Source organism: Diadema antillarum, unplaced genomic scaffold (genome assembly GCF_040938485.1).
Source record: "Diadema antillarum isolate AM-2024a unplaced genomic scaffold, OU_Dant_1.0 seq00000951_RagTag, whole genome shotgun sequence".
NCBI classification, from domain to species: domain Eukaryota; kingdom Metazoa; phylum Echinodermata; class Echinoidea; order Diadematoida; family Diadematidae; genus Diadema; species Diadema antillarum.
Window position 1 is genome coordinate 454930 of NW_027271799.1, and position 144179 is coordinate 599108.

Genomic DNA, 144179 nt, shown 5'->3' on the forward strand with positions numbered 1-144179 from the left:
TTCTTCGCAATATCATTCCAGGGTGCGTCTTATTACTCCTACATCATGGAAGCCAGTTTGCTTGTGTCCACGATAGCGTGTGTTGCAGTTTCATTTTTTCATTTTTTCCTTTTTTCCTTCTTTTTCCTTTTTTTTTCGTTCCTTCCTGTTATTTCATTTTATTTTATGGCAGTTGACATTGGTTTCTTTGATTTTGTTTCATATATTTGTTTGTAGTTTCATGAAGTCATTATTCGTTCCTTTATGTATTTCTGAGGGTCCCATATCGCACAAGCTTGGCTTTTTGGTGGGACCCTCCCTTTATATTCCCATCCTTGTACTATGCATATGTATATACCATAAAAATGCAATTATGTTGTTAGTCATGATCACATGTAATTTGTCAATGTACGTTTTTGAAATTATTACAAATATGTTCTGTTAATGCATTGGGGAATTTTCCATGTTTATTTAATGGAAATGAAAATAAAGTTGATATTGAATTGAATTGAATTGAATTGAATTGAATTGAATTGAATTGAATGGAATGGAATTGAATCTACCCTCTTGCCCCTGTTTGGATCATACCTGTTTATTCGTAATATGATTCTATATCATATTTATTACGTGTCCTCTAATAGCAGAAATTGTTTATGATAGATGTATGATATTTCTATCGCGACCGGTAAGTATCGTAGAAGTCTTTGAATTAAAGTTTTCATTTTATTAACTTTTACATCAATTCCGTAGTTTTGTTTTGTTTTGATCCTGAGTAAGATCATTTTGATCTTGCTCAGGATTTTTTTTTCCTAGATCACGTTTTCGTATGACAAGCAAATAAGTGTGTTGCCTCACCTCAGCCCTAGCATAGTTAACTTCAACCAAGGAGGTATCATACCTCAAAGTTTCAACAAATTAAGGCAGCTGTGCGTATCCCTTTGGCACTTTGATAACTTATCACCAGTCTACTTTTTCTGACACTTCAAAAATATAATATTGCGACATTTTCCTGCTGTTCCTTGTTAAATGTTGTTTGTTCAAAAGAAAACGTGGGCCCTCTTTCCATCCCCTACTTTTTGCAGACGAGGTCTCGGTCTTCTCAACGATCTTACCTCATATAAGGGTGGTGTTTTGATACCTGCTTTTCGTTGTGAATAAGTGTCGCTATTTTTAACTTTCAGAGTCTCAAACTTTTCTGGCTGCGCTGTTTCGCTGCCGTTTTATTCTGTATTTCTATAAATGACAAAGCATCTCGCCTACTTCTCATATATTCATTATGAGAGCAGCAAAAAAAAAAAGGATCAACAATAACAAAAGCTGAACGGAAGCCATTGGCGGAAGGTTAGAAAAAAGACAGAGTTTAGAGACAGTTCGATTCTTCGAACGTCTTGTCAAAGTGCGCTGCGTACAACTTGTCAAGTTCGCCTTCTCCGACAACACAAGTTATCGCCCACTTTCCGTTTCCGTCGTGTGTTATTTTTTTCCTTCATCAAAGAAATGCAGGACCAAACACTAGCAAACAAGGAACAAATTCAGGATGAGTGATCAAAATGGAAAGAAAGAAAACTAGTGCAAGTTGGAAAGAAAAACAGAACTCGCTGCGACGCCTCACTGAAATCAAACGTATATTGATAGTAAATGAGTAATTTCGTTTCTACGTGCGAGCCAGAATACGATCGCCTCAGTACCTGGTCTCTGACCCTGTATCGTTCACCACCATACAGCGAGAGGGCCTTTATTGGCAAAAGGCTAGTCGGAACTAGATACGCGAGCCTTATTTTACCTCAATGATCTCTTGCAAATATCTCTATCACGACCGGTTTTTCTTTCTTTCCTCTTTTTTTCCGTTTATTCCTTACCCCTCCCTCTCTCTCTCTCTCTCTCTCTCTCCCTCTCTGCGTGTGTGTGTCTCCCCTCCCCCCTCCCCTCTTTCCCTTTTTGCCCCTCTCGTGTATTTCAAGTTCGCACCCCAATGGGTTACTGGACTCTTCAAGTTCGTTTTCATGAGAGGCTGAAAGCTTCATCGAGATGAAATCCTTAGATTGCAATTGATCAAATCAAAACTACAACTCGGAGATTATTGTAGTAAAGTGATATTGAACACATAATTAAGACTTAGATTATGTTTCTGCAGTTTGAATACTCACGAAGAGATCTATCGAGGCGTAATAATGGGATATGGAAATCAATATCGTATCTACGTGGGCGCATGGACGGTAGCGCTAGTTCAATTGTACGTTTCGTGTCTTACATAATTAAGACTAAAATAGATGGATAAATTAAATACATGTAAGTATATAGATGAATACTGATATGCCGTATATCTGTGTGATTCAATCCACTTCCTTTTTTTTTAATTTTCACAGGGACATGTATTTTCGCTATGCTCCTGATCCTAAGTATATGATGAGTCAGAAAGCGGGGAAAAAAGTGTATAATTTTGCCTAAACAGAGGAAGAATATGAAGCAAGTGAGGTAATGGTCAGGTGACTGACAACGCTCTTTTTGGGGGGCCCAAGTTATAGACGCCATATTGACCGAGTCTTCTTGTTGTTCAGATAGCCGCACAATGTTGTGTTTTCCCTTCTTTGAACTTCGTCGTTCTTTAAATACAGTTATTTCAGTAGGACAGTATTTCGCTCTGGTGTTTTGGGGAAGTTTCCCTTAATCATTTCTTCCGGGATTTTTTTTTTCCAGTCCGAATAACCTCTGTATGCGCTTCATATCATTATCAAAGTAGGGTCAAGTAAATTGTCTATATATGTGCGTGTGTGTACGCGCACACTTGTACGCGTGTACGTGTAAGTATTATTGTGTTGTGAGCTCGTATACAGGGCAATATCGTAAACTTCCGTTGTTGCCGATGTTACTGATAACAAAATTAAAGAAACATGAAGTTATATGCACCAGCGGGAATATAGTTATACATCATTAGTTGATCTTTTCTCGAGGGTATGCAAGGCGATCAATTCCGTCCTTCGGATGTCACACCTTTCTTCAACTGCTCTGAAAAAAAACCCACACAAACCCGACGTGTCCGAAGGGCATGAAATTAATACAAACTGTCTCAATCTGCGAAGCTTGGATTATTATTTTCATTACATACCTGACAAGTTACTTGCGTCAACAAACTTTTACCAGGCCATTCCACATAAGTGATTAGGAATATAGCATTATCTGATGATTGCAACTGTGACCAGTTTACAGAAGATTATAATGACAAGTTTCGTTTTTCGCTGTACACGGTCTGAGGTAGCACAGGTAACAGGCTTTACTTACTCACAATCGCGAGAAATTCTTCCATGAGGAAACTAGGGCCCTTTATTGCAAGTTTTCTATATTGAAAATACATATAATCCTGTCCATGGTTAAGAATGAAAGAATTGGCTGACATTAAAACTTTCCCGCTCAAATAATTTGAAAGCACTTCATATATGAGGACTTATCGACAAAAGTTTAATTTTGCTATGTATTATCAGTTTTCGTATACCAGGGCCCCATCTTGTAGCTATAGAGGTCGATCATGTAAAATCAACTGATGCGTTTTTACTTAGTCTTCTTGTCGTTGTTATTTAGAAATAGGAGACCACCATGATAACGATGTCGATGTTGTCTTTGTTATCACATGTTTGTTGTGACGTCAGCAAAGTCGATGATTACTGTATGTGAAATCAAGAACTGATCACAGGCTTTGATATCAGAGTCAACATACAGACGAATAGCACACCATCTGTTTGTTTTCATTATCTGCATGTTTGTGGCTTTGTAGTTTTCACACGAATTACATGGGCTGCTAGCGAGAGATGTTTCCTTTAATTACAAAGTCTAATGTTCGTTATCACTTCTTACGTTTTCTTACGTTCAATCATCTTCCAACCTTCTCTGACCACCCCCTCCCCTCCCCCGCCTCCCCCGCTCTTGCATAAAAGCGAGGATGACGATTATATTTCAAATGCTATACGGAAAAGATCACTACTTGCCTTATATTCTTCTTTGCCCCTCTTTTAATTCCGAGTCCTATTTTTATGAAACGTTTCAGAGGAAAACTAAAGAGTTGAAACACATACACACACACACACACACACACACACACACACACACACACACACACACACACAATGCGGAGCAATGCTCTAAATGTCATCTTAGATCGAATTCGCCAGGCAATTCTTCGCAACATTTTATTGGACAGCAAAAGAAATCCCAGCCATCTCTCGCACTCTGAGTGTAATAACATTATTGTTATCTCTAGAGTTGAAAGGCAAGGAAGGGATTGCTCGTTCAAGCGTAGCAGACGGTTATTACGCTTGTCGCATCTTTCCAAAGTGTGCGTACATCTCTCCACATCGTGTGTTATCCGTGACGGGGTAGGTATGATTGAGTATGGCGTTCTTGAAACGAGGCGCTTCTGGGTTGACTTTTTAAACTGTTCCTTAAAGGTATAGTCTGCCCACTCGAAACAACCGAAGGGGGGGGGGGGGGGGGAGGAAAAGAAGTGTGTTGCAGACGTTGTGTATAAGTATTAAGTAAAGCACTCGTAAGAAGAAAAATATAAAAATCTGTATGGTGTTGAAGAAACTTACGATGGTTTACTATTTTCGCAGTTTTTGCGTTCGTGATGTAATACATAGAATAAAAAAGGAATAGTCAGAGAGATTTCGTATATGATATCTCCCGCGTCCCGGTGAATCTGACGTCAAGAGGTCTAGCCTTCTCTCAAGGCTTTTGACGCTTGATTAAGGATTCATCTCGTTGTGGCCGGATTTCTAAATTCACTGCGTAGACTGAAGCCCAGGTAATATGTATGTTTTTCGACTGTGATGCCATTTTCGCCATGGCATTTTGATAGGCTTTTGTGGCTGCTATATTGCACACTGCGCTACCTTTCCAAAACTAGCTTGTTATAGGGGCTTTCAGCTGTTATACGTACGTGTTGCGTACCGACTACGCTTTCACATCGGACTGCGCAGAGTTGCGTAGTGCGGCGTACTATAAACATGTTGAAAGAGCAAGCAAGAATGAAAAGAAGTGTGTGCACAAATTCTTGGATCAAGGAGCAAAGGATTTTTGTCGTCGAATCGGCGTAGGGTGCATTGGGTAGTACAATTGTACTGCGTACGCATTGGCGTACAGCAAAGAAAGTGTTGCGTACTATTGCGTAGGCATAATGAATAGAAGCGTAATGTGACGTAGACTTGCGTATAAACTGCGTATTTTCTGCATCCATGTGCTCTACGTCGAAAGCACCCGAAAAAAAAAAAAACAACTCAATTTTTGCGTCCATCTCATGTACCCTTTTGCGTCATTTTGCGTAGTGTTACGTAGGCCATCGTAGGCACAGTATAGCTAGGGTTTATAAAACATATACTTCTTGTACAGAATGGCGAAGTAAATGGGTGAACGCGCGCAAACTTTTTTTTTAAATTTTTGCCATTTCCAACAACAATGAGGAACTTGCTGGCCATCGTTGTACTACTAGTACTTAACGACCCCCTCGTTCTACAGCCAAGATCATCCAAAAAAGGGACGTGACGAAACAGAAAATAGACAGCCTGGATCTGAAAGCTTTATGACATGTCCAGCTTGAATTTCGTCATAATGATTGATAGCAACGTGAGCCATGATGAAAGACCTACATCCTGCCTATCGAAAGTTGCTGAACTTAGTTTCTTGACAGCACTAAACGAGATTGAGTGCAAGTCACAATGATTCAGGACCTTGCTTGTTATTTTGAGGAAAACACACAAAACAAAACGAGAGTGCTATATATGGCCTAACTCTTTTTTTTTTACCACTTGCCCAGTCGGGCAAGCAGATTTTCATTTTGTTGCAAACGTTTGCCCGATTATGAATTTTACTTGCTGGAAAAAAAATCCAAAAATATAAGAAAATCATTAATTTTTAAGGCAATGCCTTATTTAATGCACGATCATTTGAATGAACAGCATGCAAGTTGATTCGTGGGCGTAATGCATTGGAATTAAAGACCTGATTCGATCGAGTGTTGGTGTTACACTGCATCGGGATTTCTTCACATAAATGTATTTTGGAAAGTTGCTAAAATGAAATGATACAGTAAAAGTGCGTTGCATCACTGAACAGATGTTATCATGGGACTTCTGTATGGTTGATTTCTGGGGTTTATAGGGGGATGTGAAAAAAAAAGGTGACTTCAAAACTCTATGCTTGCCCAGTTCGGGCAAGCATTTTTTTTTTTTTTTTTTTTACTCATTGTTCTGAACACTTAGCCAACTTTGATCTTCTCTTGCCCGGGCAATCAGGCAAGCGCTTATGTCGCACCTTGAAAACAGCAACTCTCTCCAATGAATAATAAAATGATCTTGATGATGGTCAGAGAAAGTGTCCTCAAACCAGATCACATTTACATGTGGTGTTAGCTAAAAAGGAGAATTGTACCCCAGTATTAACATTCTACTCTAAGTAGCGAATAGACAAATATTGAAAGTGGAGTTTTTTTTAGCTCACATATGTTGTTTTTGTTGTTTTTGTTGTTATTGTTATTTGTTTGTTTTGATAGAATTGTCTATTCTAATTCTATGATTTTCAAACATTCAGTGCCACAGAGAAAGAAAGAGGGGAAAACACGGGGAGGATGGGGTAATAAAATTCCGCAGATGTCACAATTTCGACCGAATGTAGATCGCTGTTTCAGTGACGTGACCCGAATTGTGTCTGCTACAGTCCAAACACAACATGTTTACACCATGGACCTACCAATTGTAGGTTCATGTTTACACGCGCGTTCTGGTGGGCGAGTTGTTTAGGACAACAAGTCGATGTCACATTACCTCACGAGTAAAACAGGGCGATTCGCGTAGGCAAGATATAGGTGGTCATGGGTCATTGCCATGGGATGTTAGGGGAGGACTATGATTCTGGTCGACTGATTTGTACAAAAAAATCGGAAAAGAAAAGAGGAACGCCTCAGAAAAGATATCGGAAAAAAACAAACAAACATCGCTACCATTCCAATAGAGCAAATAACCCCGCCCGTACGTATCACGCTTGCAGACTTGCCTCGCGCACCCCTACCGCTCCCCCTCCCACGCAGCAAACAAAATGGGCACATTTTGATCACAGAGGTAGGGCTTACGCTTACTGAGTACTTGGCTGTCGTACCTCCCTGACATAAACCCTTGGATTTGAAAAGAAACGTAACTTTCTTCATGGCAGAAATCGCTCTTCCGAATCACGCTTTGAGCAAAAATTGTCAGGAATTACTACTCTGCTGCTGTAATCGTCGGTTATGTAATTAATTCTAAAGTTTACTGGATATTTAACGATTGGAAAGGAAGGAAAGAGAAAAGGCAAAAAAAGGGGGGGGGGGGAGAAAGAGTGAAAATCAAGAAAACTCTTCTTCTGTAAGAACTATCAGCTTTTGACAGACAGAGAATTTGATATGTCGTGAAGCCAAAGGGTTATATCATTATAAATAAAAGAGTTCCAGGAATAAGAGGACAGCAGAATTAAAGCGTGATTGGTATGTTACTGAATTGATGCCATTAGGTAAAGAATTGTTTCATTGTATTTTAATTTTGATATTTGGGAGGGGGAAGTTGAGGGGTTGGAACAGATTTCTCTCTGACTGTCGGCTGAAATAAAGTATTATAATACAGTTCATTGCGGATTTATTGCGGCGGTGATTATCTCTCAACTCGACGTCTTTCAGATCCACCCATCATCTACCTCTTGGTATATTCTATCCATGTATTTATTTATCTATTTATTTATCTATCTATCTATCTATCTATCTATCTATCTCTCTATTTTCTTTCTTTTTCTTTGTGTCCTTATCAATATTTCCTATCTATCTATTTATCTATCTGTTTTTCTGTCTAAGTGTCTGTCAATGTATTTTCCTGTCCGTCTATCTATAATCTGTCCATCTATCTATCTGTCTATTTATCTATATATAATCTGTCCATCTATCTATGTAGCTGTATATCTCTCTCCCCTCATCTAATTACCTTTGTCTCTTTGGTCTCGCGCGTGGAGACAACCCTTTATGTACTTCTTCTATATATCGCAGATCTACTAATATTACAAACGGAGAGCCTAGTGTCTCAGCCTCTTATACACTACGCGTAGATTGTCTCACTTCTGATAATTTGCTCATGTCGGACTGAAGTGAGCAAAGATTGCGCTTCAGGCAGTTTCGCATAGATCCATTCATTTTTCAGAGGCATCATTATAATTATGGATGTGACAAGAACGTTCGCAAATGTGTCAGAGCGGAGCTATTAGTATATGAACGGCTGCCACTTAATAATATCATAAGGAAGGGAAGCTAGATTGATAACGAGACCGAAAGAAACAATACGTGAAGACATGTTGTCTATATGGTGGTTTTGACGTACGTGAAGATCCTTCATTATGCTTCTAATATTGTCTACATAACACATGACCATATGTGAAACTTATGGGAGAAATGAAAACATTGACAAAGTGATTTGGAAGATACAGTAACAAAAACAATAAAGCTCTGGGCAAGAAATGACGCATTTCGGCATTGTGTTGCATCGCCATTTTGAGTAATTCTCTCGAGTGCTCTAGTTTGTCGAACTAATCGTTTCGCAGCTATAGTTGTTCACAATGGCCAGTCAAATGGTCGAAGCTTTACAGCTTTTATGATTATGAAGAACGTGAATCAACGATATAAGCATTCAGATATATCCTTGAAAAGTGGTGCGTGGGAAGAGCAGTGCTTTTTTTTTCCGGGTAAAGGCAAAAGACATCATTTTAATTGTGTTATCTGCTGCAATCGGTTATGCTACTTTTTTATCACTCTATGCATAGTATTCATGCGACCTTTCGTTCATTTGTGCATTATTCTTTCATTTCAATTTTTTAGGGGTGCATACCGGAGAAAAGATCGTGAGGTCGTGAATCGCGCAACGCACGAACCAATCAGGCGCAGTACGTTACATCTGAGTGTTATATTCAAACAAGTAAGTATACTTGTCCGGGAAAGTAATCAACCAACCAATCAATCAATCAATCAATCAATCAATCAATCAATCAATCAATCAATCAATCAATCAACAATCGATCGATCAATCAATCAATCAATCAATTAATCACTTTTGTTACCATTGACCCGTACTTTTTTGTTTGTCAGTATAACGTTCCTTTTACTTAAAGGTAAAATTCGGGACGCAAAAGGATGCATTTCCCCCCTCTTTTTGTAGTATGAAGGGAGAACAACATCCTTCCCTTGAATGACGAGTATTGAGATACTGATACCGAATTTCTTCGAAGTAAGGTTTACCTCCGGGTCCTCCCATCTTTCCCTTATCTTCTCCCTTACCTCTCCCTCTCTCCGTCTTGGCGCTACTGCTGTTTCTGCTGTGGAAGCGAGTGGTGCGTTATCATCCTCTACCCAAAATCTCATAACGTGAATGTCAAATATACTGTTGTATTATTCTCTCACACGCCGCTTCTCCGGCGAAGGACGGGCAAAGTAGACGTAGTATATTACCGTGAATCTCAAACCCTATTCTCCTTGTCGGGTGGGATATAGGGTGCCCGACTACACCGAACGCCGTAATTTGAGCACGCGTTCAATTACAAGTACGGTAACACATCGGCGAGGTCAAGCGTTGAGTAGAGAAGTGAGAGAAAGTGGAGGCAAAGCCTTTGCTTTACCCCAGTGATCAAGCTCCCCCCGATTTCCCCCCTCATCATTGCGAGAAAGGGGTCAGAAACGAGACATCTTGTGCTATGACAGTACACCCGAGAGTTCTTGTGTGTATCTGGAATATATACCCGTATTTCGGACACTCTTGCTAATTACTTTTCTATTCTATTCTATTCTATTCCATTCTATTCTATTCTATTCTATTCTATTCTATTCTATTCTATTCTATTCTATTCTATTCTACTCTATCATATTCTATTCTATTCTATTCTATTCTATTCTATTTTATTGTGTTCTATTCTATTCTATTCTATTCTATCTATCCATTATCATGATTATAATATCCGTCACTACATTTTTTTTTTCTTCAGAGTTTTCAGAGTACAGAATATTTATACACGGGAGAGTGCAGGCAAAGGTGACCCTGAAAATCCGAAGTGACGAGCGTACTGAGACAAGTGTTCCGTGTCAGCCTCCATATTTTCATATTTGTTAATTTAAAAAAAAAAGAAGAAAGAAAACGCGTTGGCGATTATCATCACTGCGTGGGTGAACAAATAAAAATCGCGAGGTTTTTCTATATTATAGTGTAATAGAGAAAGTAATAATGACGCTGCATTACAGACGCCCAATTTCCCCTACAGTCTGTCGTTCGCATTGCCTTTTACTGAGTTGGCCTTCTGCATGCCTACCAGTATCAAAAGTTAACCATTATTTATAATCTGTTACTTGTAATAATACTGACGGTTTTATTTTCCTTTGAGTCATAAGAGTTGCTTATATTTTCCTGCGTTTGTCGTTGTACGGCATGCACAAAAATGGTGACATTAAATTTTTACCAAAGAGCTGGGCTTTATCATTTTTTTATCAATTTCTGGCGCCTGACCTTGCGTTGACATCGCCCAGTACTTCATAATTCTTGTGCATATTATCAGGTTCCGAAATCTCACTTTTTTCCATAATATGATATATATATTCCGTGTTGATATAGATAGACGATCGCATCTAAACATTGTCGTTTATCCAAGAGATGACGTTTTGCGCCAACGCAAGGTTCCGTGTACAAGTATCACGCGCGAATTAGATACCGCCATGTAAACAACACTCGCATGCTCGCGCAAAATCAGATTTGAAAATGGCGTCTAAACGTGTTTCGATGCGTTAGTTCGATAAGTGTCGACGGAGAAGAACGCGCATACTTGAGTATTTTTCGTGTCTCCAATAGAGACCTTCCCCATGATAAAAGAAGACACACAATAACAGAACCCGCCTGTCATAGGAATCGTTCGTGCATAACACCGTACCCCCTTAACACCTGGCTATTGATCGTTTTATCACGTGCAAACAAAGAGTATTGTGACGTTGTTATGAATTTCGCCGTACCCGTGTAGTATGTAAATTCATGTTTCCTTGTGTAAGATATTCCTGTTAGGAATTACATTTGATGTACATGCCCCTCTCTCCTTTTTTTCTCCTCTCTCTCCCTCTCTCTCTCATTTATTTTTTCCGACATGATAATGTCGACGATTTAATGTCCTAAGAAAGGTTAGTAATCACCTTGTATAGACACAAACATTAGAACTACAGTGTTCGTTCATATTCTCGGTCATCATTTTACACAAAGGCAGCGGGAACGCATAGTCACTACAATATACAAATTTGCGCTTATGATGCACATACTCCTATATAGTGTATTTATTAAACAGTCATAAATTCATTGAAATTTTGTGTCATCAATCATGTAAATTCGAAAGGTAACGATCGCGTTCGTCTTGGTTTCAGATATTCGTACCTTTGCTCTGCGGCCTTTACAGATTATCCTGTATGACAAAGAAAGTTCTGACTTCCACAAGATATGATATGATATGATATTGGCATTCTGATTTAGCTAGAATTACACACACGCCTTGCGGCGATTGAACACAATGCTTGACTTCCGATTTTCAACCCGGTCGTAGTGTTCAGCACACGAACTCCAAACAGACAGTTTTAGATGACGCTGTAGAGTAAACTGATGATTTTTTATTATGATAATAAAAAAAAAATCAGCTGGAGAGGAGCGCAAAATATTGCTCCATCGTCCTGAGTGTCAATTGTGCGGGAAAATTGAGACAACAAAAAGAAGAAAAAAAGGGGGTGGGTATACGTGGACGGAGACGATTGGAATTTCACAACCAAATGTCTGGAATTTTATACGTCTAAATGCGACAGAAACAGGCATCAGATTTCACCGTGCATTGTCTTCAAGAACAAATATATGTCTGTGCCAAAACTGCTGCAATCATACATGTGACTCCACACGTATACAAAAGCCGTTGGGATTGCACAAGTTCCGTAGGCATGGCATTGAATTTACTACATCATAATTATACACAGTATTGCAAGTGATATAGAAATCGTCAAGTTTATAGTGTTGGTTTACCATCCAGAGACGCACACCCCATAATATGCCGGTAATAGTCTTCCCGTATAGGCCTACATGCAACCCGGAGCTGTTCGAAAGACAACGCCAAATAAACAATTGAAGCGTGTGACGTCGTAAAAATGGCTCATTAGCGTGTAATTCGATTGCTTCAACTCTTGTTTCATTTTGCTTGACTATAACGACAACAACACATGGTCCAATGTCATTTTACTAATCAGTCGCGTACGTCATTAGCAATACTGTCTATGCATCTATTATTTCCCTTCCCTGCTTTTTCCTGAAAGTGGTTTCAGTGGACATTCGAGTATGAATCTGCCAGGAATTTGAGACGATGGCGAAGCTTCAAGAGATGTCTCTGTATGGATTACACGAAAGAATGTGGCTATTACTGTTTTGCACTGGACAGCTGGGCATTTATTGACAGTGAAAGTTGCAGCAATTGAAGAAAAAGAAAAGAAAAGTAAAAGTTTGTTCGCTACGGTAGTTTCTTATTTCGCACGTGTGTTTGTTGCGCTATGCTTTTTCTCCTTTCTTTCATACGGGCTTTTTCACACATGCAAATCAACTGCCTTGAAAACGCTGGTCTGGAACCATACGCTCTGCTGCATTCAACGGCGGTATTTATATTAATTTCATGAATATGTATACTCTACGTTATTGACGTGCTCTGTCAACGTCGTGTGTTGTATGATGTGTGACGTGTATGCCGAGCTCTCATTATCAGCGATCTGACAAATAATATTATCATTGTTGGTTTTGTTGCCCTACCCCCTTCCGCTCCTTTATTCGACAAAACGCACGAACTTTGCAGAGTAATCAACTATGTACAATAATAATTGTAGCTTCTGACTACTGTGCCCCTCGTAATGTGCCGTAACACTTTATCGGGACGCAAAAGCGATACGCAACATCGCCGTTGATAACTATTTCAAAAAAAAAATAATAATAATAGGCCCTATATACTTTGTGACGTCAGGGAGGTGGGACGAAACCTGCTGACAATAGTGACATTTACTAGCCTATACAGAGACATGGAGACTGAAACAACGGACAGAGACAGAGACATCGAAAGAGGGATAGGAAATGTGAACAGTAAATAGGCCCGTGAAGAAAACAAGTAGAGAAAACAAAACAAGAAGCCAAAATGGAATGGGGGAAAATGATATGGCGAAAGTACAGTGTGTCGCGGTGGAACAGTCACGTTTAGTTCTGCCTAATGCGCTAAAAGTCCTCTCTGATGTATTGTTAAACGCTTGTCTCTACGAGTAGTACTACTGCGAGTCCATCAAATTAACGCAGAAAGAGACTAAATTGGTGATTATGAACGACATTTTTTTTAAAGTCATAAACAACAACTTTTTATCCGCAGCTACAATTCAAGAGATGTATCGGGCCGTGCATTGTCTTATTTTCCATATTTTCCATATTTTGAAGTCCTTGGCTGTTAATTGTATTGAGTGATACGTGGGCCAACGACACCTCGTCGCAGACAATAAGAGAGTGTAACAATGCAAATACGAATAGAACCACCGCCCTTTAAGGTTCGCCCCACCCTCGTGCAGTCAGCCCCCTGGGGGTGGTGTGACAGCTTCTAACGCTTCCGTCCGTGTTCGACCGTGAGCAGGTAGCGAGATATCTTTAATTGTTCACCACTCCACTTAATTCGTCTTACTGGTACGTGATAGCACCAAGCATCCTATGGCAAAGACCCGCTGATCATCCTTGCGCTCACCCTGCAACCGACAGTCCTTTACTTCCTCTTTTAGGCTTCGGTTTCGCTTGGGACAGGCATGACATTTTTTTTTCGCCTGTTATATTTTTTCTAATCCCCCGATAGACTGGGAAGATAATCGAGGATAATTGTGAAATTCGCAGGTAATACAAGCAAGCAAACGCTGTAGGACTAACCCTGATTCTGCTTTCTTGGTCGTTGGTTGATATCGAATTTATGCGCGCCTTGGAGGACGCGAACATTTGGGTTTTGCTCCGATATCAGTCGCGTGTTCAGGTTACGAAGTTTTTTGGCGGCAAGTAACATGCGAACGATCGCATCGCGTCTTGATCACAAAATACAGAGTACCAGGAGTATACGCGGCGACACCGATGCCTATTTAAATGTCAATCTTGAGGTAATACTGTATAATAATTAAACAATATGGCCCGGGTCTAGTATTACTCCCCCCCCCCTCCCAATATGTCTTGAGGTTTTTTCCAGATTCTTGTAAAGTTTCTGTCTTCTTCTTTTTTTTTAAGGAGGGGGGGGGGGGGGGAGAGTGGTATTTATATTTAGGGCCTACGCCTTTCTTCTTGGACCTGAACAGAGCGAATGAATTTCCATGGCTAACCAGCATCTTAATGAGTAACATATACTTGATGTTTGTAATTATTAATTGAATTTTGTTTTCACACCATTTTAACACAACATTTTAAGTGCGGGAGCGTCTGCAACTTTATTCTCTTTATTTTCCCCTCTTTGTAAGATACGCACTGAGCTGACAACAATCACACGCAAAAAGAATGAGAAAAGGACAAAAAATGATTATGAGAGAATTTGATATTTTTGTTATATCACAAAAACACCCAACATGATATGGAATGAAATAAAAGTACATAATACAATATCATATTTGTTTTATTGTTGCGTTTTGATGCATGCTTTTTTCAGAAGTCCTTCGCCTAATATTATTCTCCCATCTCAGTTCCTTTGTATCCTTGGACGCTATTCCCCACTTTACACCGACTCCCACATCCTCCAACCCCTACAGTGTCTACACCACCTCACACCAACCACCCCATCCCACCCGCATCTTTTCCACTCCTTTTTTTTCCCCATATGATATTGATGATCACGTTTATCGGAACAGACTGCAGCCGCCGTGCGTGCTGGTCTAGTTGAAGCGTGCTAATTTTCTGACTTTCTTATAATGTCGTGCAGTCCTTGTGATACGAAATCCGAAAAGTAAAAGAAGAATGAAAGGAAGAGAAAGAAGTGAAATGATGGAGAATGGAGGAGAGGAGGATATGTAACAGCAGCGCATGAGATAGAGTGAGGAGACAGACAAAGAGAGACCGACAGACAGAAAACACGCACACAGACAAAATGAGGGGGAGAGAGAGGTGCAAGCGGCGGGTGGGGTTGTGCGGGGGGGGGGCTTGAGGTAAGAAATCACGGTTTCTCGTAGAGAGATCGATTCGCGCAGTTTCTTTGTGGTGCGCGGATGGCAGCGTAAGACGTAATTGACGAATATCTCGTATTATTAAAGAGGAACGCAACGCGCAGCTAACGGCATGATAATGAACAAGAAGACACGGTTATAACCAATGGATTCATCGCCATCGTGGAGTGATGATAAAATTGCCGTCATAAAACAACAATGAGCGTTATGTCAAGATAATGATAATAGTAACGAAATTAAGACAATTATACGATAACTACAATGATTGTTATTACAGTGATAACGAGGAAAGAAATGAAAATCGGAATAAAGATATCTATGATAAACAATGATAATGAATGAACGCTAAAAAAAAGGATAACAGTAATGTCGATAATAATGGTGATGATTTCATGTATCTAATACAATTCAAATTTTGGTTGCAGCATTAGTAATGGGCGTCGCTATATATGGCAGGGGATATAAATCATAATTACCCTATAGTCGGCGCACATTTTTTTCTCGTATTCTTCTTACATATTTCGATTTTCGACTTTTAGGTCTATTATAGATGACATAGTGCTACCTTGTAGAAATATATGTATATAAGATTATGCATATATTCATATTATCTGTATGTATATGTAATGCTTATCATTCGTGGAATACATACATATTTTCAGCAGCAAATGAGAGAAAAGTATTTTGAATGTATTGAATTTGTGTGCATGTTAGATATAAAGTATTTAGGATTGGCTTGTTTGACTAAACATTTGACTTTAGATGTTTTATCTTGGCGGGAAAAAAGCATCACGCGATAAATACTTTTCGTCTGTGTGATGTTTCACTGTCTTTCTCTTGCAGAAATCCTAACCTCGAGATGAATCATAATTGTCTGAAATATACGCGTAGTGCAAGGATATGAAGACAAGCAGCGACTGTCTACTTTGTTTTGATGATGAAACAAATAATAAGCTAATAAAGAAATAAAACCAACTGAAACTGAAACTAAAATTAATCAGGAATATAAGCGAAATCAGCAATGGTCATGTTGAAGCCATAGCTGTAAGGACAATTCTCTCCCTCTCCCCTACCCCCCCCCCCCCCCCCCCCCTTCTCATAATATTTTGTGCTCACGACGTGGGTTTATCACTGTGTGAACTGCTTGAAGAGAATGAACTATATTAGTGAAGTCTTCCTAAAAAGTCGAAAAGAAAGAACGATTATTAAACGGGTCTGAAAAATAAAAATAGGAAAACGAAATATTCCATCAGAGGGAAATATATTACCCTACATGCCCTCATGAACATTTAGCAATTGTGCCTATTATGTTTTGGATTAACGTATATAAACTATAAACTCTCGCGTTAGTTGGTCTAGTTTAGAAATATTCAGACCCGACGACCTAGAGCTGCGATAAACACGATGCGAACGTTACATACAGCGACCCCAAGGAGATATTTTGTTGGTATATTTTTTTTTTCAGGTTTGCAAGATGTCCTAAATCAATTTGTCTGTCTGTACGTGCGAGCTTCGCTATTCTAGTCCTCTGCTCCATGGGTCTGCAGTTATTGAGATACTATAGAGATGATGAATTTACCGTGCGTTTTACTCGTAATTTAAATAGCCTCGGTGTCTTTATTGAAAGACGGATCAAACGCAATATTTTTTTTTCCAGTTCAGTCGTCCGTCTCTCTCCTACTCCCTCCGTTTCCCTCTCCCTCTCTCCCGTTTCTCTTTCGTTCGTTCTAGTGATTAAGCTGTGTGTACCTTCACGTGTGTGCCGAAACATCGGCGGGTTGTAGTTTTCGCTCATTCTCTATAGCTCGGGTTTATTGATTGAATGGAATTAATACATCGCCAAGCACAGATATAATGGCGCGCGATTTACAATAAGGCCTTCATACGGCGTGTATGTTCGCTATTGAGAAGGCGAGAGTGGAGCGTGTAACACTGCAACTACGCAGCTGCTAAAGCTTGCCTCGTGCAGAGGTACCCCTGTTACCGAGCCATTCCAAGGTAAGTGTAGCGTTTGTGTTTCACCGCATGCCCCCTTACCTCGAGATATGCGTGTGTGCAGTCATCTTTGTCGTCCACGAAATCGTGCGAGAAAAGGTGAAAACTTGAAGAAGAAAAAAAAAGAAAAGTTACGCAAACGGCGAGATACACCTTAACGCTATTTCGTGCCTTTCAGTGTTAAAGGTGTACTCTTCTCGTAACACTATCTGTTTTTTGCTACTATGCAGGCTATAATGATATAATGTATCACCTTGAACTTGAGTTTTGGATAGTTTGAACTTATCGTTTGCAATTCTTCTGTTTTCTCACAACAGACAACGCTAATTCCTATATGCATGTATCTATAGATAAATGCGAAATCAAGAACAATTATGTGAGTGTGTGTTTGCGAAACAATCTGCGTTGTTTACATTTTTTCGTATCACCCTATGTCAGTCGGCCCTGTTCCTTTCTTATCTCTTGCTAAAGTATTAAACGACACTGGCACACCCTTTATTTTTTCAGAAACAAACAAAACGCAATACGTGTGTAAGTGCTTCTCGTTATTTAATATTGTACGTGAGAAAGAGCGTGTTGGCGTAATGCTACTCGCAATTTACCACGCACGATTGGAATGTGATGTGTGACGGGTCCATTTCATTTGATTGTAACAATACATTACTGGGCTTCACTTTTTTTTTCGGGCCGATCGAGCCTCTTTGCGCGTTGTATTTTCTCTCGCACGAAGTTTTTTTTTTTTTTTTTGGTTGGTTATTTTATCTATTCATTTATCTATTCATGTATCGCAGAGGAGATGAATACGTATTGCTGAATATGAATTCCTCTAGGAAATACTGAAATTTGTACGAGTATTTAATACAGATCAGCCGTGCCATGAGTGCGTACATCCGTGCTTATATTGCACTTTATGTTTCCCAAGTCACGCCCCCGCTATTCTTTGTAGGTCTACTTATTATGTTTAGTGATATCTCCTACATCACCGTATTTAGTATTCGACTGTCCGATATAGCGCTTAATATAGATTGTGAAAGTGAGGCTTGTATAAACTGACTAGCAGGATTTCTGTGACGACGCTGTCTTGAACGCTTGGGAATTACTGGCGATTGGGATCTCTACATTGTAAATTCTTCAAAATCCCCCCTTTTACGGCACAAAACTAAACAGACACAAAAAATAGCGGTGGATTTTCAATGAAGGACGTGCGAAGCGGCGCCAAGTCGATTGAAGGGGAAAAAATCGAAAACGTGGTCACACGCATTGTTTACAAGGGTTACGCCGATGTCTTTGTCTCCTCGGTGCGCGTGGTACGTTGTGTGGGTGTGTCTGTGCGCATTGGTAGGGACGGGGTGAGTGTGTCGTGGTTTGCCTACCGGTGTGTCACTGTGTATGTCGTTGAGGGTGGGGAAGCGGATGACGGAGGGTCGGGATTTCGGTTTGGTCGTAGTGGCGGGGTATTGGGATATCGGCTGTGGCGCATCCTTCTCTGCCTCGTAAATTCAAGCGCAGCGCATCGTGAATTTTACGGTCTTATCGGCCTGAGTTCGTGACGTGCTGGAATGACCGATAAGTATCGAAGCCCCAGAAGCGTTTTGCAACGCAATGGGGTTCCTTATGTCAGAAGGTGATGTTTTGAACGATCAATGTGCAACGTTAATCGGACAATCTTTATGGGAGCTTCATGGAAGTTATAGCAGCCTTTGAACTGAAGAACGCTTTTACTCTGACCAGGGAGGTGATGTCTTTTTATTTCCACTCGATTGTAGACCTGCTTTCTCCTCAAACAATGCTAACGAAGTTGTGGTCAATTTAATTTTTTCCTCTATAGTTCAGATGTAGGGATTTAGCTTTTTACAGTTGTTACCTATATACCAAGAGGGTATACCCCCTTGGCCGTGTGTGATACTTTAATACTTGCGACAAGGGCGACAAGATTTTTCTTTTTTCAGTCTAGACGATTTGCCAGTTTCGCCATTTGCGTTCACCGAAAACGATTTGACAGAAATCTTGAACAGCAGCTTTAGTGATATTGATTTGAAATGAAATGCAATTCCACAGATTGGTTCACTAAAGGATCCGAAGCTTTGGTAACATGAAAAAGAAAAGACAAACTGGCAGAATTATCATAAATGTATAAGCGGACTTAAAGATACAGTTCCACATAATATTTTACAATAATCATTTTATTATAGTGTATTTTATCACCTTATCTTATTGACATAGTGCTGTTAATATTACTTTCTTCGTGAAAATATGATAATTTTTGCAATTCTATGACATTCTTTATGCTGTACGTCTGATCTCGATCAAGCGTCCACCATTTTCTTTATTTTGTCATGCTCTGTTCGCTATCAAAAGCGAACGTGATCATGGTGTGGCATTCCACCTGAACTTCGAAGATGACTGTGTTGCCTTTCGCTGGCAACAAACGGGAGGAACGATGTATCCCAGCAAAAATGTGAAAGCATTGTAATCCTTAATGCTTATGGCACATGATTGTGAGTAATGAGAGGTCGTATTGTTGATGTTGAGTTAAAGGTCATGTTTCAGCACTGGACGACATTCCAATGGAGTATGTAGGCCTACTTCTCTCTCCCTACTCCCTCTACCCCCCCCCCCCCCCCCCCCGATAGGCGCATATTGCGAACATGGTGCAAAACTTTTAAGATTTTTTTTTTTTTGGTAGTACTGAGGACAACTCCGCTGCAGAATAATTTACCTGTCGATACCCTTATTTCTGTTTGGAAACTGTCTTTTTTAGAATACACCAAAGGGAGGAAAAGAAAGGAAAATCAGAGGAGGTGGAACTTCAGTAGGTTATTACGATAAAGCTATCGTGTCTTGCCCCGTCGAGCCCTGAATAGTTTAATATTGTGACACAGAGCTCATAAACATTGGATCGGAAAAATCTCTTCTAATAACACTTCTGCCATCGCCAGGTCTCTGAGCTCATCATCATGTCAGATCGAGATCGTCGTCGTTCGGAGCCACGACGCCGATAATATGTTGCAAGGCCGAGCGGTGCTGAGATCGAAGCAAGCATGGCGAAAACCATTACAACTACATGGAGTTACGAAATGTACGCAATTTTTCGGCGTTTTCCCTTGCAAAACGCTGCTCTCTCTCTAACGGCGGGGGAAAGAGCCCCTGCAAGAGAGAGATGAGGGAAATGGAACCCTCGTAATTACGATTCCTAAGTTCCGCGCACAGCTCTTCGACGACGAAACCAGAGCGCAGACATGTACGAGGGGGACAATGACTGTCGGAATGCGAAGAATTTATAATGGCCGCCGAACAATTCTTCCTCGGCGCGTAAACTTTCAGGTCGGATTTGCATTACACGCTTTTTAAAACGAACCGTGTTGAGGAACGGTGCCCGTGTTGTTGATCGGGTACACGCTCTCATCACGTCACGTATAATAGCAAGTTAATGCGTAAATCAGCTGTGTCGGGATTTGGTTTCATATCAATTTTCATCGATAGGCTGTGTGAGAGACTGGGGTATAACCTCCCTGGTATAACTTATGCTCGGATGGAGCGATAATACAACCAGTTTGAAGTTTGTAAAGTGCGTTTTCGCGTCGTGTATCTCTCCAAGTCCCTCGCCCCGCCCCCTCTCTCTCTTTCTCTCTGCTTTTCTTTTTTTCTCTTTGCTTTTCAGGTGGAATGATTTGGCGAAAAAGAGATGAGCTGAAGGCATTAACTTGTTTTAATCTTTCTTTTCTTTTTCTTTTTCTTGCCATTTGCGCCACGGATTGCATTCTTGGACGAGACACAGCACACACAAAGGACACACCTTTGCTTGCCGACATTCAAAAAGAGAATGGGGTTCAGTGGGTGTGTTCAGTCAGGGTGTTCGTTATATTGTGACGCACAATGGATCTTTTATCTGCGCTGTGGAGATCACGGGCAACACTTTACACATCTATCCCCTGGTTCTATTTTTCTCTTCTTCAAGGAGTTAAAAGTAAAACAACATTCATCTTCCGCCATTTATAGTTTGCTTGTAATAATCATATCGAAGGGTCTACCAAGGGTCTACCAAGAAACGTGTCGGGTTGACGCAATTTACCAGAATAGTGAGTTGTTTTATAGTTGGTTTTTTTTTAATATTAAAAGTGAAAATATAGTTTTGATCGTAGTACACGCCTTTCATTCCAGAAGAGCTCTCCCGTTCAGTAGTGGGTTGGAAGAATCGCTTCCCACCTCCCTGGTACGGTTAGTGGAGGAATCGTATTTTTCAAAAAGCTGCATGCGGTTCACTCTCGCGCGGATCCAAGATCGTTGGATACCGTATGGCCCTGTATGTATGTCGATTTATCGATAATCGAGTATGAAACATTATACGTAGCAACCGCGATCAGATATGTTCTCGAATTGCAATGCTGTAGGCATATCTTTTGGGGTAATATTTTGCATTTTCGTTGTTACCCATATGAAATCATATTATCACAGCGTTATTTCACATGATTATTTCTAATGGACATTTGTCCATTTTAGAGTAAAAATTGAGTTTCTGCAGGCGTATGAATAGTGAAGTAAGGGTTCCGACAGTAACTTGTCGTTGACTTGTCTTGACGATAATTATTCGACCAACATGTAGAGTTTTTGAATGAAATTAGGGAGTAAAATAAGTGTGTCTGTGACCCCCCCCCCCCACACACACACACACACTTTTCCATTTACAGTAGAATTATGTACTACCTTTAGTTCATTTTTCATACATCTTGTTAATCACATTTCTACCTTCCTTCCTTATTCGTTATAAATAAAATGCAAAATTTCACTTATTCAGCTTGTACCCTTCCCAGAAAAAGACATCTTATACATACAAATACATCTTTTTTTTAACACTACGAAGTCAGCTAAAAATTTTAGTTTCGGAAAAACACAAATTCGCGGAGAGTGCGTTACCGCAAGTTCGTCTGTTCGCGTTCAACCTTTTTCCGAACTCTTCGATTTATTTGAGGGGCTTTTAGCAGCGAAAATTTATTCTGACAACAAACTGATCAAATTATCAACTTATAGCATGACGTTCGGCTACGCACAACACGAGCTGTTCAGCAAACAGTGTCTACGTTTATTTAATTGACTTCAGAGTTATCGTAACGGTCGAGTTGCAACTTCGTGAAAGGTTCATAATATGGGGGATTAGTGTGTGCCGTATCATAGACTTCTCGAATAGCTTTAGACTTTACTCGCATACATTGCTTAGCAATGCGAATCATCTACTCAACGTAAAGGTTACCCTTGAGAACTATTATTTCCCAGATAAGGCCCGGAATAGTCCAAGCGAGCTTGCCGTGATATTATATCGATGAGAAAAGTGGAAAACATGAATGAGACGAAGGCAAGGAAAACAGACGACTCTAAAAATGTTGGTGTGCAAATATTCGTTTGCATTATATCATCATGGATAACTGTGTACAAATTTGAAGGGGATGGACCATTCAGATTGTGATAAGTTTGGAGAATCAACCCGTGATTATTACCACACTTCCGCTGTTTGTTATCAAGGAATCACAGATGTGGACGTGTCACGTGAATGTTCTTATCACCATTACGTGCATACTAATTTCTTGATTTCTTTTTTTTTTTTGGGGGGGGGGCGGCATTATCATCATTCAAGGCTATTGGCAATTCTTACTCTGAGTTATAGATGTAACAGCAGCGAATGCTACAATGCTTTGATTTTCACGTATCTGAATTAGATGGATTGTATACAGTAAGCTTGAATAAAGAAAATAATAGATGTTTATTTATGTGAGTCGTTATCCGTACAAACTCGTGGATATTACAGTAGCCTATATTAAGTAGCACAAACATGCCCCCCCCCCCCCATACTACAACAATGTCGCATTTCGGATAGTGCATGTCTTCATTTTTTTTTAACAGTGTGCTTGTTTGTTTGTTTGTATTTTTGGATCGAAAATTTTCGAAAACAATTATACTCTTTTGCCTCACTCGCCGCGAACATGAGCGTGGGTGTGGAAAAAAAATGGTTAAACAAATCGAATTACTTAAGCGTCACCGATCCTAAAAGAGTTTCTAGCCGAGAAGAAATACCGGTAAGCATGGAAACAAGAATCAACAACGACAACAACAAACATATATCGCTGTTGGGGAGACAAAACCTTGTATCTCATATAAGTCAAATGTTCAGGGGAGCGAAATAACATGGCAGCCAAAGCACTGCAACATAATGCGATCGCATCTCCTTTTACATGCCGTGGTGGCTTCATTTTTTTTTTCTTTTTTCTGATGAGACAACTAGGATTTGGACAGGACATCACTGAACTGATCATCTGACAATTAATAAAATCAAGTGATTTTTACCAAAGTTTGAGATATAAGGTTTTTCTCACCCCAATACATGCATATGTATTTGTGAATATTCTCTGCAACTTGATATTCCAAAAGCAACAAAGGAAGCAAGCAGTAAAAGAACCTCTTTTCTCAAGTCGTTGAACACCACTGCACGGCCTATTCCCTTTAAGATAAGACGTGTTATTTTTTCCCCATTTATTTACGTAACATGCGCGTCATACCTTTGCGGTAATCGGAGGTGACGTCGAATCTAAATTCAGTTATAGTTCGGGACGCGGCTGCCTGCCTGCGTGCCCGTTCTCTCTTATCGGGATTTTTGCATTCTCCTCGAGCCCCGACCCATAAGGCATCATGTAAATTATCATTTTAATATTGCAGTGTAAAATTGTCCGCACTTCACATGTGTGTCATTTAAATGTATTAGATACATCCACATATAAACATATATTCATGTATATATGCATGATTATGTAAACATGTTATTGATAGGCCTATGTCATAACTAAGTAAAATTGAACATGTTTTCCGTATATATATATATACACGGTTGTTTTTCAGGCGACAAAAGGTCGCGCCATCTACAGTACGACCATGACAATGACAATTTTTTTCCTTTGACGATCATCTTTTTTTTTTTTTCATGAGGATGTATATCATAAATTATCGACCAAAAAAAAAAAAAAAAAAACATTGAAAAATTGTGCTGGTAGTAGAAAAGCTGAGCGTTCCAAGCGGCGCAATATCAGTTTATATCATATATTTCCAGGAGCTTTTGCAATTTTTTTTTCTTTTTTACGTGTTACCATGTATTTCAGACACCAAGCACAAAAGACTATATAAACTGGGAGGTTTTTGTAGTTGTTTCTAATTTTAACTTATCCTTCGTCATGACAAGAAAAACGTCAACAAAGAAACAAGTAAATGAAAACCATGGCGGCTGAATCGATTGCGCCCGAAAAGGAGGCAAAACTTCGAGGACAATGTTCCATTATTCAGACCGGCATGTGATTTGCAGGTCATTTGAGCACGCAACGAACATGGCACTAGCACGACTGGGCGCTTGAGACACGAATTCAATGTTGAGGGGAGTTTATTACCATAGTGAACACTCAATAACGAGTATGCAAATACAGAAAAGGAGAGATATATACAAGGTAGACAGTAATTCAGACATGAATACAGTTATTTCAGTGCAAGATCAAACGTTGCTCTCGTTTCCGCATTTATCTTCAACGATGCACGCATTTAGAACGTTTTCTATGATGTTAACTCCCCCATATACAACATGCTTAACTTCCTTTAATATGGTATGCCAAATATTGCGATTGTAAACGTGGTCCGGGCATAGTTGTTGAGGCGTGCAAGATGCTTTTATCATTTTCTGCTCTCGTATCAAAATATGGCACCCGTGACATATTACGTGTAGGCGTTGTCTGCTGCATTGCGTTATGTTCTAATGCCCCCCTTTACTGCACAGCTATACAGCCGCTGTATTGAATTCCATATAATGAATATGAAATGTAGATATCAAGTTCAGCAAAGTCGATACAAACTAAAAAACGTGGTTAGGTATGTTTTAAACTGAGATGTAATGACGAAAAGAATCGATTCGAAGTTGACTGGATCAACGCTTAACATTATATGCGGGCCTCGGCTACAATATTTGTTTTTTTGTTATACAGATATTCATAAATAGGGTGCGTCATTGAACTTCTGCCGCAAATATGCCAATGAACTGAAATCTTGGCTCTGCCTGTCATAGCAATCATGTGATGCTAGTGATTTGAATATGTGATCGATCAACCTTGATATTTGTTTTGGCCGATTCACTGAGATAACTTGCGATGGTGCTCGAGATTTCGTTCCTACTGAGGTGGGTTTCTTGCCGCCATATTGCATTTTGTGATGGCGTGTGCGAAGTATTGTTATTTTCTCGCGGGATAACAACGCGAGATTGATCATCCATGAATCTCTACCGTCGCGTCGTCTGCTTGTGTCTGTGCGTGTTGGACACGGTGTGTGACCCTTCACGGTCAGTACAATATATCTGTCACGCGGCACTGAAATCGTCTTTTTATGACCCGGTACGAATGTGCAGAAAATAGCAGTTGATAGAGATATACTGTGTCAGAAAATGCATCGAACTATCTGCGAATTTAGTGGTCATTGCCGCCCGTGTACTCCTTCCGGGAGGAAATGAAATCAATGTAGACACACAGCAGCCCAATAATACGATGCGGAAACACGTTTAGTTTGTTCATGGGCTATTGTTGGCTATACCATTGGGGGCTCGTGATGCGGTGCTAGTTAGTTCAGTTGTATTTTCCATTTATTTCAGTTGCGATGCGATTGGGATTGTTTCGAACTTCCTCGACTTGATAAGGTCTGCCGTTGTTGTTGTTGTTTGTTGTTATTGTTGTTGTCGGGAGAAATGGAGTAGATTTCGATCTCACTCGAAACAACACGAGTACATCGAAAATTATCCTGTATTCGTGCATAATGTGATTGCACTTATAAATGCATCACACCACGATAACATGAAATGAATGCAGCGATAGACACATTATTTCCTGGAAACTGTGTTTTCAGAAGTAACAAGATCTCTGACTTCCTGCACTGTCATCCTGGAGAAAACATAGAAAAAGAAATATTTTCGTATGCAAAGAAAAAGAGTGATAAAAAAAGAATAACGCTCTGCAGTTTTGAAAAGCTTTTTTTTTCCCCCTCATTTTTTAAAGGACCAATGAAGCGGCGCTTTCCTCCCCTCTCTACTTCTCTCCATAATTCTGTCAGACTTTGATGAATCAACTACAGCAAAATGATAGAATTCATCAGAATACCGTCCACTGAGAGTTATGGCAGACATGACAGATCTGTTATTATGATGACCCAAAACTTCAATTAACCTACCGTCTACCTAATAACTTAAAGTAACAAACTCAAAGAACCCCAGTAAAAGAGAAATTAACTTCCGCGAAGGCTGTTTAGTAAAGTGATCGGGATTGTATATGTGTAAATTCCGTACATAATATTTTGTACAAAATTATGTTGAAGAATATCGAGAAAATAATAATATTTTGTACGCACCCATAACGAAGAAGCTCGTCGGAAAACTTCGATTTTATGATAGTGGTAATTTGCGTACTTCCTTTAATTTTCGTTTCACTGAACAAAATTGGTATCATTGCAACAGCACTGCCATATATACGTGAAGGAAGTTTAAAGCCCATCACGGAGACATCCTCAAAGAGAAAATTCATCAGCCTGGAAGAAGCGTTACAGAGCTGAGGAGGAAGATAAAAATTGAACAACATCGAACGTACGCCACGCAAAGGGAGGTGGGGGAGGGCTGGGGGTTACAGTACAGGTACCATGTCATGTTATCTATCGCGGCTTCATAATCGATATTTGTAACGATCAATCTATTTGTGACGTCTTTGATGTCTCTTCCGTATATACACTCCACTTCTCTCTTTGATTTGAATGCAAAGTGATATACTGATTTTCGTGACGTCACTGACGATGTCTGTCGTGGAAGAATTCTGTGAACAATATGAGCTGTATTTGTTGTGCATATATATATATATATATAGAGAGAGAGAGGGGGGGGGTTGTGAGGAGAGAAATGCTAATGATGATAAAATCAGCTACGTTTAATGTGCCTAGAAATTGTTGGGGACAATGCTCGAAAGACCGCGAATTTCTGGCCACAGGATGCCATTACGGTTGACCTACTGACACTCGAATGGTCCTTTCCTGTTGCTAATTTCTTCATGTGCGTGCTTGCAAAAAAATAGGCAATACAAGATCAAAAACAATAAAACAACAAAAACCAAAAAACTTGTTTGTATGAATCATAAAATATCCTCTAAGACGGTGTACGTATAGCATCCGTTTGTCAACGTATGATACGAGAAGAATTTTGAAACGAGTACAAAGTGTAAAAGGCTATCACAGTGGCCTATAGGCAGTCATATTTGTTTTGACAGAAGTCTATAAAACGCGTTTCTTGAGATGACAAACTGTCAAGGCGGATAAGTTGTTTAAGCTTTGCGAATGATATACACATAACCATTAATTTCACGGATCGTGCACTCCTTTGCCTACCTATAACGCACAACCTGTTTGACCTTTCCGGACAGATTTATACTTTTATCTTCACTCCCTTTCTGCCTCCCCCCCCCCTCCACCCCCCCCCCCCATCTTTCAGAAGGTCAAATTCTATATTTTGTCATCAGATTATTTTTCAACTGCTTCGCATGAAATTTGCTGACGAAGCTGGGAAGTTTCGCGCCGGCGATCTCATCACGCGACGTGAACATCCGTTGCAGGCAACGTTCATTCCAATTCCATCCACAAGCATTGAGATAACGAGGTGTTGTGATGTAGAAGAGACGGTCATTACACACTCAACTGGCAAAAAAAAAAAAAAATACCAGTACAATACCCTGAATCCACTAACGTTGATATGAATAAACTATTTCGAGAGAAAGAGGTAAAGGGGATAATGAATATTGAACGTATCTTGATTGGCAATCTTGGATCTTTTACGGAAGAGAAAAAACAAGAGGTGTTAAAGGAAACCCACACCCAAAGAGAAATGTGGATTGAGTGAAAGCAGCAACATTAGTAGAACACATTAGTTAAAGTTTGAGGAAAATCGGACAATAGATGCAAAAGTTATGAATTTTTTCAGTTTTGGTGTTGAAATCGCTGGATGAGGAAAATACGTAAGTTTATGTACGATGTCAACTCAGGCGAGGTCGGCTGTAGTACGAAATGACTGGTATGGATGATAATGCTATGTTACCATAACATGTGGAATAATTGTTATAACTTCTTTTTTGTCATTATTTTCTTTGTTTTCTGCAGGACGCAAGCATTTCTGACTGAATTCCAGCCAACCTGGCGGCCCAATGTTACAGTTGAACCAGGCAAAATTTGCCATTGCACACAGAATCGAGCGCAGTGCAATGGACCACTCACAGGACTCAGTGACACCGGCTCAGAAGCCGCCCATCGACAGAACCCCACCAGAGGACCCGGACGAGCCGCTGGACCTCAGCAAACCTCTTGACCTATCCACAAAGTCATTGGAGACACAAGCGATGAAGGCATCGGGAGACAGCCAAAGTGTCGAGGTTCACAGAATGCCACCAGGTCTTAAGCCGGGAGAAAAACCTGAGAGATCGGTGACGAAGGCGGACAAATTGCCCCCTCTGGGTGCGACAAGATACCCTTTACAGAGAGGCCTTGCGTATGTCCAACCCCAACAGGCTCGACTTCCACAGCGGACTGTTTCTACGGAGGACCGACAGCCAAGTGCTCAGCGCACTCAGAATGCACCTGCAGGAACTATTTCATCAGACCAGGTGAAAGCCATGAGGAACTACGCTCCTATGCATCAACGCGTTCGTGCCGAAGCAGCGAACATCGCTGCCATGCAAGCACAAGCGATGCAGGCGCAAGCATCGCAAGCAGCCCAGGCTGCCGTAAATAGTGCCATGGCTAGACGTGCCGCTTTCCCTGGCTCTAAAATCAAAATCAGCCGAACTCTAGCGGACGCTAGCGCACTGGCAGCAGTTCACAAACAAGTCCAACAACCATCAATTGGACGTGCGCGGATCGAGGAGCGTCAGAAGCGGCTCCTGCAAGGTCGGACGGCATCCGTGCACCCAGTCCAGAGAGAGCTTTCCTCAGCTGAGGTCCAGGCGTACCTCAGAAATGAGCAGATAGCCCAGGCCCAGCTGGCAGCACGAAGAGGGAATCATCCAGATTATGATCTCCTGAATGCATACCGTACCGCCATGCTCTCATCAGACGTAGCCTCACGTGTAGCGCCCTCTCCCAAGTCCCACGCAACGCTCAGCCGCGATGGAGCTACAACTTCTCAGGCTGATAGGATGCAAGATGGAACGAAGCGGCACGCCGATCCTAACTTCATCGCAGCTGCCCGGAGAAGTTCTCATCTCCAACAAAAGCCAGCTGATCGTTCGGTATCACGCAACAAGGAGACCGATTTCGCGGCCCAGGTAAGGGCTAGGGAGCAGGCATTGATAAAGAAACAACGCGAATTGATTCTTCTGCAGCAGCGTCAGCTTTTCGATGATATCAATAATCGGACGTTGCAGGAATATGCAAAGACATACAATGAACGCAAGACCAAGATGGAAGATCTGAAATATAAGCAGTATGCAAATCTCGTGAAGGCAAGAGAAGAAATGGAGGCAAGTAAGCATCGAACCAGTCATAAATTCCATCAGACGACCGCTCAGCAGGAGTTTGCTAAAGCTATGGCCGCTTACAACGCCTCATTACTCTCCCGACATGTAAAAGGTGACCACGCCAGTTCCTCCCCTCCAATGCCAATTCTGATGCCCCAAGATTTATATTCTGCCAAGTTTCTTCAGAGCCAGCATGACATGAATGGATCTCATGGGCGCAACACTCAAAGACCTGAAATGATTTCCCCACCTAGGGTACAGGTAGCCACGAAAAGATCATCTGATATGCGCGACGACATTATACCTTCCAAAAGGAAGGCGGTATCTCCAGTCTCGTCAACTGCAAAGTCGTTCGAAAGTAGACGTAAAGATGCCCGTGCCGCTTGGGAAATGGCTGCAGCGCAGCAAAGTGCTCTTGCTCATCAATTGTTGGTAAATGCGCAGGAGAAACGCAGCAAACCTCTGCACCAGCCCCATGTCTCCACCATGAAGAATCAATCCGGTTTGCCTGCCCGGGGTGCACTGTCCAGTATGTCTGAACGGGAGAAGGAAGAACTTTTGTTTTTAACAAGATATGGTCAGCTTGCCAACAGACAGTTTATCCAGTCACAGTACTTGGACTCTCTCAGAGCCAAACAGCAGAATAAGATACCGATTCAGAATAAAGAGAAAACACTTCTGACTTCAGGGTCAAAAGTGGATGCGAGTCTCATCCATGCTATGAGCAAACAACCGGCAAAGCAGCAGAGTATCCCTTCAATGAAAAGCGGTATCTCCAAGTCAATAATTCCCCAGAATGAAATCCCTTCAATTGGCGGTCATCGGTCGCAGAATAACAGAGACACTGTGCATGACCTCACGTCCTCTTCACCAGCAAGCTCACCGGAAGTGATCTCCCCGAATGTCGTACATGATCTCCAGCCGGGTAAGAGGCATACCAGTCGTCTTCCATCTTATGATGACGCCATTGCTGCCCGGCAGTCTCTGGCTCGTGCGATGCCCAAAGACCAGCTAACTACAGATGTTATGTCGGACATGGCTAAGCGTCTTGTCTTCTCCAGTCAGGAATGGCTGAAGAAAGTTCTCACGAAAGACAAGGAAGTGGGTGCTGAGCCAACTTCGAGTGACCTTACAAACGGAAGTACTCCAAACTCACTATTGAATGGACCATTTGCGACTCTAACTGGAAGTGGACTTTCCGTCTCGCAGAAGTCAATACACGATGACGTTTTAGCAGATCGCTCCGTAAATGGACACTCTGCCAGCTCTGCTCAAGCGTCGGTATCTCCCAGATCAATCACTGATACAAGAGTCAGTACTCCAGGAAGTGTTCCTCCTCAACCTGTCCCCGAAAGTCTCGAGATACCTCGCGTCGGTCGTTCGCTGTCTCACGACCCGCGGAAGAAGCTGCTGGCAGCTCTGGGCTCCGATGTATCCTCTGCGGAATCTTCGGAGGGTTCTTTCGTAGATTCACCTATTCCCGCTGCGCTTGGAGTTGCCCCGGAGGGTCAACCTGAGACATCCGCAACGCCAGCAGAGCGGCAGGACTCGAGTCAACCAGAGGTCAAAAAGCAACTCCCACTCAAAGATGATACACTGCCAGCAGAAAAGAAAGACCCGAATGAAAATGATCTGATGCAAGCTGATTCGGCATCTCTTGGTAGCGAAGAGAGAGCCCTACAGGTGAATATCTTCCACTATTTTTATTATCTTATCCAGAACTGTGCGTGTGATTCTATCATGTTTCACATACATTTTTGCAGACAGGTACCTGTTTCCTACCTTATTTCACGATGATATCATGCATCCGTTAGAACTCATGTCAGTATTTTCATTGTTCACCACCATAATCTGTCTTCAAATGAACAAGCAATGGTGAAGTAGATGAGTTAGGTACAATAATTGATATGAATTTTACAGAGGGTTGAGTGTCGTGGCAAATTTTTCATTGAAGGTTCTAGTGTAGGATTAAGATTTAAGTGGGTTGTAATGACAAGAGACGGTCAGTACTATTGTATATTCTCATGAGAATCTATTACCATGTTGCAGTTGTTCATTCTTAGCCTGTAATGCTTGTATTCACCATCTTGTCAGCGGCGGTCATTGCCCGTGTCGTTGAGAAGAATTGCCTTGATCTTCGGTACAGTTCTTTACTTGAAACTTTTTTTTGGACAATTACAAATCTAAGGAAGGAAAGGATTTGTTTTGAAGGTATTCTTTCTGCTTCCTGCAAAACTTCCCCAATCTTATTCAGAGAGCTATCATTCGTTTCAACGAACCGGATCAGCAAACACCCGAGAGCGCAGAGCAGGAGGCTTCAGCGGTACATGGCAGGCTCTCCGGAGGACGAGGGAGGGTTGCTCAGCGACGGCGGAGGAGGAAGTTGAGCAAGTTCAGACGCCGTGTTCGCTCCAGCCGCGCACATGCCATCATTAATGGTAAGCATCTTGTCCACCCCTCGTGTCCTCGTGAAGCCTTTGTGGCAGATCGATGACGGCAAAATGATGCGGTACAAGGATCTTGATATTGTACTCTCTTAGGTTCTGGACTCGTATTGCAACCCTAAGACAGTTCATGTTACGGGTGAAAGTCCCTTACATTTTGTTTTAAAGATCCGGTAGGGTGGGAATACCATGGAGCGGGATGGCTGGCCCGACTCGGATATATTCGAGAATCCCGTATTAAACGAATTGTGTATAGCTTTATCACTGATCTCTATGTAAGTACACACACAGCCGAAGAATCTCGACCGGTATCGACCGTTACCGATGAGCGCACGCTTCGATGCACATATTCGCTGACCGGTGCTATTCGTGTTTTTCGAATGTACCCCGGTGGACAGCAAATGACTCGGGCCACCCATGAATCCTTACACTACAGGGTTTTTAGTGTTTACCATCCCAAAAATTGCTTCAGGTATAGTCTTCAAACCCTTTAATGTAATACCAACGATGAGCATTCCTGAGCTCGGGGAACTGGTTCCATGACATTATTTTGCTCCCGCGACAATATTGCTCCCATGAAATTTCTGCTCGCTAAGACAGACATAAAAACCTACCCACAAACATAACCCTAACCCTAATCCCAATCCTCACATCAAACTAGACTTAAAACCCTATCACGACCCTAACAACCCTAATCCTAAGTCCTTGGAGAAAATAAGACCGGAGCAATTGTCTCATAAGAAAATGTGTCATTCGGGAAAATACCCCCATGCCATCATGACGGTACTATTTTTTTTTATTAGGGGGGGGGGGGGAGGGAAATGATGCAAGAATGTGTCTGATTCATTCCTTTTGATCCTCCTTATTTCACGATCATCCATAGACTCATGTAGTCCCTATATATTGTGCGTTAGTATTTCACATAATTTGTTGTTACTGTGTTGTTTTTTACACGTGAGTCTTTGGAAAATTTTACAGGTGCGAGACCTACAACAAGCTAGATTTTGCAAACGTAAATCGATTTAAAAAAAAAGATAATTTACTGCTTTAGACAATGAAGTAAAGGTAATGGGGGGGGGGGTCTATGGCTCTAAACCTTGCCATTTCGTCACCTATCACCTGTATTATAGGCCTAGATTGTTGCAACAAGACAAGAAGGAAAAGGTAATGTTGTTTATACAGCCAATCCTTTCCGCTACCTACTCTTCATTTTGAAGTGTGACCAGAAAGTATAGGGCCTACTAGTACATGCTGTCACGTGTGCCTCTAATAAAAGACATGGAGATAGATAAGCTTTTCCAGTGGTGCTTTACAGCTATGGTTTACTCAGAGTGATTTAATTCTTTATGCCAGTAAAAAGGATAGGGGACAAAATACACTTAAAATTATGTAGGCCGATAGTTCAGTTCAGCTCAGTCCCTCAGAGTTCTTTTTCTTTCTTCCACAGAGCATGATATAAGAAAATTACAAATGAATTTGATTACATATTGATTGAGAATCAGAGGTAATCAACGAATCGAAAGCATGTTTACGGAGTTTCAAACCAAACTTGTGACATTGTCTATGTTATGAGGGAAAAAATGAGGGTCCACTAAAAAGCAGTGTTTGTATGCTGTGGACAACTCATGCACTCGACGCAAAACACTTAAGCTTTCTTAATTACAAATGTAAACCTCTTCTCGTCATAATTACAGGAATATATGGCGAGCTCGAGTGCTGACGTTTGAATGACATTTATTGATTTTCAACCCATGAATAAAGCACGCGGCAGACATGCTTGGCATTTAGGACCTATTTGTCAGTATGCGAGCATGCGGCAAGCCTGCAAATATAGCATCATTCCTAGCTACTCCAAAATAAACTCGAAGGGTGTGGCTTTGTATCGCAAGGGCAATAGGTAAAGCATGGAATGGAGCTGTGTTAATCTGCATTTCCGAAACCAGATCTAGCTCTTCATTAAGGTGCAAAATCCATTGCCCATCCGTTATGACATCATTGTGTCATCATTGTGACATCACTGATGTTAGTTAGACGGCAATGTCTTAAAAAATGATCTCTGGGTAACAGTTTTGATACTGGGTTAGCACACGTGCACAATTGTCGTACGCTGAAAGAAAACTCAAACTCAAATGTAACTGAAAGTAAGTTCTAATCCAAAAGAAAAAAAAACCCGAAACAGACAAGCAAAAAAAAAAACCAAAACAAACCAAAACAAAAAACCAATACTAACCACGAGCTTTGCCGCCTATTCGAAACGAAAGTATTGCTGTAGAGAAATTTGAATGTCAAAGCGATACAAAGTTGTAGAGCACCTTTAATAATTGCGAGGGACATCACAACATGTCACAACAAGATATATCATTAGTCTTATTTTCGTCGTCTAAACATTAAATCTCGATTACACCAGGCTCCGAAAATCGCCCGACGGGACGAAAGCGTGGACGACCTCGCCGATCGACCGTCCCTCTGGACATGGACCTCAACGAAGCCAGGCGCAGTCGGTTCCAGGACTTTGTACCCACAATTCTGACAAGCCGTACACGCAACGCTGGCACAGGTATTATAACAAACAACACAATAGCAATAGACATCATTTATTATCAAACAGGGCGTGGTACCACTTCTCAGGGTCTAACTAGCACACGCTTACACATAAACACGCTCGCATGCACGCACGCACAAACGCTATAGTCCCATATACTGATGGGCGCGTTAAAACCCTTCGGGCTGGCCAAAGTTCACGCGACAAAGATTAGTATGTGCCATACGACGTAAATTTCCCTTATCAAATGGAATGGACCTCTTAAAACCCGAAAATTACACAAGTCATGGGATAAAAAAACAGATGATGTATTGAGTTTTCAATAGAAATGTACACATAGATCAGTTAGAGACATACATACAAAACGTGTTGGTGCGTGCGTATGTCGAGTACATTCCATACATTCCCTACTGCGAATTTGGACTTCGACATTACATAGCTACTGAATATTAGGCCTACATAAATCACAGAAACCGCCAAAATAAATCGTCTTTATTATTGAGTGACTGAAATGAAAATCTCTCATGTCGCTACAAGTCTACTCTTGTTAGGCCTACACATTGTTGTAGCTGCTATAGTATTCTGGTGTTATTTGTTCAGTGAAAGAAGTACGTGATCTGTTCTATCGCAGCATTCTTCCCCCGTTAAATTTCCTCCAACCAATTTATGCTCGGTAACAAGGGAAATGAAAAGCATCACATTTGTACGTTGAACTGATTTACTTTAAAGATGTGCAAGGTTTTTTTTTTTGGTTTTTTTTGTTTTGTTTTTTTGTTTAGAAGACTATGTTTCCCCTCATGATTATTTGGTCAAATTGTGATATTCTGTAATTTGGAAAAAAAAATGCGTTGCAGATTGTAGGTCATACTAATTTTCGGTGTGATGAAATTCTAGATCCTACTTGTTAAACTGCGGTTTATTTACTTGCCAGCATGCAAAGTCTGTCGTTTTCTTACAGATAAAGGCCCTTTCCATAAAGAATATTTAACATTTAAACACCTACAGTAAAGTAATAACCAAAAGCGGCGTACAACGTCGTATGAGTGTTTTTTTTTTTTTAATAAACCGATAAGGAGCATAATCTGTCACCCGACTTCTTTCGTGGACAAGGTTTGCATGTGTGTACTGCTATCTCTAAAATGTACCACATAAAAAGGGCGGACCGTCGTATTTATCAATTCCATGAATTGTTTTGTCGAAATGTTTTGTTTCGTTGTTTTCGTTGCTAAGTGGGGATGTGTTGCGATTGTGCTCACAGGTCCAGTTCGGAACTACCGCTCAATGTACGATACGCGAAACGTTCGTTACGAACTGGAGATCGAACGAGAGCGGGCCAAGGTGGTGGAAAGACGACTCAGACTCCGTGCCAACAACTGCGTCGACAACGCACCCAACATGGACAATGACAACGCTATTGGCAACCAAGAGGAGGGCGAACCACTGGTCAAGCGAAAACCACGTGGTAGACCACCAAAATACAGACCAGACGACAACGTGCGCGTCGCAAGGCGGGCTAAAAATGCAGCAACATTTTCCGACGAGACGCCATCTTCTAACAACGACGGTGAACCACCCACGAGTCCCACTCACCCCTTGAGGGTCGTGCTGGACGAAAACTCGTCCAATCGAATCAAGATGAAATTCGTGAATATCCGCAGCGTGCAGGCTGGGGAGAACGTGGATCCCGCTCCCCCGCGTCGCAAGCGCGGGAGGCCGCCCAAGGCTAGCGGGAAAGTCGGGAAAATCCGCGGGAGGGCGGCGGTCCAGGGCTCGCCCAACTCCCCGGAGCCACCCACGCTGGAACGAATGCCTCACTACAACGAGAACGACAGGGGAAGCCTCGACGGTGACTACATGCAGGTAAGGCACCAAGGCTAACAGTAACGCATCAACCTGTAACTATCTTGCGTAGGTACAGCGTGAGGAGTTACAGTATTGCCGTAGGATACTAGGCGTAGCAATACTAGACGAGCAATAGATAATGTCAGAATGGCACGATGAATGCAAACTTGGTCCTACTTCTCACAATTTGGTCTACACGCCTTCAAAGTTTTGATACGCCACAGTGAGTGTATGCATCTCATGCTGACACAGATATTGACATTATACTGATTATCCCTGGGCCCTTGGAATTGTTGACAAAATGTATTTACTTCTACGTGCCAGTTCTTCCGTCGTCTGCCATACCTCATGTCCACGGGCATTACACAGGACAGTCTGTTCCCCGGATGCCCTGCTCCAATATTTCTGTCACTTTCGGCTCGCAGCACGTATGAATTTGCACAAACATGTTCTGTCAGGCAAACACTAATCCAGTTTCAAAGTGAAAGTCACGTAAATGTGTTTGAATTTCATCGACATTTTGCTTCTGCGATGAATTGAAAATAACAACAACAGCTCAAGGCTGGAACTTGATTACCGCGCAGCGACGCGGTATTATGTTTCCTAACAATCGCGTACCACCAGATTCGCCCCTCCCCCCCCCCCCCCCCCACGCACAAAGGGACAAGGTCAACCATTGTTTGAACGCTTGATTAATAGTTTACTTTTTAATCACTTTGCGGTCAAGTTGGACATGGTCAGTACTTGATTGAAAATTTGATCTGGGGTCAGGCAAATATTTTTTTTTTCCTTCGGGTCATCTTATTGGAATGATTTTTCTTTAAGAAAACAAAAAAAGACCCCTAAAAAAAGAATTAATAAAACAAGATAGAAAACTAAAGCATGCAGACAGAAATTAACACACACTTCCGCTGCTAATTTCAAAGATTTCCTATACACACAGCGAAATAGTACCCAAGAACATATCGTTTTATAGTGGAATTTCCCCTGCCAAAATAAAAAAAAGAAAACAATTCTGCAATCGAATGAAAAGACAGGCGAGAACTATGCCTCTAATGGGGCCTGTGCCTCCCACCCTAGTAACAAGAGTCGTGAGAAAGTCGTCCGTACGACTTTTTCTTCAAATTGTATAGAAATGCACTTCAACACAAAAATTACGAGACATGTAAAGAAAGAAAAAATACTCGTGATGCTTTGTTTCGCATGTAAATTAAAGCTGCCGAAGATATTTCATTTTGATGCGCAATCATCTCAGCGTTTAATGTTGTAATCGGTATTTTAGACATTTAGGCTCTTCAAAACATTTTTTTCAGCAGGTCATTTGCCTAGAGGCTGCTACTAGTTGCGTGATATTGTCCATTGTTATAACTTATGTCATCTGTGTGTTTTAATTGTCATTTCGTGTAGCGCGCTCTTGATAATTTTTTTATTCCAGTTCTCTTTTTAACGTGAAACGTGCCGGAGACCGCATGACTCTTGTGACGGAAGGGGGAGGGAGAGGGGAGGACCAGAACGATGCCAAACAATTCCGTTGCATTTGCTGCGTGTTCACGCTTCATGTTCATGGCTCAGATAGCTGTATTTATTTCTGTGATTTGTCCCTAGGATGGTGATTATGATGTCATCGATACTGGAATGACGTCATCCGAGTACATGGACACCCCGATCATACGACCCGACCCTCCACCAGGTAAGCGAAACGCGTGGAAGGATGCAGAGTATCCCGAGGAAGTTTTAAACTGGGTTGACGTCACAGGGCGTGTCGAAGCAGTTTATTAATTCCCTTCGTGGAAGCTGCTAATCGCGTTATGCTATCCTCTGCACGCAGTGATCGATGTGGTTACTTGTGTCTAACGCACACTTTCTTACTACATGTATTATCATTTCTCGGAGGAGTGTTTTCCTTTTCACTTACTATTCTGTTACACGCCATGTCCCCGGCAATGCATCACTCCCAATATTATATTAAGAGGTCACTCGGTTTTGTACATCTTGGACTGTGATTGTGTGCGTGCGTGTGCATACCATGTGCGTAGGCGAGCCTTTGCGTGCTATGCATGTAGAACGCGCTGTTAATGATACGTCACTTCGCATTATAATATTTGAGCATACACAGTACATACACTGCTATGGGATATTTATACACACGGACCTGATAAACGAAATTAAAAAGCACTCATAATCATCACTATCATCACTCGAACACATCAGTTATGCTTCGACCGTAATATTTCAGGGTGAAACTTGCCAATTCTGTGACGAACAGAGAAAAACAAAAGCCTGCGAATTCTATTCGAAGTTTCGCTAAAAAAACCAGTTCGGTGATAAGGGGGTTCGATTTACCACAAATCGTGCAGAGCTGCTTCCGTTCTTCGGTAAATGTCTTGAGGTATTCCCACGCCGATATCGGGCTGATAATCGAAGTTAATTACAAAACAAAAATAGATGCAATATCTTAATTTCGACGCGTGATCTCATGTTGGCGTTTTGCCAAGCGGTAGAAGCAGATCCGACCTGACAGTTCAGATTACACATTTTCGCAATATCTTTTCCGCCATATTGTGAGTTGTGTTCTGGCGGTCTCATTTCCAAAGCGGATGATTTTTTACTTCTTTCATTTTCGTTTACGATATTATACACGTACACTGTATTATCTTTCCTATCCGTATCTCATTAGTTATTTATAGGCCTAGCAGGGTTTGTATGTACATCACGATTGCTTCGATAAGGAAATTTGATGGATATTTTCGACAAAGCTGTAAACAATTATACGCTCATGCTATGAATTATGTAGTATTCATGGTGGGATCGATGATGAAAAACCGCTAATATTCACAGAGTGCGTATTAAACAATTGCTATAATTCCTGCTTTTGATTGCCAAGTTGCGAACTCAAGCTGGGAAATGGTTCGGGGGATACAGAAGTCTTGCTTCCATGTCCTCAAGTCACCGGGGAAAAAATCTTTCAGGCAAACTTCCGTTCTAGATTTGTACACTCAACGTTTATAGAGCGTTTACAACGTATTATACAGCCGGTAGTCTGTCCATTAAGACTTTCAGAATTATTTCTTCGTGCCAGAAAAAAAAAAGATTGGGGTAGGGAGAAAATCAGCGAGGTTGTGTCGTGTTAGAAATAATTCGCAGTGATAGCCGAAGGCGTTAGCCAAGCATCGTAAGACAATGGGTCTACGAGTCGCTGATTTCTCCGTAACGTTTCACAAGAACATTTTTTTTTCTTACTAATCTCTTTTTTTTCAATGCAGTGACAATTAAATGATTCGAGTTCTTTTTTAATTTTCAGTTTTACGCGCAATGGCGACTCCATTGTTACAAATCGGGCTCGCTTTTTTTTTTGTTGTTGTTGTTGTAATTACTGTTCCCCTGAAATTATTCTGCGCCTCTTTATAAATAATAAAAACAAAAACAATCATATCAAGTCATCATAGAATGATCATAGATATGAGGTAGACGTCAATTATATAATTATGAATATGAGATGTACATGTAATCACACACGCACACACACACGCATACACATATAATATATGATATATATGAAATTATCAAATATGTCGTGCTATGATTTCCTTTTTCCAAAGAAATCACCGCGCATGACGTCACTGCACGGAATATAACGATTTTGATCCTCGTTACATTAGTCACGTGATTGCATTGTGGCCAAGCACCGACCAGTACTTATGTTGACAATTCTATATACTTCACTAGCACTTTGCACTACCAAGATTTAAAAAAAAAAACTGTCTACAGAAACATTGCTCGCTAGTTGCGAAAAATCAACACACTGTATTGTGTAGATGGTGCAGAGGAGGAATATGTATTATCCGAGTAGCTGCAGTTTATTCGTTTTTAATTGTTCTGTGCGTGACATGCGTTTCAAATTTCAGGCGCTTGCGGAATATCAAAGCGTTGTAACTTTCACATTTCTTTTGTTACCTCATTAACATTCCCCTGGCATATTTCCAACATGAGCGTGGTACTTTTGTTCGTCGCTCGCATGTGTGTATGTGTCTGTGTGTGTGTGTGTGTTGTGCGTAGCTTGAGTGCGTCAGTTTGACAAATGGCTTGTAATAATTTACCTGCCCTTACTATTCTTCTGTCTTTCGTTTTCTATACAGAAATGAAAAAGCTTCTGGTGAACAAAAAGCTCGGAGAAACAGCGCTTCACCGATCAGCTACGCTGGGATATATGGTAAAATACATCACGCGCTAGTGCTCGCAGACCATAAACAATTAATCTAATTGCTTGTGCATATAGGTATTGACAATTAAGATTAGAAAATCATCAGTAACCGCAAGTTGATCCTCCTGAAGGTCATCATAATTATTACGCGTTAATGGCATGGGAACGGGGCATCTTTAAAACCTTGGTCACACGGAAATACTATGCAGTGGCTGCCGTTATTAAGAACCTTCCGAAGACTGAATAAAACTTTACATTGTCATTGTCATTAAAGACAGACATTGGAGGGGGAAATGACTCAACATTTTTCCTCGCGTAAAATTTAAAAAAAAAGTGACAGTAGCAATATAGCAGCTGCTGATTCCAATATTGCAGTTGGGCATATACACCCAACTGGACGAGCATTTAGCATGCACCCAACTGAATCAGAATTCCGATCACGCAAGCAAATATTTCTCTTCATCTTCAATCAATAAAGGGTAGTATTTTTTTCAGCTTATAACAGTGTTTTGAGGAAACTCTTTCTATCAACAACGATTTCGTACTTCTGTGGAGGCGAAAGAACAAAAACTAAATAAAACAGGCGAAATTTTTGTCCGGTAACCCACGAACAAATACGGAAGTACAGTAAACTGATTGAATGCACATTATCTTCCGGATGTTGTTTATTTACTTCGGCCATGGAACCATGTATAGAACTATTCGTTTGAAAAGGAAAGGCAAATAACCTTGTGAATGCGGATGTGTTTGTTTCCTTTCTACAGGAAATCGTGGCCTACTGTGTGGATTATCGTGCGGTGGATGTGAACGCGCGTGACAACGCAGGCTACACGGCGCTACATGAGAGCTGCGTGCACGGCCATCTGAACGTGGCGCAGTATCTACTCAGCCATGGAGCGGACGTGAACGCGAGTGCCGCTGACGGAACGAGGTATGAACAAACCCCCTTACCCGGCTTCCTGTAAAAACCTCCCCATCCCCCCCCCCCCCGCCATTCTTCTCCACCTTCCTCCCCCTGCTTCCTTTCCATCTCTTTCCTCCCCACCCTAATCCAATCATTCCCGCAACCACCCCCCCCCCCCATTTCCGGGTGGCGGCACCCGCAGTCGCCCTCATCAAAGCGATATCACTTCTATACAATGTGACTGTGAAAAAACAAAGGACAGGAAGAAAAAAAAAAGACTGCTGAATAGAGAATGAAAATGTGGATGACTGCAATAATACGGATGACAATTTTATCTTGTTAAAGTTATCTTGTTAAAAAATGTTACGATATATTATGTCTTTATTACAGTATTATTTTAAGCATAATCATCAGAACAGGGAATCGCATTATTTATGTTATTTCAATATCAATGGGGAAAAAAACATAAGGTAAAATGTACCTTAAAAATTCATCTTCGAGAGTTACGAGAATATTGGACAACGAAATTCTTCGATGGGTTGAACAGTTTTATTTATCGTTTTGTGAGCTCGTTAAACACTGCTTCCCATTCATTATATCACGTCCTCGCTTTTGCGGCCTGTAAATCACATTTAGTTTTAGCACGGAAGCGGAATCACTTCAAAAATCTAATAAGAAAAAAAACAACAACAACAACGTGCGGACAAAATACAAACAAACAGCGCATGATGCGTTACAATCACCGCATTCCCTTGCAATACATAGACCCATGCGCCGACAGTGTAAGTTTCCGTGGCGATAATCTTCCCATCCTAACGAGTTTTACGAGAATATTTCACGCGCTCAAAAAAAAAGAAAAAAAAACGCTTTAACATTCAGCGCAAAAACAGCTGCAAGCATGAACTATAGAGTCTTGTAGCTGTGTCAAATCAAGAAAGTAGGCTGAAGGAAAATGACAAAATAGACGGACTTAAAAAAAGAAGAAAAAAAAAGAAGTAGATATGAAAAGGTCACGGCATAATTTCTGTATTTTTTTTTTATGGGGGGGGGGTTTGTAATGGGATGGTTGCAAATTACGTTATCCTCTAATAATTTGGTTTCACTTTTGTTGGGGATGTTTATACGATTGAATCCTAACGTGCACTTTTCTCTTCGAAAGTGCCCCAAGAATGTTTCAGATTACAACGAGACCTTATTTTGGCAATGTGACAATTTGTCAAGGGTCAAAGAACTTCACTAAAACAACAACAACAACAACATCACACACACACGCGCACGCACACACACAAACAAACATAGATAACAGAATCATAACAGAATCATAGCCAAAAAGGTGCACTTCACGGACGCATAGCGTGTAGCTGCATATCAGTGCAACGTCATTGAACTCTCTCCCCTGGTTCACTCTTTTCTGAGTAAGTTCCTACCCTGCGAAACGACATTTTGCTTCTAAGGAAAAAAAAATCATTCTATTCACCACATTATGCATCATGGATACAAATATCATTGCACCGAGTGGCTGAGACGAGAGAAAAAAAAAAAACCCAGCAAACCAACCAGCAAAAATAGAAGATATTCCCCCATTCCCCCAACATACTTCTCATTACTTTGGGTATGCTGTGTTTTAATGACTGCATGCGGTTTTGACTACTTTTTGAGTTTGTCACGTAGCGTTTCATGCGATGTTGCCTCCCCGCTTCGCTGTACAACACGTTTTTGAAGTTCGGCAAAATACGCAGAAGAGGTTTTAACCATGACGTCTCCTGGATACGAAGATATCTAAAAAACAAACAAACAAACAAACAAACAAACAAACAAACCCAGCAGTTTTTTTTTCTTGTTTCAGTGAATTAACATGTATCGGTAGTGACACTATAGGCAAGCAGGCGTTGCGTTATAATTAAACCGCCTTTTGCCGTTTAAATTGAATAGAGGCAATTCTAGTTGGAATTCACATTTACTTTGTCTTTCTATATTTTTAAAAGGTAAATCCTCCCCGGGCCATGATTTTCATTTCTTAGTGAGTGCTCTATTGTTTGGGGAGTTGGCATCCGTTAATGTGTTAGTTGCGGTTTTTAAAGTCATTTCGGGCACATTATATTTAAGTTGACGATATACAATGCATGAATCCACATTGGAATTGAGTGGAATATTCACAAGTCTCTATTGATTTGTTGTGCCGAAAAGAAACTCGTGAAGTGGAATTCTTGTGTCGCTTTTAACTAGACCTCTATATCTGGAGCACTTAGCAACTCGTCATTCACAGCTGTAATAATAGGTAGATTTTCACAAAGTTGGCCTTCGCGTGCGGAAGTCGCACTACCCGCTATTTTCATCTCAACTTTGCTAAGGAGGGCCTGATCGCAACAGCGAGCTATTTCTGGAAAGATGTTCGTGTCAATACTCACTGGTGGCAAGAACCATGAATTAGATAGAGCCGCTGTAGCAAAGTACCCATTTCCTCTACCAGCTACTCTTCTATTTGCTATGCAGCTGACAAATTTTGGTATGCATCTCTATCCGCGACCCTTAATATATTTCATTTCGTGAAGCGTGTTTCCCTTTAAATGTTATTTTCTCTCATGAAAAGGGTTTGGTCTCAATCGGCACATAATGCCTTTTTTCTGATATCTCTCTGGTAGGTGATAATTCTTACTTCCCCGACATTTACTGTGTAAGTAGCTTTTTCATTTTTTTTTGTATAAAAAAGAGATGTAATAATGTTCATCTGTCGTGTTTTATGCCGTATGTTCAAGTTCAAGTTCAAGTTTGTAAAACATTTATTTTCCATCTTTTTCATGTTGTAAATCACATACATAAGATTGTACAAGGAAGGCAGAACCTCAAAAAAGCAGAGCTTGTTGTGAGCTGCCTAACAAAATACATTATGTTGTCCACTTGTGTTTCAATTCATCCATCCCTCAAATTCCTTTGCGTGGTGTTTTTTTCCCCCCGTTATTTGATATCAATGAATTTGAGTCAATATTGTGTTGAAACGAGTTTAAATGTACTGACTTCAACGGAACTGAAGTGCATTAAACTGAATTGAATTTCCGCGAACGACCATGACCCATTCTCTCAAACTCACAGTTAGGGGGAGCCAGTCTTCTTCACCACCATTTCATTTTTCTTTCGTTCTTCATTCCTCCGCTTCCAGACCCATTCACGACGCAGTGGACAATGACCACGTAGAGGTGATGCGCCTTTTGCTGGCCTACGGCGCTGACCCCTTCCTGTCTACCTACTCAGGCCGCCGGACCACCAAACTGGCTCTCGCTAGGAGCAGCGCAATGAAGACTCTGCTCTTCGGTAAGTGATTATCATTAACCTTTTATGTGGTAAAGAGTCAAATGTGCACAAATTTTGCACACAAACCTGTGGACAGGAAATAATGTGGCAGGTAATGGGTTAATTGTAATAGATAGATTTGACGCATTCCGGAGAGTTCAAACTTAAATTAAGGCTCACTATAGGGTCACTATCGCCATATAACCGCGACCGCATTCCGTCAAAATGAAAAAAAAAAAATACTAGGATGGAATGCCGAAGATACAGAGGATTTTTACCATGGCTAATATCTTCTTCTTCTTTTTTAATGAATAATTGGTGTGAATTGGCGTCGATGACGACAGGCAATTCGTCAGTCAGCTACAAGAGAAAGTCGACATAAGAATCATTGAACACTGAATTTTGGTCTCTGTGATATATACATATATATATATATATATATATATATATATATAATATATATATATATATATATATATATATATATATATATATATTTATATGTATAACACAAAATTGAAACAAAGTTCATGCTGTATTCACCAACAGTGTATTTCAGCACACAAATTTTCTAGCGATTGGCTCTTTCTCATTCGCTCTTTCTGAAGTGTTGATACACTTGAAGAAAAGCGAATCGCTCGAAAATGTGTGTGCTGAAATAAACTGTTGGTGAATACAGCATGAACATTTTGTGTCAGTTTTGTTTTTGATAATCACGTCAACACGTGGACAACTTACTCTCTCTCTCTCTCTCTCTCTCTCTCTCTCTCTCTCTCTATATATATATATATATATATATATATATATATATATCACAGAGAGGAGAATGAGTAAATAATGTATATCACAAATTGAATTGTCTGTAATTTTCTCCCAAAGTACACTCAACGTTGCATGATGACTTCTGGTATTATGGCAAGGTGAAGTTGAGAAAATATTTTTTCTGGCGATCTTCCAGTCATCGGACTTTAGAAAGGGGCGTTGCCAAGGGAAACAAGCGTGACTCATGCAAAGTTTCGTGATGACGTCATTCCAGCCGGCGGTATTTCATAGATCGAGGGATTCGAAACTTCCAAGCGGCAAAATCACAATTTTACTCGTTAGGTATGGCCAGTGGCAGATCCAGAGGGGCGCGCACCCTCTTTATTTCTGGTTAAAACAAAAAAAAATAAAAATAAAAAATAGGGAGTGCGTGCGCTCCCCCCCCCCCCCCTTTAATTTTGCAAAGGCGCCTCACCTTTACGGAATTTGTGGATCCGCCCCTGATGCCTTGAAAAAAAGAAAAGAAAAAAATATATATATATGGCGTCATCTTTACAGAATACTTCGTTGCTCTTAATGGTTTCTGTTCGCTGTTGTTGTTATCATTGATTGTTTTTAAACTTATGATATGTGTTTAATGTCTTCGTGTCTGTGTATGTGTATAGGTTACCTGCGAGATGTTAACGGAGATAGGACCAAACTGAAGGACTTTCCTCAGCGACCTTTGGACTACCAGTGGAACTTCAGTGGATCGTGCTCTCTTTTTGGTAATTATTTTATGCTCATGCACCATGACAAAATAGTAATTATTCAAACTCACCCTCTACCCCTTCCCACGTCTCCACAAGTATCTATCATTTATACTCAACGCCCTCAATATCCATGTAAGAGCACGGAGGCTACTCAATGTCGCATTTCTATGCACATGAATAACTGTAACAACCAAGAATGTCAATTCCGATGCGAACCCTCCGCGCGCGCATTAATCGTGGCTCGCCTTTAATTTCTTGGAAATGCTGTACCGTACAAGTATCCGACATAGCTATCTCCGAACAGCGATCAATTTATTTACCATGTACTTCGGGTCCACTCCAATACATTATATGCATCCCTGCACGCATTTTCTTTTTTAAAGGCAGCCATATTTCCATCGGCTCCGAGATATTGTGAGTCCGCCCATATTAAATACGTGATATACCTGGATAAGGTGTCCTTGTATACTTACTATCTTACTTGAATCGTCTGACTCTCTGAATTTGAAGAGTTTTATCTCAAAAACGCTCTAACTCCTTTCTTATTAAATTTGCAATTAAACGCTGCATTCTAAAAACAAAGAAAACAAAGGAGAATACGGAATATCTGTAATTATTACTTCGAGAATATCTCTTCTTTTGTTACAAGTGAGCTTAGCCCATTTTGCGATGAAACTCTTCATTAGAATCTGATATAGCCATCGACACCCTGACGTGCACGGAAAGACAATGTTTGTTTCGGTTCCCCCCCCCCCCCCCCCCCCCCGCCTTTTACGGTTTTTATTGGTCTCGAAACTGCCAATGAAAGATCATCGTAGCATCGTGTAACACGGAGACAGGAAAGGCCCCTATTTCATTTTCGGATTCACGAACCTTCGAAATAACGAACCTTATTTAATTCTCGAATTAGCGAACCTTCGGAATAACGAACCTTCGAAATAACGACCCTTATTTCATGTTCGGATTGACGAACCTTCGGATTAATGAATCTTTGGATTAACGAACCTTGGGAATATCGAACCTTGGGAATAATGAACCTTCGGAACAACGAACTTGCAGAATAACGAACCTTCGGAATAACGAACATCACCCGAAAGGACTCGATGCGTTAACTTAACCATAAGGGGTGGAAAGTTCGGGCGTTTCTTCTCCTCTGACCTTACGAGGGGAAATATAGAGGAGTAGCCTAAAGACTGGTTGTCGAAACGGCAAAAATTATCTACAGTCGTGCATTCTTGTGCGTCCAGTCCGGGGGAGGGGAAGAGGTGTAGATAGCAAATGGTATGAAAGGAACGGTGTAATTTTCTCCAACGTACGGCCGATGGTGCAAAGAAAATGATGACGATGATAAATCTGTTTAAAAAAAAAGAAGAAATCAAAACAGACGACACCGTGATAGCACGCTCGTCCTCTGTTTGCTAACAACATGTTAGCAGTGATAAGAATAATTTTATGTGATTTTTTTTTTGTATAATTTTTTGGAGAGATCGTTCCGATTTGTAAATCTTGGGCCATCGCAGTTTTCGCAAACATCTTGACGCGCATGTCATTTGTAAATCATAGTTTGCTTTGGAGATAGAGAAAGAAAGGAACACATTCAGATTTCAAATAACTCAGTTTTTATGAATAGCTTGTTTATTAGACCAAAGTAATCTTGTGAAATTCTTCTCAAATGAGTCTTCTCAAGTGTTATGATCTATTGTTCGAAGTCACTAACATTTGGTCGGATGTGAGGCGTTTGTAGATTTACCAATGACTTATAAACAGAGGAAGCAATATTTTCTACTTAGTAAATGATATTCTTTTCACCTGCTCGCAGATACAGCAAGCGAAGCCAACATCGACATTTTCGCTGATGCCCCGGCGCCCGAAGAGGAGAGCTGTCAGCCCGCTAGCGAGGCACAGGATGATGGAGTATTCTTCGAGATCAGCGAACAACCAGTCCTTCCGTCATTCAACTTTCGTCTTCAGGACCAGGACAAGTAAGACTGACTTCCGGTATCGCCTCGAGAAATATTCTTCCTGATCAGATATTATTGGCGTTTGCACCTAAATGATATTTTGTTATTACCGAAATATAACGCCAGAATAGCGGACAACCTGGCTTCTTTCTCGTTAAGTGCACAATACGACGTCATGATATATGTGTCATACGTTTTTGTTTTTTGTTTTGTTTTTTGTTTTTCAACGGCTAATGTATCTTTAAGCTAAATTTATTTGCTTATTTGACGACAGCCTTCTGCATTTACATCCCACAATACATTGTCTCATAATTCAGTCAGATATCCTTCTTTGTACCATTATCCTGAGTAGCTCCAAATCGACGTGTTTTTTTTTCTTCAATCTGTTAACAGTCCATTGTATACAAGTAAATTTCAACTATATTCGAATGTTCAGATTGTATGCCTTATTGTGTTCGAAAAAAGAATGACTGTACATGTATTTCATTTGTAATATAATGCAGAAAATTCTGAATAAATTGAATTGAATTGAATAATGACGTTTGTCTGAATTGCGCCCTTTTTAATATTTTAACATTATGGTAGTTGAAAATCAAATCCGTCTAAAGACACGACTTTGTAATATATGAGCTTCTGGGATTTTTTTTTTTCAATTTCATTCGTTACATATTGCCTAATTTTCTTTTAAATACTATCGATAGCAAAAGCGATAAGCAAAAGCAAAGCCTAGAACTAACACTGCTCCGCCACACTTTTCAGGTTTCGCAACTGGCTGATGTTGGATCATGTAGCTGAGCGTCTGTCCCTCACCCCCGAAGAACTGCTCGCCAAGCACCCCAAGGTCGTTCCCGTGACTCTCCCGGTCGAACAGTTTCAGCAGTCCGTGCAGGAGTCGCAAGTGTCACAATCGTCGTTTCCCTGCGCAGCCGCCGGTCTGCGAAGGGCTTGCCCGACCTCCGAACCGTCCGCCAAGGGGGAGGAGGTGACTATAGTCGAACTGGACGATGAGCTCAGGAACCTGCTAGGCGTGGAGATCGAACACTTTAGGTAGTCGCCAGATGCGACTCTGTTGCTAGGCGTCAGAGCACACGCCTTTGCCAAGCTATCTGCAGCTGGCAGAATGCGGGGGTAGTTTCTTCCGATGTTTGACATGGAACAGACATTCATCACCAAAGTGGACCTAAACAACGTTTTGATACTTATAAACTGTGGTACACGTTCTGATACTCGTCTTCAGATTTGGTGATTGACCACCTCACATCGGAGAGGATTTCGTTTTCGTACGTCAGATCAAGGTTCTAGACCCTTTTCGTTCCGACTTATTCTTCCACAAACAGCAATAGATTGGTGATTTACAGTCATGACAGTGGTGTGGTATTCCGTGGTTTGAAGCAGCCGCAAGATATCATGCATAGGCTTTTGTAACGTGTTTTTCTTGTTTTGTATTTAACGATGAGTATGGTTTAGTTGTGATTCAGATCAGTAATACCAACACACACACACGCACGCACACACGCAAAAACAACTTTGATGCTTCGTGTGAAGCTTTTGGTCAGTACTATATTTTCAGTGTGCAAGACTCCAGCGTGAAATAGTTACTGTAAATACTTATTGCATAGTTAAAGGACTTCGACTGTGGTCTCATTGGATTTTCTTTTCTTTTCTTTTTTTTTGGGGGGGGGGGAGAAAATGTTACGAAGGGAGAGTCATTCGGATATATAATGTCTTGACTGAGCAATTAGAGTACTAAAAGGGAAAGTACGATCATTTATGTCATGATAATTACGGCCTATGTCCGGTTGTTAGTGCTGCACGATTAGCCATTTCTACCCTGTGGTATTACGAGGATACTATAGTCTGCCTCGTGTTAATTCCAGACTGTTCAAAATCTCCGGATCCTCCTCATCTTTTTTTTTTCTTCTTCCGTGTAAAAAGACGGATATGTATAAAAATATAATTTTTCATAAGTAGTCTGGGGAAATAAACATTTAAATTCTTACAGTGAAAGGTATCTTATGGCTTTGCGTCGACGCGATACTCTGTTATACAAAGTTTAACAGCACCTGTTGGTTTAATTGTGTTCTACGTGTTCTGTCACATATCCGGTTCGGATTCATTATCTTGTACTTATATCGTATGTAATTACAAGCTCGCGGTTTCCTTTTTTGGTATTTTCAGTGTGCGTTCCTCTTTACGTTGTTTCGACTTTCTCGCCGTAATTTATTGACGTTGTTGTTGGTTTCAAGAGTTTTGCGCGTGTTGTATACTTGTACATAATTTATTGTCCCGTTCACGGCTTGTTTGTTGACACTTTTTACAAATAAAACCGTTTAGAATTAAACCTGAAAGTGTTTGATAGTGTGTTTCGTGTTAGAGTCCTCAGAACAACCAAGGAGGCAAGACGAAAAATTCGCCTCACCTCCCTGAAACACTTGACAACCGTGTTCAACACTACGGCCGTCGAGTAGACACTGTGTAAACACACACACACATACATAATATTATACACACACATGTATACATATTCAAATTCACACCTTGTGTGTATTCGTATGTGTGCGTATGTGTGTATGTGTTTGTGTTTATTTTCTTTGATAGAATAGAACACTTTGTCAAACGCACACGAGGTTAAGGCGATTATTTTCTTGTTTCTTTATTTATACAGTTGTATAGGTACAGTGTATCCCTACATAACGAAAGTATGACTTTCATTCCCGAGGCATTTGCAAATATACAAGAGATTGTTCAACAAAGCTTTTACAAAATTTTATACACAATTATGTACACAGAATAATATAACACACTAAATGAGTGTACACCACACTACATCATGGCACATTAACATTATTATGTTGGCCGTTTCTTGATAGGTGACCAGTGCGTATGCCATAGAATACAAGGGAGGAAAAGTACATGATGCGTGTAAGTACGTACTTCGCTATAAAACATACACACGTAAAATAACAATAATTTATGTAAAAAGCGTTATTTAGAGTTTTCATAAGGAAACTATATACGTTTTAGGCACTATGATTATTCTTTTCGTTTCTTTTTTCTTACGATGAGAGTAAAAGAATACTTCAGGGGGTGTTTCATAAAGCTGTTCGTAATGTTACGAACGACTTACGAGCGACTGGTGATCAGTTCTGATGTGCTATAATACTTATCAGAATTTCCATAATTCAGCACAAGAACTGATCACCAGTCGCTCGTAAGTCGTTCGTAACTTTACGAACAGCTTTATGAAACGCCCCCAGAAGGGGAAAAAAACACCTATGTCATTCCTATTGGGCTGTAAGTCTTATTCTATTTCTTGAACTGCTGAATTAAAAGTCGTTACATTTCGGTAAGTTGGAAAGCAGGGCAAAAGCATACGAATGGAACTTCAAAAATTTTCCCTTATGGCTGAATATCTTGTGCTACAAGAAGTTCTGGGTGAATATTCATAAGCACTGAAAACAATTCTCCATTTAAAAAGACCAAAAACGAAACAAAAAAACAACCAAAAAACAACCCCCCCCCCCAACAAAAAAAATAAATAGATGAAATAAGATAAGATAAAATAAAACAGATCAGTCGCTGATATTAATACATGTACATATCGAATTCATTCGCCTCATTCGGCTTCCAAAAATGTCGTGTACACACACACACACACACACACACACACACACACATACACTGAATGTCTGACAGAACCAAATAACAGCAACTAACCATTATTACACCCAATATCTGAGTGGGATTCCGATGAGGAATTAAAGGCACAAAAGAAACCCAAGGCCTGCATACGCTCATTCGGCGAGATGAGGATTAATAGGACGTCGGCCTGCATATTTATACTGAACATTATTGATCCGTAGCTCTGCGACGCTATTAATAGCCAAAAAATGGTGTTGTGCACATGCGCGAGACAGCTGTTTGCAGTGCCGTATACAAATGGCTGAAATTAAAAAAAAAAAGTAAAACAAAGCAATACACGGCACTGGCTGTGTCCATTGCCCAACACAACCTGGGAGGCTGCGTCGTCTAAGCGTTCGCGTCGCAGATCTATTAAAAGTTCTCTAATGACACTTTTGTGACATCGCGGAACAATACTCAGTCACAAATATGCAGATATGAAATAAATGAATACGCAATGGTAGAGACAATGAAAGTGTTGCTAGGGAGACGTGAGGACATGTGCACAGACAAGATTGGTAGGAAAAAAATGTCAAACCATTATCAACAATATCATTCCATATCAGGTCTATAGACTTAAAACAAAACGAAAGACCCTTAGTAAAGTCAATCCTCTGACATATTATCTGAGACAACCATTTATACGTGATAAGAAGTGTTGAAACATAATCATGAATTGCTCCAATCATCACATCGTTTAATTTGATGAAACAGAAAGTAGAGGAAACTAATGACCGTTAATACATGTCAGTGGTTTTAATGTGAGATAACATTTCCTGCTTTACACACCCATCAAGCTCATATCCATGTTTCCAGAAGGTTCTGGAACATCAAAGGCACTTGAGCAACATAAACATGCATTTCCGTTTTGACACAATGTGACAAAAGTTCGGTAATATTACCCTGTGATGCACAAAAGAAAAATAAAAAGCGTGAGATTATATGTACAAACTATATTATACTTATTTGTACGGAATATGTACTAACAATTCAAAGATTTGTCATCATTCTTACAGTATGTTATCGTGATTTGTTTTTGTCTTCCAAATAGTCTGTCAACGCGGACATTTCATTTGAATGAACCCGGTGAGAAATACACCCATCTCCCGAAAACATTTTCAAATAATACTTGCAGATCAGTAGATCTACCCGAAAACAGGAGAACAAAAAGTAAAAATAACCCTGACTGTGTCTTATTTCCTTTGCTGTGTCCTCCGACTTTGTCGGCATGTATTTACACGTACTTTTAAAAGAGCATTCCGAGCATTGAGAATTTAGGGTTTCTGGGACGAACACTGAACTAGGGCTTTCTATTATAGCTCAGTCGGTAGAGCACCGGGCTAGCATCTGGAGGTCTCGGGTTCGAATCCCGATGGAATCCCATTTCTTTGCTCATTTTCCACTACTTTTAAAAGAGACAGAAATTGACTAAGTAATACCCTGTTGCTTCCATGTCATGTCGGTGTAGTCGATTGTGATTGAGATCATTTTTTGATCGTATTATGTACACTTCACAATCCGCTTAAACGCGATCACATTTGTAGCCCCCCCCCCCAACAAAAAAAAAACAAAAAACAACAACGACAACAACAAAACAAACAAACAAACAAAAACACAAAATTATGTGTCGAATCTGCAGTCACCCAACGACATCATTTCGATGTGGCTTATCATATTTTACATAAAAAACTGCACTAATAATTTCCGCCTCACCTCTTGCACTCTGTCCACTTCTGTATTTTAACATACAGTAATCACTATGATTAATCAAGAGACCAATATCTCCACGTAGACGACACACACAGGTAGGTAAGTTTTTTCCCATCTCTCGGCATGCAACCGCATTTCAATGGCCTATGATTTTATAGATATAACGGTTTCTCACGACTTCAAGTAAAATGCGTAGCATACGCGCGAAGAGCTAATTCTAAGGATTTGAGCAGTATTAACCTCCACTCTTTTCTCATTGTTTCTTGAACTAAAAAGTACCATCACTGCAATATTATGGAAAAACAAAAGAGCAAACGCCCCAAAGACCATCTGAATTCGAAAAAAACCCACACAACTTTTGAGATCAAGATAAACTATCTTGAGATAAGATTGACTTCTAAGTGGGTACGCTCATTCAGCACCGGTTATGTTACGTTTTGGTGCCTTGTACATGGGACTGGTGTAGATGTTCATTAAAGGTCGCCGTCATGACTGTCCAAAAGCTCCATCAAACATCGCGGATGTATAATCACTCTTCACGAGCTGTCAGACGGTTGAACTTCTTAGCCTCTGTAATCTTGCAAAGTGGTGTCTCAAACATATTCCACTGTAACACCCAATATCTCTCTCAGCGTATCGTCAAGCACCAATAGTGTCACCTCCTGTTTGGTCGACGCCGAGCATGCGGGGTCGCTGTCGGTCTTGTCTCCGTTCCACGACGAAAACTCGGCCCTGGCCACCTGCGACTCTCTCACGCTCTGCCAGAAGTGGTCGGCTGGGAGCGTGACGGGACGAAGTTCCGGGTGCGACGCCAGGAGCTCTTCGCGCGACACGCCCAATCGGTCTGCCACGTGTTCCAGCAATATCCAGTTGCAATATCTGTGGCATATTAAAGATTCATTAATTCGTATAGATTCACTTTTCGATCCGTATCTGATTATGAGAAGCAAAGATTGGACATTTCGCACGTTGGTATACGTCAAATTAACAACCAAAAATCTTCCTGTATGTTTCTTATCCCCTGTACAGTAGAAACTGATAGTAAGGCATTGGCTACTTCTGTAAAAGCAACTCCCCAACTAGCATTTACGCTGTTTCTCGTTGCAAATCCCAAATCTACTAGATGGCTCCAACACATTTCAAACATTCTCCAGGAAACTGAACAATTTAAATGCGATGCAATTCTTGTTATTTTTTAACAGATTACATCTTGTATGTTAGGCAGAGTTATAAAAGTGTATTAAAAATGCCCAGAGATCGTTTTTAAAGCGTCTGTCTGTCTGCCTGTCTGTCTGTCTGTGGCAACATCCTTTCGATTAATCAGACTGATATTACATTACTAAAGGAAGTAGATTACATCACGATCATTTGAAAAAAGAAAGAACACGTTTCACCCATTCATCGAAAAAACAAATGCTTGATGGAATTACAGCGTTCTTCTCTACTTATAAATGACATGAGTATAAGTTAATGATGATAAATACGTAAGCCTTTTTACTAAATACTGTCATGATGTGTCAGTAATTACAAAGTCTAAAAGCAACCTTGACTCTATATACAATTTTACGTGACACCTGTTTTGCTTTTATATTGTTATTTATGTTACCAAGCATGCCTTTTCTGTCGTAGTTCATTTCTAATGTCCAAACTGCCCACCTATTTCGGTCATCCATCCACATATTCACCGTCGGAAGCATCGGTTTTTCGCTGAACTCTACCACAACTCCTTCGTCTATTGACATGATGTGGTTTTTCTCGTCACTCTCTTCCAGCTCAGGTCCCTCAGCGAAAAGGTCTGCTGGCGACAGCGCCGATGCATCTATAGACATTATGATATAACTCATTTATACACCAAGTACGTCCACACATTGTGAAAAACTGAATAATGCACTAGCTATGCAGACTGGCACGACCTATAGAAAAGATTATCTATAAAGGAACCGAAAGAGTCGGAATTAATCTTCGTTGGCAATGATGCCGTTTATCATTCTATTATTCGGATCATATTGCGCCCTCGAAAGGATATCCGAAGTAAACATGATATTTTGGTATACGTATAAGATCTATCAGCATCCTTGATACACATACAGCCAGTAAAATGAATTCACCACAGTTCTTCATTAAAATCTCAATCTTATCATTACAGGAAGTATGCGGTATTCAATTTCATTGTTATATTATCGCAAAGGTTTTCACGTACTTTGATTCGTTATGTATATGTTTTCATTATTATTCTGAAAACAGGGTTGTAAAAAGAATAGGACAGTATCTATGTAGATTTTTGTGTTTAATTTGCGTGTCTTTTTGTGTATATATATGCCAAAAGTCAGACGAGAAGTCTCATTCAGAACATTTTTTTTTTCATATGCCATTGACAGAAGAGCAACAAAAGAAACTTGGTGTGAAATACCCACCTAACGCGGAACACGAGCCACTAAAGTTCCATTGGTAATCCAATGTTCTCTGTTGTGAATACTCGAGTGTGGCACGATCCCCGTTTACATCCCGAAGATAACCTGATCAGAAGGAATGGAATTCATTATTTCATTGTTTGTTTGTTTGTTTGTTTGTTTGTTTTTTTGGCTTGCTTTTAAATTTCATCTTCAGTTTTACAGTCTTTGTTTCAGACCCGACAAGATCTCCCTAAAATTGATTAGTTTAATGATGAACTGAGGTGAGGGTAAACATGAAGACTCTCTAGTCTACTATTTTCCACAGTGACGTCATGACTCGTTCGTGCCTAAATAATCTTTACTATTACCTAGTCATTGCTATTTCTATAACACTTAGATCAAAATACAACGCAGTCGAAAAGTACACAAAAGTGCATGTTGAATGTGTATTTTTAATTGATACCCTGACATTTTCCCCTGGATTCAAAAGCGAAAAAGGATATTTTAAGAGATTGTAAATATACCTCGTAAGACTGTTCTATCCTTCAATGCTTAGATACACTCTATAATGGTGTAGGAGATGCCTACCAAGAAGTAATGTCCTCATAGCGTCACTCCTATGTGGGGCGAGTTGTGTCGTGCTGCGGCCCGAGTGGGTAGGGAGGAGCGGATCCGCCCCATAGGAGAGGAGGAGACGGACGTGTTGCACCCGGTCGTTGTCTACAGCGTCATGTATTGGCCTAGGTGGAGGAAAGAAGGGTCTTAGATCGTTACGACATCTTTGATGTCACCAAATATCACACTTCCACACTCATTTTTTTTTTCTTGTTGATATGACAGGTGGTTATAACAAAAGAGAAACCTACATTATGAAACAGCAAAACCATCAAAGGTCTTCAAAACCTTAGAAACGTATTTTCACCACAGCTACGATCTCCGGACGTTGCCCAAGGCCCCTTCACCACCCCTTAATAAGAAGGGAAAAAAAAACAGCCTCCTCGGCCCGTGTATGTATAAACAATATCAATTAATGTTCGTATGACTAATATATTAGTCAAGTTCATAGAAGGGTCTTATATAGATGGCTTTTATTTTTTAGGAGGATAGTCTGTCTTTGCTGTTTGCTTGTTTGTTTGTTTGTTGTTTGTTTACCTCGTTCCGTCAGCGGCACTCGCGTTCACTTCCGCTCCATGGCCGAGTAGATACTGCGCCACGTTCAGATGGCCGTGCACGCAGCTCTCATGTAGCGCCGTGTAGCCTGCGTTGTCACGCGCGTTCACATCCACCACACGATAATCTACACAGTACGATACGACCTCCTGCACGTATGGATGGAATAGTCCGATAGAGTAATATTCGATCAAAAATCATGCCATTGATACTTTAAACCATTGTCATTTTAGTAGTAGTAGTAGTAGTAGTAGTAGCAGTAGTAGTAGTAGTAGTAATAGAAATACTTCAGTAGTAGAAGTAGTACTGTAGTAGCAGTAGTAGTAGTGGTTGATGTCGTTGCAGTATCATCATCATCAATAAAAATATGATTGTCATTGCATTCATCATTACCACTTCTATTACTTTTTCATGGGGCTGCAAAAAGGGGGAATCGAAATAAAAAGAAAACAAGAAAACCCATGACTTTTGAGAAAAAAAAATTGCGGGCCTATTTTGGGTCAAATTTTCTTTTAATGGCCAGTTAAAACTAAACGAAACAAACGCAAATGCTTAGGAGTAAGCAGCTATGAGACTTTCATCTTTGTCCCCCCGCCCCCAGCCCCTCCCCCACCCCCTCCCCCCCCCCCCCCCTCCGCGATTTCATCCACAGAACCAGAACAGCCAAGAAGAGCCTAGTACCTCCTTGGTCTATTTTACACTGGTCTGAGTTGACTAGACATCTTCGAGTAAATTCCCCAGCCACTGTCAGCAATCAAGTCAAGGGGTAAGCAAAGAAAATATTAGATTAGTGCTACTTACTAGGCTTCCTAAAATGGCTGCTCGATGAAGCGGCGTTTCACCAAGTGTCTTGTTTATGATCATTTTTGTCATTTCTACATGTGGGAGGAAAAAGGCAAATTGAGAGTTATACCTGGATTATCTAAAGATCACATGAAAAGAAGTAATTGGAGGGTTCTTTGCTCTAGAAATCGTATATAATAGCAACGTCAAGGTAAAAGAAAAGTGCAACATTTAATGCACTCAATACTCAACCGAAAAATTTTCATAGCTTAAGGTGTTTCGTAACAAGTAATATTGTCAAATATTTCTTTAAGAAGACAATCTCAGATTATTGCCACTATTCAGTATCATCAATACAGACAACAATTATCTGATCAAGACATGAATGGTCTGCAATCTCGAAGTTATTCTGTAATTGCGAGCAATTACAACCTCAGAGTACATGTTGAAGAACTAGGTTTTCTAATGAAGGTCATTTTTTACAGCAATTACCGTAGACTCTTTCCTTACTTTCGCTGAGAATTTCCTAGTGCTCTCTTCAATGTTCATTTTAATATCATTATTTTTCTGTACACATTAACATGCATTGTGAAAAAAAAATAAAATAAATAGTGCTTAGGGTAACTTTAAACAAACGAGCCTCAGTCGAAAAGTGAAGCCGCTCCAAGGTTATTACCTAAAGGCGGTTCAGGTCGCGATGCAGATGTCTCGAAATATTCGGAAGATGTCAGCTTCAATTCCGTGACGTCACTGGTAGAACCCTATATTTCAACAACGATATTGCAGAATCAAATAAAAAAGGCGTCTGAAACGCGTGGCAATTATCAAATAATTACAAAGATGTGCCGAGACGTCAACAAAATGTTGAAACATTTGAAAAGCAGAAACAACAAGAAGGAAAGAACACCGAATCGCGGAAGTAGCAGAGCATTGTCGGGGCGAACTTCTGATCGGGTAGCCGGGGTAGCCGATCCCTTTCCCGAAACACTTTCTCTAACAAACTCCAATAGACATTAACTATTTGGGTATTCAATTCTTCATCGGGTGGTTGTTTGATTTGAGGGAACGGCGTTAAAGGAGACATTTGTCTTCATTGCCCGATGGACGGGGATGGGGCAGTCCTTACGTCTGCATTTACCTGCGGCACGTCATCGGGGGTGCTTTCATTTTCCTTGTCACAACTCGGCATTGGCTCTAGTACGGGGGGTTGACGAGGAGAAGGTATCTTGGTGAGACTCTGCTGTTTGAGGGCCATCCTCTTTTTCACTGACTTGGGCGGTCTTCCTCGTCGGTGCCGTTTCGGCGCTCCCTCCTTGAACTTGTGAGATTGCATGCTTCGTACGTTTAGGAATTTCATCTTGATATGGTTCGAGCAATTTTCGTCCAGTACAACTCTCAGAGGATAAAGGTCCTTTACTTCATGTCCATCATCAAGCAGATAGGAGCACGACGGCTCATCCACCGACTCGCGCTCTACTTCGTCTTCGGCTTCGCGACTATTTTCTTTGATTTTCCTTCGTTTTGGAGGTCTCCCGCGTGGCCGCCTTTTGACCGCCGTTGGCACGACGCCCTCGGCCTCGTCTGTATCCAGAGCGCTTAAGCTCCCAGAGGTGTGTTTGATTCGAAGACGCTGCCGTCTTCTCATGACTTTCTTTCTTTGCCTTTCAATTTCCAGCTCGTATTGGATATTTCTGGAATCGTACATCAAGCGATAATTCTGCCAGTGACCTGCAACAAAACAGAAACAAACCGAAACATCGTGAGAGATTTGCTTTTTTTTCTAATAACGCAAACATAACATTTACACGTTGTCATTAAACCCTCCTTGTGCTTTGAGTTCCGATGAACACAAAAACTCCATAGCATTGTAAACACTGTCCAAAGTCCCTTGCACAAAAAGGGTTACACTTCAGGTTAGACTGCATCTACAGTTAGCAAACATTTTCATGCTTTTGGCGGGTGTTTCTACTGTCATCGTTACACACGGGAATGGGAACTATGAAATGCCCTTCCGGCATAGCATACATGCCCAACAGAGAAAAAAAAACCAAGATAGAATGCCGATATAAAGATATAGTAACGATTAAGTAAGGTGCAAACTATTCACAAACATCTGTTTCTTCCTACTTTATTTTCCATTTAAGAAAAAAATACGAATCTTAATTAATTTTCGTCGATAATACGGCAATGGCCTGACATATGGCACTTCGTATATAGCCTCAAAGAAATCAACGCTTCAATTACATTCAACTTCTTGGCAATCTTTTTGTAAGAAGGTTCGAAGGACCATCCGGCGTTACCTGATCCGGCGTTACGGGTCCGACTGGGTAGAATGGTTGGCACGAAGTCCTGAAATCTCTGCCGTTTCGCTGTAATCATACTGAGCATAGATGGTGCTGAATCAGAACGCCGTGGTCGACCAGGCCTGCGTCCACTTTTAGGGGTTGCTGGATTTAGCAAGAAAAAAAGAAGATGTCTTATCATAAAGATATCGATTCCAAGCCATATTAGGAATTGCTCTGAATTGAGTATTTCACTATCATTATACACATTCATTTGGATGAGTAATGTTTAATATATGTTTACTTAAACCTTTCAAGTTTAAAGTTTCTGGCTCCTTATTGCTTGTGTGCTAGGAAATGTAAATATGGAAATAAAGTATTTCTATCGACAAACTCACACATACATTATAAACAAACAAAAATTGATTATTCTTGATTTAATGCCTGAGAGCTTTTGTCAGTCTCCCTCAATGCTTTCATTTCCATACACCAATACCGCACAAAAAAAAAGGAAGCGGACATAAAAAGATGAAAGAGAACGGCCGAAGGAGAAAAATCTATTTATTTATGTGTTTCTCTCGAGGACATCGCAAACACAACGGCATCTACATTTTGTGAATCACTGACGCTAACATCAAGATTAACAACCATCTTTGTTTCAGTAACCACTTAGTGAGAAGCTGCACACATTTGATGTACAGGTCTTTGCCCAGTGTTTTTATACTAAAAAGATCTCAATTCTTTGGGAGACATAATTGGTATACACGTTGATTTGTCGACGTGCCCGCGTCAAAACATTTCCAAGCACACATAGTAATGTGTGTCAACTTGACAATGACATTATGACAATTGAGGTCAGTATAGTTCAAAGTGCAGCGTACAAGGCGGATCTTTATTTAGTGAATTCGTGATTTATGGCCCCTGCATATCTCCACGAACAAAGCAGCAGTACACACACACACACACAAACCTGCATGATATGGTTCCTCTTTCCTTTTACACACAGTTAACCTTCTTACCTGCTGAAATGAAACGTGCCGTGTGCTATCTAGGCTGGGCTTGCAACATTTCAGAGGCAAAGGATTAATGTGCCGTGCAGGGGGTATCTTCACGTGCCACACGTGGAGTCTAGAGATGCTGTCTTTTCATGATCTCGTTGTTTTGTTTTTCTTCTACTTTATTTTTCATTCACTTGTATGTTTGTGTGTGTTTGTGCGTGTGATTCTTTTAGTAGAGCCGACACTTACTATTAACGGCTGAAATGCTGCGTTGGAGTTTTGCACGGCTTTTGAACTTGCTCATTTTCCTCCTCCTCCTTCTCCTCCTTACTTCCTTTCCTCTCATCACGGTCCCGCCTCCGCCAGCACATGTTATCTCAGCTGTCCCGGGGAATTGTTCCCCAGATTCAGGGATGTGATTGTGGCTTCCCTGAAACAAGAATTGGGGAGATATAGTGATGACTATCGAGTAAATCGTGCCAACCTAATCCAGTCATGCAATCATCAGTCAAAAGAGCTTCGTATTAGAGGACAAAAGATTGCTCATGAGCAGTCGTTTAAATGACCAAAATGGCCTAAAACTTCTCATCTTGAATCTAAGTTACTTCACGTTTATAAAGATGATACAAATGGGTTGCAACCTGAACACTCGGCTGTACATTTTGAAGTGTATTCCCAACCGTTCTAGGATGACACCTTGCCAGATCCTTCACAAAGGACAAAAGTCAAAAGCGTAACTTTTTCGTGTTCTTTTCGAATACTTTTTGTTTTCGTCTTTCCTGGTGTAATTCCAGTACATTTAATGAGCATACTTCTTTAAGGCAAACTTTATGCCCCCACAGGGTCATTTACGCCGGGAAATGAAGCATGGTGTTTATCTTCAAGACTTATTGTCAGACATTGTAAGTGATTGCAAAATGAAGATTTGTCTATTATTTTTGTATTGTCTCTGATACCAACCTGCAGCGTTGTTTCGTCCATCAGCGTGGGGTGCTTTCCTGCTGCTTCCTCGTACCAACTGGTGAGAACCTCATCGGCCAGATCTTGATCTCTTTCAACCTTAACTTCCTGGATTTCACTTGTGTCAGCATCCACATCAGAAGAGGTCGTCTTCTCAATAGCTACGGCATCTCCTTGCGTCTGGCCACGTGTGGCCGGGAACGGTGATGTTACTTGGAAACATTCCGAGGAATAAAGCGACAGTTTGGTATCCGGAGCCCTCAACGGGCTTAGGTTTTGTTGATCAAAGATCCTCGTCGCTGGCTCGGCATCTTCCGACTTAACGACGGAAGGGCAATTTGAAGTTTCCGGATCTCCCAAGTACAAGGAAGAAGGGCCAGAATCGCAATCACCAGGAAAGTGTCCGACAGTGCTTCCGTCCATCGGAAGAGTCGGTTGGTAGGTAAACAAATCTGGTGTTGTAGCAGTGAATTCATGGGAGTGCGTGTTGGTTGAGAGAGAAATTGGTGTAGCCTGTGGGGATGAAGAAGAGAGAGGGCTCTGGAGCACTGCCGACTGCTCGACGTTTGATCCTAGCTGCGGAGAATCTGAAGTCCCATGAATCGGGACATCGGGAGATTGTCGAGTCCCCTCTTGGTTGAAATATTGCTTCAGCCACTCTTGACTCGACGATAACAGTCGTTTGGCCATGGTTGAGATGTCACCTGAGGTTAGTTTCTCCTCCTGGTTCCTGCTTTCTCTCAGTTCCCGTTGGGCTGCTAAGGTCTCTTCGTAAGAAGGCAGTTTCTCCTCGCAGTGTCCAGTTTGTTCGGATTGGTGTGTCCAAGGAGATTTAGAGCCCTCACATCCGGGAAACTGAGAAGTGAGATGGAGACGAAAAGGATTTGTGGCGTGTGGCTGGTCGAGCATATGTGACTTATCTCGGAAAACATCTACTGGCGCATTTTGCTGCGTGGTCTCCATAGGGGTCAAGTCCTGGAACTGTCTCTTCTCGTTTAAGAGCTGATTGGCAGTTGTGCCATGGCATGAGTTAGATGTCGTTTCAAAGATAGTTTCATCAACTCTGTCCCCAACCCTCGCTGGCATACGTTCTGGAGGATTGATAGCAGTACGATCCGGCGAAAGATTAAAGTTTCGGACGCCACTGTCCCACGACTGAGACCGATTCGGTCGTTCCTTGGTCATTTGACCCATCACCTGCTTCCCTTCCGAGGCTCCCAGCAGTGAGGACCTCCAGGTTGTTTCCAGTTGTCGTTGGAACATCTGCTGCTGGGCTCTGCTGGTTGTTTCTACCGGCTCAGTTGCGTTCGAATTTTGCCATATTCTTTCATTTAACTGTTGCTTTGAAGGAAGGACATTGCTTTGATATAATGGTGACGGTCGCTTGCGCCCCAGAGTGACTGAAAGGGAGCTTTGGTCAGAAAGAGGCAGGTTGTTATCAGTACGGGCGGAGCTCATAAACCCATTGGTAGGAGGGGCAGACTGAGGATGCTCTTGTAGATATGACCCCTGAGGAAGTTGACCGGGCATTGGAGGTGAGGAATTAACACGATGATTTCTAGGAACCTGGTAACCACGCGATGCTCTATAAGAAGCCATTGCCTTTAAGTAATCACCCGTACGAGGCACCATCCGATGAGCGTTGCGTCTTTTTCTCATTTCTTCTAGTAGCGCTTTTCGTTGTCGTTCTCTCTCGCTTAAAAGTTTGCGATTATACTTCATATCTTCCACGAGCTTCTGATGCCGAAGTAAAAGGAGTTCACGTTGTTGTTTGAGAATTTCCTGCTCCCTCAGTTTGAGATTCGCTTCGAAACTAAAGGCCGATGCTTGAAGAGGATCTTCATATTGCACTGGGCCTTGGGGAAGTCGCTCTCTTGCAGCGGCAGGGGAGAAATCGTATGCTGCTTTTGTCATATTTTGGCGGTTCATTGAAAGTGTTCGTGAAGGGCGAGGGAAACCTTGGGATGGTTCATTAGGTGGGTGTAGGACCTCATTGCGAGCTCTCTCGTAAACGCCATTGGGTTTGGCTGCCAGCTCGGCCAGCTCTCTCTGTCTTAGAATCATCCCAATGTCGTTACTTGGAATTTGTCTCTGGATCGGATTTACGGAGGCCGTGCGACGTCTTCGGAACCGCTTCTGAGGAACATCGTTATGAGGAAATGTGTCCGGTTTATGTGAACCCCCCATGGAGACGTTCGTACGTTGTGAGCCTTTTGCTTCATTGGCTGCGACTTGTTTGGCAAGTGCTTGCCTCTCGATAGCCTTCCTCACAGCAGCCTGGGCTGCTTGCGTCACTTGCTCCTGAAATGACAGATTGTTCGCCTCCTCCTGATTGTTTCCAGACGTCTCCACATGACTTTTGGAATTTCTCATCTCTAATGAGAGATCCACGTTGCTCGGTTGTGCTTTCTGCAGCATTTGCGGTCGTTGTTCTTTTGTGAGGGTTCCATCATGAACAACTGGGGCATGCTGGGGCTGTACCTGAGCAAATTGTCTCTGCATCTGCGCGGGAGTGACGCCATTCTGCTGGTACCCTCCCACGGGAAACTGATCTGACAAATGTCTGGCCGAATGCAGCGCAGCATCCGACAGATTGACGAGAGATACGTGAGGTACGTTATCAATGTAGGTTACCACGGGTACCGGCTCGTTGGCCTTCAGAGATAAATCTAACGGCTGATCGATGTCCACTGTCCGTTCTGAGGACGCACGGCCGAAGTCGTCTGCTAGACTTGGTACATCCATATATGTCTTTGAGCCACTCATCGTCGATTGCGCAAGTTATTAGGTAGCCTAAATTGTGCTGCTTCTAGAATATCATAGATGTCGTCCACTCTTTCAGACTATTCAACAGATGAAGATGAACTGTAGCCTGCAAATAAATGGGAGATAATTGGAAAATGTCAATGCAAGGCACTGGTAGTCAATTTGAACCAACTCAGACGAATGCACGATCATATCTACCCGCCCTTGACTTTTTGGAGAACTTTTTTCCATGTTCTTGCTATAATGTGTAACAGGCGAAAACGAAATACTGTTTGCATAGGGCCTACTTTTCACAGTTCAGCGCATATACATTCATACCAATCAGCTCTTAGGAGAACATTCTGCACATTGTTCAAAAGAATTCGAGGGTCAAAAGAGCGTGGTAGACACACAGATCACTGTACGCGAGCAACAATGAATATCATACAAAATTCAATGTCTGCATTGTGATACTGAGGTATCGCTTGCGAGGCATCAAGCTTCGATAATGCGTGGTGAATATAGACAGCAATTCGTTCATGAACATATTCAACTCGAAATCACATTGCACTCGCAGAGACAGTTTGTCAGTGTTAATGCCCAACACACCAATACATCTTTAAGGATGAAAATGTAGGATTTGTTCAAGTAGCCAAAAAAAAAAAATGTTTGGATTGTATACCCAATCTTTCCGCGTGTGCATGGTTGTTTGAGGCATATTGTAAGATATCGTATTTTAAAAAAAGAAGGCCTATCGCAGGGGAGAGGAGAACGTCCAGCGCACTCGTCGTCTCAAACGTCCGCGCGTCAAAATCTAAAGCTCCCTATTATGTAACCTAAGAATTCGGTTTCTATGCATGCTAGACGTGATGCTCGCCACCTGGTTTTATCTAGACTCATGAAAATAAAAAGTGTTCATGTTTTATTAGTGAACATGGATGCATATGTAATTGGACACTTGAGAATTAGTTTTAAAGGGAATGGCTAGTAACTATTCAGTGGAAATCAGTGGGAATGCTGGGGGATGATTGTTCCAATCCTTGTGGGGTTCATTTAAGAGTACATAATATATCTATAGTTGTGTGAAAATCATTTGCTTCAGAATGGTCTCATATTCAAGTAATGTGCAGTTTACCGTTAATGATTGCCCCGTCACTGTACAGGCATGCTAACCTGGAAACATTAAACTGCACATTACTTGAATATGAGACCATTCTGAAGCAAATAATTTTCACACAACAATAGATAATGTACTCTTAATCGAATCCCACAAGGATTGGAACAGTTATCCCCCAGCATTCCCACTGATTCCCACTGTTCAGTTACCAGCCGCCCCCTTTAAGTGTATGTTGGGGTGGAGCTTGATCGTGCCGATTGCGTGTGTGTATATATATATATATATATATATATATATGTTATATTATATATATATATCATATATATATATATATATGTTATATTATATATATATATCATATATATATATGTATGTATATATATATATATATATTAGTATACATATATGTATACACATATCTGTGTGTGTGTGTGTGTGTGTGTGTGTGTGTGTTGTATTTCAGTGTGAATGAATATGTATTGGGCTGTGTGCGTTCATCTCCTTTGCTGTAAATGACGCTCAATAGCTCAATAGATCAATGCCATCAATTCAAACTGCGTGTAACCGCGATATGAATTTGCCATCTCTTGCTTCTCTTATAACTTCCGCCATCATTCTGATTTACGCGTGATTGATATGTGTCCGAAGTATAAGCACTAGATACAATAGCTTTGACTTTCGATTCATTTTATTTCGTTTCTTTTTACGTTTCTATACAACAAAGACAACATATGTAACTGCCAATGATTAATCTATAAGGAAGTGTTCATATGTACAATGAGATAATAAATATAGTGGGGGTCTCGAAACATGCTGAATTACAGTACTCTTTGCATGGTGATGATTTTCTCAGATATCTAACACGAGTTGGAATTTATACTTTCAAGTTATCAACTATAGCGATCTCAGCCAACAAATATATCAATAAAGGAAACAAATCCAAGCTCTCGTAAGAAAATGCCATTCTTACGACTGAATTTAAAAAAAAATGATTTGTATACATGGTGTATTTTATGCAATTCAAATAACGAAAATCAACTAACTAAACTGAAATCAGAGGCAGAATTACATCCGTAATTCTGATTCTTGCCAATGACGTTTCGAATTTTGTGAGTGTGCACGGAGATCTTTTCTTTACCATAAGGATGTCGTTATATCCCTTTAGGAAATGATCTTTAAATGGGGCCGGCAACATTTTATAATCTACAATCTCTTCGTAAAGGCAGGAGTTCAAAGAGCCAGAAGGCCAGCATTAAAAATCAGTTTACCCCATGGTAAAATCGCGCCACTGGCGTTAACTTTCCAAGTATCCATTTCAATATCTTATAGAAATATGCTACAAGTGTATGTGAATTTGCGATCAAATTAAAGTTGTCTTCTTAGGATAGTTTCCAAAATACCTACTTCTTTTTAAATTTCTTGAAGCTTAAAGTGAGATATCGTACTTAAATATCTGCTTATAATCTATTCAAACAGCATAAGTTTGACTAAAGATCCACGTATTATATAAGTGTTACTGTATCGTGCTCCTTTTTTTGAACTGCTTCATTTTCCCCCAAAAAGGCGTATTTAAGACGATCTAAGATTGCAGAAAATCATTTTCTTCTTCTCACGATGTTATTTCAAAGCATCATCACTTTCTGTGGATCTCAAATATCGTAATTTCTCGTACCGCATCCAGTCAGGTGAGACGATAGTAATCGATTGCACTCGTGTATCAAGCTATCGTTGCCATGTATTCCTACGTCACCGCATTCAAAGCCATAATGGCGCCCCCGTGTATGCCAATGGTAAAATGGTAAATATCGCATTGTGTGGTCTTTTGCTGTTCGCCTCCTCTCTTTAGTGCCGGGTGAGTTAACCGCACAGTAGAAACTCACATCGAGTATCTTCTTCTTCTTCTTTAGATTGGCAAATCAATATCGGTTCTCATACACTGCAAAGAGATTTTGTTCATCCATATCATAGAGGCAAGCAACTGTGGCTCGGGGGGGGGGGGCACTTGAATACCATTGATTTTATGTTACTGTATTGGCTTTATCCTTGTGCTTCGTATTTTTTTTTTTTGTTGCAATTCTTGTGATCTTCCCAGCGCGAAATCACAGGGAGAATATAATGGCTTCCTCGTTTCTTCTTACGCCACGTGTACCAGGCTGTGTATGGAGGGAAAAGAATGAACCCAATTCTCAGCAACTTCTTTAGTCACCTCAGCCAAACTATAAAGTAGAAAAACCGTACCAGTCTAGAAGCGTGTCGTGTTTTGTTTTTCTTTCAAAATCAGGGTGTGGCTTTCATTCCATAAGATAAAACCTTAGGTCACTTTTTTACGTTCTTACATCAGCTCGCTTCCTAAAGGTTTTTTTTTTTCTTTCTGATTTTGCATCGAAGAATTCAATCCATGCCCTTCCTAAGTGGACTAAGAAGCATGATAATAAGAGGCATATCGTTACAAATAAGAAGACTGTCGATCATAAAGAAAATTTGGAAATATACTGAGTACAATTAACCCTTTCCAGACGTCGTAAGAGCGTTCCAGAGGCAGGTTTCATCAAACTTACAAACTGATAGTAATCTGACGCGGGCAATGATAACAACAAAGAAGTAAGACCCCGTAATCAGTGGTAATTCGATTCCTATTAGGGATAGACACATGATTCCTGTAAGGGTTAGGCAGTTGCAGATGCTTTGTTGACTGACAAATGAATCTAGTGTATAACAAGTATTAAAGAATGTTCCATATCATACGTTATGAAAATTATGAATCATTCTGTCCACAGTATTAGGCCATACTAGAGATTGCACGCTACTACCAAACGATACTTTTGGCGATCAACAAATTAGAAACCAGCATACTCTGGTGTTTCACCTTTGTTACAAAATATCAATGATTATATCACATGTCATGAAATGTTAATTTATATACATTGTACTTGCCAGAATGCTGATGAGCAAAGAATTCTAATCCCTTCCCGAAACCTGTATTTGTACAGAACATTTCATTTTTAGAGGAACAAGAAGAGAACCAAAAAGATTCTAACACAGCACAAGCCCATAAACTGTTGACAATTTTATTGTTGCGTGATCATATGTCACGGTTAAATGCATCCAGCGTATAATCCTGTATCTATACGTAGGTGCTTCTTTTTTTTCTGTCTTTCTTTCCTCTAACAATCAAAGTGCTTCAGGCTTGTACATGCACGGCCTAGTTTCACAAGGACATATGTAAAGCTCGAAACCTCCCTTATTCTCTTTTTGTCCTGTGTGTATGTTATCAAAGGCAGACAGCACATAACACATTTTGCAAAGCTTCCGAGTCCAGAACATGCATATCCGATCATGCTCCGCGTGCTCGTTCCTTTGCGTGTATAGGTAGCGTTGTTTGCTCTTGAAATGATCTCTCTCACACCTTGTAAACTACAAATAGCCTCTGAACACTATAGTCTGCTGATGAAAGATGAGTTGTTCCTTCCCTTGTGCCGTAGTCTGACGTATCTACAGCGAATGATTCAACTTACTTTACAAGTACTTCTTTGCGTTAACATGATAATTGCTGTGCTATTACGTAATATCGTATTAACATTGATATACACTACGTTGGAAACTCTTAAATCTAAAGGAAAAAACAATTCATGTTTGTTGGTTTTTTTTTGGGGGGGGGGGGTTTTGTCAATTTGGTCAGCAGTATTATTTAATGTACTGTAGACATAATCACATTTTGTAGACGAAGGATATCTAGCAAGCCGGTCAGTGGAAATGTAAAGAATTCATAGAAACAAAAAAAAAGAGAATTCAAACAAAACAGAAACCCTCCCACACCTCCTAAAAGACATAAAAACATGTTATTGAGTATCACCTTATATCAATGAGTTTTCTTTTTTGAGCACTCCCACCACCAAACAAACACCGAAAATGTGTTAAGTATATAAATCAAATTCACAGAAGGCAACCTTAGGTCCAAAGAGTGACTTGATTCGCCTTCGCTGTTAACCAAAAGAACAATGAAAGACAATGAATAAATGAATAGATAAATAGATAAATGAATAAGTACATACACAAATAAAAAGTTAAATGAATAAATGAATAAATAAATAAATAAATAAATAGATGAATAGTAGAAATTCGGATGCTGTGACGTAATCATGCAAATCGTGCCTGAGAGCTGAAAAAAAGTTCCCTCGTGAAGGCGTTTACTTTCTATTAGCATAGGTTTAAAGAATAACAACTTGTGATCTTCTTATAAATTGCTTGATATGATATCAGTATTACCTGGGGCATATTACTTCAACAGGACCCCATTTATTTATTTTTTTGTCCATAAACAACAACAACAACGAGCTGAAATTCGCAAATAATTTTGTTGTTGATTCTTTTTTTTTTCAATGAAGAATATTCTGAAGCGTGACAAAGATTTTCTTTTCAGATGTTGTTAGGAGAATATTTCCTGCTGACGCTAACAAATAAGCGGTCTAGAAAACATGACAAGTGTCCAGCTGGCGTCATAAAAAAAAATAAGATGGTCGAGTGGAAACAATGGTAAAATGATTTAGCTCTTGAGTGATAAGGTCTTTTGGTGCGCCGGTAATATCCGCTATAAGAGTGTGAAACCATCCGCACCATACAGGCAGGCACTCCATTATGACCGTGAGATATCTAAATGCATCATCCAAACATTTACAGTTCTTTCAATGAATTTGTAGAAGAATTGAGGCAAGGTCAGGAAAGAGGAAGTGATCACTTGGTGTATTGTAGATCAATGAAGCAGAAAGAATTATATTTGTTTCGTTTTGTTTTGTTTTGTTCGTATGCTTGTTATAGGCTAATTGACTGGTTAAATCAAATTTTTCTTTCTTTCTTATCCAGCTTAACCATCAACAACGAGAAGTTACTTTGTTGGACTGCACCAACACCTCGACAGTGCAGTGCCTATATATTACTCATTTTAGCGATAGTGATGATGATAACAATAATGATGATGGTGATAATCATAATAACGATAATAATGATAGTGATAATAGTAATAAATTAAAAACAATGGTCATATTAACCACAGTAATGATGGTAATGATAATCATACTAATAGCAATTATCACTATCATACTAATACTAGTAGTGATAATTAATGACAAGTACAAGTAGTAGGCTTTGGAGACTTTGAGAGCTTTCCATCTGGCCCTATGCATTCGTTAATGACGTCACATATTTTAAATGACATCCTTTTTCTAAGCCCTAGGTCCGTGGAATGAACCCAGCATTACAGCTGCAGACATCAGATCTTAAGAGATATTGTTATATTATCAATAATGATATTAATAGTAATAATAATAACAATAACAATCATAATAATAATAATGATAATAATAATAATAGTGATGAAAATAATGACAATGACAGCAATGATAATGATAATAACAATGACAATGATAAGTACAATGTGATGCAACAGAATGATAAAATTTATAATGATAAAGTTTATTTTGATTTCAAAGGAAGATTTAGATCGTCAGTATTTCTTTTTGTTACGTTTTATTCCGCCGTGATTTGATTTGTTTTACATAAAGATTGCTTTCAAGCTGTTTATAGGCACGTAGATGGGTAGATCCCCTCCCACGTCCCCCCCCCCCTTCACAATTGTGTTCCATACACGAAAGCCAGCTGAATGGGGCATCTGTGTTTAATGTTCTTTATTATACCAATTGAGTCTCTCTGCACGAGACAGCACTATCTTCTGATTGAAGGTCGGTCTATAGCCACCTAAAAATAAACGTTTCATGTCACGTAGGGCACCCCAAACTCAGGTTGTCGTCTGCACTGCCCTAAAATAAAGTTATTTTGTCATGATCGTAAGGCCCCCCCCAAAAAAAAAAAAAAGAAAAAAAGAAAATACATACATGCTGATACATGCTGAGGTATCTATCAACGACATACAAAACAAGAGTGACATGAAGGAGTATATGGGACTCGCATCGTATACACAGAACCAAAGAAGCGCTCATTTCAGTTGACACCGGACTCACTTTATTAACCAGTGGCGGATCCAGAGGGGGGGGGGGGGGGGGGGGAGGGGGGCACCGGGCGCGCGCCCCCTCTTTATAATTTTGTTGTTAAAACAAAAGGAATAAAAAGAAAAAAATGACATGAAACCCGGAAGTTGCACCAGAAATATTGTTTGAGCCCCCTCCTTTCCGGAATTCCTGGATCCGCCCCTGTTAACTAGTATTTGAAAGTCTCAGAGTACGATACCTTGATAAACTTGATTTCACCATAATATACACAAATATCGAATTTTCAATACCTTTCCACATCTTGTTTTGTCAGACCTTCCTCAGAAGTGTTATGAAATCCCAAGCAGACATAGAACTTCGCATCTTTTATTATTATTATTATTATTATTATTATTACCATTATTGTTATTGTTATTGTCATTGTTATTATCTTTATTATTTATTATTATTATTATTATTATTATTATTATTATTATTAATATTATCATCATCATTATTATTGTTAAGGGAGACAAACAATTATTGCATATCAACTTGATCTCACGTGCTTCCCGTTCATGACCTCTTGCAGGTGCCTTTATTTACCAATCCAGTCTAATCTTAAACAGCCACCCTGAAATCGTATGTACTCTAGCTTGGTAATGGCAGCTAATCGTTTATGGTTTATCGAGCACCAGCGTGTGCAGGTGTACATAATTGCATGAACTCTCTCATTAGCAGGGGCAAGCGGTTTGATACAACGCCAATGGCAAATTACTAGTATATATATATATACATAACCCATCAAAGGTTAAAGGTCAAAGTGACCACACATGTTCAAGTTCGCTTTACAACGTAGAGTCAGTGGAAAGAGAACAACAATAAGACAGTTATATTGTTTCAAGTTTCTTTTCATGAAAAAAAATGGCATTGGTAGCATTCGCATTATGCAAATTAGATTAGATGATGATGTCATCGACTCAAAACTTTCTATTGGTTTGCATATGAATCATTCATTTTTTTTAATAAGTACTCCCTCTCAATATCGAAGTTATCCTTGTAAAACGATGCAGCCCAAGAACGATTTGATATATACGAACATGGTTTCCTTTTGATTTCCTTTCACACACACACACACACACACACACACACACACACACACACACACACACACACACACACACACACACACACACACACAGAAGAAGAAGAAATTTGTGACGACTTGTTTGCAAACAAGATGCAAGTCTTCTGAAAACACTGCTCTGGGATAAACGCACGCAAAACTCTGCGATGCCATAACTTTCATTGTGTTTGCCCGATTTTGATAACGCTTTCCTTATGTGTATTATTGTTGCAGCTATGAAAGATGAACATGACGTAGGTTTTAACTTGTAACTGGTCACAGCATCCCGAATAGCCCCCTCCTCCCTCCCCCCCCCCCCCCCCCCCCCCGGCTCACTTTCACATTGTAGTACATGTACCCTACAACCATGGAGGCACGGTCAGCTCCATGCTACAATGTACTGTTTACCTGTATATGCACAAAGCCTTGATATCGGTTTAATACCATCCAAATGGCCTCAAATGAAAGAAAATAGATCCTAGTAGATTGACTGATATGACATTAAAATGTGGTATAGACGCATTCCCTTGTCTTCAAAAAGGCACAGTGCAAACTGTCTGTACGCGGTACACGTACACATTTTGATATCCAGGGGCGAGGCGTCAGTATTACTATAGTGCATAGAACTTCACACTGATATTTGACAATAATATTTACTCACTTTTATCACATTAGACTGAGATATAGTGTCCTTACACTGATTTGACTGTCCCAGTATGATGGCAAACACAAAGCAACGTTCTTTTCATATCTGGTAAACTTTCTTTTAAACACGGGCTAGTATTTCTACGGCAAGGAGTAGTCTTCATAGAGTTAATCCTTCAATCGTAGATCGAGTTCTCAAGAAAAGTTTCAGATAACCAGGAAATCCTTCGGCTTATTCCCCGCTAAAGCAGACTGTTCAGACGAATTGGCAATGTTACAGCAAATTTCGATGCTGTGTCACGTTTGACAAATCGTTATCTACTAGCAGTACCCTCAACATTCAAATGGATTGATTGCAACTTTGAGGCTCCGCCATACCATGGCACGCAAGGCTTCAACGTAAACGAATGTTTCATTTTGTCTGGGTAGATACCCACCACAGTTCAATCATGTTTTTTTATGTATAATCAAATAAACCATTATGACAGATTATCATACTCGCCACGACATTTATAGTTACGATTACATATTGACAGGTATTTAGGCCCTAGATTGCTACACTACTATATCACATACGCACTTGTATGTCAACATGTCATACCATGCAATACTTACGGTAATCTCGAAAATACGATTCGATCATTACACACACCCTTGTGTGTTTCGGTGACTGTCCATGCGCCCGATTCCCCCCTAGCGGTCGTGGCAAGGATGAGTGTAATTGTGCAGCATTTTAGCTTCGCTTACCGCTGAATTAACCCCCGACGAATGGATGCAACGTGAAGTACGGCGAGCTATGCCTATCACACACAGCTTGATTGCTTTAGCAAGCGCCGCCAGCGAATTAATACGTGTTATCCGCCATCCATTGAAAAACGCGAAGACCATTGGATTTGCTATATGGCAGGTTATTTGCGTGCCACGGAGAGATAGGGAGAGAGAGCAAGAGAGAATATAATGCGGTTAGGAAGGGTACAAGGAAGGGGAAGAAGGCAGAAAAGAAACGTTAGATGAATTTATCTCACGAGAGTCTTCTTACCTAAAGAGGAAACTAATCATCCTAGGAAAGCAACGCCAAGTAACTCTATCTTACAGCTGCATGAAATATGAAAATGAAGCGGCGATCGATTGTTACGTCATACGCGATCGAGGCATTTTGGTATGCAAAGTGTAGTACATTCATAAGTTTATCTCCATGTGTATAGATGTTTGATTGAACCAATATAATATTCATCTATGTAATGTGGATAAGTATATATGATTATGAACAATTATGTCTGTGTCTGTGTGTGTGTGAATGTGTGTGTGTATTAATCAATGGCTTTTTGAAAAACAAATTCAAGCCTTACTCGACAAAAGAGGCGCAATTTGTTATACATGTATTACAGACATTTTTTTTTGCTCCCATCCGTACTCTTTCCCAACATCTACCCCACAAAATAAAACTTGTCTTTCACATCCCACTCTTATGTGAGCGATGGCAATGGAGAGATTTGTAGGGTATAGCACAGCAAAACAAAACAAAACAAACAATAACCCGACATTCTGGAGTCATATTTTTCCTGCTGGGATTAAGCTTCAGTTGAAATTGACAAGTGATGTGGGAAATAACACCTCCTTAAGTTTGGATAACATATTTTGGTCGTAAGCCAAGCCTTACGATGTATGTGAGAAAGAAACGCAATACACGGCAAATGAGTTCCGGCATCCTTGATATAATCATCATATTTCAAGTGCTGTGCTATATAGCACAAGGAAAACTCAATTAAACTCCATTTTGTGGTACTTTTTTCCCCTTTCCAGACTCGGTGTAGATACAGAGTCGACCATAATGTCAATTTCTTTTCACCTCATGAAATCAGAGGCCTGGACATTGTTTTCTGTTTTCATTTTTACATATCTTTTAAAGTACAAACGTATTGCACGACAACACCAACCAATCTTTGCAAGACAATGCATATTGCGATTGTCATCGGAATTTTCTATTTAATACTCGTCATTTTTTTTCTACTTCTAGGTGTCTTGTGCTTCAAACTAGAGTGTGCAAAAATACATTTTTTTTTTCTTTTTTTTCTTTTTTTTTCTTTGCTGAATGACTAACACTGACTCGTTCCTACATACGCCAAGGGGCTTGTCTTTGTAAGCCACTATATTGTTATAGCTTTTTTTCATCATTATCTTATTGTCTTACAATGGGTCTGCCTGTAGTCATGTTCTTGCAAACATTTAAACTCAACCTGCCCAGCTCTAAATGCTGAGCAAAAACAACAACAAAAATGGGGCATGGTTAAGCGAAATCACTCTGCCTGTTTTTGTTGCTTTTTCTTACCTTTTTATTTAAATTTTAAAGGATTCAGTTGAAATCAGTCCCTTTCTCTTTTTTTTTTTCTCTCTCGCTGTATTTCTATTCCAGGAATGTAGCATTTTTGTTAAAGCTAGGTTCTTGCAAATAAACTCGTGGAGGAATACCTCTATCTATTTTGATCAGTCGGAAATATGATTTTAAGGCAACACGTCTTAGGGTGACAATATCCCATTTGCTGTGCAGTTGGTATCTCCTAGAAAAAAAATAAACAAACTTTCCAAACTGCATTGCGAGATTGCAAATCTGCCCAATTGAGGTTACATGTACATGTGCTTTGACAATGGTCTAGACGTTCGGAAAACTAGCAAAAACTAGTAGTAAAACGACACACCCCCACCAAGAAAAAGCAAACAGACAAACAACAAACAAACAAACAAACAAAGGTATGATTTTATTGTTTTTGTAGTTAATAAGAAGCGTATGCTAACAAAAGAGCCTGATGGACGAGATCGACAGAATAGTTATCTAACCTGATTTGATTTCATGTTTTCTGTAAGCCTCAACCTTTTACAATGTAAAATATAAGTAAAACATAAGTTCTGCAAGTACTTTCCTGTCTTTTTTTTTTTGTTTTCTTCTTATGCGAAAAATCTTACTAATTTCTAACCAGTGATACAAGAAAGCTTGATCAGATTTGTACTGTTAACATTATGTTGTCGGTTGGTGACGGTCACGTTACTGATAGTTAACTGTATCGAGCAGTTGTTACCTTGCTAACAAAGAAAAGATAGCTCAATGTTCTCTCCACACACAATTTTGTACGGTACTCATGATTGTCCCTGATTGAGTAGCTTTTGGTCCCCCAAGAATCTTCTTCACCAGAACGAATGTAGGTATGTATAAACTGAGACTGTTCATTAGTCTGTACGCATAGATAAAGGAGAATTATGAATGGATATGTCTGTCTATCTCTCTCTCGCTTCCTTTGTATCTCTCTAAAAAATATCGCGTGAAAATATTCACTCTTAAAAGAGTGAATACAAAAATACATTTTGGAGTGACCTCAAGGATCACTTGGAGATTTTAGAGTGATCCCTGAGGTCACTCTAAAATGAGTGAAAATGAACATTTTCACTCAAAATTCACTCCAATTTCACTCTAAATCCACTCTTTTTTATATTCACTCTTTTAAGAGTGAATATTTTCACTCGATTTTTTTTAGAGAGTATACTTATATATATATATATATATATATATATATATATGAAGAGCTTACTTCCAAAAGGCGTTAAATCCATTGAAAAATGATGGATTTAGCGCCTTTTGGAAGCAAGCTCTTCATATATATATATATATATATATATATATATTATATATATATAACCATATTGAATACTACTGTTTTACGCCTATATGTCTCCACAACATTTCTTGCATATATATATATATAGATGTAGATATATATTCATGTATAAATACGTTTCCAGTTATTCATATATTTGTTTAATGAGAGTACGTTACAATTATTATTGTAATTATTGTATTATACACTACATACACATGTGCATAGAAATATATACACTTAACTAATTATGTAAATTACACATACGATACTAATGTTCATGAACAATGTGATGAACCTTTAAAGGGATTCTTTACATATTTCAGGATGGAGCGAGTAAAGTCGTCAGTATATAACCTGTGACGAACTGATACTCATTCTTGTTGCATTACCGACAACTGGTGAATCACATAATTATACGCGTGCAATATGACGCGGCATCCACCTGATAATTTTAAACCCTGCAAACTCGAGCAGCATTCCAATATGAAATGTAACAACATTCCGAGATCCGCAGTAAGACCATAACGGCGGAAGTTTAACCATGCTATAACCTTTGGAGACCTTTATATAAATGATATTGCGTGCCTCTACAGTGCAAAGAAATCTCATTAACGAGTTAAAAATCGCCTACGTACTTTATATCTATTGTAGGCTGTGGTTGAGTTGCCGTTGATTATACCAAAGTATGAAGAATAGTATATTATACCTCTTTATTATTCAAAGTCGACATGCAAATACAAGACGCGCCTAAACGAGTGTGTGGGCATGTGGTGTTTTGTGAACATAATTATTGTGCAGGTTCTGTACTCAATACATGCTGTAACATTTTTTTTTTATCATCAGCATTCAAGGTTTTCGTGGCGTGGGTGCACGTTTTATGTTGGAGCATTTCTTTGTTCTTTGAAATACAGAGAAAAACTTAAACCATAAAAAAATACTGTAAAGCATAAGCTGAATTAAGAGTTTGTCTTCAATGTAGTTGTTCGTATGCATGTTGTTTTTTTCCCGACGCACGATGTCTTTAATGTTTATCATTAGCTGTACTTGCCTTCGCACACATGGTTGAACTTATATTACAGAAAATCAATACAAAGATTCGGCATTAAATTGGGCAGGAGAGAGAACAGAGGGGATTCGATTTATCATAAAAAGGAAAAAATCCAAGGGTAAGCATTTGACATGAATGAAAACAAGAGATTATTTAAGCTTCCCCTCGGCTTTGATAATCGCTTGATTTCACTCAATATAGTCCATGGGCCAAGACCCGAAAAATGGGTTGTTGGTACCATCTGAGGTGGCACAACCTTTTTGGTGTCAGTTTGTTTGTCGGGCATAGATATGCTTATCAAGCTATGATAGCATTTCCAAATGAGTAGCTTAGTCATAATAAATGAATTTTTAACCAATTTGGTCTCGTTTTTATATCCCTATACTTCTGAATCGAAACTAAACCGCTATACAAAGAAGAGCACTGCCTTCTGTATGTCCACAGGTGTTCTATTGTAAACGCGGTGCGCTTAGTTTTTATTCAAGGCAGCGAAGGGAATATCCAAAGGGTTATGATGTCCACAGCTGTCACGCGGTGCGCTTAGTCTTTATCTAGACCAATGTACCGTTATCATATCTAAAGTTCCTCATAAAAGGGATTATCTATACTGTTTTTATACTACCCTATCAACAAATACATCAGTTTTAAACAAAAATCACTCTGTTCATTTACAATATCATTCATTATAATGTATTGTAGTGTACCGGTACATTGTTTTTGCATATCTTATATTGTTGGAGGGAAATAAAGCGACATTGGCGTGGTGTCAGCGTTTTCACCGTAGCGTTTTCGCCGGAAAATGATAAATAATTGAAAGATACGGTAAAATTCACGAGGAATTGCTTTTGTTGTCGTTGTTGTTTTTAGATAAAAGGATATACACTGTATCATACGCTTTGAATATTCCCTTCGCCGTCTAGAATAAAGACTAAGCGCTGTGGACATCATAACCCTTTGGATATTCCCTTCGCTGCCTTGAATAAAGACTAAGCGCACCTTGTGAACATACCATAGAGCTGCATTTTACAGCTCTATGGAACATACAGAAGACAGTGCTCTTCTTTGTATAGCGGTTAGTTTCGATTCAGAAGTATAGGGATATAACAACGAGACCAAATTGGTTAAAAATTCATTTACTATGACTAAGCTACTCATTTGGAAATGCTATCATAGCTTAATAAGCATATCTATGCCCGACAAACAAAATGACACCAAAAAGGTTTTGCCACCTCAGATGGTACCAATATCTGGCCTGGCCCATGGACTAATAAGCCTTGTCTGCCTTGGACTACTAACATAACAATGTTGGAATTTTAGAGCTATTTACTGTTGACTTCAAAACTGAGTTCACGTTGGCGTTTGTGGGAAACCAAGTCCCTCTATTAAGCGGCAGGACTGCAGTGTAGCAAATAGGCCTCTGGGTTTATACACAGGCGATTCATTGTTCAAAACCGGCCCATAGTGGATAGGTCCTTTTATACAATATTTGTCATCACGACCTAAATCTCAAGCAATAGACCTAATGGTGACCAAAATAAGACCAAAATAAACCTCATGATGATAATGATAACAATAATACTAGTACTTATGTTCGTAGTGTTATAATATTAATATAAAATAAGTCAGATAATATTATGACAATAGCAATAATTACATAATGTTAATGGAGTGATGTTCGTTATTCGGGTTCGTTATTCCGAACTACGCAATGTTCGTATACCTAGATGTCCGTTAGTGCGAAAATGAAAAATAGGTTCAATGATCCGAACACGTGTGGTGTTATTCCGAAGGTACGTTAAACCGAATATAAAAAGAAAAAGTGCCTTCGGAATTACTAACTTTATTTCGTTTTCGGATGAACGAAACTTCGGAAAAACGAACCGTGGGAATGACCAACCTGATTTCATTTTCGGAATAACGAACTGTAACTGTGGTAGTGATACAGTTTTATTTATCTATAGGATAGCCTCTTTGTAGTGTTAAAGGGATGTTATAGTTTTGGTTGGGAGGGGACTTCAGGTTTCCAACTTTTTTGTAATATGATGAGAAACCTCATAAGAAATATGAAACAGCATGCAATTCTAAGAGGGATTCAAAGTTTATTTGGTGAAAATTGGTTTTGAAATGGCCGAGATATCGAAAACAAAAGGATCCTATAAAAAGTGGGACCCACCTTTTATCAGGATCGCTTTGCTTTAAACTTTGTTTTTGGATATTTCATATTGAGAAGGCTACCCTAGATATAAAAGACCATGATATTAGCATCATTGTACCTCCAGAATTTCATTTCTATTAATATACGTACAGTTATGCTCAATAGATGTTGCTCATCATGCCTATTCCATTTCACATATCATTATACTAAAACTGTTATAACCGATATTTCCTATTCCGTATATCAACTATAAGACCACTTGATCGGAAGTAAATTCCAGAAATACATTTTACTTTCCAAATATCAATTACAAAAGGAATCATATCCTCTTCAAAGTGACTCTGTAGAACCTCTAATCACAAGCCTTAATTCATTGAAAACAGTCATTTTTTTTCAGTGAACAGGAAACAGCTTAAAATGATTAATAGATACAAATACAAATACAACATACATAATAATATGTGGGTCATCCTGCGTAATTGTCTCTTAATTATTTGCAAAAAGTTTTGAAAAGCTTTCCGTTCTTAAATTACATCATACTAATCTACTTACATGACCCTACTGCCCTAGGTACAGAATAAAAGAAATGAAAAGAAAAAAGCATACAAAAATAGTAAATTATTACGCAGTTTTATAGGCTACCGTTTCATCAAGAGGCCCAATAGTCAGCAAGACTTTATTTTCATGTATAACTAAGGAATTTGGTTTCTTCCAAACGTGTGAGCTATTTCGAAAAAAAAAACAAGTGCAAAACAAATACAACTCTTCATTCTTATTGTATACGGGTCCATTGTTTGGGTTTTATTATGTAAAAATGCTTGATTAGACTTAATTAAAAACAAGGATTTACCCCCCCCCCCAAAAAAAAAAAAATAAATAAATAAATAAATAAATAAAAATAAATAAATAAATAAATAAATAAATAAATAAAAAATGAATAAATGAAATAAAATAAATAAATGAATAAATAAATGAAATAAAACAAAATAAAAAATCAAATCAAATCACTAGAAAATGCATATTAAAGAATGTTTGGAATTATGAACCTTCGGAATAACGAATCTTCAGAACAATTAGATTTAACCGAATTCATCCATTTCATTGACACTGAAAGAGGTTTCAAATCTTTGCGCTCTGCTTGCTGGTATTGGACGGCGTTTTATGTTGTATCTTTTCTTCCATTTTTCTTCTTTCCTGTAACGTTATATTTGTTTTTCATTTTGGAAGTGCAACTTGATATGCGACAACAACTTATATGTGACAAGTTGTATTTTTTCACCATGTAGATCGAATTTTATTCCACCTTGCACATTAAATCAAATCAAGTGGTAAATTGAGCGATATGGGTGTACCTACGTCATACCATAACTCGTGCAGCAGAGGAACAGTCAATAATGGAGGGAAGGGGTGGGAATGGGTTGTCTCATAGAATTTTGAGAAAGTTCTGGAAATAGATTCAATTCAAATCTTATTTCAATTTTTGTCAACAAGGTTGTGATGAGTCTCGACAGTAATAATATATTAAAAAAAAGTAGCAGACTAAAGCGTAGAATGACGCAAAGTGTTCAAATGCATGTGGAAGGATTTATTGCAGTTTATTTTTCCCACAAAGAATGTTAGTATCGAGAATGATTATATGGGCCTGGAGTTGTAAATTCAACAAAACGCAAGTAACTCAATGAAGAAAGAAAACACCTGGAGATTTTTTTTTCACTTTTATTCGGGGTTGAACTCGCAAAGCATTTTACACAATGCTTTGCTATATACCATAGTTCTGTATTGTACCATATCAGCTACAATTGCAGGAATAAGTGTCTTGGATGTTGTTGTTTTTACATTATTAGAATTATGAATGACGGTCGAGTCTCCATGGTAACATAACAAAAGCAATCGAAGCATATAATCGTAATCAATATAAGTTCGCGTGATGGAATTTTCTTTCCTCTGTTTGACAGAAAAGGGGAAAACAGAAATAGAAATCCAACAAACATAGAACAAGCGCAATGCGTGTTTTATATCACATAAAGAACTCAAAGAGCCGAATGTCGGGGCGAAGGACAGATTGAGGTAATATCCTTTTATCTTGCATTGAGTAGTATGGTATCACTCCAAAGTGCGTTAGCCTTAAAGAACACACCCTTTCAACTAAATCATTGCAGCGGAGCAAATGATAATGTGCTTCGAAAACATCTAAGGTTTTATGTGATGTGTTTCGAACTGATACGCTTATTATGTATATAATACAGAGACAGGATAGAATAGGTCCACGTTTCAAAGACATAATATGATATACTGCATATTCTCTCGTTTACTTTTCTCTCCAATTTCATAACTGTATGCACATCCAACGGTGCTAACCCTCACCAGCCACCAGTTGGTATATTATTTGAAATAATTACAGAGCTAATGAGAGACATTTTGTGCCCTTACACATTATACACACATTGATAAGCTATTCTAGTAATCTTTAAGAAATCAGAGTACGTTTGCATATGTCTATCCATCACGATATTTTGTACATTTGTAAGACACGGAACAACGATTAAATGCCAATATATCAACCTAAACTTAAAAATCAAGCTCAATATTGCCGCTCAATTTTAACCATGCTTATCGAGATTTATTAAACGTATGAATTGTCATTTAAATTTAAATGCGTATTTCTGATTCCTCCCGTTTACGAAAACAAAATGCACCCTCACCTTGAATGCACTAAGTTCCCTTTCAAGGTGTATCTCTTGAAATAATATATCTCGATCCCTTGAACATAATTATTCACGTTCTTTCTCAATTCAGCTCACATTTATTTCTACTTTCACTTTACACAATCTGAACATATTGAAGTTTCAAACACAACTGGTAATGAATAATGCACTACAATGATGGAATTTGTCTCTTTCTTTGTTGTTTGTTTAATTTTCCGTCTGAATTGTAAGTAAAATTATTTCAAGCAGAGATTGCCAGTTTTGGAAATAAGTAACTAAACGACCTAATAGATGCAATCTCTATGGATATGGCGTCCAATGTGAAATAATAAACTAAGTGGGTGACAAAAAGTTAAGTGTCTATGCACTTTGATAGGCAGATCTTACTAATTTCAGTGGAAGGAACCTACTAAAAAGCCTTTGAAGATTTATGGACTGGGTCGATCCTTACAAATTACAAACGGATGTACGTGGGAGTACGTGCTTTAAGATCATGTAGAAATAAGCATGCAGTACAAACAAATGTATACATTATTCAACTAGTATTTTTGGTTAATAAAAAAGGTTTACAGAAATAACAATAGAATTATGCACTCACCTACATGTGGGAGGAATGACATTAAAAAAAAAACAACTCTGACTTGACCCAAAAAGAGTGTCATCTGCAAAGCTGTGTCTTTAAAGATATGGCTGGAGATATTAATCTACCACTGCGTAGGAGAACGTTTACTTTGTCTGTGGTGGGCGGGACGGGGGGAGGGGGAGAGAAGGTTGGGACTGGGAGAGTTCATTGAACCTCAAACACGATGTGCAGACAATTTTTCAACCTTTAGTAAGTACACGGCTGGAATTTGAACACCTGTGGAAATTCATTATCAGATATGATTGCATGGGGTCTAGGTTTGTCGCTTTAAGCCTACAATATTATGACGTTTAGACAATCCGTCTTGCTTTATCTATACCTAATTAGTAATCTAAAGGGATGGTGTAGTTCTGGTTGAGATGGGGATTCAGGTTTTAACATTTTGGGAAATAATTAGGAACTATTATCTGAAATTTCGAAGAGCAGACAATTCTAAGAGGAATTAAAAGTTTATGTGATGAAATTTGGTTTTCAGATGGCTGAGATATCCAAAAACAAAGAAGTCCTAATAAAAGGTGGGAGTCACTTTTTTATCATTTTGTATTTTACTTTGTTGTACTTTGTTTTTCTCAAATAAATTTTCAGTTCCGCTTCGAATTTTGTGCTCTTTCATATTTCGTAAGAGTGGGCTCTAATCGATTATGTCACAAAATGTTAAAACCAGGATCCCCATCTCAACCAAAACTATGTATCATCCCTTTAAGGCAGTCGACATTATGACACCTTTGATTACAATTCATCCTGTGACTTCAGGGTGACAAATTAACTTTGGAAGCGGGAATTAAGTTTTATCTAAAGCAACGGCTAAGCTTGTATGACACACTCACACACAAACACACACACACATAAAAACACACATACGCATGCAAAAAAAAAAAATAATAATAATAATAAATAGGGGAAGATTTGGTCGGAGTATGTCGACTTTTAGAAGGTTTCAAGGTGCACCGGGACCTTTTAGCAGAGCACAATCACAGCTTTATTAAACGCCCTAATTCAAATTCCATCTCCCAAGACCTAAGAAAAGATGGGAAGACAACATACGAGACTGGACTGGTCAAAGGTTAAGAGAGGCGCAAAGGAAGGCTGAGGAGAGGAAGGGATGGAGGAAACTGGCTGTGAAGTCTTCTGTGGCTCCCCAACGGTCTCCTTGACTACGGGATGTGCAAGATGTAAGAAGAATTGAAATCACCCCCCAAAAAAATCCAGTTAACCACACAAATTTCAAATGAAGTGTTGAAATTGTTCCTAATGACACTGACCTTGCATCCTGAACTTTCTATTAATTGTTGCGTTTATTTGCACACGTATCACCTCTACGATAGAACGTTTGAACCCTTCATTTTTTCCAAGTCATCGTCACGGATGATATGTGTAGCAAAAATAAACATGCCTAGCCACCAGATGGCCGAATCCACCTTATCGTTACTACATCACAGGGGTTCACAGTTCATAATGATAGGGGTGCATGATGAACATGTTTGTTTTCCTGTCTGTTCCGTCATTGCTTTCGTTCTTGTCCTTGTCCTTGTCATTTCTTTCTGTTTGTTTCGCCTGACTTCATGACATCAAAATTTTCATACATGGAGTCCTTGACGGATCTTGAGATAGCCTCATCTCCCAGAGTGATTAACAAAATCTACAAGCTACAATCTATTCTTCTTTTGTGAATTCCTCTTTTCCATAAATGGCTGAAAAACAAAATTGTATTCGCTTACTTGTTTACTTATCTAAAAACAAAGTGGATATTATTAGAATTGTATCCATGTTTTGTTGAAGCTTACGTGATTCAAAATTCTTTGAAGTACTGTATTAGGCTCTCATGTAAGCGTCATGTCTATTGCTTTGTATTACTTTATACGGAAATAAAATCTTTTGAATTTGAATTTTAATGAACATAATGCCACCATACATTGCAGTACAGGTATACGCTATTAACCTAAGATATTCTGATAGGGGTAAACATGGTGATCATAATGCTTGAACAAAATGCAAACATGGTATGCAGCGCATGCAGTGCAGGTATACACTACTAGTATTAAACTAAAGTTAAGCTCCAAGGGGCTTTCATACCGAGCCTGCGTAGAGTTGAGCTTCTTTTTTTTTTGGGGGGGGGGGGGGGAAGCAAGTGATCGCAAAAAAAAAATAGAGAAAAGAATAAGTGTTTGGGTAAATTATTGAATCCAGCCTATCAAAGAAAGGATTTCGTCGGACTGGCTTAGGGTAGCGTACTATAAGAAGGGGGTTTCACATCGGGCTTTCGCGTATGTGGCGTAGACTTGCGTATAAACTGCAAAAAAAAAAAACAACAAAAAAAAAAACAACAAAAAAAATTCTACACTCTTGAACTCATATTTACTCTGCTGAGATTGGGAAATCTTCGTTCGAAATCAAAATTCAGATATAATTGCATGATGTTTGCTTTATTTACTTTAAGCTTGAGATGATATGTGGAAGTCATGCTGTCTGCCTAATCACTCATCTAGACTGCTCAAGTCAAGACAGTTGTATACCTCATATCTCTAGTTATCAATTCGTTCTGTAACGTCAGGGTAACAAATTGACTTTGGAAGTGTGAATCAAGTATAACTGCACACTTACATACACACACACACACTCTCTCTCTCTCTTTATCTTTATCTCTCGCTTTCTCCCACACACACACACACACACACACACACACACACACACACACAAACACACAAACAAACAAACACACAAACAAAACATAGAATATATGGGCCAGTGCATGTTGATTTTTAAATGTTATAGCGCCCTGGGACCATCCTGTAGAACACAATGACAGCTTTATTACACATCCTGTGTCATCTCTTCCCACCTCACTGGTCATATCAGTAAGATATTGAAAAGAAACTGGAAGAAATTGCATAGTTTACAAGAAACGTTCGAATTGTTCCGAATAACACTGAACTTGCATCGTGACCTTACGTCTAATGGTTATGTTTATTATTCTTATTACACGCCCTATTTCAAATCACTGAAATATTGCAAAAAAAAATGGGGAAAATGGCATAGTTTTAAAGAAATGTTCAGATTGTCCCCAATAACATTGAACTTGCGTCTTGACCTTACGTCTACTGGTTATGTTTATTTGCCAACTCACGTAGGGGTAATGAACCCTCAATCTTCTCGACTTATCGTTACGGATAATAATGGAGCGAGAACAAACATGTGCAGTCAGCAGATGGCTGAATCCACCACATCGCAACCTTATGACAAAAGTTTATTGACAGTTCATGAAACAGAATGAAGCAAACTGATGACGACAGAAACGATCCAATAAGTTTGCGTCAGTCAACTCAAAGATATCTGGACAGGTTACAATGGCGGATCCGGGGGGGGGGGGGTGCACCGGGCGCGCGCCCTCTATTTATTTTGGTTAAAATAGAAGAAGTAAAAAGGAAAAAAATGGGGGGGGGGGCGTGCGCCCTCTTTAATTTTTTTAAGGCGCAAATTCCTGGATCCTCCCCTAGGTTACAAAGGATTGAGTGATGCCATGTTGTGATCAAACTTCACTGCTTTTTCTCAATCTTCTCCCAAGTGGCAAAGAATTTTCTGTCTTTTCAATTTGAAATTGTCGGTGACCATGGTATGCACGAATGGTTGCAACTGCAAGGTCGATGTACTCTTACACCCCCCCCCCCAAAAAAAAAAGAATCAGGTCACTTCACATCAAAGATTGGATTTACTTGTGATTCCAGTCCAACGTCAGAGGTTGAGCGTCGGTCTTTGTCACTTCTTCACATTTTTAAACAGATACATGATGTGTTAGTTTCTCTGGCACCTGGGGCCTGTTTTATATAAAACGTTTAACCTGAGAAAAACTCTGGTAAGAACTGAAAGCTCAGGTTAGTATGATGCTTCTGTTGGCTTTAACACAGGAAATATGCTAAAATCAGCCTATTTTTTTTTCTTCTCAGGTACATGTACAAAGTTTTATGCAACAGGCCCCCATGTCAGGCTTCACCATAATCTGTGCGACAGCGTGCTCTGATGCCAAAATGTTCCATGGTTTTAGTTTCTCTGCATTTCATACTTAAAATACATGTCAGCAGAAAGATGAAATCTTTGAAACAATAATCACGAGATAATACGAGACACTACCCCCGACGTCTTATTGAATGACGTGTGTGTGTGTGTGTGTGTGTGTGTGTGTGTGTGTGTGTGTGTGTGTGTTCTTATTCACCCGGAGAGACCCCCTCCACGTGAGTAACTGTTCTGCCAGATCGTCCTGCCGTTAGTATTACATCAACAACCAAGTACACATGAAATCCCCTGCTGTATATGGCCAAGAGGAATAAGGATAGAGGTGATTACACTATTATGATGCAAATAAAACTAAACTGATGATTGCCCTACTCAATCTTTTTCACAACCTTAGAGCTCTAGAGCAGCTGGGCTTTGATGCCTGAAACTGTATAATACCATTCATTTTTAACTTCAACTTGAAGGAAGAGAAGAGAGATTGACGCGTCAATGTATCGGCTACACGTTGGCCCTTTCGACCCGAGTGTGATTAGAAGCTTTAATGTGAATTTAATGTCTGAACTACTGCAGCGCCTCTCAGTTAACACGATCGTGCAAGTGCAGTGAGCATATTATATCTGCTTGCTGCGCTTGAATGTTATTTTGCAATATACCAACATATTGCGAAATCAAAGGGCAAATACGCAGCATTGATTTCCTTGCTTCAGCCTGATTAGTTTAGAGATCAAAATGATGCCAATAATTATAAGCTCCCCGATATTACGGTAAGAGTTGAAGTCTCGTGTAAGGTGAAGGAGGTTGTGCTCACTTTCAGAGTATTTTGCGTTTTAAAGCATGTGTTAAAGTGATTTGTTGAAATATCGATGATGATCAGGGATGATGATGATGATGATGATGATGATGATGATCGTCATCATAGTTGAGTGTAGTTAGTTAGTCGACAAGATAACAATATAAAAATATTTCACTTATGTGTGATTGTTTGCGTGTTTAAATGCGTGACTGCGCAACGGGTATCTTTCACACTCTTTGTATTCTTAATAATGGAGCATGAAAAAGCCAACACAGCAGTTACAGTTTCAGTTTCAGTTCAGTGCCATTTATTTCCAGCAAACAGTTTTCATATGCATATAAATACATGTAACAATGCTATCATTTTCAAAAAACATCCTGGGGGCACATTTCTAAAAGTAAAAAACAAACAAACGAACAAACAAAACAAACTTTTAAAGACTGCGCCTTTAACATCAATAAATATGATATGTAATAACACACGGAAACGCGATGAAGGTACAAAACAGAGATAGGGACAAGTACATGCAGAGACATAGACGAAGACGAGGACAAGCATAAATGGATATTGACCTTAAAGGGATAGTTTGGTTTTGGTTGAGATGGGTCCTCAAGTTTGCACCAGATGTAATGAGAAACCCTTCATGAAATATGAAAGAGTATACAATTCTAAGACGAACCAAATTTGATGTATATTGGTTTTGAAACGGCTGAGATATCCAAAAACAAAGAGGTCCTGATAAACGGTGGGTCCCACCTTTTATTATGATCATACCTTGTTTTACGTTGTTTCTGGATATCTCAGCAATATTTCAAAACCAATTTTCAAAAAATTGCAAAAAGGTTCGTTTTTCCGAAAAATTGTTATTCCGAAAATGAGATAAGGTTCCTTATTCTGAAAATGAAAAGAAAGTGCGTATTAATGAACTTTCGGAATAACGAACTTTATTTATCTTTCTTATTAGCGCACTTTTTTTCCATTTGAGGATGAATGAACCTTCCAAATAACGAACTTTATTTCGTTTTTGAATGAGCTAACTTTCAGAATAACGCGCCTCGTACCGTTGTTCACTCTTATGAATAATTCTTAGCTGTAGTTACACCCTAAGAAAAATAGGTTCAACTTTACACCTTTCTGGTCTGAAAGGTGCAAAGTTGCACCCATGAAGGTGCTCCCATTGTGACACTAATAAAGGTGCAAAGTTGAACCTGTTTTTCTATAGAGTGTACAAAGACAAACAGGTGGGAAATATCTTTAAGTATACCAGATGTAAAGACCATTTTAATCTATGTACTAAAGTACTTCTTGTTCATATGGTCATAACAAATAAAGTCATAACGTTAGAAATAGCTCAAACACGAGGATTTCCTCTTTCCGATGTAGGAAGCACAAACCAGATCCATATACGCTCAGGGGATATGAAGCACGTCACGGGAGCAAAAAAAGCTTATATATTTTGTGAACCAACAGCAAAGATTTTCGGTATCCCAAACAATTAGAATACAATTGAAACAAAAGAGGTGTTAATCGGCAAGTGATAATGATCCAGTTGAAATATGCCGAGCACTGGTGGTGGGGCAACGGCTTGAAATTTTTTAAGAAAGATTTTACCAGTGTCCCTATACCATATATACAATATTCTCCTACCGCATACCACGTAATGGTAGTCCTTCCTGTTAGCTCTATATCAAGTTAGCTCCTGGTTCATTTCCTTTTGAGCTGCTACATATCTATTCTCTTACTTATTTTGCAGTGTAAATAATGTTGCAATTTAAGCGATTGTGCATGTAGCCTCGTTGTTATCATCAACTTTTGATCAAACCGTTATATTACAGAGGATTCCCGCCATCGAGACTATAGGCAGCTGGTACAAGGGCTAGACGCACCCACTACCACAAACAAGGTTTTTCAATTAAACCCCACCTCTTTCCATAAAGCATGTCATGGTTTCCATTTTTTTCAAATCTAACCCCTATCTTTCCTCCCTCTGGGGTTTACAGCACCCAAGTTACCGACTTTTAATCTACTCCACACCAGAAAAAGTGGGGTAATCTTGAATTTTATCGATCAATTTTTATAAACGTCAAAACTTAACTCTTTTCTGCCGTTCATGGAAACAGATGCCTGGAACGAAAATGTGTTAGGAAATGAAAGAACATGAAAGAAGCCTACGAACATTCTGATGGACAGGGATAATATAGGGTTGCATGAATTAACACCCTAGAAGCTTCTTTGTGGTTGCTTTTATTCATATCATAAAATACAGAAAACAGTTGTTTTTCTTTGACTAATTGCCCCTTCAGACATTTTGTATGACAACGGAAGGTATGGATTCTAACAGCCTTTAGCAATTTATGGGCACGCTTTCAGCCATTCCTACAATACTAGCGTTGGAAAGGAACTTTTGGTCAAGAACGGTGAAAGAGTTCATCTGGATAAAGAGGAATAACCCCGCACTTAAAAGGGCTCGGTCACACAGCCCAAAAGTCGAGTAAACGCATGAATCACGCATGAAATTTGGTTGTGCGTGCTTGTCCGTCGAGAATTTTCGCTGATTTACGCGATGAAAATCACCGATGAATTGCGCAAGAACTACGGAAAGATCACGCAAAAATCACTAACGAACCACGCACTTTGGGCGCATAGACACGCAAAGATCCAAAATAGGGCGAATACGTGGTTGAGCGACGACTGAGGTCAACGGAAAACCACGCATAATCTGCGCATTATCACTAATGAACTGCGTATGAATCGCGCTTGATTCGCGCATGAACGCGATAGCGGAAACGTTATCGCGAACGATCACTGATATTCCACGCATATTTCGCGCATTGTCCGCGTAAGAACTACGTAAACTACGTAAAAATTACGTAAAACAGCGCAATACTGCGTAAACTCTTACGCGATGCCGAGTTTTGAGCTGCTCAAAACCTGGAATCGCGTAAAGCGGCGATCCAGCGCACATCGGCGTATAACTACGAACGTTCCACGTCAGACAAACTCATGAAATGCGCGAATCGCGCATGTATCGCGTAAGGCCCGAATTTCTTGCGTGATTCATGCGTTTACGCGTCTTTTGGGCTGTGTGACCTGCCCTTGACAAGAATTCAGCCTACACTATGTCGCTAATCTTTGGTACAGTGATTGACCGCCAAGCAGACAGCAAGGAGAAACGATGTGATCACTTGGCTTGAAAAAGTCCACAGCAGCGGATGACAGCTTGTCCACTTGATTGCTAAAGTTGGTAGAAGCCATAACTTCAGTGATAGGGTGATGTTCGCTATTCCGAAGATTTGATTATCCAAAAATGAGGTAAGATTCGTTATTCCAAAGGTTCGCTATTGCGAAACACACAAATGAAAAATGGTTTGTTACTCCGAACATTTGGAGAGTTATTCAGAAGATTCATAATTTCGAAACTAAAATAGAATAAGATTTGTTAAAATGAACAGATGATGCGTATTAACGAACCTTTGGAATCACGAACCTTATTTCGCTTTCGGATTAATGAACCTTCGGAATGGTGTTGTTGTTCTTATTTCCCTCTCCAGATGAAAGATATACACAATTTGCAAGAAAATGCCTATATGAATAAACGGGGGATTCAGCCGTACTTGCAAAATATGACTGTTCTTCCACAGAGTCCCATATGTAAAACCTCTTTTCATTTTTGGAGAAACGAACCTTCGGAATAACGAATCTTACTTATTTTTCGGATTTGCGAACCTTCGGAAAAACGAACTGTAACCGAATGATCATTCCTAACCTATGAAAGTTTTCGATCATCTTGTATGGTCAACCGCCGATGAAAAGGCGGTTGCCATGATGCCGTGACTGGGGGCTACAAAACTTGAGTCATCCATGGAGGGGACGGGGGAACATTCGCTGCAGCAGAGTGAAATCAAAAGGTGAAATAAAAGTTTTATAGTGAAATTAAAAAGATATGTTTGTATGTTTAAACTTCTCTTAACCGATGTGATATGTTTACACATGAATGCAACGTTTGGACTTATACACGTTTATATGTATGCTTGCGTGTAATGTGATGTATAAAAACTTCAAATTATATCACCTTTCAACGTGATTTCCGTTTTGCTCCCCTGCTCTTTTTGTTTGCTACTGCTGTTCTTACTATTATTTCATAAATCCGCTGATAGACCTCGTTCCCTAAAAAGGCCCTACCCCCCCCCCCCTTGCCTTGCCATTTGTCTGCAAGGCAGTCAATACAAGAAGATAAAGAGTTCCTTAAAAAAAACCAAATGCGCCAGCCTTTTCTCCTGCATGAACTCTGCCCTAGACATCAGAAGGGGCTCATCAATAGATAAGTTCAATCATGCTGAACATAAAGCATTTAACATATCATCTTCTTGTCTTCTTCCAGACAGTTTTTGTTCGTTTTCTTCTGTGTGTGCGTGTATATATGTGCGTGTGTCTTTGTGTGTGTGTGTACTTTGCTCACTGATAAAAGAGACGAAATACTGGTTACTATGCCCTTCGTGTAAAATCGCAGTCCTTGAACTCACAATGTATACCACAATGTTACAAAAGAAGCAGCTTACCGGAATCTAGGACACAATCAAAGCATTGTGTAATGGCCGCCTCTTCCCTGTAAACTTCAATGTGTTGGATCGACATGAAACACCAATCGAATGTCTCACATGTTTTTGAATAAAAAAGAATGGAACCTCGTATTAGGAAGGGTGTGACTTAATCCTTCTTTTTTTTGTTGATAAGTATCGCATTCCCGTGGCTGTTTTGTTATTCTTTGAAAATTTTTCGTCTTGTCTCTAATTACTTTGGGGTCATCCCACTAGACCGACACCCACGAGTCATACAGCCCACGAGTTCGACATTGAAAACAGGTCCACGAGTCATACAGGTCACAAGTCATACAGCCCATGAGTTCGACACTAGACAAGAATTCAATTCAATTCAATTCATTTTATTTTCATACTTCTCATTTATGAACATTACAACAGAAACCAGACAAGTTCTTTTACCTTGTGAACAATGTGCAGAAAACAAACAATATACATGGTGATAACACAGTAATTACATGTAATGATAACTGGTCAAAATCGAAATCGAAATGGGGTTGATCAAAGAGAAGTATGACGGGACCTACATGAAAGCAAGCTTGTTTGGCTGTAAGCCCCGAGTAATCAGTGTTTGTGAAAAAGAAACGGAGAACAGATAGAAGATAAGACCAGAATGATGATGTAAGGTTGCCAAATTTTATGTAATAAAAAAGAAGAAGAAAAAGAAGAAGAAGAAAAACAAACAAACTATACATTAATATGAACTTACTGTGACCGAGCCATCATTATTATTCAGCCTACTTTGGTATATATACTATAAACTATTGTTGCATTAAAACTTTCACCAGGATATGATCAGTAAGACACAAAAAGTAACATGTACAACTATTAAGCCATTTGGTGCCTGCCGTCAAGCTCTGCATAGAAGGTTAGAGAGGGGCAGAGGGAAAGAGGAAGAGAGGGAAACGAAGTAGAATGTGGAATTGCTAATGATGAATTCAGAGAGCCCGATGGCAAGACCCTAAATGGAATCTGCAACGTGTTGACAAAATGTTTGATTGGACAATAACATACCACAGTATTACATAAGACATTACGACTGTTCAGTGTCTGCAAAATATGCACTCAATAAAAACTCTTTTAATTTACGTTTAAAGGAATATAAAGACGAGCAGCTTGTTATTTCGGGGGAGAGGTCATTCCAGTATCTAGGGCCCGTATACATTATTCCAGTATCAGGGGCCGTATACATTATCGTTTTTTTAGCGAAAATTGTTCGAGTACGTGGAAGGTGAAATGCGTCACTTTGGCAGGTAGGATAATTATGAATCAAATAGTTTTTTCTGAACATGCTAGTAAAAACATCCGGTAACTCGTTGGCAGAAAATTTGTACATAAATATGCCGACGTTGTAACTGAACAGATCTGATATTTTCAGTATTTTATTTTTCAAAAATAAATCATTCGTGTGGGACAAATATCCGACATGGTTGATATTTCTGATGGCACGTTTTTGAATACGGCACAGTATATCAAGAAGATTTCTAGTTGCATTCCCCCACACAAGAATACCATAATTAAGGTACGGAGTAATCAAAGTAGAATAAAGATTAAGCAGAATTTGACTTGGAAAAACACTCTTAAGTTTATTAAGAACACCCGTATTTTTAGAAAGAATATTACTTAAATAACTAACGTGGGATTTCCAACATAAATCACTATCAATAAAAAGCCCTAAAAATTTTATACTACTGACTTGATTTAATTCAGTTTCATTAAACTTAATATGAAAAGGAAGGGTTTTAAGACTATTGCTAAAAAGCATACAATGAGTTTTATCAATATTAAGTGACAATTTGTTGGCGTATATCCAAGATTGCACAGAGTTAAGTTCTTTATTCACTGTGTTTACAAGAGTAGAAGGATCTCTGTGTGTAAAAAACAGATTGGAGTCGTCAGCAAAACATATAAAGGAAAGAATTGGCGAGGAACTAGGAAGATCGTTAATATACAAAACGAACAATAGTGGGCCTAGTAAGGAGCCCTGTGGAACACCACATGAAATTAACTTTAACTGGGAATCACGGCCATTTATACTCACAAATTGTTTTCTGTTTGATAAATAATCTCGAAACCAGTCCAAAGCCTTCCCACGTATACCATAATGTCGTAGCTTGTAAATCAAAATATCGTGGTCAATTGTGTCGAAGGCCTTCGAAAAATCAAGAAAAACTCCAATAGTGTGGGAGACATCATCTATAGCATGAGCAACTTTATGGATAAAGGTGAGTAAGGCATGGGTCGTACTGTGGTTTTTCCTAAAACCAAACTGGGAGTTACAAAAAACTTCACACTTTTCGAGAAATTTGTGTGTGCGCGTATATACCAACCTTTCAAGAAGTTTTGAAAATGAAGTTAACAAAGATATAGGGCGATAATTTGTCACAGATTCTTTTTGTCCTTTTTTAAAAATTGGTACTACTTTAGCTATTTTCATTTTTTGTGGAACTATGTTAGTAGATAACGATAAATTAAAAATGTGTGTTAATGGTATAACTATTTCATTAATGATGTTTTTAAGGAGAAAATTGGTGATTCCATCACATCCAGAGCTTTTCTTAGTGTTCAAGTTTTGCACGATATCTTTGATTTCTTCTTCAATGACAGGTTCAAAAAAAAAAGAGACTGCTGATTCTGGTCTTTTAGAAAGTAATAAAAATCAGTATTTGAATGCGGAATACTGCTGGCAAGATTAGGTCCTATGCTTACTAAGTATTCATTGAATACTTCTGCCACATCAGCTTCATCTTCAATATACTTATCATTATTAATGATATGCCTAGGTGGTTCGATGTTATTTTTAACACAAGTTCGACAGATACAACACGGGGCTTAATGTGTCGGTCTCGTGGGCCTTTTTAGCTTAGTGTCGAACTAATGGGCTGTATGACTCGTGAGCTGTATAACTCATGGGCTGTATGACTTGTAAGCTGGATGACTCGTGGACTGTATGACTCGTGGGTCTCGGTCTCGTGACGTGCACCCACTATTTTTTTTTTTTAGGGGGGGGGGGGCTGCAACAAGCGAATTGCCCTTTGTAATGCAGAGTGATTACACGCCATATTTAACATTTAGTCCTTACAAATTGGAGGGAAAACGTCTCACACTCTGTCTGTCGCATACCAGCTTATGGTGGTATATTTGGGAGGGAATGAATCCATTTGCTTGCGGGAATCGGGCGTTTACCATGTGGGAAAATTACGGGGTCTCTTTAGGTAAAATGTCAAAAGACGTAGATGCGGTCTTGAGTGAGTGAGTGAACATGAGCGAGGCGTTAACTACCTGCTCGGATTCTCGGCAAGGCTTATTAACCATATCTGCCCGAGGCTGCACAGTCAATATTTGGGGGTTATCCCACGAGACCGACACCCACGAGTCATACAGCCCACGAGTTCGACATTGAGAAAAGGTCCATGAGTCATACAGCCCACGAGTCATGCAGTCCATGAGTTCGACACTGGTCAAATAAGGCCCATGAATACGACATTTTAGGTAAGAACAGCCCACGAGTTCGACATTACAACACAGGGCTTAATGTGACGGTCTCTTGGGCCTTGTTTGCTTAGTGTCGAACTCATGGGCTGTATAACTCATGGGCTGTATGACTCATGGGCTGTATGACTCGTGGGTTGTATGATTCGATGAGCTGTATGATTGCACGCCTCTGGGTGTAAGCATTTGGCGAAACAAAAAACAGCATCAACGACAACAGCAACAGCTTTTTTTTTTCCATTTTCTATAAAAAAGGCACATCGAAGATGTAGTCTTTCATATCAAGCCTTATTGTCTATCATAAGAAGAAGTTAATCAAAATGAAGAACGGAGTTACTGTGGGAAATAGCTCAATTCATTCTTAGTCCCACTGATGGAAAACGAAGAGACTTTGCATGCATATAAACCCATTGAAAAGAGAAACCTAAAACAAGCGGTGCTGAACAAAGGCATTTTCAAAATGCTATTGTCAATCACATATAACGAGGAATTAGACTCCTTTCCTTTTACATGTCAAAGCAAACTATGAACAATGATTCTACAAACAAATGTCAATACCATCACGTATTTTCAACGAATATCTGCAAGGACACGGCTTTGGATCTGTCAGCAAGATAGACGCTGGCTACTTCAATGCGTTTTCAGGCTCAATATAGATCGATGCAGTACTAATATAATGTCGACTGCATCAAACACTTACAGTACTTGACAAGTGAACGCGGCACTTGGACGCTAATACTCTAAAGTGCTCTTGAAAAAGTTTTTAGTTGTATGTTTTAAATGTAATCTGGTCGGTTACCACTTGGCAATTGTTCTGCTATTACTCTTTGATTGGTCGGCAATTGGTCGGCAACTGGTTGCCGAAGTAACTCCTTCACGCCGAGGACCAGAAAACACTGAAGACCAGTCCTGAAGAGGTGTGGCAATCAGTCGGCGACGAGTTGGCTTACCTGTCCCCCGACCAACTGAAGACCAAAACGACCTTTTGTCGAGCAGTTTGGTCGGCAAAAGGGTTACGATGCAACATCAAAAACCTCTAGCCCACCAAAACCGGTCGCCGACCGGTCGCCGAATGCTGAAAAATATTTGTCAATTTCCTAAAAACAACAACAACAAAACAAAACAAAACAAAATAAAAACTTTTTATGATCTGCGACAACCAGTTGCCAACCAGTGTTTTCAGAGGTCTTTAATGGTCGTAGAAAGGTCGGCGACCGGTCTTCCCTTATGTGAGAGCAAGAAATTTCTAAAATGGCTACTTCTTTAGTTTTTGTGTTGTTGTTCTTATATTGTCTCACTTTGTCAATTTACCATGGGAAAGAAGAGCAGAATTTCCCATTAAACTACACTCATCTTTGGGGCTCTCCATCACTTCTGTAGGCCCTAATAATTAAAGTGTATCAATACATTGATGCCTGCAAAAGGTACAAATAATCTAACACATACAGAGGGAAGAAGAAAGACGAGATTGACAAGATGTCATTTCAAGTTTGACAAGATGTCATTTCAAGTTGATGTTTGAATGCTGGCAGGTAATCTATCAGGAAATATGGCATGGCACTGTCCTTTATCTAAATATTATCTAAATCGTATAGTTTTAAGAGGTATGAAGATTATATCAACTGAAATGGATTTCACATTTATACAAATGAATTGTAAATCGAAATCTATAAGTTGAGCATTTTCATCCAAAATAATGTGTTGTTGTGTTTTTATTGTTGGTGTGTCTGTTTGTCTGTGCGTGTGTTTTTGTTTTGTTTTGTGTTGTTGTTGTTGTTGTTGGTGTTTTTTTTTTTTGGGGGGGGGGTGGACAATGCTGCACACACCCAAGGTAACTCACCATGCAACAAAGATTGATATGCCGTCTTTCCCTGGCGATAATTGTCTGTCTGTCAAGATTTATTCATACCCACACAAATACAATGCCCGGCGACATGAATCCTGTACACATGTAATGCGAGTAGCAAACTAAACACTTAGTGCCTGTAAATCAAGAATTGTTTATCCGTATCACATTTCATGTTTTCTTTAATTCTATTAACGTAATACAAGAGTTTTCTGAGGTTTCCTGCGATAAAAAAACAAATGATATATGATTGAATTGAATTTATGGGTAAGAAAAGAAAATGAAAATGTGTCACGTCATAACATTCGTACTGAAATTAATAACCACGAAACGTATTTTTTAGCTATACATTCAGCACCGACGTGGAGAGATGATTATGTGTTACACTCAAATGATTAGATAAAATTAGGGTTTTTTTGCATGACTTATGACATAACAAATTTTAGAAAAAACCGTGTAGGCCTCAGAAAGGGGATGAACAAACCTAGGATTTACCCATGAGGAAATAATTTTCACGGTGACAAAAGTGGAAAGAAAGAGAGAAGAATAAAACAGACGATGACAAAGAAGAGATGTACATGTGAGTGTGCTGCGACTAATAAAGAACAATTTCTCTTTGTTGAGAGTTATAGCGGCCAAACCATTAACGGAACATTTAGAGTTTCCCACTTTGAAATAATCTAAGCTGTATGATTTTATAGACTCTGCTAGATGTCTTCAAAATTGTTTAGTGCAAAAAGGAAACCATCAAATAACTGGAGTAGGAACTGAAAATTTTAGAAGAACATGATACTTAATTTTCCTCCATAACAGTGGTAGCAGAATAATGACTGACAAACTATGGTGATATTGTTACTATAGTTACAACACAGTATTCAAAAGTTTTGTATGCTTTAGGTGTTTTTCCGTCCATTTAGATGTCGGTACAAAGCACACTCAAAGTGAGTGAAACTAAAAACAGTCAAAATATCAAGCGGTGTTTTGAATGCTATATCTTTTACAGTTCGTTATGTCGAAGATTCTTCAGTACGCACTTTCTCGTCATTTCCGGATTAACGAACTGTACAAATAACGAACCTTCAAAATAGGGTCATAAATGTTTGGATTAGCAAACCCCTTTTCATTTTCTGATTAACGAACATCGGTATCAATGGGTAAGGGAATTTGTATGTTTCGGAATGACGAATCTTCGGAATAACGAAGCTTATTTCTTTATCGGATTAACGAACCCTTGGAAAAGCGAACATCATCTGCTATATAAATCAACGTCGGTGGTCACTATTTTGGTTCAACGTGCAACCTTTTATCGGTGTGGAATCTCGTGGGGTTTTTTTTCTACACATCGCCACCATAGGAATTTCAGAATGTCGTCTTTTGAAACGGCTTTTAGGCAACTTCTCTTTACCACCCTCTCTCTCTCTCTCTCTCTCTCTCTCTCTCTCTCTCTCTTTACGCTCATGCTATTGTACAGATGACACCAATTTTGTATGAAGAGTATTCCACCCACAGCGTATAGCTATAATTGTCTCGAAAGATGAAGACAAAAATAAAATTAATGACGTAGTTTTAAGATAACTATTGCCTCAGAGGGGAATGAAGCTTTTTTGATCGCTGTAATGATTTTCAAATGACTGCAAAACACTCAAGTATATAAACACTTTGGAATTATGCTGTCATAATCAAGATGGCTATATTCCAGCATAGTGGGATCATTTACTTTGACTTTCTATCTCGGTCACTTATGGAAATCAAATTTGTAAGTATTTAAAGATTTTGTTTTCTATCTTTTTGTTTCACACAATATCTGAAAGCATCAAGGACAACACAAATGAGAATTTTCTAAGTGGAAGCATTATAAAACAATCTGTATCTAAGTGTGTCCTGAGTGGCCAATTTTGATAAATCCAAACAAACAATACTCTAAAAAAAACACTCTGTACTAAACATGCGTGGCACAGTCAAAGAAAGAAAAATTCGAAATGTGCTTTTTTAGCTGTATAGTGATGTTCATACTGGCGAAAACATTCTGAAGCATAAGCAGCTTTAAAAACCGTTTTGCCTTGTCACTTTAAGATATTTACGAACAAAGTATCCCCATGGTGTTAAAGCGATTTTCTAATACATTTAGGCGTGAATATGCTATAAAAGTCTCTCATAAATTTGTTTGTGAGCGTGTGCATGTGTGTGTGTGTGCGTGTGTGTGTGTGTGTGTGTGTGTGTGTGTTTCGTCGATCAATCATTTTCAATCACAACTCCATGTTTACACAATCTTAGAGAAACTATGGGCACGTTGAAACGTGCATAAATGACATTTCAAAGTCATACATCGTTTGGCAATTCTTTTAAAAATAAAAAGGTGCGTAAATGCAGTGTATAAATTATTGTTGTCTGAAAGTTGTTAATAGATAGGCGTCGCCTGATAGCGATCTCCTCTTTGCGATGAAGCTTTATTTTCTGTTTTCCCCGCTCTTAGACTACCATAGCGATCTACCCGGACACAGTGCAATACAATCCATTCAAGGACACTGTTTGGAGTTGTTGTTGTTGTTGTTGTTGTTGTTGTTTTCTTATTCATTTCTCCTTTAATTCCCACTATGAAAAGTGTAACTGCGAACCAATACTTAACAATCGATATTGAATATGATATGGATTTTCTAACTTGATACCTCTCTAGAAATTGCGAAGGTCAAGCCCCCAGTAACTAAATGAACTATATATCAAATCTTACGATCATTATCAACAGCTTTCCTGGCTAACGCGATAGGTTAGATATAAAAGCAAAAACCAGGAAACACACACACACACACACACACACACACACACACACACACACATACATACACAGGTTTGAATTTGAAGACATAAAATTGCGCATCAATGTATTCGTCAGAAGTGCAGCGTCCCTAGACATTCTTATAAATCTAAAGAATAGTATCAGTATTAAAAGGTAATCACCAGGTCTTGGTTGATCGATATAAACATTACTTGTGAGTCAAACACTAAGAGCACTGAATACTTCTTGCATTGAATTCAAATCTTGTATTGATATGTGTATGTGCGTGGGTGTATTTTCTTGATATTATCGAAATTGTGAGGTCCGTAAAATCAGGCGACAGACTCTTTGCGATGTGATTGGATTGCCTAATTGGTCTCCTGATCAGATACTGCAAAGTTCCGTGATAACAGCATTTTAAAAGAGTTAGAGCATTATATTTGTTGTTCTTTTTTTCTCACTCACTTTCTTCCTTTCTTTTTTTTTTTGTTCATGCTGCTAGTGAGATTCTTCCTGAGCGAGGGTTTTTTCTTCTTTCACAAATTATAATGGTTGGCTTCTGATGGCACAATAACACGATGAAAATTGTCGCAAGATATTAATGCACTCTCAACTTTACGCATTCTACTTGCTTTTCCCCCAGTGTGCGCCAAGTAACAACAATGGTGACTGGCGCCGCGTGTTACCTTTCTCTGCATGGAGCTGTATCCAATAATACCTGAATGCCGAGCACGAGTGTACAGTGTTTGTCTGTTAAGTTGAAATCGTCTTATTATTGTGTGATTGTGTATGCTTGCATCTGTTTGTGTGTACGTGTGTCCGTGTGTCCGTGTGGTCTATATACGCCTTTCTCGTGTTTACATATAATTTCAGTAATTTTCCACGCGAATTTCGCTGTATGCTTTGAAACGAATGTAGAATACACCATTGAAGTAAAACTGTTTCGCTGATGCATATATTCTTGCCTTCTTCTGGCGATATGCGCATGTTTGTTGGTTTATGCCTCTGCTTTTATTACTTTGCACGTTGTATTTATGTGTTGTGATGAGTCATCGTATCTTTAAGAATAATCTGTTGGGCTGAATCATTCACCAATTTTTGCAAGTTTTCTTCTATGTAATTCAAGAAACATATTCTCTGTTAACCATATACTAAAAGATATATAAATAATCCAATTTTCGTGCCTGCTTTTTCATTTGTCTTTTCTCTCCCTTTCTAGCTCTCTCTTTCAATGATCTCATCCATCTTCTTTTTCTCCATCTACTCATTTAAAGGGACCGCACAGTTTTGGTTGACACCTAATTTCAGGTTTCTATCATTTTTGGTGAGATAATGAGAAATCTTTTATGAAATATGAAAGAGCATGTAATTCTATGAGGAATTCAATGTGTATTTGATGAAAATTGGTTTTGAAATGGCTGAGATATCCAAAAAAGAGCGATTCTAATAAAGTGTGGGACCCACACTTTACTCTTTGTTTTACTTTGTTTTTGGATGTTTCTGTCATTCCAAACCAGATTTTCATCTAACAAACTTTGAATTCCTCTTAAAATGGTATGTTCTGTACTATATCATAAGTGTTTTCTTGGTATCTCGCAAAAAGTTAAAAGCCCAATTCTCATCTCCACCAATACTGTACCACCCCTTTAACCCATGAATTGCGGAAACCTGACCACTTCTATAGAGCTTTCAGAACGTCGTAGGGAAAGGGTTAACATGCCCTCCTTTGACACTTCCACAAAACCCGTTCAGTGATGCTACAAGCTATACTGAAATCAAAATCATCTCTACACAGGCGATCAACCGTCTGTAGGATCAAAAAGTCATTCAAGAATAACGTTTTAATGAGCTCGTCTACACGTTAAGACTATAGAAGGCTTTAAGATTAGGCCCGTCTTAATCTCAAGACAATTAAAAATTAACATCACTGTGTTTTGGCACTGTGCTTCGTTGCCGTTTGCCATACAGTATCAAATCTGTCAACTACGTTTCAGAGGTGCTAATTTTAAAAGTAAACCAAAGAGAGAGAGAGAGAGAGAGAAAGACAAAGAGAGCGTTAAATACATTTTTGTACCATAGGCTATATCATGTTGATATGTGCTCATCTTTTCACCTACAACAGTCTTATCTCCGTCATTTCCACCTGACATCTATATATGGACATTATGATTGTGACAAACTTTACAGGTGAAAGTGTGAAAAAAAAATATTTTAAAAGAAGATGTTATGATTTTATTGGTTTTGAATGGTAAAGAACAATTTAACTTCGACATACATACATTTTCATCTTCCGTCTACCAAACTGAATTCCTCGAACGGCATTCCAGGCAGTAAATCAGTACGTTGTATTTCTCTACCTATGCAGTTTTTGATTGATTCTAAACATTCAGCTCTATGTCATTAAGAAGAAGGCAGTGGAAAGAATTCGACTTCCTAAATTCTTCTTTCTCCACGCACATTTTCTTTGTAACGCTTTGGACATGTTGGATTAAAAAGCTTGTGCACGCTTTTAAAAGCCGTTTTGAGAAATATGTTCGTTCGAAAATCTCGACTGTATAGCGGTAGCAGCCAAAATCAAGAGAAAAAAAAAGAAGAAAAAAAAATCATGATAGACAGAATATCCTCCTTTGTCCAAGGGCCTTTCAGGGGTTTTCAGTTGATTTTGTGTAGTAATAGAAGATCAATTGAGAGAGAGAGAAAAAAAAATCATTTAGTGCGCTCCAACGCCCGCTCTCTGGTGAGTTAGCGACATTTCAAGTTACATTATGGCTCCCACGCATGCAAAAGGTCACCATTGCTATATGTTTAATAGACATTGAAGACAATCCTATGATCCGAAAGGCACGCCACATCACCAGTTACGATGGCACTTAGAACGGCATGATAGCAATAATACACTAAATATTTCTTTCCGCTTCCTCTCGAATGAAAGAATAAAAGATGTTTACCTTTTTGTTGTCGTTGTTGTTAAACACAGAAATTATGACGATCCGTAGACAAACATTTCTTTCATTTATTACAGAACATTTCGTTGCAGAGGGAAGTAAAACTACTGACGCTATTTGCCGTAAGCATACCGCACGAAGTTTAGGAATTATTCTTATTGGCAGTGCAAACCTAAAATCTTTTTACATTGGTATAGAGGTCAAAATGTAGTAACTATACGTCATTTCAAATTTTACACGGAGCATATTGAAAGAAGACGACAGACAGTTTACATTCACACACACACACACACTTTTTTTCTGTTTTATGATATTTTCATTTGAGTTTCAATCATTATCAGGTCCATGTTGACAATGAAATTAATATGAACACAAAAAAGCAGTTGTATTCTTCTTTCTTGTGCTGCTATATCATTCTTTACCAGCATACAGTACAATATATTTTGTTGTTTGTTTGTTTGTTTTTTCAAATCATACCATGTTTATAGGCCTATAAGAGAAATGACATGACACACCCACACACACGCACACGCACACACAATTACACACATACACCATATCTCATGATTGTCAGTCATTCCTGCAAATTTTGCAAACACATATTTCAAAATATATATATTTGTTTCCTCATTCCTCTGTATATGACAGTCAGCTGTGACTGATAAGTATCATTATTTTGTCCTAACATATACTTCGCTTATCAAAGAATCAACAAGCAACACACAAACGGAAGGACAGATAAAGAGGAAATGTATATGCAAGTACCAGACACTTCAGTTCCATCTGAAAGCCGCCACAGACAATGTACATTCGTGCGTCTTTTTAGAAGTAGAAATCTTCTCCGGATGTTTGCTGGTTGTTAATTGCATTATAATCTTGCACTGATTAACTTGCATTCTATCTTTCACACACTGTAGGGTTCTTATAATTTCGAATACATGTATGACAGAATCGTTTCGATAACTAGATATTTAGATAAAGATAAAAATCGTTTCGCATTTGAGCTGTTTTGTATTCTACAGCACTCTTTCCTGCTGGGTGAATACGGACAATGACTTATTATATGAATTGAATAGAATATACGAACGACTGAACAAGCAAATTCCACAGAGGGGCCAAGCGTGTGAACTATACTGCTATGAACATGAAAACTCAAAAGGTGCATTGTTCTACAATTATGTTGGGTTGTCACGCAATAATCGCGTAACAATCTTCAAAGTTTCTCTCTCCCTTCCTCTCCCTCTCTTTCTCTATCGTTCTAGTCTAGCCCTCTATCCTTCTATCTGCCCTTGAATCAATGACTTTTGCATTTAATAGCTCTCTCGTGATGTAGCCTTTGATGCGACAAACTTTATTTATTTATTCATTTATTCATGTCTTCTTTAAAAGCAGGGAAGTCCCATTCAGAGCCACAAAGGCCTACTTTACAAGAAAACCCTGCGTCAAGTACAAAAGTTACAAAGCATGATACGTGCTTAATTACAAACAATAACATCAAGTAACATTATATACTTTTTCACGTATCCGGGCAATTACCCCCAGAGGGAAATTACCCCCCCCCCCCCCCCAGCTAAATACTGGTTAGAAGGTTAGAGTAAAGATTAGGGTTGGGGTTAGGTCTAGGGTTACTCTCTTAATTTCTAGGACTTAAATTTTAAATCTTTCTTACGACTTAAAATATTTTAAGTCTTTAAGACTTATTTTAGGTGGCTTCGATTAAAAGTTGAGTGTCGAAGCTGTTCGCAATCTAAATCTAACAAGGACTTAAACTTTCAGCCAATCAGATGACTTGTAAATGACGTCATGCGCTATCTTGAACCGCCTAAAACCGGAATTGGCGCTGGCCCCACTTTGCTTCATGCGATGCTAGATAGCGTAGTCATACACACACATTCAGTGCACAATATGTACATTGTACATGTACTATAGTACATACCTACCATCGACCGGCCATTTGCAAACAAACGCTATTGACTCGAACAGTTGAGTTGGTCTTGAAGGCAGAAGTCATGCAGGCCGGAGTTTTTTGAGGGCATGATCTGACGGAAGCTTGACCAAGTTGCTTAAAGGTGAGCATATTACTGTATGAGTGCTTAAGAATGTGTTTGATAACTCTGGGACTCAGTAACCAAAGACAAAAGATGTTAAGATGTGCACTAACCGCCCTACATTTTTGGCGAGTTTAAGCCTTGCCGCTGTATAGGCCTACAGCGCTGTCCATCCCTGAAGCGCCAGTGCTAACGTTAGCTGTTCATGGCTAATGTGTCTATCCAAACATTGTAACAAGTTACATGTAGGCTAACGTTATACTAGTATTGTGGGGGCTCTATTTCGGTGAAACTGCAAGTACAAGTGTAATAATACAGTAGCCTGACCAGACACTGTGCTGCGCACAGGGTCTGACATGTGTTAGTGTTTCAACGTTGTAAACGACCGTCACTATTGACGGCAAAATCACATAAAATACCTTTTATTTTGTATGATTTTAAGAGTAATATAATTTGCAACACTTACCTACAGCGTATTTTCCTGATGGTTGAGTTGAATTCGGCGTTTTGTTGGTATCCAGACCTTATTGTTGAATTTTTCGGAGTAGATCGTGCGGTGGCATCTTTTCCTTCGAGAGCTTCACAAAAGCAACAAACTACCACGCATGCGCATTCAGAAGTGGTTGCTTTTTACGTACGCCCGTGCGCCCGTGCGTTTCATGTGTTACGTAAAGCTTGTAGTAGATCCGCGCGTGCTGCACCGGCAATGATTTGAACTTTTTTAGTCGGGGTCATCCGACTATCTCATCACTTCCGCCCCGACTACCTACGTTGTAGTATACGAGAGTGAATGCCATTCATATAACACGCAGATGAGGAGTGAAGCAGTAAGGACGTTTACAGACCTGATTTCAGCCATAGATTTCGGTAAGTTTTAGACGTAATTAAACAAAAAATCGCATACCGGTTATTGAATGATGGTCATAGATTACGATAATTCCTTATATTTTAGTTTTCCACGATTAATAAAGATATTCATGAAGGAAACAGTGAACGATAACAACGTCCGCGAAGGAATAGAGGTGCAGCGCTGTCGCTTCGCGACAGCGCTGCGTGTAGTTAATAATACAGGGACTCTTATAAAGCGCCCATTCTACCCAATGATTTACGATGTTGGTGTCTTGACTGAAACTTGAAAGGTAAAGCTATGGGCATAACAGGCTACTGTAGCGTAGGCCTAACTGTCGTCTAACACTGAGTAACAGTAACAAGTTAGTGTCAGTTCACCCCTTCTTACACTCTTGTAAGGTTTAATTTATCAATTTCTACGTAGAAAGGCACAGTTCTAGGCCTTATCATGCCCCACTATGCTGTGATAAAATGTAGGGCATATGCTGTTAGATGGGTTTTATTTTTAACGTTGTGTTTAGGCCACCAATAGTACGTAGACCCTATGGGCGCTACAATAGAACTGCGACCAGCCCAAACACGAAGCCCCCTGTGTGATGAGCGCCCCAGGGTTTAGGGCGCCAATGTTGCAATGCCAGTGCAGTGGCGTCAAGCTCTGAACTGTAAAAACTTCTATCGCATGGGCCATATTGGCTGACATCACCAATTTCCATTGACTCCCATATTAAAATAGGGGGTCTACAATTAATAAACAGTTTCTGTTCCATTGCATGACTAGGTCTACTGAATCTGATGTCACAATAAACAATTACCTTTGGCGTGTGCACTCAACACTCTTACTTGGTATCAAGCGTGCATCATGTCACTCATTTTACTGGAATAATCAACTTCATAACAATGCTACTTGCACTCGGCTGCGTACATGTGTATGTAATGTGAATGTGCTACTGATTTGCATTCTATGAAAATACTTCTACTATTTACCACTCAGTAGTAGGCCTGGACACCTAGGCCTTATGGTTGCCATTTCTGCACTGAATTCAAGACTCTTTCTTGAACTAGTAAGTCTGTTAGTGTTATTGTTGAAGGCGTTGTGTGAAACAAATAATGTATGGGATTAACTCGTGCAATGGAACAAGATTTCGCACCTGGATAAAGGTATTCTACTCCAGTCTTTCTCTTTGTAGCATACTAAGTAATCAATGTGGTGATCTGTGTTTGAGTAGAAGGATCTAGACTTAAAAATTCTACAGATCTACACTTCTGGCTGAGATGTATGCATTAAGCATCACATACATCAGTGAGAGAATGTAGTGAAGTTTTACAATATATGAGGCCTTTTTTAATTTTTTACTTTTAATATTTTTTAAGATAAAGGGAATGCAAATTACCTGTTATTTGTATAATTTGTACTCCAAGGAGTACTCTGTCAAGACTATCCCTTCTTGGTGTTTAGATATGCAAGACATCCCTGGTATTTCTAAAAATTGATTTTAACGATAACATCTGAAACAAAAATCAGAGATATCGGTCTCATTTTTTCCTCCAGCATGAAATACAACCCTCGAGACCAATAAGAAATAATTAATTACATAAAAATCTAGAAATGTGGCTATGGCGACCGTTTATACCCCCGAAGCATATTTGTTTTCTTCCTTTTTTTTTTGTCAAGCGTTTCTGTTTTTCATTTTCCACTTCCTGATCACTGATATTTCACAGTTTTTGTGTTTATTTTCACATCAATGCGGACTTTGCCCAGTTGTACCGAGAAAAGTGCAGGAGATGGTGAACAGATGGGGGCCATTTTACGTCAATAGAATCTTGCACTTGCCAAGCGAAACCACCCTTAGTTGCAAGACATCGTAAGAAGATGTGAAGACATGGATGGAGACAGTAAGTCCTTCCGCCAATCCTCATAGATCTTGTGGCATTGATTATAATTACTGGAACAATTTCTGTCCAAAGTGTGAGAGTAAAACTTACTCATTTGTTTATGCTTCATTGCTATTACACCTTTCAGGAAAGTGAATGTGTACGAGTTTGCTCTTCATAGACTGATATTGATAATAAGTCGAAAACTGAATGTTAGGGATTGTCAGAGCTGATACAATACGTCATATCTAATATGTTAAAGAGAATGGGTGAAATACTTAAAGTTGAAAAAAAAATTGTATTGTGTTCCATTCTATAGGAATTTTGTGGAATGTCACTACTTGCAGCGATGCTTCACAGACCCAACATCCCCATGTAGAAGAAAGGGAGAGGACCTCTCATGCTCCCGAGGGATGCCCAGCAGTACCTGGTGCAGAATGACTATGTGCCTGTATGTACAGTATATGCTTAATGTTTATAGACTTGAAATCAGTTTATGATCAAATCATTGAGCTTCAAATTTTGAGAATTATCAATATGCATGTTTCATTGGGCTTTTAAGTACCAGCTCATGTTTAGAGAAGAATATTTGAGCTTCGTATCTTACAAAGCAAGACTCGTGTAGAATCTGCATGTACTCAGTAACAGGTGGAATTTAAAAATCTGAATTTCTCATGCTGTCGTGAGAAATACAAAGTTTTCTTCTCTGATATATCAGTGTTTTTGAAGCGATTCTTCTCAAACAAACTTTAGAACATTCAGCAATGAGTATTGTGTAGGGGTATCTACCGTGTTTTGACAGTTTTCTTTTAAATTCATTAAATTACGGATTAAAAATGCATGCTGACTTCTATTGATTTGTAATAATATGTACATCAAATATCTTATGAGTCTGGAACATGTAAATATCAAGTAGGCCCCACCCCGATGATGGCAAAAAGTAATCTGATTTCTGGGAACTTTTTTCAAGGCTTTGAGGTTTACCAGATGAGACAAAATGTTTTAAAATAATATGTTCCGAAATATATCAGAAATATTTACTTGTACATCACAAACTAAAAGTTATGTGATGAATATGTTATTAGTACATTGTATTTAAGATCAATATGTAAAATTATATCTTAATATTTTTTCCCTCCAGAGTGCCCTCTCACTGAGAACTTAACTTCCCTCTATGTGATGCAAAGTTTATTTGATAATAATTGTAGCCTTTGTCATTTGCTGAAACGATTCAAGTGAAATTTAGTTCGAAATATCAGTCATTGTCAGTAGTGCTATACATGTTTAATCTCTTTTCAGGTAGGAACCAATGTTCATGGCATTGCTGATGCAGAGACTCCAACCCCAGCCCTGGAGATTCTCCCACCTGAAAGCCCTAGCAAACGGGAAACGCCAAGTTGATCCGCGCGAAACGCGTATACATCACGAGCGAGAAGCGCGAAGTTCAGTGATGCTAAAGATGCCACCTTCAGCCAGCCCTGCTTAGTCAGATAAGGGAGTGACTAGACGTACATCCAGTATTTTCTCATCCTGGACAAGACCATACTAAGTCCAGGCTGGAGATGACCGGAAGCAAGAATTTGACAGACTCTTTAAAGCCCACTGTGTCTTCATCGTCAAATATGCTTGGGTGCTTGAAGCATTCTTTGATTTTGTGGCGGCATATTCATGTACTGCTACAATCCCAAGTGAGGGCTTTGTTCTGGACATTAGCCACGAACTTCAAGAACACGTCAGTGTATGATGCTAGTAAGATTTTTCGACATTGTGCCACAAACCCATGCACACAAGAAGCATATCTGACTTGCCCTGATGTGCAGCAAAGTTTTCTTAATTTTCGGTGAATTCTTAAATCAAAGTAACGCAGGTAAAATGCTGCAATGTTTCCTTTGAAGATACTATCATGCATAATGTTTGACTCATGGATATTGAGTTATGTTATGTGTGCCTCACTTTTCCATTTATATTGAGCTACAAATCCATGCACACAAGAAGCATGTCTGTCATGCCCTGGTTGTAGTAAAGTTTCCTTGTAATTTTTTTTTGTGTGCATTTTTAAATGAAAATAACACAATAAGGAAAGTAAATGCCGCAATGTTTCCTTTAGAGGTGCTATCATGTATGTGTGTGCCTAACTTTTGCAAGTTTTTATACATGTCCAGTTTCAATTTATTTACTGTTCATCTTTGGCTTGTTTTCTGTATATTATGTCTGGTTGATGATGAAAAAAAAAGTAATGCCAGATCCGCATTGATTTAAATTGAAAGAAGAAAGTTTAAGTTCCCTGAACACTTTTGTAATTGTTCAACGATTACCTAATTTTCATCACTCCCACAGTGTTGTTGAGCCATTGTCCATCACATTTATTGAGCGCTGATTTGTTGCTATTTTCATTATGACGTTGTGGCTAAACACTTTAATATGAAACTCTCTATTTATAAAGAAATAAACTTTGGTTTTCCAGCCAAAATATGTGCTTGAACCCACGAGGAAGGATAGATTCAGCGCAGATGGGCACCTTAAACAAATTTAGAGCATTTGACTTGAAATTTGGCACACATGACCACTATGGTATATAGATATGGAAACAATGTGGTGAGCAATGCGTTGCCATGGTAACAGCTTTTTTTAAACCAAAAAACATACAAAAATATTGTGGATTCAGCTAACTTCCTTTAGTCTTCGAGCATTTAGCTAGAAATTTGGCACAAAAGACCACTGTGGTATGTAGATGTGTAAACGTATTCTTTCGTAAGTGTCGATCAATGTGTTGCCATGGTAACGGCATATTTTGAATGAAAATCATACAAAAATATTGTGGATTCAGTTAACTCCCTCACTCTTTGAGTAATTGGCTTGACATTTGGCACATGCAACAACTTTAGCATATAGATGTGCAAACTTAATCTTTTATCAATGGTGAACAATGCGTTGCCATGGTAACAGCATCTTTTCACTAAAATGCATACAAAGATATTGTGGATTCATGTAACAACCTCAGTCTTTGAGCATTTAGCTTGAAATTTGGCACACCTGACCACTATGGTACGTACATGTGCAAACTTAACCTTTCGTCATTGTTGATCATTGTGTTGCCATGGTAACAACATAGTTTGAATGAAAATCATACAAAAATATTTTTGATTCAGGTAACTCCCTCAGTCTTTGAGCATTTGGCTTGAAATTTGGCACATGCAACCATTGTAGTTCAGAAATATGCAAACTTCATATTTCATCATTGTTAAACAATGTGTTGCCATGGTAACGGTGCATTTTCAATGAAAATCATACAAACATTTCGATTCTCCTGTCTCTGTTTAGAGCATTTTGGCTTCAAATTTGGCACATGTTACCTCTACATTACCTAGATGTGCAAAAAATCTTTTGTCAGTGTGGAAAATGTGTTGCCATGGTAACAGTATATTTTGCATGAAAATGATACACTAATGTGAATTCAACTAAACCCCTCACCCTTTTAGCATTTAGCTTGAAATTTGGCACATATGACGGCTATGATATAGGGCCTATAGTTGTGCAAACTTCATTTTTTTTCTTAATGTCCAACATTGTGTTGCCATGGTTACACAATTTTTAGTAAAAACCATAGAAATCGTCAGTTTATTTATCTTGCTCATTTTTTGAGCACTTGATTTGAGAGGTGGAACAGTGCATTGCCATGGTAATTTTTTTTCTTTATTAAAAAGTAAGAAAAAATAATCCTGGTTGAGCTAATTCCCTCAGTTGTGGTTGGGGGTATATTAATCACAATGAGTGATAATTCTAGTTAAAAATTCAGATTGCATCACTTCAACATAGTGCTTTGTTACGAGATATGACATCAAAGTAATTAAGAAACTAGTGGTCCATCTCACTTGAACAGTCTCTTGAGATGGTTCCCTGTCATCAGTTGAGATGGATTCTTAAATATCAATAGATTAAGCAGGAATTTGTATATTCTTTTGTCAAACATTTTGTCTACCAAAATGCAGTATGGAAATGTACTTATGTAAATCTATTTCAGACAATCGATATTCAAGGAATTTTAGAATGTTAATTGTTATTTGAGCTTCTTAATGTTTTAAGGTGAATTTACTTCAGAGTTTACATAGATCTTGCTCCCTACTGTTGTATGTAATACAGTTTGGATTCAATTGTAAATTTTCCCTATGGAATAGTGGAAAAATTAGGGAAGTCTGGTAAGAAATAAGGAAATGTAACACGTTTTCAGAAAACATTTCTTGACTAGTCCGTATGAATATGCAAATACATGCAGGTGAAAAGTGTAAAAATATTTTGAAGGAATGACATCATCAATTCCCTCATTTGGACGTTCATAAAGACTGGACAAGATCTGTTTTCTGGAAATGTGTGAAATTGAAAAGAGGCATATCTTCCTTATTTCGTAGCTGATTTTCATAGTCTTTGCACCATTCTGTGTAGGGAAATTTCTTCTCTTTTCTAATGTGATTACACTAATTTTGGCCTTTACTTCCCTCTTGATTAAATTTATACTATGCATCATTCCAAAAAATCAAATCATTCTTTAAATTGCATGCATGGGACGTACAAAGCGTGTAAATCTAAACGTCAACTTAATGGAGGCTGTATTATTTATTACACGGCATCATTTCTAAAATTTAAGTTATTAGAATTCATATATAATCTTATATTTGTTCATAGTTTCCATCTTACGACTTAACGATGCTCACCAGGGAAAGAAATACATAAAATGAAAGTGAATCGAGTCGTATGGAGTCATCTTGCAAGATTTAAAAAAAAAGTGAAAAAAGTAATCTATTTGGCAATGAAGGTTCCAGTCGTCTAGTAACTTGTTTACAGAACACAGTGAAAGAAGCATCAGTAACATGAATGTGAAGATGTGACCATCTGAGACTATTGCAAAATATGCTCTGTTTTCATCATGTGGTATTTCATTTTTTCTGGAGCCTACATGTGTATGACAATCATCTGTATATTTTGTAACTTATCGTTGTTTGTGAAAAATGCATCAGTTTGATTTTGTTAAAATAAATAGACCTTTACATGTGAAGAAAGTGCATCAATTGGCTGTCATTTTCAGTAGTCTGAGTTTAAATCCATGATGGATTTATTTGAAATAAATCCAAGGAAGGCTTAAAATAAGTCTTTCGTCGTTTAAATCCAAGCTGGATTTATTCTAAAAACAAGTCTAAGAAAGATTTAAATGTAATCTAATAAGACTTAAAAAATAAATCCTATAGACTTGAAATTTAAGTCGAACATAGACTTAAATTTTTAAATCCTAGCTAAGACTTACTTTTAAGTCCTAAGGTTTTGTCTGTATTTACAGTCCGCTAGGACTTAAAGCAATAAATCCTTAGGACTTAAAAATAAATCCTAGAAATTAAGAGAGTAGGAGTTTGGGTTACGGTTGTGATTAGGTTCAGGATTTAGATTATAGTACGGTCTGCTATGTCGAAATATTGGATCCCGTGAGATTTTCGTGCCAAAATTGATTTTTTTTAGCTAACTTTGTCAATTTTGGGATGCTGAATCGAAAAAACTTTGGTTCCATTTTTTTCGACCACGTCTTCAGCCGCCATTTTGAATTTCAAAATGGCCGCCATAGCACACTGTATTTTGACCCAGTTCTCATAATGTGAGCATCAATGAAGGTTCAAATTTGACGCAAAAAGCATGTTTATGACATCAGACATTCTGATACACCATTTCCTGATATTGTAGAGTGTTTAATACAATTTGAGGGCTGCCATCTTGAAATTCAAAATGGCCGCCATAGCTAACTGTGTTTTTACCTGTATCTCAGGTTGTAAGCATTATGGAAAGTATAAATTTGAGGCAAAAAGCATGCTTATGATGTCAGACATGCTAACACATACATTTTTGTTTTAAATGATGGATCATTTTGGTTAGCGGCCATCTTGAAATTCAAAATGGCCACCATAGCATATGTAATTGGGCCTATATCTCATATCGTATGCAGTGTGTAAGGTTCTAACTAGGGGCAAAGAGCATGCGTATGCTATCAGACTTTCTGAAACATCTTTTTCTGTCCATTTTGATATCATACTAGTAGGTGGCCATCTTGAAATTCAAAATGGCCGCCATACCAGAATGCATATTTTGACCCATATTTCATGTTGTAAACAATACAGAAAGTTCACATTCCGGGCATAAACCTGGCTCATGATGTTGAACATTCAGATGCACTTTGATCCCCTCCCTAAAATTGCAGATCATTTTTTAGGCTGCCATTTTATCTTTCAAAATGGCTGCTTTTCAGCTAATATCTGTGGTTACAAGCAGCTTTTAGGCATATCAAGTTTATGAAGGTGTACATTGTACATTCTTTTACAAACATACACACACATAATTATACATTCTGTTATAATGGATTATTCGCTTTGGCTGCCAATCTTGAAATTCAAGATAGATTTCTACCCATATTTTGTGCTGTAAGATCTTTATCCTGCAAACTCAAGCATGCTGGAGCACTTTCATGTATAGGACCAACAAATATGTGGAAGTCAATCACTTCAATAAATAGTATTATCATTGCATAGGCGGGATTGTTTCCTGCAGGTACACTGCCACGTTAAAATGCAAAATGGCTGCCATGGGAAACAATCCTTCAAGAGCATTGCATTTGGGTAAAACTTGTGAATGGGAAATCATGTGATTCTGGTGTCAAAGCAAATGACTTTCAAAAGTGCCTCAATAAAATACTGTGTCTGAGTGACTAAATGCCCCCATTCAGACGATTTGGTTGTGGAGTTCAAATAAACAATATTAACAGTGTGGGTATACTCGAAAATTTATCGGAAATTTACTTAGTTAATGTCTTCTAGGCTCATTCCCTGCATGTGTTTTTGAAGTCACAGCACTTGTATAGGGCTGTACACAGGGGAGAATTGGTTCTAAATTCTTCCAGAAACAATGACTTTTACATTTCTTGCCATATGAACAAGATAATGAATTCTGTGGCTATACCGTTGGTGTAGGGAGCTCAAAGAATTTAACTGCACAGTTTATGTATATCCGCTGGAAATAATGACAATGTACAATGTACCATATTATATTCCCCTGAAGTAGAGGCACAAATTAGGTTGTGGAGGTTTACGAGTTTTGTTCTCTGGATGTGTTGTGTCAAGATTCTACGAGAGCAAATTGTCCAGGTTGAAGTCATCCACGCCCAACTTCTGGAAAGCATGGACTGTTTCATTGCACATTCTGCATGATTCCAGGCTTAAAGAATTCTTGATCCATCTGCTCTTTGAGACATCCTCAAATTTTCAACTTCAGCCTGTGCCATGAAAGGCATGACCGAGCAGACCTTTGTTTTTCGCAACAATTTGCAGAACATAATCTCTCAACAGTGTCAATTGTACTTTATCATCTCCTTTTCCAGTGATGGAGCAGACAACATGCGATGCAGTATTAAAAGTAAAGCAAAGATCCATTAGGAGAATGAAAATGTCAGTGTCTAATACGTAATAATCATCAATATCTCTGAAATTCTCTGTTGCTCTTGAAGTAGCATCTAATATATGCAATGGAATGAGGATATCAGCTTCCTCGTTGTGACGGATGACAACTCCAATGGTATCTTGATGAACCCTTTGTTTCTTTTTTCCCCCGTTCTGTGTCAGATGGAAGAGAAGGCCATGGAATTGTTAGATGAAGAGTCACTGTGGAATTACTTAGAACAGTAGAACTTATATAACTTCCGATAATTGTATCGTCCAGTAATGACTCGATAATGACAAGTCTATCAGATTGTTGTACCGGTAGAAGCGTTATAAGAAGATAGTGGTCCTCTTAAGCTTAATGACTTTTTGATCCAATCGTACACAATGTATTTCAATTGCAAGAGCTGAATGTCTGGCCTTTCTCATATTATCCCAGACAGATCTTTTCTCATATTATCCCAGACAGGTTTTTTTTTTCTTGTTTAAATTCTTTCAGATACAAATTCTTTGTACAGAACATGAAAACTTCCCTTTTCATCGCTTTCTAGAATATCCTCCTTGAATGTTTCCGATATCTGATTGCCAAGCACCATATTCATCAGCTTCAATGCAGTGAACATTTTTGAGATTGCCCTCGTGAGATTGTGTTCTAAATTGTTGAGGAATTCTGATGCATCCAAAGTGCAACAGAACTGAGCTATTATTGCTCCTTTGTAGTTTTAGAATCATTGGCGGTACATCAGTAATCATCTTGGAAGTCTTGATAATTGAGGATGACCCACACAAGGGCGATCAGGTAAAATCTACTCATTGGCATTCCTTATTCATTCTGTGTTATTCCAGAAATACATCCAGCAATTATGAGCTCCCTGATGAGTTGTTTCATTTTGTGGTCAACAAACACGCTTGTGAGTGGGATGCCTGGTAGGGTGACTATGGCATTTTTTGCCATTGCGAGACTTTTCCTTGTTTGTCTTTATTCTCTCGAGGCGGTATCAAGTTTTTGAAGATCACCTTTAATCGCATCAATGCTTGCTTTTGTTCAACTATTTAATAACTGGGATTAAAAATAAATATCAATGAGGTTCCATGACAACAAATAATGTCTTGCCTGAGAGGCAAAACAAATCACGTGTACGCGAACCACATACCCGCTTGGCTATTGTGGGACGTGGGATGTAACGCTTACACACTTGCCCACACTTATGGGAAGTGGTATGGGACCCTTCCCCTCCCCCCCCCCCTCCTTACGCAGTCTTTGCCCTTCAGGATGGCTTGATGACGTCATTGGAACCTCGTCCTTACAGTCTGAATTTATGGCGGCCATTTTGAATTAAGAAATGGCTGTCGTTCTGCGTGACCTGAAAATGAATTCGGTCTAACTAGGTCAATTTTGGCAAATTCATCTATGGCTCTTACCACAGTTACAGTATTACATTTCTTTGGCCACCATCTTGAATTTCAAGATGGTGGCCTATCTAACGATCTACAATAGGAAACAGCTGTACTGGAACGTTAGACACCACAAGCATGTGCATTACTGAAAATTTGATGCTCCTACAGTAATTGCAACATGAGATATGCATAAAAACGCTACGGCGGCCATTTTGAATTTCAAGATGGCAGCCTAGTGATTGTATCAAAACAATCCATAATATCACAAAATGATATATCGGAGTGTCTGACATCACTACCATGCATTTTGCACCAAATATGAAGCTTCTACAATGCTCGTGTATGAGATGTGGTTCAAAATACTGTTTGCTATGGCGGCCATTTTGAAATTCAAGATGGCAGCCTACAAATTGTATCAAAACAATCCACAATATCAGAAAAAGATATACCAGAGTGTCTGACATCACAACCATGCATTTTGCACCAAACTTGAAGCTTCTACAATGCTCACTTAATGAGATATGGATAAAAATACAGTTTGCTATGGCGGCCATTTTGAAATTCAAAATGGCGACTGAAGACGTGGTCAGAAAAAAAAGAAACCAAAGTTTTTTAGATTCAGCACCCCCCAAATTGACAAAGTTAGCCAAAAAAATCAATTTTGGCACAAAAATCTCACGGGATTACATAGTAGCCCCTACTATTAGGATTAGGGCCAGGAGAAGGGTCCGGGGTAATTGCCTAGTGGGTAATTGCCCTAGACCCCTTTTTTCATGTTATAAGACATGGGCGTCGAGAAGTGATAAAAGTAACAACCGCATTGTTAAATACCGCACCTCCACAATCATGAGCTTAAGAATTTCATTTACGTGTTTAGTTTACACAACCATGTAAGAGTGGTTGATCATATTGATTGTTTGGTGGATACACAACAACTAGAAAAGATCACATTCTCTTGGAGTTGGATCCAACGTTTTAAAGAAGGCCGGTTTTTAGATTGCTGGAGATTATTTCAAAGATATGGTACAGTATTGGTGGAGATGAGAATTTAGCTTTTAAATTTTTGCGAGATGCCAAGAAAACACTTATAAAGTAGTGACAGAGCAGTATACCATTCTAAGAGGAATTCAACGTTTTTTTGATGAAAATCAGTTTTGGAATGGCTGAAACATCCAAAAACAAAGTAAAGCAAAGCGATCTTAATAAAAGTTGGTTCCCGCCTTTTATTAGAATCGCTTTATTTTGGATATCTCAGCCAGTTCAAAATCAATTTTCTACAAATAAATGTTGAATTCTTCATGGAATTACAGGCCCTTTCATATTTCATAAGAGGTTCCCATTATCTCACCAAAAATTTTTAGAAACCTGAAGTTAGGCCTCAACCAAAACTATACAATCCCTTTAACAGACTTCATACTTTTATTGGGTAGGGCAGACCATTTCAAGAAAAATCAAGAGATCGAAACGAAAATATGAATATCTGCTGATTCATCGCAATATTGGGTCCTTAATGGTTATCATAATGCACATGATTATTTTATAACTGTATACACTTTAAGGATTTTGTAAGGTCAATGTTTTGACGTTGCACAGGAGCAAACCTTTCCGTGATGTGAAGTGTATATATATTTTTATATTTTGTCTAACACGTTCAGACTGGCAAAAATTTCAAATCAGACAATTGCGTTAAAGCATTTCATACAACACATGTATAGATCCTTGCCATCTGTTTGGATGAATCCGGATCATATGACATTCAGAAGTATACAAATAGTGAATGGTCACGAGTGCATTCGCCTCGTTGAATAGAGCGCCTCTATCTTTCACCGAGTGCGAAATCTCGTTCCATTGCACGAGTAAAGACCATACACTATTTGATTTATACAACGTCCAAGTAGATCTTTTTGGTCTAAGTAGGCCTAGAAGTCTTATGTATGAAAAATATAGCCATACTTACATGTGGATCCACTGCGATTCTCTTTCTGGCTTGTGCAATCAGTGTAGGTACAGGTCACAGCTAGCTATACTAGCGCTCATCATACTCGTACACTAGCACTACGTAGGCCTACGTACGCGCATGCATGTACCGCATCGCACACGTACACTGCGCTATTAGCTGCATGCGATCCTCAATATGCAACACACAGTACACGCAGTATGGTAGGTGTTCAACACACCGACCGGGTCCATATCGGCCGACCGCGCACTATAATGGCATTGCGCGTACATAAAGAAAATGTACGCATGGGTCTACGCGCAACGGTGTTCGATTCTTCACTGGGCTACGCTACTGAGTAAAATGTGGCGAAAACAACTAAGTATTCCCTCTAAATTACCGAAATTTAGCAAAATCGAAAAAGGTTTATCGTGTAACTACATATAACTAGGCCTACCTTTGCTGACTCGTTGTTAGATGTAGAGTATCCTTCCGTAATAAATTTGACGATTTTGACCGCGCAATTGTCACCGCCGCTTGTACGATTTACGATCGTGCACACACGTTACACATACACATGACATAAACATTTTATCGCCCGCTACGACCGTACGAGTTGATGCAGAAACGAGAAATGAATGTGAAGAAACAAACCGCCTCATCTAATTTATTTCAATTACGATGAAAAGTTTCCTAATGAAAATCAATTCAAATCTATCAAACAGTCCTTCAAAAGTAATATCGAAGGATTCAAAATATATTCAAATATTATTGGGGGAAAAATGACGGCTAGAAAAAAACAGCGGCCTGTCGAAAAAAAACGCATTTAAGTGCCCTTTATACGTATTGTCAGGGTGGTCGGTGGAAATGAGCAGGGCAACTGAGTGCGGAAAAAATGACACCCCACGCGTTCGAAGCCGCCATCTAAGAGCGCGTACCTCAGATCGCATTTGCAATGCGCGCTTGTGAATCCGGAGTATTTTCTCCACACGTGAGTGAAATCTCAGGCAAATTGTGAGATTTTTCACGTTTCTATTGATAGAAAAACTTTAGGTGGCCGGTATTATGAACACCCAACCATACCGTACAATTTCTCGAACCGTGGAATACAGTAGAACGAAAAAATCGAACCAAGTTGCACGCAAAAATAGAACCAAAATTGCACGACGCGTTGAATGGAGTACTTATTGAATATCACGTCACCAACAATCCTCCAGTCAAATTACAAGGATCTACTTGGACGTTGATATAAAATCAGCTACCCCACGCTCACAATAGACGTCTATTGAACGGCAGTGCAATAGATCCTATAGGACGCAGATATACACAGAGAACTTGTGTACCGCAAGTTTAAAAGTACTGTTTACCATTGGGAGCAGTGATTTTAAAAATGTTGGAGATATCAGATTTGATGCATAATGTGTAGGTCAGTAACTGTTGTATCACGAAACATCCTACCCACAGCCTGAAATATAAGGAGATATCACTTTTTTTTCTCAATAAACCATAACTGTCGACGGTTTAGTCTAGAAACAATTTTATTATATCTATCGTTCATATTTTGTATATTTTACAATGTTTATCATTAATTATACTGATTCAAATTCAATGGTTGTTTCTATCCCTAACTCACATTTTAGAACTATTTTGAAAGCACTAAAGCTGGATTTTTGTTTCATCTGCAAATGGTAAATACTGCCTTTAACCGTTCTATTCAACTCCGCTTCGCGTCGTTGAATAGCACTGGTGAAACTTGCACGCTCATGTGATATTCAGAACCATCGCACTCATAAACATCGAATGTTTGTATATTATTCAACACCACGGAGAATGTGTGGGTGTTTCACAAACAGTCGTGCTCGTTGTGAATGATTCAGCATAAATGCGCCTGTGCGGTTTCTTGGTCAATCCTTGTTTACATGGTCGTTATCATGAAATTATTACGCTTCACAGACCAATTTGATGCGAAGGATGTGACTGCATGATGTGTTGCTTTTTATTTAATCCTGCACGACAGAAAGAAATTCAGTAAAGAAACGTGTGCAGACCTAAGATGTGGTGACTCTAAGTTTCACTGTAATCAATGCACTAGCGTCACATCATTAAAGAAAAAATTGAGTTTCTCCTTTCCGCACGATCTTAAGGAGGAAATTTATCAACGCATACTGGATACACTATAGGTTCATGATTCGTGTTTGATGCCCCGCACGGTACCCCAGGGTAGCATGTTGTATTGCGCCATCTTTAATTCGTAAGATATAATCACACACTGCAATCATGTCTGCCGATAAAACTTTTAATAGCAGTTGGCGATATTAATCCCAATGCCAATTCAACCCGGTTATGATTTTTCTTTCAACTGTATATAATTACGATAATGCTTAAAATGATGCTTTTTATAACGTTTTCAAAACATCTTATGACACTGAAGTATTTAAGATTGAGAGCAATCCACGAACTAGTCTTATGGTTACTTATTTTAGGTTTTTCATGAATTGGTAATGCATAATACATAGTGCGGTGCAGTTGAAAGTGTATAATAACACTAAAGTCATCGGTCAGTGTCGTGTAGTGTATGTCATTAGCGCTGTTCAATGTTGTGATGCTATTGCACTACTGAGCTCATTGTTTCAACAAAATTTTCCTCCATGAAATCCTAGAAATTACTCTTACCTACCCTATTTTACCAATTAAACAGCGCTTTAAAGGGATCGTAGTTTTGGTTAAGACCTAACTTCACATTTGTAACATTTTTTGTGTGTGTGTGTGTTTGAGCTGATGAGAAACCTCTTATGAAATATTAATTATGAAAAAGCATGACATTGTGATTCCAAGAGGAGTTCACCATTTATTTGATGAAAATTGGTTTTGAAATGGCTGAGATATCCAAGCAGAGCAATCCTAATAAAAGGTTGGACCCACCTTTTAATAGGATCGCTTTGTTTTACTCTGTTTTTAGATGTCTCAGCCATTCCAACACCGATTTCATCAAATAAACTTTGAATTCCTCTTACAAGGGTATGCTGTGTACTATTTCATAAGTGGTTTCTTGGTATCTCACAAAAAGTTAAAAGCCCATTCCTCATCTCCGCCAATACCACTGAATATTATACCATCCCTTTAGAAAAAAAAACAATAAACAAAACAAAATGGAGGATTTCTATTTAGTACACCAGGCCAAGGTGAAAAGAATCGCAATATTTCCTTCATTGTGTCTGTACATAGGGCTCAGCGGGGGATTCAGACGGGTGATTTATTCTTAAAAGGAAACCTTCGACTGTTAACAATGGCGGGCTCTCCACCTTCGCTGCGCGCCCGGATCTCCCCCGCGGTTGTAATGTTCTAGGCCCTCGCTTGGGCAATCACGCAGCTCTCTTCTTGTAAAATGTAAAAGACATTCATTTCGTCGCATCGTACGCATTTCCCTTTTCATAACCTGTAGTTCCTACAGTATTGTAAACTCAATGTACGAACTCATTATCTGATAACTGCTGGGAATATGAATGAATGAATGAACGAATGAATGAATTTGAATATATCATCCAGTGCAATATCATAATTGTTGTACATGTTTACAATATATGCAGTCACATGGAGAAAAAAAAAGCAAGGATAATAAGGAACCAAAAATAGCATGAATGCTAATATATATATATATATATATATATATATATATATATATATATACACATATATATATACAGTGTATATATATATATATATACATATATCATATACATATACGTATATTTATTTACTTATGCATAATCTTACTGAAAACTTCGAATCCCGATGGAAACCCATTTCTTTCCTCAAAGTTATCACTTGTTTCTAGTCAGGTTTTTCCTTTCTTCTTTTATATATATATATATATATATATATATATATATATATATATATATATATATATATACATATTTACATACATACTTACATCTATATATATATATATATATACATATATATATATGTGTGTGTGTGTGTGTGTGGGTGTGTATGTGTGTGTGTAAGTGTGTGTGTGTGTGTGTGTGTGTGTGTGTGTGTGTGTGTGTGTGTGTGTGTGTATGTGTGTGTATACATTTCTTCGCTTGCATACATTTATTAGCCGCATAATCTAACTGGACTGACGCTAAATGTTAACAAACACAGACACGCCCACCTGTATATGCAGTGCTGTTGAAACATTTCGGTTTATTTATTACGTTGGGGTTTTTTTTTTCAGTAGAAGCGTGTGATCAATGTAGCTGATGTGACGCCACCTCATAATCTCCCCCCTCCCCCACCCTTTTTTTTTTACAGCCCGCAAAGCTTATGTAAAGGCTTATTAGTACCTAAGATTGTTGTTGTAGCTGTATATTTCTTTTTGGTTCTGAGACATACATTTTGATATTTCTAATTCAATTCAATTCAATTATCTATTCAATTCCATCAATGAAAGAAAGTACATGATAGAAGGTGACACATTTATCAATTCAATTGTTAAACAATCTATAAGAGTTAACCATGATAATATAGCGAAAGAAGGAACAATTCACTCTTTGCCATTTTAACAATAACACATAAATATGGCAATGGAAACTGAGCTGATGCTCACGTTATAACACACGCCAGAATTATGGATTTACAAAAATAATCTTTAGAATAAAAAAATCTGTGAATTGCCCAAAATCATATGAAATGATGTACAGAGTACGAGAAAAAAAACCCACATTTGTTGTGTTTTTATTTGCTCGTGATATGGAGAAGGCTTTGAAATATTACAACAGTATTGTCTATTTCCTGAATCTAATGTAGGCATGTAGGAATCTCTACATTAAAACTGAAAAGAACAAAGTAATAACATGAAAGCATATCAGGCCCAGATGTATGCGACATGGCATGTGTCCAAGATAAGCGCAAATCATGGGGGGGGGGGGAGACTTACTCAGCGGCTAATGTTTGCAAGCCTAGCGAATGTTAGGTTTCGTCAGGGCTCGTACGAAATGGCAGTCAACTTCTTGATCAGTTCCAATCAAATTCGCAAAATTGTCATTGTCGCAAAGAAATTCTGAACATGTTCAAAATTTCTTTGTGACATGAAAATCTGCGTTATTGCAACTGATTGAAGAATTGCCCTACATTGACCTCGATATAGTACAATTTGTCTGTTAGTTGCAATAAATAGACTCGACGCAAGAATTTCATGAACTTGAAAAAAAATTGCGACAATGAAAACTGTTTGCGAATTTGATTTCTACTGTTTACGAACTTGATTTCAACTGTTTACGAACCCTGACGAAACCTAAAATTCGCTACGTTCGCAAACATTTGCCCCTCAGTGAGATACCAATAATGTACATTAGTTATGCCAATTCAAATAGCTTCCTTCTCTTCGGATGAACGCTCGCGAATGTTTGCGCTCATGTGAAACACATTGGCGAGTACAGCTATGTACCAAGGAATTGTAATTCCAGCATGTTGCCACACTTGACTACATACATAAGGTTATCTGGTTTTCGCTCTAATGACTGAATCACAATCATCATATTGTATGCCATCTTTGCATTAGTGATGTGACAAACAAATCTCTGGCGACATGATTCTTCGTATACTACTGTCACATTTCTTTTTAATTTTTTTTTTTTTTTTGGTGGGGGGTTGTTTTCTGTTTTTCTTTTTTGCCTCTGGTGAGCTGGTGAGAGAACGGAATTTGGCGGCAAAGTAAAGACGTTCCGCTCGTTTCACATCACGAGAATAAAGTCTTTTGTAGCGCTGCGTTTCACTGCATAGCAGTCTGTGGCGTGAGACACTGCACTGAAGATGAGTGAAAATCGCGAAACCACAAAGTAAATATCAGACGTTTGTAGTGACAATGAGCACATCCATGAATGTTGAATGAAGTGTATATCATACATTTATATATATATATATCTATATATATATATATATATATATATATATATATATATATAGAGAGAGAGAGAGAGAGAGAGAGAGAGAGAGAGAGAGAAAGATAAAAAAATTGGACTTAGAGGCGGACGTTGCTCTCGATCTTGTTCTCCCTTTTAATCAATAGAGCTTTCTGCCTGTCATCAGGCCTTTATCAGGATCTACCAACAGAACAATAATATTATCTAAATAGCCTAATGTTTCATAATATATAATGCAATGTCATAAAATGCCAATCTTCTGAAATATTACCTTTATATACACCACGTCCGCCTCAAATCTAATTTCTTTCTCTAATTGCTACGTTTGGTAAGCGAACTATCTCTCAGACTATATATATATATATATATATATATATATATATATATATATATATATATATATATATATAAGTATTGGAACAAGTTCACTCGGTTGACAGCAGGTTCATCCGTATTTTATTGCAATAAAATACGGATGAACCTGCTGTCAACCGAGTGAACTTGTTCCAATACTTCTGTCTAAAGCTCTTCCTTTGAGGATATCGAGCACTCTTCATAGAAGGATAGAATCACCAAGTGTATATATATATATATATATATATATATATATATATGTATATATATTATATTGTATATGTGTGTGTGTGTATTTGTGTTCTTATTACGTAATATCCTTCTTGTCTGAATCATTCCTCTGATAAACCGTTAAAGTTGTGATGGAAAACACTAAACATGCTTACATTTATTGTTCTATAGATCAAAAATGTTTTTCTCTTCTTGAGAGAAATGGTCGCTGTTGTTCTTTTTTTTTTCAGATGATGTTTTTTGTGAAAATCCGCAGTATATGTTTTCTATAGAATAATGATTTAATATCATAACTTTCCTAAATCATAAGACAGTGTGATTTGCGTAAAATGAATCAAAGACTGAACATCACTGATTCAAGAAACAAAAGATCAAAGAAACAAACACCTATATCATGAAATTACAGCTAAACGTAACCTATTCAAATTACGTGCGCAGGTTTACATATAGCAAGTCTTTACGGGTGGCTTGTTTACTGATGGAATATTGACCCTCCCGTTCACGTGAATAGACTAAATTCCAGTTCGATCAAAGATACACAATTATTGTTATTAACAACGTGTGTATATACGTAACCAATTTGATTGATAAAGGAAATTTTGGAATGAAATTGATTTCTCAAATACGAATTTCTTCAAGTATGACCTAAGTGATCAGGCTAAAAGATTCATCCGAGGATAATACGAATTTCTTCAAGTATGACCTAAGTGATCAGGCTAAAAGATTCATCCGAGGATCGTTATTTCACTGACAGGAAGTGACTCCAGCTAGTTAACCCCTTAGAATTGAGTACATCCTCTGAGTGCAATTTGATACAGAAAACCCCATACATTGTCCAAAGTTCCTGGCACAGAAAAGGTTAAAGTCGATGGTGCTATATACCGGTAAAGAAAAATGAACGTGTTTACTCATGCGTAAAAATTCCCTTTGTATTAACCTATTAGCTTGATAGCCGATTAGATTACCTTTGATATGGTATATAATACATTGATTTTCATCAAAATTATAGGTGAGAGGTTCGTGTACAATATTGGTAATATTATCCTGACTCAAATCAGTCTATAAAGTGGGCATTAGGTGTCATTTATATTGATGTTTTTGATTACACTGGCAGGAAACATCCTTTCGATTTTGAGCGTAAAAGGCGTATTTAAACTTTGAACATAATTATGTGTGATAAAAACCTCTCCTGTTAATGACACTTTATGATATCAACTTTCAAGCACAATATGCTTGGCAAAGAACTTAGAGTATGATATCATGATCGAAGCAATACTTGATGCAAAGCACAGCGTTGACTAGAACATGCTAAACACATTTCCTCTCTGCAAATATGAGCCCCGGATATCCAGAAACTATTACTTTTCGAAACAAGATTGCAGCATAAACAGGATATGGGGCTGGTGTTTCCTTCATAAACAACGCGTTGAAGTCTCTTTGGTTTCGTTCTGGCAGAAAGGCGACGTTGCAAAGTGGTAATAGCGTTTAAGATAGATTCTTTGTCTCTGCTATGTAAATCGTCGCTTTGGTTTTTCTGTCTTTGTTTTGGTTTCGACAAAATGAAAACATTCATTCAAATGCGATTGACAATGTTGTGGAAACCGAGAATCAGAGCTTAAACAGAGCAAGACTGGTGAATCAAAAAGAGTCTCTATTATACAGATGGAAGAGAAAAAAGGTTTGGTGTAAGATTGTTACTAGAAATGAAAAGCACTTTAAAACAAGAGTTTCTGCGCCATTATTCTAGTTAATCGCATTTCCTGGTATACAAGAGGCTATAGTTCAATGTCAATGGAGCGATTGAGGTCGCTCGTTATGCATTTGAATGGCTTTTGTCTGAGCCAGATGATGGAACATCCAACATTCTTCATTAGGGCCTACCATCAACTGTTGCTCCGTCCCCCCCCCCCCCCCGCCCTAACCCTCCCCCTCCTCTTCCCATCCTTCCATCTCTCTCTCTCTCTCTCTCTCTCTCTCTCTCTCTCTCTCCGAAAGAGGTTTAAGAACCTCTTTGCTCTCTCTCTCCCTGCTATAAGCTCATCAATCCGAGATGCACGCAACTGGCGCAACAGTGCGCTGTAAACATAATGTAGAAAATGCGTATTCTGTAGATAGGCCTTTCTGGTATGTGCTTAAACAGTAACTCTAACATTGTCAACGGATTAATATGGCTGAAAGGCGTAACCCTAAATAGGTCTTTCTACCTAAACAAGCACTCGTACATTAGCAATTGATTGATTTGGCAGCGAGGCGCATCTATAGATATGACTTTCTGCCAAATTAATCGATAGCAAATTGCGGAAATTTTCATGGTGTATCTGCAGATAAGCCCTTCTGCCAAATCAATTTGGAAGTAGAGCAAGTAGATACGAATGATTTGGTAAAAAGGGATATGTCAACAAAACTATCAATTTAAAAAGATTTGTGGAATTTTTAGACAAGAAAATTATCAGATAACTGGAGAAGTACTCAGCGCGTGCAAACCTCTGCGAAGCAGCTAATTGCCACCCATCACAATCCCATGCTGAAAAATCGTCCCATTCCACGATATAGAAGCCTTTTGTTTACGTCATCAGCTTAAGGCTTCGCTGCGCCTCGCCCGCGAGCAGAGCACGCGCTCTTATAGGTCACGTATGTTCGTTTGTCTGTGTGCAAAATAACTCAAAAAGATGTGAAGGGATTTGAAAGAAACTTTCAGGAAAAGTCGATAGGGCCTAATGACACAAGGAATAGATAATTAAATTTTGTAGTGATCCGGATCTTTTTTTTTTTTCATTCTTGAAGGATTTTCTATCGTTTATCGTTTGGCATATACGGTCAAGGCGTGTTTGAGGTTAACATACGCGCTCTAAGCGCGTGCTCTGCTCAGGTGAGTCGCCGCGTAGTTGGAAGCTGATGACTGACTCATTTTGAGAAATTGGGCAATTTTCACCATGAGTGTATGGGCGAAAATGAGCTGCTCTCTCTAGTTCACATGTTTCTGTTCGATTGTTGACACTATTAATGCTTCCCGTCTTTAGAGTTCTTGAATGAAGCGGGAACCCATTTCCAGCAGCTCACAGCAATGAGGTCAAGCTATTCATCATCTGGACACTCCATTGTTGTATAATGAGATGTGAGGGGAAACATATCCACAAACGTGTGCATGTACATAACACATGTGAATAATATAACAATACGTTATTATACAAGGCATGACATTGCCAGTAACCCGATGGCCCGGGTCTCCAGTATTACTTTTCAGTCTATTTTGCAGCAGAATTCAGCCACACTATTTCTTTTTATCGCTGCCAAATGTTGTCTATCTAGTAATTGAACCATACCCCTCGTGTTAAAAATAATAATTACACGAATATTGTGGTGTCACGGAAAACCATGTAGGCCTATAGGCTTCAATGCAATATCGAATGAATTAGAACTAGTGAACTTGGTCACAGCTTTTGGTATTTGGAACCCTTATCAGCCATATACTGCCATTTTTAAATGTAATTTCCATGGTTTATGATAACTCCAGTGTTTAATGAAATGACTTCATTTTTCTTCTTAATTGCAGTGCTTGATTTTTAAAGTATTTCATCATACCTTCAAACTTTCACATGATCATCATGATTTGATATTTCAATTTAATGTACAAATCATCAAATGATTTCTTGTTGCTATGTTTTTCTTAATCTTTCGGGCCATTTTTTTTTTCTATGAAGCATAACATCTTGTTTGTTTTTTTTAAATGCTCAAAAGAAAAAAAAAGTTTGTTTGTTTGTTTGTTTTTAGAAACACTTCCCTATCATGTGATAGAGACGAAGTTTGTCAATTCAATTCAATTTATTTATTCCACATGCTAAAAAATTTGGATTGAATTTCTTTGGAGATGCGAATCCGTTAAAACTATGGACACCATACACTGCCATACATGTCTTGTGGTCCATTTACCTTTAAAAGAAAAGGTCCTGATGTATCTGACTGATCATTATTTGAAAGATATTCAATCAGGAATTACAAAATTTTAATGTTTTATACTTTTATTGCAGAAAAGTGGAATTTTCGTCATTTTTTTTTTTTTGGGGGGGGGGGGGGGGGCGGGGGTAAATGAGCAACGGAAAATTTGTGAGGTGAAAACATCATCAGCTCACTATTGGCTTATGCATATCAACCAATGCCAACTGTTCAAGGACTGTTTTGCAAAAATTAGCGAATCTCTGAAATTTCATAAGTTCCCCATTTTTAATCCAATTTTGACTAAATTTTCGCTGTTGTGTTTGTCATATTTTGCTCATTCTTTCAGACTTACACTTAAATGTGTCCGAAATTCTCTGCAATAGCATAATTTAGATTCGGGAGAAAGTGACTGTGATGTAGATTTCTGAACACTTTATTAAATAAAAAATGACCTGGTGAGAGGAATTGAGTGCCCTTTTAGTCTTGTAGACCCTACTAACCTCGCTGAAAATGGGTCATCCCACCAGCTATAAGACACCCATATGGGTCGCATGCGGCCTACAAACTAGAGGTTGAAGAAAAGGTTCATGAGTTAAATATCCACGAGTCATACAAACCATGAGCTACACACAAAGTGAGAAAGACCCACGAGCTTGACATTAAGTAAACAGGTCCACGTATGGACACTAGGCAAATAAGGCCTGGGTATCTAGCTATATACAGTGCACAGATCTCGTGGGCCTATCTTACTTGATGTCGAGTTCGTGAGCCTTTATTTATTGTCTTGCTCGTGGGTTGTAGGACTCGTGAGCTGCATAAATTCTGGGTTGTATGACTCGTGGGCTGTATGACGAGTAGACAGTATAACTCGTGGGCAGCATGACTTGTGGGGCAGTATGACGAGTGGGCTGCATGACTCGTGGGCAGCATGACTCGTGGGCAGCATGACTCGTGGGCTGTATGACGAGTGGACAGTATGACTCGTTGGCAGCATGACTTGTGGGGTAGTATGACTCGTGGGCTGTATGACGAGTGGGCTTTATGACTCATGGGCTGTATGACTCGTGGGCTGTATGACTTATGGGCTGTATGACTCGTTGAAAAAGTGTTGCTTTGGTCTTGTGCCCCTCCACCCACTCGCTGAAAAATAATTGCTCTCAGCGATCGTAATTAAGTTCCCTGTCTGGCCTGCGCCCTCCTAGTCCGGGAGCCAGCGGGGGTCAGCCTAGCTGAAAAGGTTACCAATTTTTATGTGTGTAGCAATTTAGTACATATGCCCCTGAGTATGGAAATGCACGTCTGGCTGGTCATTGGTGGTGGGTGTGGCCAGGAGGGCCACAAAAAGGACCCCCCAAAATTAGGCTAGCCTAGCTGGAAAAGTAACCCCTTGAAAACACATGGAACTTGTTCGTTACACTTACAGGATAAATGAATGACCATTGCCAGACATTTTAAGTGGTGGGGGTAGCCGCCAGACGCTCTTAAAGGCCCAACTCCAGCTAGGCTAGCCTAGCTGAAAAAGTAACCTCATGAAAACCACTGGAACTTGTTCGTTACACTTACAGGATAAATGAATGACCATTGCCAGACGTTTTAAGTGGTGGGGGGTAGCCGCCAGACGCCCTTAAAGACCCAAATTTTTCCAGCTAGGCTAGCCTAGCTGAAAAAGTAACCTCATGAAACCCACTGGAACTTGTTCGTTACACTTACAGGATAAATGAATGACCATTGCCAGACGTTTTAAGTGGTGGGGGTAGCCGCCAGACGCCCTTAAAGACCAAAATTTTCCAGCTAGGCTAGCCTAGCTGAAAAAGTAACCTAATGAAACCCACTGGAACTTGTTCGTTACACTTACAGGATAAATGAATGACCATTGCCAGACGTTTTAAGTGGTGGGGGTAGCCGCCAGACGCCCTTAAAGACCAAACTTTTTCCAGCTAGGCTTGCCTAGCTGAACAAGTAGCCTTGTGAAACCCACTGGAACTTGTTCTTTACACTTACAGGATATATGCATGACCGTTGCCAGACGTTTTAAATGGTGGGGGGGGGGGGGGTAGCCGCAAGACGCCCTCAAAGACCCAATTTTACCAGCTAGACTAGCCTATATATAGCTGGAAAAATAACCTCCTGAAACCCACTGGAACTTGTTCTTGTGATACACTCAAAGGATAATTGAATGATTGTTGCCAGACAATAGCCGCCGGACGCCCCAAAGACCAAACTCTTACCAGCTAGGCTAGCCTAGCTGAAAATTAGGAAAGTAACCCCATGAAACCTACTGGAACTTGTTTTTACACTTACAGAATAAACGCATGACCGTTGCCAGACGCTTTAAGTGGTGGGGCGTAGCCCCCAGACGCTCTCAAAGACCCAATTTTACCAGCTATAAGGTTCACATATTTCAGAAATGATAGCAGTGTAATTCCATAACAATACCGCTTACTTGCGAGTTCACCTGTCTATAATCTATTCATGCCTTATTCTTTTGTTCTGCTTCCTTGAGCCCCAATTCATGCATTCTTATGGTGACTCTCCCATGTCATCATCCTTGTTCATTGCAATTTGTTCTATTTTTTGAAAATATTCTTATTCTTCATCCCAATTATCACAAATTCTGAAACTCTGTCCTCAGTATAACTAATTCATAGTTGTACAAATGTAAAAATCTGAGAATCACCCGGAGGTCTCCTTTAATGGGGGAGTTTATTGAGCGCACAGGGAAACAGGCTTTGAAATATCAATAGGGCAAGTGTTGAGACGAAATACTGTAGAAATATGAGAATATACAGTGTTGTGGTTTGGTAGAAGAAAGGGTATCTGTATTTGTCCTCAGTGATAACCAAAAAACTTATTTGGAAAGAATAATAGACATCAAAAAAGAATTGCCCAATCAAACATGTCGGGATTTCTCTCAAACATCAGTGTTCTCATTTTCTTTGCAGTGTAAAACAAAAATAAAAAACCAAAAAAAAACAAACAAACAAACAAAACAAAACAGGGCCGGGTACAGTATCCGGAGGGAAATTGGTGGGATGGGCGTAAACCCGCGGGTATTATAACATACTGACGTGAAAAAAAAAACAAAACAAGAGCAGTAACTACTTTCTTTCTGTGCCCTGGGGAGAAATATTCATCAATTGCATTTTGGAAATGTTGAAAATCACAACTTTTGATGAAATTGTGTCCTACAGTATCTCTTCTTATATGAAGGCTTTTTTATAATTAGGTATCTTTCCTCTATGACCATGATAAAACAAACCCCTGATGATTAAAACAAAAGACAATCAAAACTTGGCAAATGAACTCTTTGGACATTAGCAAAAGGGAATACATTAACAGTTTTTGCAAACACTTTATACAATTGTCTCATACTCCATCAAGCTCATAAAAAATACAATTCTACTGCAACAAGAAATCCATTCAGTAAGACTCGTTCTCGGTGTACATAGCTTAAAATGCCAACTTTTTAGAAATAATGATCCAGCTCTTAGATTTACTTTAAAAAGGGGAAGTAAAGCTCAACACGTTTGGCCTATGACTTTTTAGGTACCGTATCACCTTACGGTTGAGGAGATGGGTAAAGAAAAATTATTAACGAAATAAAACTTATAGGAACATGCTTCACATGACCTCACCGTTTTCTTCTCTTAAGAAAGAAACGAAATCTGAAAATTGTTCAAGAGTGTTTTTGAACATAGTAGATTGCAAAAGCAGAAAAATTCAGTGTTTTTAAGAAACATAACTCACAACAACAAGGAATTCCTGTCGTGTCTAGTATTGCACGTTTTTGGTTTGGAGGATTTTGGATGCAATATTTCAAGACAAGCTTATGCTCCGGCACTTCAATGAACTTAAATGTAAAGTAATGATCAACCTCTCTTGCCAATAAACTCAGTTCTTCAGTAAAGCATATAATATGACAGAAACATATGAGAAGCATGTCTAAAATTCATATGAATAAGCTCACAGCAACAACAAAATATGTTATCTATAAACTAATACTGCATGTACTTAGTTTCGAGGGATTAAGATGCAAAATGTAATGACAAAAGCCCCTACGTGGCTACCAGCAATTAAACATCCTTCAACTTCTTTAGCAAATGAGCTCATGTGTATCATCTTCTTGTTGAGAAGACGAAGATGAGTAATGATAAAATAACCAAACTATCAACTTACCTTAACATGATTTACATGAAATCATTATTGCCTTCTCGTAACGAAATTGAAAAAACCAGAACATCTGAAATTGTTCAAAATCGCTTCTTGATGACGATGAATGCAAAGGAAACTTAGTGTTTGTAACCACTATTACACGTGTCTACAGATCTGTCATGCTCATAAGAAACGTAACTCACAGGAATATAATTTTATACAGTAAGTACTTGGTTTGGAGGACATTTAGATGCCAACTTTTCAAGAATAATACTCCAGCACTGACATTAAGTGATGAAAAAAAAAAAGGAATGCTCAGCTTCTTTATCCAATTAGCTCATAGGTAATTCCTTGTAGTTGAAAAAAAAAACCCGAGTACACATAAAAAATATAGACTTCCCGTAACATGTATCACAGGTCATGATCTCCACATTTGCTCCTCTTAACTTAAAAGAAATAAATATATATTTAAATTTGTTTTAAATGACCTTTAAACAATATGAAGAAAAAAATTCTGTGTCTGCAAAGGCTTGACACGTGTCTAATACTGGGTCACGCTCATAAACGTAGCTCACAGGAACAAGGAATTCAAGTGTGTATAAAATAATACTGCAGAGAGGGTGCAAAGTTGAACCCTTTATTGAGGGTGCGAAAATGTTCCCTTGGGTACATCTTTCCACCCACACTAAGTGGTGCTAAGTTGCACCTTTCTTGAGGGTGCGATCTTGCACCCTTTACCTTTCGGCGCACCTTTGCACCCCGTGTAGCCTTTACATCTTGGTGCAACTTTACATCCTTTCGTGAGGGTGCAAAGAAACACCCAAAGTTCCAAGATTGTGCCTTGTTTTGAGGGTGCAATCTTGGAACTTTGGGTGCTGCTTTGTACCCGCAAGAAAGGGTGAAAGTTACTCGACACCCTCGGGAGCAACTTTGCCCCCTTGAAAAAGGCGCACCTCGTACCTTTAGGTGCAACTTTATGCCCGAAGGATGCAAGAATGTACCCTCTCGGTGCCAGGTAAAAATGGCAGGGGTAAAAATGGCAGAGGTAAAAATGGCAGAGGTAAAAATGGCAGAGGTAAAAATGGCAGGGGTAAAAATGGCAGAGGTAAAAATGGCAGAGGTAAAAATGGCAGGGGTAAAAATGGCAGGGGTAAAAATGGCAGAGGTAAAAATGGCAGAGGTAAAAATGGCAGAGGTAAAAATGGCAGAGGTAAAAATGGCAGGGGTAAAAATGGCAGGGGTAAAAATGGCAGGGGTAAAAATGGCAGAGGTAAACATGGCAGAGGTAAAAATGGCAGAGGTAAAACTGGCAGAGGTAAAAATGTCAGAGGTAAAAATGTCAGAGGTAAAAATGTCAGAGGTAAAATGTCAGAATTAATGAGAGTGATTTCGTCAGAGATAAACGTAGGAAGAGGTTTTGATTGATAACCTAGCCAGAGCGAACTGTATCGAATTATCAAATTCCAACTGCAGGTTTGAAGAATATTTATTGAATTATGTTTTAAAAAGATTAGAGTACTCTCATTATTCTGAGTTTGGTTCAAGTGCAGTGGCGTAATCTGTCCGTTCAGAGGAATAATAAACCAGCTAAGAGCCTAGTAGGCCTATGGGAAATTTCTATTATTATTATTATTATTATTATTATTATTATTATTATTATTACTATTATTATTATTATTATTATTATCTTTATTACTATTATCTATCATTATAAGGGGGTTCCAACAATGCTGCAAAACCTTTAAACAGTATAATCCTATGTTGTTTCGCAAAATGAAGTTATCACACACACACACACACACACACACACACACACTCACGAACCCACTTTTGGTATAAACATATACTTCTATACGCAGATATACATACTCTCACATACACACTCTTACACAAACGAATTCCGCTCACGTCCAGGCTAGTATATTGTCATTATTTTTCATTTTTTGAACTGTTTAGTGTAAAGAAGAAAAGGAGACATCAGAAGTCGAAGCAAACCGCTAATTTTTCACCTGTTCTATGTTATTTTCTCACATTCAGGTTTCGTAGGAGGGTATTTATTTCACAAGGCCTGATCACGACATAATGTAGAAATAAAAATACAAAACGCAAAAAACAAACTACAGCAGATGTATCGGCAGATATAAGTAAGCTCTTGCAAAATATTTTATTACATTGTTCAAGTATCACATGGCGCAAAAACAAATATCTCGAAGTTTAATGAACACTTTGTGGTCACTTAACAAACTTATGCTTATTAAAATTGGAGACGAACTTTAGCAATAAACTGTTCAAGTGAGAGTAAAAACCGATAGTTTGTCATGGGATTTTTTCAATCATTGTCGAACGAATCCGCAGGCGAAAAAATGTAAATGTTTGATGCCTTTCAAACTTAGCTGTTGCTCCCGAAGTCAGATTCCATTACGTTTAACGTAGTAAATCTATCAACATGGTGTGTTGCTAAAGATTGGTAGATTCAGCCCCCGAAAATGACGTTGTTCTCTCGTTATACAACAACAGTAAGAAAATCCAATCCAATCCCATCCAGGTAGAATGAAATAACCGCCTCGATGACTACGATATGATCGCGATTTGATTTACACAGGGATCGCTGAAACTCTGCAAGACTCTCTTCGTCATTTTCATGAGGCCTGTAGTACGCAGCCATATGAAGAGTCTTAGACCCCGCCATATTTAATTTACACAAGATAATTTCACAATCCCTTTTTTTTTATGTTCTATGGAAGAACATGATCAATGGTGGAAATGAGCTGCATGCTTGACGGAGGTCTGCGCTCTGAGAGTGCTTTTCTAGTTTGTTAGTTACCTCCGCCAAGGGAGGAGGTTATGTTGTCGTTACCGTTGGTTTGTTCGTTCATTAGTTAGTTAGTTAGTTTGTCCGTGTGCAAAATAAGTAAAAAAGTAGTTAACGGTTTGAGATGAAACTTGCAGGAAAGGTTGGGAATGCACAAGTAACAAACGATTAAATTTTTGTGGTGATCCAAGAATTTCGAACCTTTACGCGTGTTTTTTTCGCGCATGTATACCTTTTTTTCCGTTTGAATATTTATAATAACGTATACATCGTTTACGTCACGGTTTATGCACTCTCATCTCATAGCCCCAAGAAAATGTTTCGGATAAACCAGAAAGAGGTCAGGTGAAGCGATATGCATTCTACCTGTTTAAAGGGATAGTACAGTATTGGTTGAGATGACAATTGGGCCTTTAACTTTTTGTGAGATACCAAGAAAACATTTATGATAGAGTACACAACATACCATTTTAAGAGGAATTCAAAGTTTATTTGATGAAAATCGGTTTTGGAATGACAGAAACATCCAAAAACAAAGTAAAACAAAGCGATCGTAATAAAGTGTGGGTTTTTTGGATATCTCAGCCATTTCAAAACCAATTTTCATCAAATAAACGTTGAATTCCTCATGAAGTTACATACTCTTTCATATTTCATTAGAGTTTTTTCATTATCTCACCGGAAAATGTTAGAAACCTGAAAGTAGGTCTCAACCAAAACTGTACAGTCCCTTTAAGTGAGGAAAACGAGGGGAATATTTTGTACATGTACGTAAGCCCTATTGGTCGTGAAGGAATGCAGTTTTCATTCTGGACAATTTTTGTACATGCTCCATTTGCAATAGTTTAGAGACGTTGGAGGCTGGGTGGGAGGTTTGGTCCTTTCAATTAAAACGCAGAGGGTATCCGTGAGAAAAAAAAAAATGCTGGAAAGTAAAATGGGGAAGACCGGGAAAAAATGGGCCATTTTTACCCCTGCCATTTTTACCTCTGCCATTTTTACCTCTGCCATTTTTACCCCTGCCATTTTTACCCCTGCCATTTTTACCCCTGCCATTTTTACCTCTGCCATTTTTGCCCCTGCCATTTTTACCTCTGCCATTTTTACCTCTGCCATTTTTACCCCTGCCATTTTTACCCCTGCCATTTTTACCCCTGCCATTTTTACCTCTGCCATTTTTACCTCTGCCATTTTTACCCCTGCCATTTTTACTCCTGCCATTTTTACCCCTGCCATTTTTACTCCTGCCATTTTTACCTCTGCCATTTTTACCTCTGCCATTTTTACCCCTGCCATTTTTACCTCTGCCATTTTTACCTCTGCCATTTTTGCCCCTGCCATTTTTACTCCTGCCATTTTTACCTCTGCCATTTTTACCTCTGCCATTTTTACCTCTGCCATTTTTACCTCTGCCATTTTTGCCCCTGCCATTTTTACCTCTGCCATTTTTACCTCTGCCATTTTTACCCCTGCCATTTTTACCCCTGCCATTTTTACCCCTGCCATTTTTACCTCTGCCATTTTTACCTCTGCCATTTTTACCCCTGCCATTTTTACCTCTGCCATTTTTACCCCTGCCATTTTTACCTCTGCCATTTTTACCTCTGCCATTTTTACCTCTGCCATTTTTACCTCTGCCATTTTTACCTCTGCCATTTTTACCTCTGCCATTTTTACTCCTGCCATTTTTACCTCTGCCATTTTTACTCCTGCCATTTTTACCTCTGCCATTTTTACCTCTGCCATTTTTACACCGAACCACCCTCTCTTGAGGGTGCAATCTTGTGCCATATTGGTATGATGTTGCACCTATGTGGTGCTTATTTGCTCCATGACTGCTGCAAAATTGCTCCTTTAAAGGAGCAAGTCAGTGTCACTGCCTGCTCCTTTATAGGGGCAATATTGCCCATCATCTCAAGGTGCAACTTAGCATCACATAATCGGGTACGATTTAGTTCCTTAACTACTCTAAACCTTGAATAGTGCGAACTGATGTAAGCCTATTTGCTCAGTATATAACTTATGTTGTTGTTGCACTCTGCAAAGTAAATAGGATTAGTGTAACTTGGATCTTGTGAATCATGAAATGTGTGTGCGTGTGGAATTTGTGAGTTGTGAATAATATACTGAAACCAAAAATTTACCCAATTACCTTTTCAATAAGGTGAGCACTATATCTATCAAACAGTTAACCTTCTCGGCAAGAGTATACATCTGCATGAAGGAAGAGGTGAAAATATGATATGCAGTTGTCTGGATACGTTTTATTCAAAACGTTCTTGAATGCGTACTTATTCACATAATCTATAAGAATAGCATATGTTTCTTACCAGTACTCAAAGCCTCTAAAACAAGAGCATACTTCTTACACTTCTAAAGTATACACCATATCTTAAAAACAAAATGTAAGAGGATTTAAGAAGCTGTTTGTATGCATACAAACGAATCCATATTTCTATCTAAAATCTAAAGCGTGTCTTGTAAAAGGGGAATTCGTTTTATAATGACGATGCCAATTGTCTTAAAGTCCTTATCACGACATGTCTTGGAGTTCACGCTTATTGAAAACATGAGATTCTTGGCACGTAGATTACAACTATGGTTTAAAGAGTTAACTGAGATACGCATACCGCGGCGTATACGGGCATTTCGATGAAAACATTTAAATACAAGGTACTGTAAATAATATGAAAATCAAACTTGATACCAGCCCTTATCGGCAACCAATAGAGACTATGGAGGACTGCAGTTGTAATTGTGTTCAGATATATGTTTTGGGTGACACACGCATGCCGACTGATTTGGGATCAATTCGAGTCCCTCGAGCTGAGATTCCGGAACTGCAATGAGCAAACCATTATTATGCATAACAAAGTGACTGAGAATAATGCATGCACCAGTTTCTGTTTCGTTGTTCTATACACAGAAAGTTGTTTCGTTTTCCAGTCCTGTGCAGGCACATAGAGATTTACAGAATTCAATCATCTTTGGCTATAACGCCATGGTCGCGTGCAAAATGAATGCAGCTTATCTAACTTAACCTGTAGTTACTGATAGGGGACTACTGTATATTCAATTTATACATTATTAATCGGATGATAGAACCTGTCAAAGAGTAAATTGCGGATATCATAATACCATTGTCAAATTCACTTTCTGTTCTATACATAGTATCAATGGAATGTTATGAGCCACTTCAGCATTACCAAATCATTATCATAATTATTTCCCTGAAACGGCTGCATTTGTATGAGCGGGAAGAGTTTGGCATCATACATAGCAAGAGTCGTGACTACAAACTTAAATACATGTATTATACAAGGTTTTAGGACACTTTGAATCATGCCCCCCCCCCAAAAAAAAAAAACAAAAACAAAAAACAACAACAACAACAAACAACAAAACCAACAGCTTAGTGAAATGTTGTACAATGTATGCCCTATACTTCCATTAACCTATGATCTTTGACCTTTGAATACATGGCCCGCATTTTTTCAACGAATAGGCATTTGGATGCAACGTAGGTATTATATAAAAGAAAAAATGTTTTAGGAAAATACATTTAACCACTTCAGAAATAATTATGGAACAAATAGCAAAATATTGACACGTTCACTTCTTCCGTAATGACATGACAGAAAACTTTCCTCACCGAATCGTTCTGCCGTAATTCATGAGCAAGTCATGGATATATACTTAGTTCGATTAAAAGTATACATTGAGTCATTGCAAAAGTATCTAATGAAAAGTATGCTTCAGAACTACATCATTGTCATTTATTCTATAACACTAATAATATAGAGCTATTGGTCCGCCATATTGCCTAGCAGGTCGTTGTCCTCCTACCACGTTTGTTTAGCAAATAAGGCACAGAATTTAATTTTGCACTTGTTGCCAAAGACTCTAATCTTCTTTACCGCTATTCTCAGACATGTATGCTGGTGCTGTATGAATTAGAAAGGGAAGTTTACAAATATTCACCATCTAACAAGGCAAAAGCGAAGTGATGTCTCGTCCACGTATCGACTTTGTGATTACAGAGATTTTCAAATGGTATAGTTCATTGACTTTTTGACTGTTGACGTAGTCGGACTTCACCAATATTAACACTTGATAGCAATCATTAGATGATCTGAGGAGTGAATTTGGTGGTCATATAGCTCAAAAGTGTGGAAAGTTATTGAAAGAACACCAGAATACTATGTCGACAGTGTTTATCACGTGAGATACAAACATAGAACAAGTTCCAGTGGGTTTCAGGAGGTTACTTTTCCAGCCAGGGCTATAGTCTAGCTGATAAAATTGGGTCTTTGAGGGCATCTGGCGGCTACCCCCCCCCCCCCCACACACACACACTTCTTAAAACGTCTGGCAACGGCCATGCATATATCCTGTAAGTGTAAATAACAAGTTCCAGTGGGTTTCATTAGGTTATATTTTCAGCTAGGCTATAGCCTAGCTGGAAAAATTTGGGTCTTTAAGGGCGTCTGGCGGCTACCCCCACCACTTAAAACGTCTGGCAATGGTCATGCATTTATCCTGTAAGTGTAAGAACAAGTTCCAGTGGGTTTCATTAGATTACTTTTTCAGCTAGGCTAGCCTAGCTGGAAAAAGTTGGGTCTTTGAGGGCGTCTGGCGGCTACCCCCCACCACTTAAAACGTCTGGCAATGGTCATTCATTTATCCTGTAAGTGTAACGAACAAGTTCCAGTGGTTTTCATGAGGTTACTTTTTCAGCTAGGCTAGCCTAGCTGGAGTTGGGTCTTTAAGAGCGTCTGGCGGCTACTCCCCACCACTTAAAACGTCTGGCAATTGTCATTCATTTATCCTGTAAGTGTAACGAACAAGTTCCAGTTGTTTTCATGGGGTTACTTTTCCAGCTAGGCTAGCCTAATTTTGAGGGGTCCTTTTTTTGGCCCTCCTGGCCACACCCACCACCGATGACCAGCCAGACGTGCATTTCCATACTTAGGGGCATATGTACTAAATTGCTATATACATAAAAATTGGTAACCTTTTCAGCTAGGCTGACCCCCGCTGGCTCCCGGACTATCCCCACCCCCCTTTGAAAAACGTTCCGAGGACGATGCCCCTGTTACGTAGCTACGCCCCTGTTTCAGCTTTCTGCTTGAGCAATTTTGAGAGATAAAACTAATCATTTACAGTCCGTTATTCCGAAGGTTAGTTAATATGCAGCTTCCTTTTTCATTTCCGGGCCATCGAAACTTCGGAATGATGAACCTCATTTCATTTTCGGGTTATTGAACTTTCGGAATAACGAACTCACCCGAATTAATCTACCAGCTATATTTGATATTTTTGTAGTAACGTGATTCTTGATAAAAGCAATGACTTGCACATTTCTAATGGGATATGTTGGCACATCTCGTCAAAACTGAATGTTCGTATTTGTCATCGCCCCTAAGGGCAATGCTTATTGTAATACCCAGCGAAATGTCATTTTCAGGTTATGAAGTCTAGATTAAAGCGTCGATAGCAATAGAATGAAATGATTTCTCGTGTTCCTTAGGATCTAAAGCCTATCTATTTCAGTGATCAACATTTCTGAACTTCATCAGGAAGGCAAACGAAGGGCCACCGCCAGGCAGACATGATAATTACGTGATACTATACGGATTTATCAGTAACCTTGCTGACTTCGCGTTGCAGTCGCCAGTATGTCATGGGTTTTTATGTTTGTTTTGTTCTGCTTCATACAGATATAAAGTATATATCTTAACAAAAAGGCACCCTACCGAGACTGATCTTTGCATTTCCTTGGACTTCAGCTAAAGGTGCGTTGTAGAATAATACCTTCTTTTGCCTTGCACCACTCCGAACTCTGTGCAGTCAGCCGTTTTAAAAGGTCACCAAGAGATAAAGATATAACGAAGATCACGAGAAGGCGAAATAAGCATTTCTGTTGTAATCCTGAAGATTAAAAGCTATACGAGTTTGTTGAGGGTGTGTAAGCGCACTCCTGCCGAGTTGTACAAGTGCATGCCTACCTGTTTGTAACCTTATGTACGCAAACGCAGAAAATTCAACAGCGTGTAAGAGCCAGTTGAAAAGTTCAGCGGAACCTTTGTTACGAATTCCCTTGTTAAAGAGGCAAACGATATGCGAAAACACGTCTGTTGAAGATACAAAAAAAAAGACGAGCACGTAGAAAGTAAACCTCTAATAACAAAAAAAAAAAAAAATGAAAAGAGGCATATCCCCAGGCTACGAAAGGACAGAGGTTATTTTTTGATTCCCGACAGAAACTCAACAGCGCATGAAAAGGAACTATGCCAATACATTACAAGCGAGTGGAGATAATGCAATTTACGAGCACGTGAAGTCACACAAAATGAATTGAGCCAAAAATAGGAGGAATACTTATTTATTTGTCACGTCAGCAGAACATTCATAAACACTACAATATTATATACTGCTGCTCATTTGTTCAAATATTTTTCTCCTTTACTATACACATATTCCACAACT

The 144179-nt window shown here is 39.1% G+C and overlaps 1 protein-coding gene across 1 annotated transcript; it reads left to right on the forward strand.

The window, feature by feature from the left end:
• The first annotated feature begins 16811 nt into the window (after positions 1-16811).
• Positions 16812-49572, forward strand: LOC139741753 (uncharacterized). The gene is made up of 12 exons (XM_071652338.1): positions 16812-17236; positions 28433-31467; positions 32039-32222; positions 34636-34785; positions 36029-36630; positions 38218-38302; positions 40749-40822; positions 41578-41744; positions 44875-45026; positions 46433-46534; positions 48339-48501; positions 49240-49572. The coding sequence occupies exons 2-12, from the start codon at positions 28477-28479 to the stop codon at positions 49529-49531; spliced, it is 4962 nt and encodes a 1653-aa protein (XP_071508439.1). The 5' UTR covers positions 16812-17236; positions 28433-28476; the 3' UTR covers positions 49532-49572.
• Positions 49573-144179: the final 94607 nt, after the last annotated feature.

Bases quoted from the DNA above. Each gene is read 5' to 3' on its own strand.
- LOC139741753 (XM_071652338.1), top strand. From the start codon at position 28,477: ATGTTACAGTTGAACCAGGCAAAATTTGCCATTGCACACAGAATCGAG. The intron at 31,468-32,038 runs GTGAATATCTTC...AATCTTATTCAG, and splicing joins GCGAAGAGAGAGCCCTACAG to AGAGCTATCATTCGTTTCAA. The intron at 41,745-44,874 runs GTATGAACAAAC...CTCCGCTTCCAG, and splicing joins AGTGCCGCTGACGGAACGAG to ACCCATTCACGACGCAGTGG.